A 144,179-nucleotide genomic window follows, 5' to 3' on the forward strand; every position below is an offset into this window, starting at 1 on the left:
ATTCCATTGACAGGGGACTGCATGAATAAATTGTACTGTTCAAATGATGTCCTATTTTTCAGCAATGAAAATAAACCATCTATTGCTCCAGTGAAACTTTGAAACATAATGTAGAGTGAAAAAGCAAGTAGCAAAAAACAATAAGCTGTATGATATCATTTTTATAAACTTCAGAAACCAAGCAAAAACTAAACAATACACTGTTCAGGGATACATACATATGTGATTTTTAAAAAACTATTTTAAGGAAGTAAGGGTGGTTAACATAAGATTTAGGATGGAACACATACATATGTGATTTTTTTAAACTACTGTTTTAAAAAGCAACGGAGGGCTTCCCTGGTGGCGCAGTGGTTGAGAGTCCGCCTGCCGATGCAGGGGACACGGGTTCGTGCCCCGGTCCGGGAAGATCCCACATGCCATGGAGCGGCTGGGCCCGTGAGCCGTGGCCGCTGATCCTGTGCGTCCGGAGCCTGTGCTCCGCGACGGGAGAGGCCACAACAGTGAGAGGCCCGCGTACCGCAAAAAAAAAAAAGCAAGGGAATGAGAAACACAAAATTCAGGGTGGGTTTTATTTAGAGGGAAGCAAGGAGGATGGGAAGGTATCCACAAGCTTTTATCTTAAGCTATGTAGTGGGTTAACAGTGTACTTCCCATTACTGTTTCTTAATTTACAAATATGTTTATATGAAGTGTTTATCAGATCTGCACACAAAGAATAAAAAATTAAAAATGTAATTCTCCCTTTCATCCACCATTTGTTCATTCATTCAGTTACTCAACAAACGGTTCCTGTGCACCTACTCTATGCCAGGCACCGTGCTAAGTTCTAGGACAGCACAGGGAACAAAACAGATACTGCTGTTCTCCTCTTGCAGCTCACAACTTCCTAGGACTTATCACGTCACTGGAAATGGTGCTGAGTGTGAAGCAGCTTTTTAAAAATCTACAGAACTAAGAGCCAGGACAATCTCAGAACAATCAATTTCAGGATAACTGGGAGATACCTTCTTAGCATCACTTGAAGGAGGTCATTTTAAAATTAAGCTGCCAATATATCTGGAAAAGATGAAAACTGTAATTCGAAAAGATACCTGCACCCCAATGTTCATAGCAGCACTATTTACAATAGTCAGGACATGGAAGCAACCTAAGTGTCCATCAACAGAGGAATGGATAAAGAATATGTGATATACATATACAATGGAATATTACTCAGCCATAAAAAGGAATGAAATAATGCCTTTTGCAGTAACATGGATGGACCTAGAGATTATCATACTGAGTAAAGTAAATCAGACAAAGACAAATATATGATATCACTTATTTGTGGAATCTAAAAAAATGATACAAATGAACTTATTTATAAAACAGAAACAGACTCACAGACATAGAAAACAAACTTATGGTTACCAAAGGGGAAAGGGGTGGGGAGGGATAAATTGGGAGTATGGGATTAACATATACACACTACTGTATATAAAATAAACAACAAGGACCTACTGTATAGCACAGGGAACTATATTCAATGTCTTGTAATAAGCTGTAATGGAAAAGGATCTGGAAAAGAATATATATACACATATATATGTGTATATCTATCTATCTATCTATCTATCTATCTATCTATCTATCTATCTATAACTGAATCACTTTGCTGTATACCAGAAACTAACACAACACTGTATTTTTTGTTTGTTTTGTTTTGTTTGTCTTTGTAACACAACATTGTAAATCAACTATACTTCAGTTAGAAAAGAAAAGAAAGAATGGTGCTGATAAAGCTGTGTGGCTCCATTCCTGGTACCTAACAGCAGTGAAAGCAGCAGTGTGCCTATACCTGTACGTGTGCATGTGTACGTGCATGTATCTGTGGATGTACGTACATACTATTACAAACGCATCCTCTGCTGCAGCAGGACATCTCTAGTACAGAATCAACCTGCAAGAAGTTTTACCTGCAGCTCCCGGGATCCTTTGGGTCAGTGTGCAGTGTCTGTGTCTGAGGTCCAGTGCTTGGTCAGCCCGTCATTTCCTCATCCTGCAGAGGCCGGGGGAGCTACCAGCTCTGTTCATTTTAGTCCACCTTCACAATTTCTGCCATTTCCAAACAGTGTGTGAACCTCATTTTCTTCATATCCATGTTTTCTTCGAATCAACTCATTTTTTTCGTTGAATACATCAATTTTTAAAAATGTTCATTTTGGAGAGACAGCAGTGCACAGAGGTTAAGGACACAAAGTCTGGAGCCAAGCTGCCCTGGTTTCAACACTGCTTCCCCCACTGCCTAACCTGATTTAACCCTCTTGGTCTTCGGTTTCCCCATCTATAAGATGAGGGTGATTATAGTTCTTATCACAGAGGTTTATAATCAAGTTGTGAGAATCATAGGATTGTCTCTTTGTCAAGTGTTTGAAAAAGGCCTTCCACAGAGTAAGTGCTATATGAGTGTTTGCTAAATAAATACCTCTAAGGTAAATGGAAAACCAGTATTACCCGCCATAAAATCTTAAAACAAATAAAGCCTTAAAAACAAAATAGGTTTACTAAAGCCTAGCTAGATATCTACCTGCTAAAATGCTTAGTGGGGTGGCCTTAGTATCTTTAAAAATATAAAACAGACAAGAGGGAATGAGGCGAGGGAAATCTCAAGGACATCCCAACACCAGAGTGAGGCCTCCTCTCCACTCCACCAGACAACCAGGAGGGGAAGTGAAACAAGAGTAACTTTCTCACTGTGCCATGACCAGAAATCATCCCCATATGCACCAGGAATAGGCTGTATATGCTCTGGAAAGTTCTGGAAAGGCCATTAAGATGGAAAGTGAGAGGTGCCCTGAGGAGAACATATAAATGAAAAATGAAAGCGGGTATTCCTTGTCAATCTATTTACCACAAACATCCCCGTATTGGGAGTAAAACATTTTACACTGGTAGGTTGGCTCCAATGCAGAGAATCTGTTTTCACTTTGAACTGAAGCTTCGTTGTACAAGGTGCCACCAGTGGGACTGTCACTCAAGCCTCCTCTCCATCCTTAGTCTTGAGGTGACTCAGCACCTCTCAGCAGGTGATGCCAGGTGACAGCCTACAGCCAACTTGCTTTATCTTCTCTTTTGCAGGCACAGCGGGCTTAATTTCCATGTATTTATTCTTTTAAGCACCGGTGTCACCTGAGATGGATGGCTAGAGGGGCAGCAATAGATTTGGGATCTTGGCACCTCTGAATCTCCCGTTCTGTGTGGGCCAGGTTACAAAGGCCTGTAAAGTGTCAGTCTCAATGGGCCCTGATGGATGGGGTGAGCACCTTGTACAGGCTTCCTCCATAAAAGGATTAGAGGTGATGTTTAGAAAGCAGAGCTCCATCCCTGGAGGCAAGGTGCTAAGAGACATCCACATGCAGTTCTGCATAATCAGTTCAATAACAAAACAGCAAAAGTAGGAAAGGAAGATTAGACAATAATCCAAATTTCAGAGCACTGAGCAGTGTGATGAAATGGGGAAGAGGGCAAAAGCGTGAAGCCCAGAATCACAAAATGCTCTCATTTCACTCTTTTAAAACATCAAGGCTGAGGTAGGAGATGGCATTCCTGCCCTTGGGAGAATTCTTCCAAGTCCCTCGGAAAGAGTGTCCACTTCGGAGGTTCTCTCTTTGTGAGTGAGCACAGGAGGGGGTAGAAAGCTGGCCACCTTAGGTGAGTGTCTCTAATAACTAACGGGGCATTCACAGTAGAGTGAGGCCCTAATAGGCCCACCTCCCAACCTGGGAAATCTCTCCACAGGGCCCTTGGCAGGAGGCCAGGGCTCCAGAGAGATGATCTCCTCCCTCGAGTCTTCAGGCTGGATGCCCCTGGAGGCACCAAGGGGCAGCAGGGGCAAGTGGAGGGTACAAGGGTCAGCACTCAGCAGTCTCTGCTGGCATCACCCTGCCCTCCCAGTCTTTGGTTTATGTAATGTGCTCACCCGACCCCAGTGCAGCAACCCCCTCTCCCAACATTCCTGGGTGTCCAGCCCAGGGTTTGCCCTGGTCCTGCCTTTCTCCTCCCTCTGTCCTTCCTGTACCCCTCCCACCTGCTCCCGTTTCTCTTTGCCATGTCCCAAATCTAATTTATAGTGTTGAAAGACTGACATTGGAGGATTTTTCCACTTCTAGGTTCCATATTATCAAAACCAAAAATTCAGAAATCGGGCTTTGACAATAGGACTGAATCTTGGAAACTGAGACTTCCCAGGAAGTCCAGAATACAAGCCCTATTTACACAGTGAAAGGACCACAGACATTTGGGGGCACAACTAAGACATCCAGGGTTGGCTTCTTGGTAGAAACTGGCCTTTCTGCTCACCCATAACATGAAAATGGTTTCAGACATCATGCTCACTTCTCCTCCACGTGACATCTTTGCTCCCTCCTGGAGTTCCTAGAAGCCTTCCATAATTACCCAGCAGCAGCCTCAGTTTCTGCATACCCTCTCAATCTGCATAGCCAGAAGAGCGCACCTCGCTAGCGGATGTGAAGGAGAGTGCATCTCCAGCCAATGACAAGAGCTACCTACGGCTTGCAGAGCCACACCGCTAAGAGGCACCGTGCTAAGCACTGGACAGACATCTGATATCTAATCTTGATGACACCCCATGAAGTGGGCACCATTAGCCTAATTTTACAGATGAGGAAAATGGGGCTCAAAGTAAACTTCCCAGAGTCATATGGACCCCAGAGCCTCTGATCTTAACTATTGTGCCACTGTGTCACATAGAATCTCCAAAGAGGCCTCAGTGGGTCATTGGGTTTGTGTAACATGGATTTAGGTATATACTGTCAAATTACCTCCACCCCAAAAATACTGCTCCAGGTTTTCTCAGGCTTTTGCCATATGGAAATACTGACGTACATCAGCCCACATGCATTTTCTATACTATGCATTTTTTTTTTGAAGCCTGATGGCTAAAATATTTTTCATGTTTAAAACTTAGAAACATATACATGGAAAGGATGTATTGTACAACACAAGGCAGATAGCCAACGTTTTGTAATAACTGTAAATGCAAAGTGACCTGTAAAAATTATATAAAATTTTTTTAATTAAATTTAGAAAACATATACCTGGATAAAAAAATAAAAATAAATATACTGTATTTGCCAACAGAATCTTATGGCTGACAATTTTCTAAAGAATTTAACCCAGAATTTTACATGAATGAATTTAGATTTAACTACCTATAGGTGGTATGTGTTAGTGCTGTAGAGACCTCCAGCAAATTAATGAGCTTCGGTATTTCATTCTGTAAGGAAGGGATTTAATATCATTGTCCCAGGATTGTGGAGAAGATCGAGTAAGGTTATTCATGTCCAAAATACCCACCACAGCCTTCACTGAACATCTGTACTCTTGTAGTCTCCTTCTTGGGCTTCTTTAAATAAGATATACACATTTGTTTGCATATTCTTACTAAATTCTTAAAAATCAATAGTCAAATCCAATTCATCTATATATACATATATAATAAAACCATCTACTGTGCATAAAATCATTTGAAAAGAATGACACAATAACTATCAACTGACATTTTATTTAACATGATAGAGTGCCATAGTCTCAGTACAAAGTGACCTTAACTGCTTCAAAGTTCCTTCCTTATTCTTATTGCAACAAATCATATGATGAAGGAAGACCATCATCAGGGTCATGCAACTCGGAATGGATTCTTTGTGGCTATGTGCAGACATCTTTGGGGACGTTGGAGGAAAGTCTTAGTAATTGGTTTTAATGGGGCTTTTTCCCCACAGGCTCTGTCCTGTCTCCCTTTTTTTTATTTTTATTTTTTTTTAATAAATTTATTTATTTATTTATTTATTTTTGGCTGCGTTGGGTCTTCATTGCTGCGTGCTGGCTTCCTGTAGTTGCAGCGAGCAGGGGCTACTCTTTGTGCGGTGCGCGGGCTTCTCATTGCAGTGGCTTCTCTTGTTGTGGAGCATGGGCTCTAGGCACACGGGTTTCAGTAGTTGTGGCATGTGGGCTCAATAGCTGTGGCTTGAGGGCTCTAGAGATGTGCCACGAGATTAAATCAAGAAGTCCCCAGTGCCACACTAGAGTGTGGACTTGGACATAGTCAGACATAACATTTTTAAGAGATTAACCTGGTAGCATACATGACAGATGGACTCGATGGACAAGAGTCTGCAGGTAGGGACACCAGACAGGAGAGTGTCTCTGTGGTCAAGATAAAAATGACGAGGGGGCTTCCCTGTGGTGCATTGGTTGAGAGTTTGCCTGCCGATGCAGGGGACACGGGTTCGTGCCCCGGTCCGGGAAGATCCCACATGCCACGGAGCGGCTGGTCCCGTGAGCCATGGCCGCTGATGCCTGCGCGTCCGGAGCCTGTGCTCCGCAGCGGGAGAGGCCACAACATTGAGAGGCCTGCGTACCACAAAAAAAAAAAAAATGACGAGGGCCCAAAGCAGGGCACTGGAAGTGGCAAGAGAAGGGGAGGGCGGTCTCGTGAAATGTTAATTCCAGGAATTCTGAGCTGACTCGTCTTGAGGAGATATCAGAAAGCAGTGAAAGGCAAAGAAGGATATCATTCTCTCCAGCTACAATTAGGAAAATTTTTCTAGTACAGCTGGTGAGTCTGAGGAACCTCTCTTTTACCCTTAGATTCCCTCCTGGCTTCCTTACAAAGACAGTGTGACAGCTGCTTGTGAGCAGGCTCTAAACCCCAGCTACATCACTTACTAGCAGGGTAACTAAGTGTGTCAATCTAGTCGCACTCACTAAATGCTGCTGGGTCTCTCTTCTGATGGCCTAGCTTGTCCTACAGAGGTTGCTGACTCTTGTTGTGGGAAAGACACTCAGACTTAGCATTTTAAAATATGGCTTTTGTCATTCATGGAAGGTCTACATGAAGGGAACAACCACCAGGCAGAAGCTAGGCAATTAGAACAACGCAGTCCTTATCACAGGTCCCCTCTACATACACCACCCAAGATCCACCCTCCCTGCCACCTGTGCCCTGAGGGCCTTGTGCCACAAGTGCACACACTTCAGAAGGTATTTGAAAGGATGGCTAATCATATATGTTTTGATAAGAGGTCAGATATCCATTTGGAAACAAGGGGGATCTTGGGTTTTGTTTAGAAGAACAAAGGCGAGTGTGACCTTGAAGATCCGGAAAGAGGGCATGATGTTTGTTCAAAGATATTAAGGATCGTTTTTGACTACTTGCGTTTGTAACTAAACATGTGTTATGAAGTTCTGCTGGTTATGGAGGAAACTGATTTCCTCAAAAGCTTTTCTAGATAACAATAAATCTCTCTTCACCTGAAGAAGGATGTTAGATTTGGACAAAATTCTGTGCTTTTTTTTTTTTAAATAAAACAGAATTGCTCTCACTTATATTTCGATTTCTTGTAATAATAGAGTTGTTCTGGGCTTCCCTGGTGGCGCAGTGGTTGAGAGTCCACCTGCCGATGCAGGGGACACGGTTTCGTGCCCCGGTTCGGGAAGATCCCACGTGCCGCGGAGCGGCTGGGCCCGTGAGCCATGGCCACTGAGCCTACGCGTCCGGAGCCTGTGCTCCGCAACGGGAGAGGCCACGACAGTGAGAGGCCCGCGTATCGCAAATAATAATAATAATAATAATAATAATAATAATAATAATAATAATAGAGTTGTTCTTCAGTTAGATAAGTTGGGAGAGTGATTTGTACCATATAAATACTTCCCTCAAACATTCAAAAATGAGGATCCCAAACTTATCTATAGTGACAGAAATCAGAACAGTGGCTTTTGATGGTGGAAAGGCAGGGAGGGAACTGAAAAGGGGCGTGAAGGAAATTGCTGGGGGATGGGCACGTTCTGTAAAGATACAGGTAGGGGGCTTCCCTGGTGGCGCAGTGGTTGAGAGTCCGCCTGCCAATGCAGGGGACACGGGTTCGTGCCCCGGTCCAGGAAGATCCCACATGCCGCGGAGCGTCTGGGCCCGTGAGCCATGGCCGATGAGCCTGTGCGTCCGGAGCACAACGGGAGAGGCCACAACAGTGAGAGGCCCGCGTACAGCAAAAAAAACAAAAAACAAAAAAAAACAAAAAACAAAAAAGATACAGGTAGGGATATAGATTGCACATTTGTCACACCTCATGGAACTGTACACTTAAGGTCTTTGCATTTTACTATATGTAAATTATACTTCAATTTTTAAAAACGAAACAGGGAAAGAGCATGCAAGCAGATTTCCAGTTAAACATGATCGACCGACCATATTCATTATATCATCTCCTCTGGAAACTCCAATAAAATGAGGATAAAGGAATAGCATAGGTATAAGCCTATGAAGACAAAGAGATTAAGAAAGTTCATGCAATTTTTGAAGATGGACAGTGAATAGAGGAGTAGGAATTGCCAGAATGAAGAAGCTCTGAGTAAAGTGCTCACAGAAAGTGATAAGAAGCTGGCTTACTACCTTTCTGGACCCTGGGAACCTCGGGTTGTCCCCGGGCAGGAGACTGGAAATTTATCCTCTGGACTCTGGGTCCTGCAGCACCATTCAGCAGGTCCCATCCACCCACAGAGCGCTTTTAAGAAGCTGTTTAGCACCTCAAGCTTAATATAAATGGACAGACATTTGAGGAATACCTCTACCACACAAGAAAGAAACTAAAGCAAACTGGGAAAAGGAACCCAGAGGAAACAGAAACAATGTAAGGAACAGAATAAAACATTTCAATAAAACTACACCTAACATCTTTAGAGAGAAAAGAGAAGATATTGCACCCATAAAATAAGAAAAGGACACTATAGAAAGGAAATAGAAAACAAAAAATTGAAAATCAAAAACATGAGAGCAGAAATCTTTAAAAATCAATAGAAAAGTAGGAAGATAAAACTTCGTAAATTTCCCAGAAAGGCAAATCAGAAGACAAAAGATAAAGGCTTTAGAGGAGAAATCCAGGAAACAGAGAAAACAGAGAAAAAAAGAAATCATCAACCTATACAAGAAAACTTCCCCAAACTGAAAGACACAAGTTTCTAGATTAAAATGGTCCACCAAATGCCCAACCCAAAGCCTTAAAACGCAAGCACCAGGTTGCGAGATTTTATCACACCTGGGATAAAGAGAATGTTCTAAAAGCTTTTAGAGAGAAAAAAATGGTTTACCTACAAAAAGTAAGACTTAGAATGTCCTCTCAACAGCTTCCTATAAGCCAAAAGCAATGGGACGATGCCTTCAAATTTCTGAGCATCAGTGTTTCAGCCTAGATTTCAAAACCCACAAACAGTGTCTGAGAGAAAAACAAAGACATTTTCAAACATTTCAAAACATGGACCTTCTGTGTGCTCATTTTTAGGAAACTACTAGAAGCTGTGCTACAGCACAACAAGTGAGACAAGAAAACAGTAAAGTATTCAGGGAACAAAGAGGACAGGAAAGCAAGGGAGGGGAGTCCCAGATGATGACAGTGGGAAGCCCCCTGTAATATTTTTACAGCAGACCCAAGGAGCAGCCCATCCTGGTTGGAGCAGGACAGAGGTCTCAGAAAGCAGCAGGCCAGGGAGAAGAGGTTATCTGATGTGCTTCAATAGTTGGGAAAAACTACAAAAGGCTTAGACCAATCTGATGGGGAAACGTATGTATGTGTATATAGACAACTACACACGTGAAGGTGGAAAGCATTTACAAATTCCCAAGAAAAGGCACAATCATGGTATACAGTCGTAACAGTGTAAACACCGAATGTTGATCTAACTAAAAACTGTTCAAATACAGTGTGAAAACAGGGGGCAGAAATGTGAAAGTAGCATAAAAGAGTTAAATCCTCATCTACCTATAATAGGTGAGTCAATAGATTCTTCCACAAATGGACAAATCAAGGAAAGGAATAGGAGCATAGAAGATGAACTGTGGAGATAGACAGCAGAAGGAACTAATACAAGAGTTTAAAATAGTTGCTCTTGGGTTTTGAGACTAGGGAGAGGAGTTAGGTTGGGAAGTTAGTGTAAGGCTTTCAGTACCACTGGACAATTTTTTAACTTGGTAAAAATAAAATAAATATATTTTTTAATTCTCCAAAAAAGAGAGGTGTTTCTTTTGATAATTTGGGAGTAGAATTTAATTCTGTTCTCTATTTTTATTAAATTGTCATTTTGGTTGGTAACCAAGAGGCTACATTGCCCTTCCTTAAATATTAGGTTGGGCCAACTTGGTATAGTGTGTATGAATCTGCAATTGCAAACATATGTGTAAAAGAAATTTCATATTTTTTTGATTTTCTGAAGCCCGATTCCAAGTCCCTATCTGGCTTGAAATTCAACCTCAGTCATTATTGAGCTTCCTTATGAGCTTCCTGCCTGAGGGTATGCAAAGGTCCTGGGGCCAAGCATTCCAGAGACTCTTAGTCTTCAGTTCACAGTGGCTTTCCCAGAAATGCCTGTTGTCTCAATCCCTGTGGTTCTGAAAGGCTGAGAAACCTGGCTCCTCACATGAAGAGTGGAGGCCCGGGGTCCTGGGTGGAGTTGGAGCGCTGCCCCTGCGTAGGGCTAGCTCTTTGCCTCTGAGGCAAGATCCCCTCGAGAATGCAGACACCTGTTTATGGCAGAACCCACAGGCCTCCATCCTCGCCTGCCTTGGGGAATCACTCCAGCTCCCCAGTCTCACCCACCCTCCCTTCCAAAATCTGCCTGACCAGCTAAGGCTTTCAGGAAAGACTTAAAGAATTTATCTTCAAGTTGCTTCTGCTTTCAACCCTTCAAGCACCCCTGGGCTAGGACACCAAAGAGTCCGACTACCTTGGAATGAGTGGAGGGAAGAATACAGAGGACCACACACAAATCCCTGTCTCTATACTACTCTGTCCTCTTGAGCTGGAGACTCTGAGGAAGGCTAGTCACCATGCCTTTGCACAACAGGTCCCAACATATTTCCATCAAATATAGGAGACCTAAGACCATAGAATGCTCACTGGGTCAGTGGAGTCCCATTCAGCCCAGGGCTGTAAGAATTTGGAAAAGGGAGAGCTGGGGAAGTGTTGGACTAGCTCCTACATCAAATCTTCTCCTCCTTTCCAGACTCTGTGTTTCATCTTACACTTGACCAAGTCTTTCATCAGCATCTTAGTCTGGAAGCATCTACCAGCCGTAGATCTACAGCACTGGGGCTGAAATTAGACATCAACAGAGTCCCCAAAGCTGTAAAGAGACCCTGCTACCTCAGACCTACTCTCAGGCCCCACTCCTCGCACCACCTCAGCCCTCTGTCTGCCCAAAAAGTTTTCTTCTAATAGCCAGACTGAAGCTAAACCATGAAGAGAACCCACGGAGGCAATTCTGCACCACGGCAGATGGGATTTGAATTCTGTTCACTAACTTAAAGTGATGTTTTAAAGTTTTTTAAATAATTCAGAAAAAAACCACAGGGTTTTTTGTAAACTATTCAGGGTTAATGGCATTGCCTAATCATGTGTGAGAACATCCAGCCTTCAGAAGGGAAGAGAGACACTACCTCCCTCGTGCAAAGTAATTCCTGTGTCCTTGAGGTGGGAGTCTTTGCTCCCAGAGCTGTGGGCACTGCTTTAAGGCTCGCAGAAAGAGAGCTTCCAAGGCCTTCCACCAAGTGGAATGTATGCACAAACCTCACTGGTTTGGGAAGGAATTGGTTCAATACCTCACCTCAGCCAAACAAAGGAAGTTGTATATAACGCAGTCTACAGTAAGTCCCCTACATACGAACCTTCAAGCTGCAAACTTTCAAAGATGCGAAAGTGCGTTCGCTCGTCAAATCATGTAAGTTAGACACCATGTCTGGCGTACGTTGTCACGTGCGTACATTCTCTACAAGTGGTTGTGCTTTTGTGTACTTTACTGTACAGTACTGTATAGAGTACAGTAGTACAGTATCTTTATTTCAAGCCCAGGATGTCCTGAAGCAGGCGTAAAAGCAGCAGTGATGTAGCTGGTGCTGCTAAGAGGCGCCAGGAATTGGAGGCCCAGAGGAAGGACGAAGAGAGACAAGAGGAAGAAGTAACTGAAGAACCGAAGAGACTCACGATGCAGGAAGTGGCAAGGGGATTTTCTTTATTTGAGGAGGCCCTGTTAGTTTTTGAGGCACAGGATCTGAACGTAAACAGTACACGAAGGTTGCAGCAGCCGTTCAGAATGCAATCCAGTGCTACCCTGTAATCTATGATGAGAAAAAAAGAGCTACTACCCAGACATCTCTGGATCGTTTTTTCAAGAGCATAGATAGAAGTGAATCCAGCAAGGAACCAGAACCTGTGCCATCAGCATCAGGTGTGAGTGACACTGCATCTTGCCCTCCATCTCCTATTGCTGATGACCCTTCAGCTCTACCCTCCAGTCAGTAACTCTTCTGGCCTGTTCACTCGATGCCAGCCCCTGGATGACAGCTGTCCTACTGTACGACTGTACTTTTCAAGGTACTGTACTGTAAGATTAAAAATATTTTTATTTTTGGTGTTTGTTTTTTATGTATTATTTGTGTGAAAAATATTATAAACCTATTACAGTACAGTACTATACAGCCGATTGTGTTAGTTGGGTACCTAGGCGAACTTCGTTGGACTTAAGAACAAATTGGACTTACGAACGTGCTCTCAGAATGGAACTCGTTCGCATGTGAGGGACTTGCTGTACTTGGAAGCTTTCAACAAAGCCTCTATTAAAACTTGCTTGCCACCTTTCAGTCCTTAGCTTTAAAAAATAATCCTCCTCAACAAATAAGTAGGAGCATTTTCTGAAACGTTAACACATTATCGGTATTCGTTGTAGAAATAAACAAGATTATAAAGGTATAGCTGACTAAAGGTAAGGCATTGGCTTTGTAATTAGGCACTGGTTTCAGAAACAAATCAAAATTTTAGGCAGTAGAAACCACACAGTCACTTTGTACATGAGTACAACATACCATTTACTGGTTGAAGGCTTTGACTTTCAGCTGACGGACTGCAGGGCCGACTCAACAGGTGTACGAACCTCCCCACTAAGCACAGTCATTGACGGACGCCTCGGCCCTCTCTGCCCTGGCGGCTCTGAGGCCCAGCAGCCTCTGCTGACACCTGCTGGTGTCCATAGCAGAGTTTCCTCCTCCTGACCCACTGCCTGGACTTCTGGTCTGTGTAGTGGATATTGGCTAAAACAGCAGGAAAGGTGTTATAGTAGAGGGAGAGCTGCTCTATAAGATCTTGATATTAATGGCCAGGCATTAATCAGCACCAATAACGAAGCCCAGGCAGGTATCTAGAAAATTCAAAGGGTGAAACCGGCTTTTGCAAGATTGCTTTTCCCAAACAGGATATTTGTCTGAAAACCATCCATATCCACCTCTGTGGAACCCATTCATTCTACCACTCCCGATCTCCTCCCCATTTTAAGCAAGTTATACCCAGAGAACAGAGAAAGGGCTGGCCTTATTCTCTTCAAAAGGGAATTTAAATTGTTCTGCTGTTGTTAATTAACTCAGTCCTAATTGGGAACAATGCCAACCAGAAGAAAGGGGACATGCACACGAAACACTTGACAGGTAATGTGCGAAGGGTGAGCTGCATTCGGGGACAACGCTCCTCAGAAAAGGAAATGGGATGGGAAGATTTCTTGGAAAAAAGAAAAATGAATTCTTCCCTGGGTCCAAGAACATTGTTGGGCTGTGTTGTTGGAAGCAACAGGTCAAGCAGAGAGAATTGGCAAGCAGCAGGAAATAGCTGGCTTGTAAGGCTTGGCTCTACTGCCCAACGTTTGATGCGGGATAATCTCATCTGTCTAGATTGTCCCTAATTGGGACGAATAGTCTCCTTTGTGAAAATAGCAACACAATAGTTCTTCCCAAAATAGAGTATGTGTGTGCCAGGCACAGAGCTAGGCCATCTTACCAAAGCTCAGAGCAATCCTGTGTTATTATCCCCATTTAACAGGACAAGAGACTGAGACCCAGAGAGGCCGAACCGCTTGCCCAAGGTTACACCTCCATGCCAGTGACAGTGTGTGTGTGTCCTTCCAACCCAGGGCTGTCTGACTTCAGAGCCAATGCTCTTTCCTCCTCCTCATGCTTTCCTAAAGCAAACATTGAAAGATAAATAATTCCAATGCAGGCAAAAGTGCACCATTTGCCTTTTTCAATTTGTATAATTTTAAATGTCACCACAAGTTCACTTCTAAATCACTTTTAAAACAACTAACTTTGTTTTAAGGCGAGTGGGGAAAAAGCCCTGCTGTAATTTGTACAGTTGTAGAATTCGCTGTGCAGTTTTCTACTCGGCTTTCCAGGGACAGTTCAAACAGAAACAGATGACAGTCTAGGACACTTATCTTGCCTATTGCGAATACCCACCACCGCGTTTTTTTCCAGCTGGTAAAAAAGCCGTCACACAAGGTACAAAATGGCCTCCAGGCACACACAGGGACTGCATGGCGAAGAGAGCTGTCAGCTGCATGCCTAGGCAGGTGTGGCAGCAACCAACTTCAGACGAATAAACACCAACTGTAACAAGAGTTTTAATCTCATTTCCTCAACTGCATTAGAAGCACATATGCATTCAGGACTGCTGGCGGATTACCGCAGGGCCCAGTCCATATTAGTAGACAAATCTACATGACTGTCCTTCAAGTGAAAGAGCGTCTAGAATTTATCCGGTCTACTTTGCTAAGGGATGAGCTTCAAGAATCTATAAAGTTTTGCTTTAAGATTCAAATATAATCCTAAAGTCATTCTTTCATTCAAGAAATATTTGTGCTGGCCTATTAAGTGTCAGCACAATTCTACATACTGCCGATAGCCTGTTAGGAGACTGACTAGAAAAGGATGTTTTAAGAGTAGAGTTAGAGAGACAGGGAGTGCTGCAGGGGGCAGGCATTTGCTATTTTATACAGGGTGAGCAGGGAAGGCTTCTTTAATGGCATTTGAGCAGATATCTGACAAAAATGAGGGGGCAGCCCATAAAAATAACTGGGAGAAAAGGCATTGCAAGCAGTGGGAAGAGCAAGTGCAAAGGCCCTGAGGTGTATGTTTGGCATGTATCAGGAAGAGAACCAAGACCAAGGTGGCTATTGCAGAATGAGGGGAGATGTTAGATAAAGCCACAGAGGTGGCAGGGGCTGATCACTTAGGGCCTTGTATGCCTCAGCAGGAAACTGGCTTTTTCTCTGAGTGAGGTTTTTAAGCTGAAGCATGACAGGATTTGACTTATGTTCTAGAAGAATCACTGTGACTGCTGGGTGGAGCATTGTAGTGGGGTAGGAGTGGGAACAGGGAACCCAGTTAGATGGCTACTGCAATAATCCAGGTGAGGGATGCTGGTGCCTCGGACCAGGTGGTAGTAGTGAAAAAGGCTACTACTGGGCTTCCCTGGTGGCGCAGTGGTTGAGAGTCCGCCTGACGATGCAGGGGACACAGGTTCGTGCCCCGGTCCGGGAAGATCCCACATGCCACGGAGCGGCTGGGCCCGTGAGCCATGGCCACTGAGCCTGCGCGTCCGGAGCCTGTGCTCCGCAACGGGAGAGGCCACAGCAGTGAGAGGCCCGCATACCGCAAAAAAAAAAAAACCCAAAAACTAAAAGGCTACTACTGGACACTGGATATACGTTAAAGGTGGAACAAACAGGGCTGGCTGATGGACTGGATGTGGAGTATAAGAGGAGAAACAGAGATGACTCCAAAGTTTTTGGCCCGAACACATGGACAACTAGAGTTCTTTCCTTTGCTGGGGAAGACTGAGGAGGGACCAGGTTTGGGGAGAAAGCTCAGAAGCTTGGTTTCTGACATGTTAAAGTCTGAAATATCTATTAGTTGATGCCTATTGACCATCTTAATGGAGAGTAGCCAGTTAGATGTACACACGCAGGATTCATGGGCGAGATCTGGGCTGTTGTATAAAGTCAGGAGTCCACAGCATCTAGTAGTCATTTAAAGTTGTGAGATGCATGAGGTCATCGAGGGAGTAGAAGGGTTGAGAAGATGAGGAAGGACCAGCAAAGGAAATCAGGATGAGTTGTAAGGAGCTCATGAGGAAGCTAAATGAAGACCATGTTTGCAAGTAGGAGTGCCAAGTCAATCTCTGTGTCAAATGCTTCTGATAGGTTAAGTAATTTGAAGACAGAGAATCATATTCCTTTGGCAACAGGGAAACCATTGGTGATCCTGACCAGACCCATTTCAGTAGAATAATGGGGATGGAAGCCCAACTGGAGAGAGTTCAAGGGAAAATGGGAAGAGAGAAAGCGGAAAAAAAAAGAGGGTAGTATAACCCTGTTAAGGAACTTTGCTGTGAAGGGAAAATGGGACCACTGCTGTGGGGTGGTCAAGATGGGAGACGTTACAGCACGCTTACATGCTGCTGGGAATGATCCAGTGGAGAGGGGAGGTGAGACGACACAGGAGAGGGAGAGGCTGACTGCTACGGTGGAGCTCGAGAGGCAGGATGGATGCACGAGTAGAGGACAGACTCAGAAAGGAGCACTGCTCATTCACCACCGTCACTGTGGTGGAACAGAAGCAAGCTATCTTCTGATGACCACTGTTTTCTCAGTGAAATACGAAGCAAGGATAACAGCTCAGAGTTAGAAAGAGAGGAGGTGTTAGAACTGAGGGCCAAGGACAGCGATGGAACCAGGGAAGTGTTAAGAACCGCAGGGCAGCGTTAGGAACTCACTTGAGCTTAGTAGTCATGAACTAAAGCTTTGTCAGTCAACATGTTCTCAGGCAGCCATGCAGCTATTCAGGGCAGGTGTGGAGAAGGCAGAGCGTGGAATTAAACCTGGGGGCTTGGGGGTGGTGAGGGTCCTACAAAGGCATGATAATGGAGGACCAGAAAATCTCAATTAGGTTAGGGGAGGGACAGTGAGAAGACAGTGGAGTCAACGATGGTGGAGTCTTGTGAGGTTGAAGGGCTGTGGGAGAGGGCACCAGAGGGAGAGAAAGGGAACGGCCGTAGGCAGTGGTTGATGAATTAGAGGCATGATGCCGAGACGAAGGCGTGGACGAGGATGTGGTTACTGATGATAACTATGGCTAAAGTTTGACTGTAGGAGCAGGTGGCTGAGACCGCTGAGCTGGCCAGTGACTGCAAGGCCCCTGGTACTGGAAGGCTTGCCTATACCAAATGACGCCAGGAGTAGTACTGGCATGAGCCAGGAGCTGATCTGAGTTTGCAAGGAACAAGGGGGACTGGCACTGGCCCTACAACAAGGGGGTGGGGAGGCAGGCGATGTACAGTCTCATGGCATAAGGCACAAAACTGGGGGTTACGTGGAGGAGGAAGGGGCAATGATCAGTAAATTAAATGGGATTCTTGTATTTCACTAAGTAGGATTTAACAACAAAAGGATTGAACATGACAGTCCTTGATCTTTCTGGCTCTCATTTCCCAAGAAGTGAGAAATGGGGGGCAGAAGCACCCACAATCTTATCCTTATCACTTGCCTTAGTCCTGTTAAAGAATCAGAGCCTCAAGTGTACTCTACTCACTCATGGACCACAAGAATATGATTATTGGGGGTGGCATTTTTCCTGTGTACTGGACTAGGCTAAAACCAAAGCCTTGAATCTCTAAGGCAACATTCCCAGCATTTTCCAAACGGTTTGCCTTCACATATTTCAGGAGTCGTATGACATCACCTGGGACCTGAAATGGATTTTCTCCATCTTAAATCTCGCTGCCTATGAATGACATTACTTACTGAATACTCACGTGAAGAACCAGAAGCACAGAATAGAGTCGGGTTACTGCTCTCTAAAAACCCACATTGCAGAGCAGCATGACACACACCCTGCATGTTCCTTTTATTTCTTAATTTTTATTGGAGTATAGTTGCTTTACAATGTTGTGTTCGTTTCTGCTGTACAGCTAAGTGAATGTTATACGTATACATATATTCACTCTTTTTTTAGATTTCCTTCCCATTTAGGTCACCACAGAGCACTGAGTAGAGTTTCCTGTGCTATACGGTAGGTTCTCATTAGTTATCTGTGCTATACATAGTAGTGTATGTATGTCAATCCCAATCTCCCAATTCTTCCCACCCCTCCTTCTCCCCTTAGTAACGATAAATTTGTTCTCTACCTCTGTGACTCTATTTCTGCTTTGCAAATAAGTTCATCTGTACCATTTTTCTAGATTCCACATATAAGCAATATTATACAATACTTGTTTTTCTCTTTCTTACTTCACTCTGTATGACAATCTCTAGGTCCATCCACGTGTCTGCAAAGGGCACTATTTTATTCCTTTTTATGGTTGAGTAATATTCCATTGTATATATGTACCACATCTTCTTTATCCATTCCTCTGTCGATGGACATTTAGGTTGCTTCCATGTCCTGGCTATTGTAAATAGTGCTGCAATGAACATTGGGGTGCAAGCATCTTTTTGAATTATGGTTTTCTCTGCATATATGCCTAGGAGTGGGATTTCTGGGTCATATGGTAGCTCTATTTTTCATTTTTTAAGGAACTTCCATACTGTTCTCCATAGTGGCTGTTATCAATTTACATTCCCACCAACAGTGCAAGAGGGTTCCCTTTTCTCTGCACCCTCTCCAGCATTTATTGTTTGTAGATTTTTTTGATGATGGCCATTCTGACCAGTGTGAGGTGATACCTCATTGTAGTTTTGATTTGCATTTCTCTAATAATTAGTGATATTAAGCATCCTTTCATGTGTTTGTTGGCCATCTGTATGTCTTCTTTGGAGAAATGTCTATTTAGGTCTTCTGCCCATTTTTTGATTGAGTTGGTTTTTTTGTTGTTTTTTTGATATTGAGCTGCATGAGCTGTTTGTATATTTTGGAGATTAATCACTTGTTGGTTGCTTCATTTGCATAAATCTCCCATTCTGAGGGCTGTCTTTTCATTTTCTTATGTTTTCCTTTGCTGTGCAAAAGCTTTTAAGTTTAATTAGGTCCCATTTGCTTATTTTGATGTTTGCTGTAGGTTTGTCCTATATGGCCTTTATTATGTTGAGGTAGGTTCCCTCTATGCCCACTTTCTGGACATAGTTTTTATCATAAATGGGTGTTGAACTTTGTCAAAAGCTTTTTCTGCATCTATTGAGATGATCATACAGTTTTTATTCTTCAGTTTGTTAATGTGGTGTATCACATTGATTGATTTGCAGATATTGAAGAATCCTTATATCCCTGGGATAAATCCCACTTGATCATGGTGTATGATCCTTTTAATGTGCTGTTGGATTTGGTTTGCTAGTATTTTGTTGAGGATTTTCACGTCTATGTTCATCAGTGATATTGCCCTGTAATTTTCTTTTTTCGTGATATCTTTGTCTGGTTTTGGTATCAGGGCGATGGTGGCCTTGTAGAATGAGTTTGGGAGTCTTCCTTCCTCTGTAATTCTTTGGAAGAGTTTCAGAAGGGTAGGTATTAACTCTTCTCTAAATGTTTGATAGAATTCACCTGTGAAACGATCTGGCCCTGGACTTCTGTTTGTTGGAAGATTTTTTTTTTTTTTATTGATTTAAAAAAAATTTTTTTGGCTGCGTTGGGTCTTCGTTGCTGCACGCGGGATTGCTCTAGTTGCGGCGAGTAGGGGCTGCTCTTCATTGCTGTGCACGGGCTTTCTCATTGCAGTGGCTTCTCTTGCCACGGGCTCTATGCGTGTGGGCTTCAGTAGTTGCAGCACATGGGCTCAGTAGTTGTGGTGCATGGGCTCTAGGGCGCATGGCCTACAGTAGTGTGGCACATGGACTCAGTGGTTGTGGCACATGGGCTTAGTTGCTCGGTGTCATGTGGGATCTTCCTGGACCAGGGATCAAACCCATGTCCCCTGAATTGGCAGGCAGATTCTTAACCTCCCTGCACCACCAGGGAGGTTCCTGTTGGAAGATTTTTAATCACAGTTTCAACTTCAGTACTTGTGACTGAGCTGTTCATATTTTCTATTTCTTCCTGGCTCAGTCTTGGAAGGTTGCATCTTTCAAAGAATTTGTCCATTTCGTCTAGGTTGTCCATTTTATTGGTGTAAAGTTGCTTGTAGTAATCTCTTATGATTCTTTGCATTTCTGTGGTGTCCATTGTAACTTCTCCTTTTTCATTTCTAATTTTATTGATTTGAATCCTCTCCCTTTTTTTCTTGATGAGTCTGGCTAATGGTTTATCAATTTTGTTTATCTTCTCAAAGAACCAGCTTTTAGTTTCATTGATCTTTGCTATTTTCTTCATCTCTGTTTCATTTATTTCTGCTCTGATTTTTACAATTTCTTTCCTTCTACTAACTTTGGGTTTTGTTTGTTCTTCTCTCTCTAGTTGCGTTAGGTGTAAGGATAGGTTGTTTGAGATTTTTCTTGTTTCTTGAGATAGGATTGTATTGCTATAAACTTCCCTCTTAGAACTGCTTTTGCTGTGTCCCATAGGTTTTGGATTGTTGTGTTTTCATTGTCACTTTTCTCTAGGTATTTCTTAATTTCCTCTTTGATTTTTTCAGTGATCCATTGATTATTTAGTAACATATTGTTTAGCCTCCATGTGTTTGTGTTTTTTACAGTTTTTTTCCTATAATTGATTTCTAATCTCATAGCGTTGTGGTTGGAAAAGATGCTTGATATGATTTCAATTTTCTTAAATTTACCTAGGCTTGATTTGTGACCCAAGTTGTGATCTATCTTGGAGAATGCTCCACGTGCACTGGAGAAGAAAGTGTATTCTGCTGCTTTTGGATGGAATGTCCATTAAGTATCAATTAAGTCTATCTGGTCTAATGTGTTATTTAAGGCTTGTGTTCCCTTATTAATTTTCTGTCTGGATGATCTATCCATTGGTGTAAGTGGGGTGTTAAAGTCCCCCACTATTATTGTGTTACTGTCAATTTCCCCTTTTATGGCTGTTAATATTTACCTTGTATATTGAGATGCACCTATGTTGGGTGCATATATATTTACAATTGTTATGTTTTCTTCTTGGATTGATCCATTGATCATCGTGTAGTGTGCTTGTCTCTTGGAACAGTCTTTAAAGTCTAATTGTTTTTTTTTGTCTGATATGAGTATTGCTACTCCAGCTTTCTTTTGATTTCCATTTGCATGGAATATCTTTTTCCATCCCCTCACTCTTAGTCTGTATGTGTCCCTAGGTCTGAAGTGGTCTCTTGTAGACAGCATATACATGGGTCTTGTTTTTGTATCTATTCAGCCAGTCTGTGTCTGTTGGTTGGAGCATTTAATCCATTTACATTTAAGGTAACTATCGATATGTATGTTCCTACTGCCACTTTCTTAATTGTTTTGGGTTTGTTTTTTTTTTTAAGATTTTTTAATGTAGACCATTTTTAAAGTCTTAATTGAACTTCTTACAGTTTTGCTTCCATTTTATGTTTTTTGCTTCCATTTTATGTTTTTTGGCCACAAGGCATGGGGGATATTGCTTCCATTTTATGTTTTTTGGCCACAAGGCATGGGGGATATTAGCTCCCCAACCAGGGATTGAACCCACCCCCTGCATTGGAAGGTGAAGTCTTAACCACTGGACCTCCACAGGGAAGTCCCTGTTTTGGGTTTGTTTTTGTAGGTCTTTTTCTTCTCTTGTGTTTCCCGCCTAGAGAAGTTCCTTTAAAAGGAACTATGCCAACCAGGGATCGAACCTGTGCCCCCGGCAGTGGAAGCACAGAGTCTCAACCACTGGACCACCAGGGAAGCCCCGTATGTTTCTTTTAAATCATTATACATTATATGATCCTCTCACTAACAACCAAAAATTGAGTCTCCAAAGGCCATTATCCAAAATCAGTGTTAGTATTATAACCCAAAATGCACACTTGGGGATGGGGGACTGGTCTCAGGTCTGATTCATTGAATAAATACATCTCCTTTGATAGAGGGAAATGACAAAAGCCGTGCTCTCCTCTACCATGTCCTCACTTCCCATAAATGCTGAAGGTACAGAGGGAAAAGGTCGATAGTGACCATGAGCTTCACGCTGGGGGTTCAACATGAGAGATGGGTACTTTCCAGGGCCACAGATACCCAAGACCCCCCCATCACGACAGTGGAGTTCAAAATGTTCACCTCAATCCAAGTAAGAAACCATGTCACGTATTTCAGTTACCTTTGCTAATCTGATTAACCATGAGAGCCTTTTAAGAGTAAAATGAAGGGAAGCAACCTGTAACCAATAATCAGAGCCCCTCCCCCAACACACATGCATGCCCACACAGCGAAGAAAAGAGGACCAGAGTCTGGATCCTTGGACACCATCATACTTGGACTTCTCTGTGCTCTAGAGATGTAGTTCAGCAACCTCAGGCTCCTCCAGCCCCTGCCGCCACATGCAGAAAGTGGGAAAGCCTCACTCTCCCCTCGCCCACCCTCCTCAGCAGTGAGCAGCAGTTTTCCCAAGGGGCCCAGGCCAGGCCATCTCTCTGAGTGTCCCGCATAGGCAGGAGCATCACCACCTCTCCCGCATGCATCTGGAACAGGCAGAAAGCTTTGCTGTGGCAAAAAGCTCCCCAGATTCCCATAAAACTAGGTGATTATTAAGTGGGGCTAGGGCCTGTATGTTCCTTTGGCACAAGAAGAGAAAGTAAGTTCAACTGAGAATGGCAAAAATGCTTGGAGAAGGGGTGACAATCAACAAAAATTGGACACGGTCTCTCGGCCCGTGGTTGACAACCTTCCTACCATGCTTCTCCAAGTGTCCGACACCCCTTGTTTTCAGTGAGTGGCAGAACGTTCTTTGACTTTCCAGATTTTAGGCCTTGGGAAAGTGGCTTAACATCTGAGAGCATCAGGGTTTGGGGCTCCAAATTGAAGTTGATGCTGCTGCACTGCTCATAATAAGTATCATAAGACATCTGATGAGCACTTACCTCATGCCAGGCCCTGCCTACTAAGTCCCATGTAGGCAGTGTCTCACTTGATCCCCAAGACTCTGTGAGGTGGGCATCATCATCTCCACTTCACAGATGGGGCTACTCACAGCTCTACCCAACTCGAGAACTTGAATAATGGATAAGACACATGCAATATCTGGTGTACAATGATGATTCAAAAAGAAAATGAGACTTCTATATATGAGAATGATATTTTAAAATAATCAAATGATAATGCTTTAAAATGCACATTTAAATAATGATACGTGTGCAGAAAAAAAAGCTCCTCAAGTATAAACACCAAGTTATGCAAAAAAGTGACCTTTGAAGGGGATTTTTACTTTTACCTGAGTTGTTTTTAACAAGCATATATTACTTGTATAACTTAAAACACACTCAAAAGATCAGAAACATTAAAAAAAATACATAGAAAAAATAACCTAGATGGAATATGCTGAAATATTAATGGCAATTGCCTGATTGATTTTTTTCCTTTTTCTTTTAATTTCTACACATGCATTAGTTTTTACTAATTCTTAACACAAATACATTCTCCTTAAATATACAGATACAGGCTGTTACCACCTTCACCTCCCAATTCTAGGCCCCTCCCCAGAGGTAATCGATGTTATCAATTTGGTGTATATTCTTTTGTGTATATGTATATATGTGTATACAATGTGTATATTCATATACACACACGTATTATATATACACATTACATATATATTATCATTTGGTGCCTTTTTTAAACAAACGACATCAGTTTATGAGTCTCTCTGCAATTTTATCCATCAAGATGTCTCAAAGATCGTCCCATGTCAGTAAGTAATATGAATGTGCCCCATTGTTTTAGATTAAGTAGTAACCCAGAGTATAGATGTACCAAACGTCATTTAGATACTTACAGCATTTAGGTTGTTTACAGTGTTTTTCTACTACAAATAACACTGCAGTGAATTCCCTTATAAATACCTCCTCCTGCAGGCATGAGAGGGTTTCTTTGGAACAAATTTTAAGAAGCGGAACTGCGGGGTCAACAGAAGATGTACATTTGTTATTTCAATAGATAGCACATCAAATTGCTTGACCAAGTGACTGCACATGACTTTATACTCCCACTGGCAGCGTAGGCACACATCACTGCCAATACTTGTTATCAAACCCTTTACTTTTTGCCATCTTGATGAATGGAAATGATACCCTGCTGTTGTTTTAATTTCCTTGAATAACAGGATGTGCATCTTTTCACATTTTTACAGGCCATATATGTTTCCTTTTTTTTTTTTTTTTTTTACAAATGTCTTCTTTACAAAATGTGTCCATTTTTCTGTTGCAGGTTCGTCCTTTTCTCATTGACTTGTAAGAGTTCTTCATATATTCTGGAACCTAATCTTCTGTCTACCTTGTAAGTGCAAGTAGTTCTTCCCAGTCTTTGCTGGCCTTTCAACCCGTTTATAATTTTTCTGGGGGGGGGGGGAATCTAGTTTCTCATATAGATACATCAAACTCAGAAAATTACGGCACTTGCACATTTTGTGTTTTAAGAAGGCCATCTCTACCCCCAAGGTCATAAAAATAATCCATTTTTTTCCTAATAAATTCATCATCTTGTTTTTCATGCTTATTTAATCCATCTGAAATTTTAGTGAATGGTAGGAGGTAGGGTCCTTAATCATTTTTTTAATGCCTAGGCAAGGGATAAATATCCACCTTTCTTCACTGATTACAAATACTACCTTTATTATATACTAAGTTTCCATATACAGCAGTCAGTTTCTATTCATTGATTTTTTTGGTCTACTTCTGTATCACAACCAAGATGTTTTAATTACTACAGCTTTAAAATATATTTTGACATCTGCTGGCAATCCCCCCTCCTTTTTGTTTTTCCAAATTGATCTTGGCTATTCTTATACATTTGCTTTTCCAAATGAACCTTAAAATCAGTTTGTCAAATCCCAATATAAATCCTGGGATTTTGATTGAGGTTGCACTGAAGTACAGATTAGGTATAAATCGACATCTTTACTACATCAAAGCTGCCATCTATAAACATGTAGTATCTCTCTTTTTACATCTTTTATATACTCTAGTTAACATTTTATAGCTTTTATGCACAATTTAAGTTCATTATCAGGCACTCATAAAGTCTCTTATTAGTTCTTATAACTTGTCAGTTGATTCTCTTGCAATCACATTGTCTGCAAATGAATGTGTAGTCTCCTTTCCAATGTCTGTGGGTCTCACTACTTTTCTTTTCTTATTGCACTGGCTACAATAAAAGGCAGGACAATTATGAATAGTACTGGTAATAGTGTCCTCCCTGTCCTATTCATCTAATAGGTTTGCTTAAGCACTTCTCCATTAGTAGGTTTCCTGTGGGTAACCTTCAACAGGTTAAGGGGATTCTGTTCTATTCTATTTCTATTCACGCATGGGGTTGCCCATCATCAGATGCTTTTTGGGGGCAACACTGAGATAGCACAATTTCTTTCTTCTTTATATATATATATATATATATATATACACACATATATATATATATGTATGTATGTGTATATATATATATATATATATATATATATATATATATATATATATATGTGTGTGTGTATATATATATATATATATATACAGACTCCGGACACGCAGGCTCAGCGGCCATGGCTCACGAGCCCAGCTGCTCTGTGGCATGTGGGATCTTCCCGGACCAGGGCACGAACCCATGTCCCCTGCATCGGCAGGCGGACTCTCAACCACTGCGCCACCAGGGAAGCCCTTCTTTATATATTTTGAGAATTATGTACATTGATAAGTTTTCTATGTTTTGAACCAATCTTTCACTCTTGGTTAAAAGCCCTTTTTAGTCGTAATGTATTTTAGTTTCTGATTTTTACATCTGTGTTTACAAGTGAAAAAAGCCTATATGTAACTTTCTAATAAGGAAAATAAATACACGCCAAAACAAAGGATTAGACATATGTACATATTTTTGCCATTATATGTTAAAAAGAAAACATACAGGTAAAGGTATGCTTAATTTTTCTTAAAAAAGAAACAAAGTGTGTGTAAATTGAATGTTTGCAAAATAATCAAATGGAGTATGCTTTAACCTGTTCTTCTACCTACTAAATTCCCTATTTGGGTTGATGGTGTCACCATCAATCCAGTCACTCACTCCAGGAAGAATCATTGAAGTCTCCACTCCTCCTCCTACACCTTCCACACCAGCCATTCACCTAGTCCCAAAGATCCTACGTCATACCTCTCCTGGGAGGCCACAGGATGAAATGGGCAAGGTGGGGAATTTAAGAAAGACCTCGATCCACTCCCAGTGCAAATTACTGCATTGCCTTGGGTAAGTTACCATACCTCCCTGGGCCCCAATTTCCTCAGCCATAGATAGATAAGATACTATCAAGACTAGAGAGTTGTGGTAAAAATTAAATAACACATGTATGTACCTAACACAATGCCTGCCATCTAATGCATGACCAAATGTTAGCACTATGTCAACAAGGTCTCCTCTTCTACATTCCCCCCTTCTGTCAAGTCCTAGGGGAGTCCTTCCAATCTTCCTCTGGTCTACGACAACTGTCCTCTAGTCTTTCTGCCATCTGGACATTGCTGCCAAAGCTTACGTTCTAAAATACAAATCTAATCATGTAATTTATCTGTTTAAATCTTTTCACTGGCTCCCAACTACCTACTAGATAAAATTTCCAACTCCTCAGCATAGCTTATAAGGCCTAGCTCAACAGACCTTCTGCCCTTACCTTCCTCTACTCCAAGTTCTTTGTCTTTAAACAAAGCAACGCATCTTCTGGTTATGTTAACCAGACTTTCAAGTTTGATTTTTTAAGCAGAATAGGCTTTCTTAAATTAGCCTATACCACAATGAAACCAATTTGCCCTTCTAGCAGTTTTAAGCTTCATGGAATAATTCTAGAGCCAACTAACCTCTCTCAGAGTTCCGATTAGATGCATGCTGGCTGAAAGGCCCCCTTGAATTCACTACTCTTCGGGTGCTGGTAGTCCGTCATTAAAGTATTATGTTATTTTGAAAGAATGTATCATCCATGACTTAGACTTGTTCTCAATGAACAATTTTCTTCCAGAAGTGCAATCATCCTGCTATCTTCTCTCTCCAAATAAATGAGTTTGATTCTATTATAGTTTGCTCCTGAAGTCAGGAAACACAGCTCAGAAAAAAACATTTCAGCAATGTTATTTGTGTGGGCTTAATACAAAAAGAAAGAAAAGCCCTCTAACATCAGAAAACCTCCCTAAAATATACCCAATTCAATTTCATGTGTGGTGGTGTGTAACATGGTAAGTGAAAAGATGGCATTCATGGTCATAAGAGACTCTTACAATCCCTGCTAGCCAAAGCTAGTAACAGGGGTCTAATTAGAAACTATGGAGAAAACACAAAATAAACAGAATGACCTTTAAGTCTTATACTCTTTTTAAAGAATCCAACATGCAAGTCACCAAAATGACCTCTAATTTCAGAAAAACAAATTATAACTAAAGAACCAGCACTCCATGGTGATTTTTGAATCACTATTTCTTTCACTTAAAAAAATCACGTTTTCCCCATAAATAAATATATTATTTTACAACAAGAAAGAAAAAAATGAGACCTGCAGAAGAGAGAACACACAGCAGATTTTACCTCAAATGGCAGAGATGGGATTAATTTTTTTTAAGTTTATTTGTCAGTTTAAAAAACTCACTAGTGGAATAAAGAGCTTAATACAAGTATGCAAAAAGGAAGTCCTGTGAAGTTTTCACCAGGATGAAAGGGGATTAGCTTTGTAGTTCTTATAGTCGTCTTCACAGAAGAATGCAATTTCAGTTTCATTGGCTGAAAAAAAAGAAAAATAGAAAATGGAAAAAAAAATTGAATGTAAAACTAGATTTTAAACAAGTATGGAAATCCATTTCTTTGATTCAGTGCTTTAGTTGCCTAAAGTTAGAAAGATGAGTTACTTGTTTGATTTCACATTTCACAAAATCAACAAGAAGTATAAGTTGTGGTTATAAGACTCTAGAATTCAACTGATTAAAAAGAAAAATAACCAAAAACATTAAAAACAAGAATTAACACATGAATCTGGTTTTCAGGAAATCATAAAATTGCTCATTTATAGTCCTCTTAACAGTCCTAGAAATAATAAGCCTTTATTTTTTCTTACTGAAGAAGGAGGAAAACACTTTTTTTTTCCCCTCTCTGAAATTGGCCTGTAGGTATAATAATTTAATACTTAGAGGATCAGTAGAATATTTTACAGATCACTTTACATTCTCCCTCATGACCCATCAAAATATGTGTCTGAAGAAGTTAATTTTTTGCCTGCTTATGACTAATTCATGAGGCTTCAACAATATGCAAAGTGAAAGACACAAATTGGCTTCTACCGCAATACCTTCAAATACCTCTAATTATTCACAGGGGATATGGCACAGCTAAAGGACCCACAAAGGTTCAGAGCAGTCACAATTCTTTCAACTTAACAGGTCAAGGACTCTGTCTTCTGAAACAATAAGTCAGCAACATTATTAATTCAGAATGGAGACAAACCTGATGGAAAGCCTTCCAATTATTAAACATGCGATTCTTTAAGGCGTCACGCCAACAAGTTCCACATTTGTTTTTTAAATTAAACCAGAAGTTAATACAGTCTGCTTAGCTTTTACAGAAAGAGCAAAAGGGCCTTCAGAATCTTGACAAGAAAACAGACAAGATTATTTGTAAGGAATACTGATCACACAATTAACATATCCTCCTAAAACTGACAAGTGAAACTCTTCAAGCCAAATAAATAGGATAATAAGGAAGGATGCCAAGGATTACCACTGGTCTCCTAGTTTACAGCTCTCATCTCATTAGAATTTATCACAGAAGAACGAAATTAAAGAACTTAGCATGACATTTCTTTAAAAATGCTTTTTGCTGCTTTTAAGAATACCAAATTTAATGTTTCTCAAACCTAAATTACCGTGCTCTTTACAGAAAATATAGAAATACTGAAAGAGGAAAATAAAATCACCCATAGTCTCAGATCCTCATTCCAGTCCTACCGTATCTTCAAGATTAGATGAAGATTAATCTTGATAAAAATCAGATTACAAACTTTTGTCACAATAAGCCTGGATGTGCGTAGAGGGTGTAGGGGATGGGGAGACACAGAAGAAAGAAGCTGGGAATCAATGAGAGGGGCTGTAAACAAATGCACCCTGGGCAAACAGTAAGTTAAGGTACAGTGAAATTTTACAAGAAAATAGCATTTAAAAGAACGGCTAACAGCTCTACACTTGGAATCAAGGGGCTTCAAAAAATTCAACATTCAAAGAGAAGATATTTTGAGATCTATCCTTCATATAAAAAGCTCCTGGGGTTTCCTTTTTTGAAGAGAAGCAAGCCCAAAGGTACACTACATAATTTGCAAGTGATTCTAATATCCTCCTCCTAATGGAGAATGAGCAAAAGCCCCCTGTTCTTAATAATCACAATGCAAGGTTTCATCCATGATGTGCTATTTACATACAGAACTTTACATCGTGCTTTGCCCACACAGCACTTTGCTCAATACACACTAACTGTAATTACAATTTTACTTACTGCAGTTGACATTTATCTCTGTACCCCTTCTGAGAAACTAATATATCGTATGGCTCTTCAGGACACCAATAACAGGTTTAGAATTAAGCGGATAAAACGAAAGAACTGACAAAGCATTTTTGTTTTGACACACAGGTTCTCTTCGTTCTAATTAACTTACAGATCAATCCATTATCTACATAATACATATAATACAGACTCAAAATGAGATCATCTAGGTAAAGATTTTATTTTCAGATGAATGAATTTTTTTCAGGAAAACTAGATTGACAAATGGGTTAAAAACTCAAATGGTCCAGGCTGATGAAAATTTTTCACCCTTAAGTCGGAGAATAACACACAAATTAAGAGTTAGTTGCTCTGAACATTCAAAAGAAAGACATAAAATGGATTTTAAACTTTAGTAATGTGGTCCTCAAACAGAAATAGAATATAATGTCTTTTTTAAACCTATAGAGCTCTGTTGAAAATGTTTGAATGATTTCACGTATTTAGACTGCAAATCGACTTGCCAATCAAAATGAAAACAAATAACGAACGATTTTCAAGACCTCTACATACCACCCTTTCCACCATTATCCTTTAAATTCCTGCTTCCCAAATTCTATTTAAAATGGCTCCAGAAGAACCCTCGGGAAGTCTACCACATGCCAGTCCCCTAGGGCACCTGATTTTAAATTAAATGTGCTGCAGGCGGCAGTGCACTCAGGTGCACAGTGCTTTGGCATGTGAATCTGAAATGAATGTGCATTCTCAAATCCAATAAATACACTCCAGCTCATCCCTTTGTCTTACTATCAAATGAAATCAAGTAAGAACTCTCCAAATACATTTGCGGTTCATTTTAATACTGACTTTCAAGTTTAATAAAATGAATGCAAGCTAGGACATCACATGTTGGATATGAAATTAAGAATTTTATAAAGTTTCCATTATAAAATACACATATATACACCTTGAACAGTAGAATAATGACTTCAATTTTTTTAAATATAAGAAAAACAATTTTAAATGTAAAATCTCAAGAAAAATTAAGTGCAATGTACTTAAACTCCTCAACTAACTTATTTCAATAAACTCGCCTACCAACAAGGATTTAGTGTATAGTTTCTAAATCCCTAGGCTTGTACTAGTCAGTACCAAAGCTGTGCACAGCACAGCAACTGTCATCTGAGGAAGGAGACTGAGACGTGCATCCTGACTGCAGTACAGATAATTAATGATCGGGGCAGACTGTCATCGGGTGGGCTGTAATGTGAAAATAACTGCAGATTATTGGCAAAAACAAAAACAGAAACAAAAAAACCACAAAGGGCCAGGTGTGATTTCTGCAGCAATTTGAGACCAAAAGGACAAAGTTTCACCCTCTCCCCTGGTCCAGGACTATACCCCGTCCTTGCAAGTTTCACAAAATCCTAATCTACAAATCATTCAAAACCATGCTCTCTGCTGAGTTATATTTTTAGCTTTTCACCAAAGGAGGTCAACAATCCAACAGATAGTTCCAAACTACTGTGTCTTTTATTTCGTAGCTGCTTGAGCGTCTGTTTTCAAGCTGGCAGAGAAGATTTCAAACTAGTTTGAAGAAAACAAATAGTAAAATGAATCTGACCTTTGATAGACTGGACACTGTGATTTCCACAACAATGAGGGGAGGGCAAAAAGGGAAGAAACATGTCTGGGAGGTTGCTTCTGACCCTCTTGCTCTGGGATCTCAAATTCCCTGGTCCCACCACCTACTTAATCGAGTACAAGACCACCGCTGTTATGATGTTAACGTGAACAGCCAGTTTAACGCACTGTCAAAGGAGAAAAGCACGTATGCCCCAAGATATTACTACTGAAAAGAGAATGGGAAAGGGACCCAAACCTTCAGGAAACACAAATCAAATATGATCCTGATAAAGAAGTGGGAGCCAAGGAATCCTATAATATGAGCTGCTTATCCAAGATCACCCAGAGGTGCTAGGCACAAAGACTGGGTTCTGGTTGTGGGCAGACAACAGGAGTGACACATAAGATGAAAACAAACCACAAGGGAGTTTGGGAATTATTACAAGATCTGGCTTGATGCGAACTCTTCCCACAGATGAGCACTTATGGTTTGGCCGCCTGTATCTTGTTTTAAAATATTTCCAATGAAACATAACTGACTTTAGAAGAGTTACCCTACCCAAGTTTCTTTCCTAAACCAGAGAAGATTCAAAAGATAGCAGCAGTAGAATGTAGCGAAATGAAAGAGATAAAATATAACCCCAAAAATATTTAACACGCAAATTTATTACTTAGGGGAATTAGTCCATAAAACCACAATTGTTAATAACAAGATGAAAATCTTTAAATTATAAATAACAATTCTAGGTAAGGCCTTCTTCTTCCTTCCACAAAGCAAATCTTTTTATTTATGTATTTTAGAACTAAATCCACAAGCAAAAACCTCCCCTGACGTCAAGCGTAGGCAGAATATACAATTGGGATCTGCAATGTAGATAAAAGGCCAGAGAATTTCTCGGTGAGAAAAGAAATCTTCAAACCAGTTTGTTCCCCTCATTTCCCCCCTCACAGTCTTTCTATTCCTTTCATGGTTTTTACAGAAAAGTCCTAATGATACATTTGTTACATTGGCATTATTCCCATGGCAATTGGCTATGATAGCAGAGTGACAGCTCTATAGAAAGATCAAGTGGTAAAAAGGGAGAGAGTGATGACTTAGAATTTTTCTCTTAAACCTCTTAAAACCCTAACCAGGCATGGCACCGGGGGAGGGAAAATTCCCTAGAAAAATCACACACTTCAAGTAACACTTTTACCATCTACTTGCACTTAGAATTTTTTGCACTGCTCTAGGCAACAAAGGGGAACATGCAGGAGAGGGGATCATTCCTCACAGGGACCAAAGTCACCCTCAGGCAGGGCTGCAGGCTTGCCATGGCAGGAGAGCAGTTTGAAGTACCACCCTGAAACCAGTGGAGAACCCACAAAAAGGATCTGATGCTGATCTAAGATCTATGGCCTTAAAACAAGAATGACAAAAAGAGGGATTTGATTTACACCGTTATAGGTGGTTCGTTACTTAAGTCTGAAATTAGTAACAATTAAACCAACAACTTGATGTTTTAACAAATTCAAAACATTTGCCAATTGCTTTCTCCAAGATGGCTTCCAAATAAACTAAGTATTTTTGAGGGCCTTTACATGCATTGCTCTAGATACTTTCATATACATTCTTTTACTCAACCCATGAAAACCCTCTGAAATAGGTTTAATTATTTCCGTTTTGTTTTACAGAAATCAAAGTAGAAGTTCAGGGAGGCTAAATGGCTTCCAGGTCACAAAGCAAGCAAAATGTGGAGCCTTCATTCAAACCAATTTTCTCCAAATTTAGGAGTTTATTCCTTAAAATTGGGTCCTCACTTTACAAGTAATACATGTAAATAGTAGAAAAGAGTTTAAATTATCAATGCAAGAACAATTAGATAATGTGGAGAATAAAGGGAAAAAGATTAATTACTGGCAATGCCACCACCCAGAGAAACCATTTCTATAATTTTAGCATATGATCTTTTCTCCATATACATATACAGACATGTAAACACATACATTTTAAAATAATAATGGTATCACACAATATAGTCTATTTCCATTCAATAAACAAAGCTCTACATCAATGAATCCCAAACAGAGAAGGTGAGAGATAACACCTCAGAAGGCATATCACAACCTGGGGGGAGTCACAGAGTTGAAGAAGCACTTCTGTTGGCTTGGTAATAGATATGACAGAAAATTAAGTTTGAGAAAGTCTTATTCGTCAAACTGACCTACAGAAAGTTAGAGGTAATACAGCTTCCAAACAATAGTACGAGAGAACATTCATTTCCTAACACTCCCTCAGATACTACCACTGTTCTTCACGTCTGCTAGTCTTATAATCACTGCTTGTTGAAGGTCACCCAGACATTAGGTGGCAGAGTCAAGCTGTGAACCCAAGCACTCTGACTCCAGCCTCTAATTCTTAACCACTAGAGTAGAAAATTACAAAAAATAGTATCTACTTTCATGTGCATTTCTCTCATTTCTAATAAGGCTGTACTGTTTTTTATGTTAGCTATTTCTTCTATCAGTAGAATTTATTTCTCCTTTTTATACTAATTATAAGACCTCTTTAAAAAGTCAGGCTAATAACTTTTTCTTTGTCATATATGCTGCAAATATTTTTTCACAGTTTATTGCTTCTCGTTTAACTCTATGTGGTCAAATCTATCATTTCTCCCGGCTTTATGGCTTTTGGCTTCAAAGGCATGCCCTTTCTAAGGGCATGCCCTTCTCCCCAAGATTATGAAACTACTGACTTACGTTTAAGAAAATTTTTTTACACTATCACATTTAACCTATAGAGAATTTATTTTGGAATGAAGACTAAGAATTTAAATTTGATTTTCCCAAATGTTTTGGCAATGGGCCCAACGTTTTCTGGCTAATTCATTCTTTCCCCCACTTATCTGAGATGTCAAAATTTTGTTATACTGTGAAATTTCTTTTAGTTGGTTTTTGGATTTTCCAGTCTTTTCCATGGAGTTATCTGTCAATTCCTATATCAATACCAGTCTATTATACTAATTATAGTTTTATGCTTAACAACAAGCAGTTGTTAAGTGCCACCTGCTATAATAATATAATAGCAATTGCAGAAATAAATGCCAAATTGAAAATTGTTTTTCCAAATAACAGCAATCAATCTCATGTATTCACAATAAGGAAAGACACTGAATCTAGCCAATAGTGTAGACTTAAACACAGTAAACAAGTCTGACGTTATACAACATGGTATTTAAAATCATATTTAAATTGGAAGATATGTCAGGAACCCACTTTAGCCACATGTGTCATTTAAAAATGAATTCCTGACAGATGTGACTAAAATAACTCAATAAAACACCTGTCAAAAAAATGTAAGGCTTCCTAACATGGACTTCATGAACTTTAGAGTGTTCCTTAACCCGTGCATATAAAAAAATTAGAAAGTAAGTATGATTTGCGCTGTTTCATTAGAGTCACTGACCACAAAGGCATGTCAGAGGCATAATGCCTTCAACTGCTCACATCTCTCTCACAAACTTCATCCAACTACCACATCATTTGTAAGTGTACACATAAGTAGAATTATAGTGACATCTAATGGTCATAAAACACGTCACACAGCACTTCTTTAAAACTACATGCATATTCCAAGTTGAAAGGCTAAATCAGGCAATTGTTCAACTGTACACACTAGGCTCCTATTTGAAATTCCATGACTTGGTCGGCCCCGAGTGATCCGGATGACTAACAGAAACTACGCTGCACGTTACACAAACAACATCTCACTTCATCATTCCACATGAGTTCTACCAGGCCCTATTCTCTTAAACTATCTGCTCAAATGATGCTGATATGAGTAAGTAGGTTATTAAGTGAGTAATAACCTGTCAATCACTTAAAATAACCCTCCGCAGAATTCTGAGCATACCTTCTGGAAAGAACTATTTGCATTCTGAATGTTTGGAGAGCAGATATCTACTTCCCTGGGTCAAATGATCTGAATCTACATCATTCTTGTCCTTTTCCTCTGAATAATTATACGGTAGTGTAAAGAGCACCAAGGGTACCATTTACATTGCATTAAGTTATCCAAATATAATCAGCCAGGTATCACCATACAGGCCAGGAAAGCCAGGGCCCCCTCCAACTCTACATGGCACGCACACTCCTTCTCACCGATTCCAGCTGCTTTCAGGGTGCTGTCTTCTTTTAACAGGAGTCTGTCATCATCTTCCAAACTCAACACAAGTTCATTTGTCTAGAAAGAAAGAAAATCTGCATTTTACCAGTACTTATATGTGTTTCATACTTGGTGAGATTCCTCAAAGACAACTGAATTGGTACTTTGGGTCACAGCAATAATTTACATTCTGCTGCCATCATTGTAGGGAGAGAAGTGAACAGATAGATACACAGCGAGTACCTGCTAAATGCACACACTCCATAAAGCACTGGGGAGACAGTGCTAGAACACAGAGCTTTGGAGCTGGAGATGGGTTAAAACTCAGGTTCCACCAATATCCAGCTGCGTGGTCTCAACAACCACCTCTTAGAGGTCTCAACAAACAAACCTCTCTTAGAGGTGCTCTTATTGTGTTCATCTGTTAGAAAACAAAAAAAGTAGGGGGAGGGATGCATCTTCTTACTACCCTGTGGAGAGGATGAAAAGAGATGAAGCATAGAAAACCCTCAGGACAGTGTCAGCCACACAGGGAGTACTGTTAGCTGTCACTGTTTTGTTATCATCATCATCATCACATCCTCACAATAATCCAGGAGGAATCAGAGAGGTTAAGATATAGGCCCAGAGTATATGGCTAGTCAGCCAGGGGGCTGAGGTTCCAGCTTTGGCCAGTCTTTTTTTTTGTTTTTGAATTTTATTTAGTTTTCTATACAGCAGGCTCTTATTAGTCATCCATTTTATACACATCAGTATATACATGTCAATCCCAATCTCCCAATTCATCACACCACCACCATCCCCCATGGCTTTCCCCGCTTGGTGTCCATACGTTTGTTCTCTACATCTGTGCCTCAACTTCTGCCCTGCAAACTGGTTCATCTGTACCATTTTTCTAGGTTCCACATGTATGCGTTAATACGTGATATTTGTTTTTCTCTTTCTGACTTACTTCACTCTGTATGACAGTCTCTAGATTCATCCATGTCTCTACAAATGACTCAATTTCATTCCTTTTTATGGCTGAGTAATATTCCATTGTATATATGTACCACAACTTCTTTATCCATTCGTCTGTTGATGGGCATTTAGGTTGTTTCCATGACCTGGCTATTGTAAATAGTGCTGCAATGAATATTGGGGTGCATGTGTCTTTTTGAATTATGGTTTTCTCAGGGTATATGTCCAGTAGTGGGATTGCTGGGTCATATGATAATTCTATTTTTCGTTTTTTAAGGAACGTCCATACTGTTCTCCATAGTGGCCGTATCAATTTACATTCCTACCAACAGTGCAAGAGGGTTCCCTTTTCTCCACACCCTCTCCAGCATTTGTTGTTTGTAGATTTTTTGATGATGGCCATTCTGACTGGTGTGAGGTGATACCTCATTGTAGTTTTGACTTGCATTTCTCTAATAATTAGTGATGCTGAGCAGCTTTTCATGTGCCTCTTGCCCATCTGTATGTCTTCTTCAGAGAAATGTCTACTTAGGTCTTCTGCCCATTATTTGATTGGGTTGTTTGTTTCTTTAATATTGAGCTGCATGAGCTGTTTATATATTTTGGAGATTAATCCTTTGTCTGTTGATTCGTTTGCAAATATTTTCTTCCATTCTGAGGGTTGTCTTTTCGTCTTGTTTGTAGTTTGCATTGCAAAAGCTTTGAAGTTTCATTTGGTCCCATTTGTTTATTTTTGTTTTTATTTCCATTACTCTAGGAGGTGGATGAAAAAAGATCTTGCTGTGATTTCTGTCAAAGAGTGTTCTTCCCATCTTTTCCTCTAAGAGTTTTGTAGTGTTCAGTCTTACATTTAGGTCTCGAATCCATTTTGAGTTTATTTTTGTGTATGGTGTTAAGGAGTGTTCTAATTTCATTCTTTTACATGTAATTGTCCAGTTTCCCCAGCACCACTTATTGAAGAGGCGGCTGTCTTTTCTCCATTGTATATCCTTGCCTCCTTTGTCATAGATTAGTTGACCATAGGTGCGTGGATTTATCTCTGGGCTTTCTATCCTGTTCCATTGATCTATATTTCTGTTTTTGCAAAAACAAAAACAGTCTGACTTCTGAGAGAAGCAAATTTGCCTCTGCTGAAAGTCCACATATCTAAACACCCTGCTGACAAACACTTGGTCCCATGTCATGTTAACTAACACTTCTCATGTGATTTGGGGTGGGGGTAGATGAGATTGCTCTCCGATGCTATTCACAAATTCAGTTAAACATCATAAATACAGGAGGATTGCTATCTGCCCGTAAACGGCACCTAGTAGTGAGCACTAGTTGGGCACACAGTACCACCTGTCAACCAGAACGCAGCTGTTTAGTGACGGATTCTCTTTCTAGAATATGGCTGAGAGGGAGGCTCAACAATGAGGCCTCTCAGCAGCCAAAAGAGCTGACCCAGAAGCCATGCTCCAAAGCTTCACTCACTAGAGAGCACAGCGGCTTAACCTCCAAAACACACAGATTAAAAGGGGGAAAAAGAACTTCACTAAAGACATCATTAATTAATTGATTTAATATTTATTTATTAAATAAATAAATAAATAATATTTATTTCATAAATATGCACCAGGTCTTAGTTGCAGCACACAGGACGCTCCATGCTGCACGCGGGATCTTCGTTGCAGGCTGCAGGGTCTTTAGTTTTGCAGCATGTGGGATCTAGTTCCCTGACCAGGGATTGAACCCAGGCCTCCTGCATTGGGAGCGCGGAGTCTAAAGAAATCATTTTAGAATAGGTAATACGTACTCACAATACAAAATTCTCCAAGTACATAGGGACAGAGTGAGAAGTAGTCTCCTCCCAACCCCATCCAACTAGTTCTTCTCCAGAGAATTTGTACTGATTCTTATGTATCCTTCCAGAGACTGTCCCTGTATGTGTACATGCAGGTGGAGGTGGAGATGTGCATGTAAACTTTTTCACACAAATAATGGCATATTATATGCTGTGTTCTAACACCTTACTTTTTTCTCTTAAAATATCTTAAAGTCATTCAAAATCAGTGTAAGAGCTGCCTCATAACTTATCAAGGTTGCAGCATATTCCAATGAAAGTATTAACTCTCCCTCTCTGTCCCTACTGATGGACATTCAGGTTGTTTCCTATGTCTTCCTACCATACACAATCCTGCAACAAATATCCTTGCACATATATTATTTTGCAGAAGTTTTATCTGTAAGATAAATTCCTAGAAGTAGAACTGTTGAGTCAGAGAGTAAGGGCAATTTTTATTCTGACAGATACCGCCAAATTACTCTCCAAAGAAGCAGTACCCATTTATACCAATGCTACCCATCACTGAGAGTCCCTGTTTCCCACACCCTCACCAACACAGTGTATTATCAAAATCTTTTGATCTCTGCCAATCCAGCAGATATAAATTAAGTATAGTCTTAATTTGTATTTATTTTAAGTAAAGATTTGAATATTTTCTATTTTTTAAGAAACTTGTAGGATAATTTTTTAAATGGAATTGTAAAATTAGGCCTTTCCTGTAATATAAGTTAGAAAATTTTCTCTTAGTTTTTCAGTTGTTCCTTCATTTTTCTTATAGTGTCTTTTTTTAAAAAGAAGGTGCTGAATGTCTGTTGAATAAATTAATGAATAAAGTAAAATGTATCAATCTTTTATTTTCCTATCATATTTGGACCTTCAGTCTAAGATTACTTTTAAAATTCCATGTTTACTTCAAATATTTTAATTAATTTCATCTTTTAAACTTTTAATCATAGAGAATTTCAAACATACAATGTATACAGAATAGTACAATTAACCCTCCTGTACCCATCACGTGGCCTGAACAAATTATTCACTCATGTTAGTCTATTTCATTTCGACCCTCACCTGTGGGTTTCATCTTTGATTTATGTCATTAACCCAGTGAGTACTTATTTTGGCATAAAGAAAAGGATATGGATTCAATTTAACTGTTTTCTAGATGTCTACCTAGTTCTTCCAATAACATTTACTGAATCCTCCATATTTTCTCCATAAATTTGAAATGCAATATTTAATATATATTAAATTCCTATATATAATAAGGTCTATTTTGGGGCTTCTAATTCTGTGCCATTGAACGAACAGTTCATGTGACAGTACCATACCATTTTAACTAGTATAGTTTTATAAAATGTCTTAATATGTGCCAGGGTTAGTCACTTTCATTTCTCTTTTTTCTGACTATTCTTCATTATTTATTTTTTGCATCTTAGTTTTATAATCAGTTTCTTTAGCTCATATATATATATACACACACACATCTACACACACACATATATATACAAATACATATATACACACAACTGTAGAATTTTATTTCGATGGCATTAAGTTTGTAAATTAACTATGAGAGAACTGACATCTTCTTGCTGTTGCATCTTCCCATCCAAATATCCTAATATTTCCACTTAAGTCTCATCTTGTACCCCTCTTTACATGCTTTACTTTTTTGTTAAATTGAGGTAGAATTTCACATAAAGAAAATGCATATATCTTAAGAGAAGTTCAGCTCAATGAGTCTGGACAACTGAATACCCTCACTGGCATTTTAAAGTCTTCTTCTTAAAGATCTTGCATATTTCTTACTGAGTTTATTCCAGAGTGTGACTTCTTCCTTTCATATACTTTTAACAAGGATAGCTATCTGGTTTCCAAACTCACAAAATATAAGATAGAAATTATGGTTTTTCTTTCAAATCTTTTTGATAGGAATTATGACTTTACAAGTAGCCTACTGATTATAATCAAAATACAGACACACAAATACATTTTCTTGATAAAAAATAAATCATATTATGGTAATTATTTGTAACTATTGATTCATTCAATAAACACTGAGCTCATCATCCAAACAGGAGGCTCTGGTGGGAAGGTATCCAGTCACCTTTTTATTGTGATGGCAAGAAATTTCTGTGTATACCTGGTAATTGTAATTAAGAAAGTCTTTGGACCTAGAAAATTTGGGAAATGGGGAAAATGCCTTTCGTGAACAAGTTCATTAAGATACAGGAGTTATTTGGAAGTCTCTCCCTTTGGCTAAGGAAGGAGATTAAAATTACAGGTGGGTTGGAAAACTGACAGTCTGAGCCAGTGATGCTTATAGGCCCTGCAAATGAGGAGTAGAATGCACATGGAAAAATGAGAAAAATGTCTGGTAGTTGGAAAAGGCACAAATGAGGACCTGTGGGTAAAATTTTTAAGTCTTAAAACCATATCTGTGAAAATATATTGACTTCTTCCTTACAAAAGTTAAAGTGGAAATTTGAAGAACCATCTCTGGGGTATATAGTCTGTACTTAACTAGAATGATTATGGTTTAGATGAAAGTTTATAAAGCCAGATTCCAGAAACATTCTAAGTGACTTAATTTGTTCTGGGACTCTTTCTTTAAGTAAATACATGGTTCAACTAAAAAATAGGCCCGAATTTTTCAACTCTAACATGCCAAGATGGAACATATGTTTTAAATATAAGAAACAATTCTAAGATATTTCCAACTATAGCAGGAAAATTTCCTGATTTTTTTAAAATGTAATAATACTGATTATTTGAATATTATGAACTAGGTCTTCATTAAGGATAAAGGAATAATTTACTTATTATTCCTTTTAGGATACATGAGCTCCATGATGTAAAAATGCAACACTAAATGGAGAATGACAACCTTTTCAAAGAGCATACTGTTTCATTTTGACTTCATTTTATATATTTCCCTTCTACAATCAGACCAAGCTTCCTACTCTCCACGTTTTAGGGACAAGGTTGTAAAGGGTCCTGGCTTGGAGAAGAGAAAGTGGATGGAGTCTGTGGACAGATACAATTCTAGCATCGATACAAAGTACAGATCCCACACCACAGTCCCAGACACACACAAGCACTAAATTTTAAATAGTTTGACAATGGATACTGTCAAATTTGTATATATAATCCTCGGTATAAAAAAATAAAGTTACTGGAAAGACCCAGCTTGATTTTAGCCCAGGGAAACTGATTTCAGATTTCTGACCTCCAGAACTATAAGAGAATAAATGTGTGTTGTTTTAAGCCATCAGAAAAAAAAATGTTTTTGAGTTACTAATTCATAGTCAACAGACATACCCTCAGGCCAACTTCTTTATGATCTTTTGTTATATGTTTATTTCAAAGCTGATTGAGTTTATGGAGGGCATCTATGACTAGAGAAGAGAATGAAATTAAATGAATTCATAAAATACTTCCTTCAAAAATTGTTATGGAAACACTCCTACGAATGAGGCATTGTGCTAGGTATTGGAGATATGAAGAATAAGATACAGTCCCTTGTCCTTGAGTAGTCTGTATAATAGAGAAGGTTATTACTTTACTGAGAAGTCTACACAAGGTCACTGAGATTCAAGAAAAAAGATCACTCTGGTCTATCTGTATGAGAAGCAAACATAAAAACATCGCTCTAAAAAGGTAAGAAAACAGAAACGGAAATATACTATAAACACATAACTAATCAGTCCTCTTTTGGGGAAGGCCATGTCCTCTGTGGAACTAATAGGTCTGTTCCCAAGAGCCACAGTCCGGGGCCTTCTCTCATACACCGGAAGAGTCAAATCAAAAAAAACACGTTATTTTCATCTGCTTTTGGCTCTCTTCTTCTGGTACAGAATTAAGAAAATCAAAGAAATTGGACTGACAGATAATACCTGACTTCCTTTATATGTAACCTGAATTAATTTTACCACGTTTTATGCTTATTTTATGTTACACATTTGCTTGATATATAACGTTGCTTTTTTTTTAAATTAACACTTTCTTTTAAAGGATCTACTAACAGGAATATGACTTAGAGGTCTTTTTTTTTTTTCCTTTAATGGAAAAGTAAGGCTATAGAAAGGGTAGCTACAAAATTAAAAATGCTATTATAATGGAAAATATTTTAGAAGTACATGTGTTCATTCATTGATTCACTAAGTCGACCAAAATTGATTACTTGCTATGTGTGTGCCAGATACTGTACCTACAAAACATACCTTTGATTTATGTGGTTGATGCACAATCTTTAGTTTATCTGAAAGAAAAAAAAAACAAGTTGTCTTTTTACTAAAACTATTCTAAAACTTCATTTCAAACTATTAAAGTGAGATGAGGGGAAGGTGGCAGCTATGAAATTGAGAAATCTGAGTCTTTGCCTTATGATCAGGTTCACTTAAACCTCTCGTACACAGTAAAGTAAAAATTACATTTGCATATCATTAAAATTAAAGATCACTGTATAAAGATATTTTAAAGCACAGGCCTTTGACACACACAACTGTGTTTGTACCATAACCTGAAGTCAACTCAGCACAGTTTCCCTTAGAAGACAGGTGAATGACATTATTCTACCCCGTTTGTTAGAGTCGCTAAATGCTAAGATTAGCAAATAAGGTTTAAAAAAAACAGTCTGTCTTAAATTAAGACAGACTTTGTTAATGTCTAGTACCAGTACTATTACTAATCTGTTAATCTCTCAGAATAGATTCAGTGACAGGAGGTCAAATCATACCAACAAGTTGTTACCACTCTCAGAATTCAAACACCATCAAGGATCACTGGTAATCTGAGCAAGGCTGCTAATACCCAAAGACTACTACTGTTTCCTGGTTTGGAAATACTACACAGGCTCACACCATCTAATCTGCTTTACTCAATTCAGAAAGTATCCAATTCTCCACTCAGTTTTATCTAATCATTTAATTAATGTGTTATGATTACATGTGTTATTATGTCTGAATAAACTCTTAACCTTAAACTAAAATTCATTTCTATCAATCACGCTGTTTGATTCAACAAGGAATTCACTGAAATGAAATGAAACAAGATTAAAAAGGAACAAGATAAAACCCCAGAAAAGGGAGGAACCAAGATGGCGACCTAGAAGGATGTGCTCTCACTCCCTCTTGCGAGAACACCAGAATCACAGCTAGCTGCTAGACAATCATCGACAGAAAGACACTGGAACTCACCAAAAAAGATACCCCACCTCCAAAGACAAAGGAGAAGCCACAATGAGATGGTAAGAGGGGCGCAATCACAGTAAAGTCAAATCCCATAACTGCTGGGTGGGTGACTCACAGACTGGAGAAAAATTATAACACAGAAGTCCACCCACTGGAGTGAAGGTTCTGAACCCAACGTCAGGCTTCCCAACCTGGGGATCTGGCAACAGGAGGAGGAATTACTAGAGAATCAGACTTTGAAGGCTAGTGGGAATTGATTGCAGTACTTCAACAGGACTGGGGGAAACAGAGACTCCACTCTTGGAGGGCACACACAAAGTAGTGTGTGCATTGGGACCCAGGGGAAAGAGCAGTGACCCCATAGGAGACTGAACCAGACCTACTTGCTAGTGTTGGAGGGTCCCCTGCAGAGGCGGAAGTGGGTGGGGGGGCTCTGCTCACCGTGGGGACAAGGACACAGACAGCAGAAGGTCTGGGAAGTACTCCTTGGCGTGAGCCCTCCCAGAGTCTGTCATTAGCCCCACCAAAGAGCCCAGGTAGGCTCCAGTGTTGGCTTGCCTCGGGCCAAACAACGAACAGGGAGGGAACCCAGCCCCACCCATCAGCAGACAAGTGGATTAAAGTTTTATTGAGCTCTGCCCACCAGAGCAACAGTCAGCTCTACCCACCGGCAGTCCATCCCATCAGGAGACATGCAAAAGCCTCTTAGATAGCCTCATCCACCAGAGGGCAGACAGCAGAAAGAAGAACTACAATCCTGCAGCCTGTGGAACAAAAACCACATTCACAGAAAGATAGACAAGATGAAAAGGCAGACGGCTATGTACCAGATGAAGGAACAAGATAAAACCCCAGAAAAACAACTAAATGAAGTGTATATAGGCATCCTTCCAGAAAAAGAATTCAGAATAATGATAGTGAAGATGATCCAGGACCTTGGAAAAAGAATGGAGGCAAAGATCGAGAAGATGCAAGAAATGTTTAACAAACATCTACAAGAATTAAAGAACAAACAAACAGAGATGAACAAGACAATAACTGAAATGAAAACTACACTAGAAGGAATCAATAGAATAACTGAGGCAGAAGAACAGATAAGTGACCTGGAAGACAGAATGGTGGAATTCACTGCTGTGGAACACAGTAAAGAAAAATGAAAGAAAAGAAATGAAGACAGCCTAAGAGACCTCAGGGACAACATTAAACGCAACAACATTTGCATTATAGGGGTCCCAGAAGGAGAAGCGAGACACAAAGGACAAGAGAAAATATTTCAAGAGATTATAGTCAAAAACTTCCCTAACATGGGAAAGGAAATAGCTACCCAAGTCCAGGAAGCGCAGAGAGTCCCATACAGGATAAACCCAAGGAGAAACACACCGAGACACACAGTAATCAAACTGGCAAAAATTAAAGACAAAGAAAAATTATTGAAAGCAGCAAGGGAAAAACGACAAATAACATACAAGGGAACTCCCATAAGGTTAATAGCACACTTCTCAGCAGAAACTCTACAAGTCAGAAGGGAGTGGCATGATATACTTAAAGTGATGAAAGGGAAGAACCTACAACCAACATTACTCTACCCGGCAAGGATCTCATTCAGATTTGATGGAGAAATCAAAAGCTTTACAGACAAGCAAAAGCTAAGAGAATTCAGCACCACCAAACTAGCTCTACAACAAATGCTAAAGGAACTTCTCTAAGTGGGAAACACAAGGGAAGAAAAGGATCTACAAAAACAAACCCAAAACAATTAAGAAAATAGTCATAGGAACATACCTATCGATAATTACCTTAAATGTGAATGGATTAAATGCTCCAACCAACAGACACAGGCTTGCTGAATGGATACAAAAACAAGACCCATATATATGCGGTCTACAAGAGACCCAGTTCAGACCTATGGACACATATAGACTGAAAGTGAGGGGATGGAAAATGATATTCCATTCCACAAAAGCAAGACGCATATATATGCTGTCTACAAGAGACCCACTTCAGACCTAGGGACACATACAGACTGAAAGTGAGGGGATGGAAAAAGATATTCCATGCAAATGGAAATCAAAAGAAAGCTGGAGTAGCAATACTCATATCAGATAAAATAGACTTTAAAACAAAGAATGTTACAAGAGACAAGGAAGGACACTACATAATGATCAATGGATCAATCCAAGAAGAAGATATAACAATTATAAATATATATGCACCCAACATAGGAGCACCTCAATACATAAGGCAACTGCTAACAGCTATAAAAGAGAAAATCGACAGTAAAACAATAATAGTGGGTGACTTTAACATCTCACTTACACCAATGGACAGATCATCCAAAATGAAAATAAATAAGGAAACAGAATCTTTAAATGACACAACAGACCAGATAGATTTAATTGATATTTATAGGACATTCCATCCAAAAACAGCAGATGACACCTTCTTCTCAAGTGCGCACGGAACATTCTCCAGGATAGATCCCATCCTGGGTCACAAATCAAGCCTCAGTAAATTTAAGAAAACTGAAATCATATCAAGCATCTTTTCTGACCACAATGCTATGAGATTAGAAATCAATTACACGGGAAAAAAACGTAAAAAACACAAACACACGGAGGCTAAACAATACGTTACTAAATAACCAAGGGATCACTGAAGAATTCAAAGAGGAAATCAAAAAACAGCTAGAGACAAATGACAATGAAAACACGACGATCCTAAACCTATGGGATGCAGCAAAAGCAGTCTTAAGAGGGAAGTTTATAGCTATACAAGCCTACCTCAAGAAACAAGAAAAATCTCAAATAAAAAATCTAACCTTACACCTAAAGGAACTAGAGAAGAAAAAACAAAACCCAAAGTTAGCAGATGGAAAGAAATCATAAAGATCAGCGCAGAAATGAATGAAATAGAAACAAAGGAAACGATAGCAAAGATCAATAAAACTAAACGCTGGTTCTTTGAGAAGATAAACAAAATTAACAAACCATTAGCCAGACTCATGAAGAAAAAGAGAGGACTCAAATCAATAAAATTAGAAATGAAAATGGAGAAGTTACAACAGACACCACAGAAATACAAAGCATCCTAAGAGACTACTACAAGCAACTCTATGCCAAAAAAATGGACAACCTGGAAGAAATGCACAAATTCTTACAAAGGTATAACCTTCCAAGACTGAACCAGGACGAAACAGAAAATATGAACAGACCAATCACAAGTAATGAAATTGAAACTGTGATTAAAAATCTTTCAACAAACAAAAGTCCAGGACCAGATGGCTTCACAGGTGAATTCTATCAAACATTTAGAGAAGAGCTAACACCCATCCTTCTCAAACTCTTCCAAAAAATTGCAGAGGAAGGAACACTCCCAAACTCATTCTATGAGGCCACCCTGATACCAAAACCAGACAAAGATACTACAAAAGAAGAAAATTACAGACAAATATCACTGATGAATATAGATGCAAAAATCCTCAACAAAATACGAGCAAACAGAATCCAACAGCACATTAAAAGGATCATACACCATGATCAAGTGGGATTTATCCCAGGGATGCAAGGATTCTTCGGTATACGCAAATCAATCAATGTGATACACCATATTAACAAATTGAGGAAAGAAAAACCATATGATCATCTCAATAGATGCAGAAAAAGCTTCTGACAAAATTCAACACCGATTTATGATAAAAACTCTCCAGAAAGTGGGCACAGAGGGATCCTACCTCAACATAATAAAGGCAATATATGACAAACCTACAGCAAACATCATTCTCAATGGTGAAAAACTGAAAGCATTTCCTCTAAGATTGGGAACGAGACAAGGATGTCCATTCTCACCACTATTATTCAACATAGTTTTGGAAGTCCTAGCCACGGCAATCAGAGAAGAAAAAGAAATAAAAGGAATACAAATTGGGAAAGAAGAAGTAAAACTGTCGCTGTTTGCAGGTGACATGATACTATACACAGAGAATCGTAAAGATGCCACCAGAAAACTACTAGAGCTAATCAATGAATTTGGTAAAGTTGCAGGATACAAAATAGATGCACAGAAATCTCTTCCATTCCTATACACTAATGATGAAAAATCTGAAAGAGAAATTAAGGGAACACTCCCATTGACCACTGCTACAAAAAGAATAAAATACCTAGGAATAAACCTACCTAGGGAGACAAAAGAACTGTATACAGAAAACTATAAGACACTGATGAAAGAAATTAAAGATGATACCAAGAGATGGAGATATATACCATGTTCTTGGATTGGAAGAATCAATATTGTGAAAATGACTATACTACCCAAAGCAATTTACAGATTCAATGCAACCCCTATCAAATTACCAATGGCATTTTTTACAGAACTAGAACAAAATATCTTAAAATTTCTATGGAGGCACCAAAGACCCCGAATAGCCAAAGCAGTCTTGAGGGGAAAAAACAGAGCGGGAGGAATCAGACTCCCTGACTTCAGACTATACTACAAAGCTACAGTAATCAAGACAGTATGGTACTGGCACAAAAACAGAAACATAGTTCAATGGAACAAGATAGAAAGCCCAGAGATAAACCCACGCACCTATAGTTAAGTAATCTATGACAAAGGAGGCAAGGATATACAATGGAGAAAAGACAGTCTCTTCAATAAGTGGTGCTGGGATAACTGGACAGCTACAGGTAAAAGAATGAAATCAGAACACTCCATAACACCATACACAAAAATATACTCAAAATGGATTCGAGACCTACATGTTAGACCGGACTGTATAAAACTCTTAGAGGAAAACATAGGAAGAACACTCTTTGACAGAAATCACAGCAAGATCTTTTTTCATCCACCTCCTAGAGTAATGGAAATAAAGACAAAAATAAACAAATGGCACCATATGAAACTTCAAAGCTTTTGCACAGCAAAGGAAACCATAAATAAGACGAAAAAACAACCCTCAGAAAGGGATAAAATATTTGTAAATGATTCAACAGACAAAGGATTAATTTCCAAATATATAAACAGCTCATGCAGCTCAATATTAAAGAAACAAACAATCCAATCTGAAAATGGGCAGAAGACCTAAGTAGACATTTCTCCAAAGAAGACATACAGATGGCCAAGAAGCACATGAAAAGCTGCTCAACATCACTAATTATTAGAGAAATGAAAATCAAAACTACAATGAGGTATCACCTCACACCAGTTAGAATGGCCATCATCAGAAAATCTACAAACAACAAATGCTGAAGAGGGTGTGGAGAAAAGGGAACCTTCTTGCACTGTTGGTGGGAATGTAAATTGATACAGCTGCTATGGAGAACAGTATGGAGGTTCCTTCAAAACTAAAAATAGAATTACCGTATGATCCAGCAATCCCACTACTGGGCATATACCCACAGAAAACCATAATTCAAAAAGATGCATGCACCCCAATATTATTTGCAGCACTATTTACAACAGCCAGGTCATGGAAGCAACCTAAATGCCCATCGACAGATGAATGGATACAGAAGTTGTGGTACATATATACAATGGAATATTACTCAGCCATAAAAAGGAATGAAATTGGGTCATTTGTTGAGACATGGATGGACCTAGAGACTGTCATACAGAGTGAAGTAAGTCAGAAAGTGTAAAACAAATATCATATATTAATGCATGTATGTGGAACCTAGAAAACTGGTACAGATGAACCGGTTTGCAGGGTAGAAGTTGAGATACAGATGTAGAGAACAAACGAATGGACACCAAGGGGGGAAAGCGGCGGGGGGGTGGGGATGGTGGTGTGCTGAATTGGGCGATTGTGACTGACATGTATACACTGATGTGTATAAAGCTGATGACTAATAAGAACCTGCTGTATACAAATAAAATAAAATTCAAAAATTAACAAAAAACAATTAATACTAAACTTTCTTTGGGTTATTTGTATGGAAATATGTTAATATAAATGTTTCAGACATTACATGAAATTCCTAAAAATCTTATATGTTCTTGTATAATGTTATAAGTCATAATTCTAGTTATTATTTTAAAATGTGTATCTCAGAAATAACTAAATTTCTTTGTCAAATCCATTATTATGAACTTTCATCAAATCTTTAACTGTGGTCATTTTTAAGTCTTTTGTCATTTACAGACAGTTCTGGGTGTACTCTGATGCTTTTGCAAACATTTCCTATAAAAGGGTTTCATCGTCAAGGAATTCATGGAAAAGACTCTGACAAGCACAGGTTTCTGGTAACTGACTATACTGCTGAACTGAATGAATAAGCATTTTCAGAACTCTAATGGAAAACTGATGAATTCATAAAAGTGCTAACAAAAGATCAAGATGGAAAAAAATTAATTACATGGGACTGAGTGAACTGATGAGGAAGATTATAATTTTTGTGACTTTCTGTTTGAATAAAAAATATATATCTGTTTAAAAACAACAAACCTTGATTTAACTATGTTCTAATAATACAGAAGAACAGGGTACCTATTCAGTTAAGGACAAGCACCCTGAATTACCCATTATTAAATAGTCAACTTTCAATTACCTATTGCAATTTTTAATATAAGGTCAACCTAATCCCTGGACTATATGTATTATTAAGAAATAAAAATAAATCTAACCTAAGTGAAATACACACACTTAGGATGTAAATATGCCACAACTGCTAAAAATAAGCTTACAATGTACACAAGAAAATAAACAAATGTGACTTGTGAATTATCTATTATTCTGAGTTACCTATTACACTCTTTTTCTCACTGCAAATATATATCAGTTTGTTACTGGAGACTAAAGAAGCCAACAGTAGGTTTTTTTTTTTAAACAAAAGGACCTTGCAATCAACTTGCAAAACTGTAGTTTGACTTTGCCAAATGTTAATCATGTTCTATATATTTTGCTAACAAGTCTTTAAATTAGAAATATCTTTGTTCTGATAGGTTCTAGAACCCCACAAGAAGGAGGCCACATTTTTAAGAAATGTGGTGAAGAAAATTTAAGAAATTTTCAACGGATTTTTCTCTCCAACAGAAATTGGTAAGACTTGGGAAGAAGGTAAGAAAGGATAAATGACAAGGTAGCAAAAGATGTTGTATTAATGTCTCTTTCTTTGTTAAATCATCTCTTTCACTTGTTTTTCCCTCTTAAAAAAATAATCTTCATTATTAACAGAAACAACTTCTGTGGATATTGTTTCCTTAATGCAAATTCCTTGAGGAAAGCAACCTCATAAAAATAAAAACAAGATCTTATGTTTGTGGAGTATGTAATGTGTTCACACGTGCATTGTTTAATCTAATCTCACACAGCCTTAGAAACAAACAGGATTAGCAGTCCCATACTGCACAACAATCAACATTTACTGCACACATGCACCATGCCTAAACGATAAGGATTTAGAAATAAAACAACATCCCCTGTGCTTTATGAACACACTGTCTGGCCAGAGTAAATCAGTAATAGATGTAGATGCCAATTAAATGGGAGGAAGGGCTCTGAGAAATCTCAGACTCTTGGTGGCCTGGCAGAGAGAACTGGACCTTTGTCCAAGGGCACAGAAATGGCAACTAACAAAAATGAAATCTGAGTCTGTGCCCTTTCCACTCCCCAACACCCAGTGTGTTCAATCCCATAGAGTGTAGCAATACTGCAGGACAAGGACAGGTGAGAAAGTAACACTTCAGCCCTTCTTGTCAAACACAAAGTGGCAGATTGTTAAAGAGCCAAATAAAGACAGTCAGTTGAAATCTATCAAAGCCATGGCGGTTCTCTAATTTCTTCACAGATAAATGTATCATTTTTCCTGTCAATTCATCTGAGTAGTATAGAAATAACAGGACAAGAGAATGTTAAGAAGGTAGAATAATATGAGAGGTACATTATCCACTACCATGGAAAAACAAAAAGGAACAAGGAAGAAAAACAAAATCAACTGGAAAACAATGTTTAAAATGGCAATAAATACCCATCTATCGATAATTACCTTAAATGTCAATGGACTAAATGCTCCAATCAAACGACATAGAGTGAAAGGCTGGATAATAAAACAAGAACCTACAGTATGCTGCCTACAAGGGACCCACTTTAGGGTGAAGGACACACATAGATTGAAAGTGAGGGGATGGAAAAAGATATTTCATGCATGGAACCATAAAAGACCCAGAACTGCCAAAGCAATCCTGAGGAAAAGGAACAAAGCAGGAGGCATAACCCTTCTAGACTTCAGACAATACTACAAAGCTACAGTAATCAAAACGGTGTGATACTGGTACAAAAACAGACATATGGATGAATGGAACAAAATAGAGAGCCAAGAAATAAACCCACACACCTACAGTCAATTAATCATTGACAAAGTAGGCAAGAATACAAAATGGGAAAAAGTCTCTTCAGCAAGTGGCGCTGGGAAAGTTGGATAGCTGCATGTAAATCAATGAAGTTAGAACACACCCTCACACCATGTACAAAAATAAACTCAAAATGGCTTAAAGACTTAAACATAAGACAATACACCATAAAACTCCTAGAAGAAAACATTCTCTGACATAAATCATACCAATGTTTTCTTAGGTCAGTCTCCCAAGGCAATAGGCAATAGAAAAATAAACAAATGGGACCTAATCAAACTTACAAGCTTTTGCACAGCAAAGGAAACCAGAAACAAAATGAAAAGACAATCTACAGAATGGGAGAAAATATTTGCAAATGATGCAACCAACAAGGGCTTAATTTCCAAAATATACAAACAGCTCATACAACTCATCAATAAAAAACCAAACAACCCAATCAAAAAATGGGCAGAAGACCTAAATAGACATTTCTCCAAAGAAGACATACAGATGGCCAATAGGCACATGAAAAGATGCTCAACATCACTAATTATTAGAGAAATGTAAATCAAAACTACTAGTACCACCTCACCCCGGTCAGAATGGTCATCATTAAAGTCTATAAATAACAAATGCTGGAGAGGGTGTGAAGAAAGGGGAACTCTCCTACACTGTTGGTGGGAATGTAAGTTGGTGCAGCCACCATGGAAAACAGTATGGAGGTTCCTCAAGAAACTAAAAAATAGAACTACCGTATGATCCAACAATCCCACTCCTGGGCATATATCTGGACAAAACTATAATTCAAAAAGATACATTCACCCCTATGTTCATAGCAGCACTATTCACAATAGCCAAGACATGGAAACAACCTAAATGTCTACTGACAGAGGAATGGATAAAGAAGACATGGTACATGTATACAATGGGATACTACTCAGCCATAAAAAAGAACGAAACAATGCCATTTGCAGCAACATGGATGCAGCTAGAGATTATCACACTAAGTAAGTCAGAAAGAGAAAGACAAATACCATATGGTATCACTTATATGTGGAATCTAAAATATGACCCAAATGAACCCTATCTACAAAGCAGAAACAGACTCACAGACATAGAGAACAGACTTGTGGTTGCCAAGGGGGAGCAGTGTGGGGGAGGGATGGACTGAGAGTTTTGGAGTTAGTAGATGCAAACTATTACGTATAGAATGGATGGGCAACAAGGTCCTACTATATAACACAGGGAACTATATTCAATGTACTGGGATAAACCATAATGGAAAAGAATATAAAAAAGAATGTATATATATGTATAACTGAGTCACTCTGCTGCACAGCAGAAATTAACATAACATTGTCAATCAACTATACTTCAATTAAAAAATAAACAAATAAAACAAAAACAAAAATTTTTTAAAGCTACTTCAGGCAAATGAAAAGGACAAGAAAGCAGAGGTGGAAATATTTATATCAGACAAAATAGACTTTATAACAAAGGCCATAAAGAAAGAAAGGACACTATATAATGATAAAAGGCTCAATACAAGAAGAGGATTACACTCACTAACATATATGCACCCGGGACTTCCCTGGTGGTCCAGTGGTTAAGAATCCGCCTTCCAATGCAAGGGATGCGGGTTCGATCCCTGGTCAGGGAACTAAGATACCACGTACTGCGGGTCAACTAAGCCCATGTGCTCTACAGCCTGCGCCCCACCTACTGAGCCCGCACGCCACGAGAGAGAAGCCCGCGCACTGCAACAAAGAGCCGATGCAGCCAAATAAATAAATTAATTAATTTTTAAAAACATATAGCACACAATATAGGATCACATAAAAACACAAAACAAATACTAACATAAAGGGAAGAAATTGACAGGAATATATTATTTACCACCGTGATGATTAACAGTCAGATATTTTGATGATTTCATGATCTAAAACTGATCTTTTAAAATAACTTACATGGAACACAAGTTTGAATACACACCCACACCACGCAAAAAGGGAAACTATATGTAGCTATGCTAACTTTAAGTGGCATCTGCAGGCTGATTCAAGTTTAAGGTTATATTTCAAGGCATGATACTTTGAAAGCCATGAAAGACGAAAGTTGAGAAGTTTCATATTTAATTAATCATGCTTTTTATTCCTTTCTCTTATTCAATATTTAGTATGTAAATTCTTTAAGTCCAATAAATCAAAGTACTTTCCACTCAGTGTCTTTAACTTCTGCTTGACTACCCCTTGTGACCTCACAATTAGTCTCTGGATATTAAAATGCATACACACGGTGAAGATTGTGATTTCAAAGTATTTTAGGTCAGAAGTTGCTCTACCAAATGGCAGCAGAATTAAAAACCACTCCAAAAATGATCTAGGGTAATAAAAAATTTATGCTTTAAAAATGTCTGCACCAATTAACAGAAATATTTATTAGGTGCATTGTAATTCTCAAGTGAAGTCTCAAATTCAAAGTTTGGTGAGTGGCACTACGCGGAAGGTTAATAACTGTACCATCTTTATAATAAATAATGAAACCCAGCTTCTCGCCTTATTACTACATTTTAAAATCAATAATTGCAACATATAAAATTACTATGTAACATGCTCAAGTTACTGGCATCTAAAATGTTAAACCTCTTCTTATAATTCCTAGTCTTTAATCATTTCTTCTTTTCTGATTACCTGACAAAGAAACTCATCTTAAACAGTTTGCCAAACATGCTATTCCTCACAAATAGGAGGAATATACAATTCATACAGTTCCCTACACAATTACAATTTAATGATATCCTAGAATTCCTATATTTCTAAATAACTTCCATAGTGGTTTTTATATACACAGAGTAAATTCATTTTTGAAAACCAAATTTAAAATTCACATCAATATAAAACTAATGTGAAATTATATTAATATATATCTTAAAAGACTAAGAAAAATTGGTTACCATATTTATAGTTTCTGAATGGTGGTGGCAGGCTGGTCCTCAAAGGGATATCTGTAAGAGAAAGATTATTTTTATTATAAAATATTCAAATAGACATAGTATTAAATGAATTAGCATTTTATTATACAATAGCATCTTATACATTTGAAATATACAGTATGTATGTGGGAGACATTATTATATAGTTGATGTTCATTTAGCACATGAATCTGAGAACCCCTTGGGGGGGTAAGTTAGTAGTGGAAACCAATGATCTAGAACGATCTTAATACTCTTACCAAATTTCAGACAACCTACCATGTACCAACTCTAACTCAGCAAGGAAAACAGAACAAAAACAAAGTAAAAAAAATTTTTAAACAGTGTCCCAAATAGTAGAATTAGTTTTAAATAATAATTAAACCACAACCCCTACAGAGGGCAATTAAGTAACATACATCAAAATTACATATGCATATACCTTTTGACCTAGCAATTCCACCTGGAGAATTTACCATAGAGGTATATACTTTGCACACTCTTGTGCGTGTGTGTATGAAACGACCATACATACAAAGGTACTAACCGTAGCACTGTTCGCAATGCCTGGAAAAATCCAAGTATCCTTCAATGGGGGTACTTGCTAAATAAACTATAATATGCCCAAACAATTAAACATATTTTTCAACTGTAAAAAACAAAAAAGGATGAGGAAGAAGCTCTCTACTAATATGATAAGATCTTCAAGATATGTCAAGAGTAAAGGAGGTATAAGGCAGAGCCTTATTTTTAGTAAGCCACCTTTTAAGTAAAAGGGGGTAAAAATAAGAATATATGTTTGCATTTGCTTATATTTTCATGGGAGGGAGCATGATGCACTGGTCAGATAGAGAGCAGAAGTGGCAAGGAGAGGGGTCTCCCTGGTGGCGCAGTGGTTGAGAATCTGCCTGCCAATGCAGGGGACACGGGTTTGAGCCCTGATCTGGGAAGATCCCACATGCCGCGGAGCAACTAGGCCCGTAAGCCACAATTACTGAGCCTGCGCGTCTGGAGCCTGTGCTCCGCAACAAGAGAAGCAGCGACAGTGAGAGGCCCACGCACCACGATGAAGAGTGGCTCCCGCTTGCCGCAACTAGAGAAAGCCCTCGCACAGAAATGAAGACCCAACACAGCCATAAATAAATAAATAAATAAATAAAAGAAAAAGGAAGTAGGATAGCTGAATATTAAAAAAAATAAAATAAAAGAAGTGGCAAGGAGACTTCTCACTCTATTCCTTTTTACATTTTGATCTTAAAACCACAGGAATGTGTTATCAAAGAAAACTCTAAAAAATCCCGCACATCTGAACTAGGAAAACTGTTTAAGTACATTTACCTTTTAAAGGTCTAATACATACCAACATTAAAATATAATTTATTCATTTATGTTATATGCATTTAAACTACCTACTACCAAATATTCCACATACAGGGTAAATAAGAAGTTACCAAGACAAGTCCCCACTCTTGAGAGCACATGCTCCCTGTGAATCCTGTAAAAAGCTACTGAGTTGGCCAAAAGGTTCCTTTGGTTTTTTCTGTAAGATGGCTCTAGTAGCACTTAGTTGTCTTTAACTTCATTCAAAACAATTTTGTTAGATTGTATTGTGACAGCTGTCATATCAGAGTGCATTTTTTAAAAAACGTATCAAAATTGGTGAATTTTTGTGTAACCATTTTAATACTGAAGATGGAAGAAAAAAAGCAACATTTTCAGCATATTATGCTTTACTATTTCAAGAAAGGTAAAAATGCAACTGAAACGCAAAAAAAAAGACTTGTGCGGTGTATGGAGAAGGTGCTGTGACTGATCGAACTTGTCAGAAGTGGTTTGCGGAGTTTCGTGCTGGAGATTTCTCGCTGGATGATGCTCCATGGTCGGGTAAACCAGCTGAGGTTGACAGCGATCAAATCGAGACATGAACTGAGAACAATCAATGTTATACCACACAGGAGATAGCCGACATACTCAAAACATCCAAATCAAGCGCTGAAAATCATTTGCACCAGCTTGGTTTTGTTCATTGCTTTGATGTTTGGGTTCCACATAAGTTAAGCGTAAAAAAACCTTCTTGACCGTATTTCCACATGTGACTCTCTACTTAAACGTAATGAAAATGTTCCGTTTTTAAAACAAATTGTGACGGGCGATGAAAAGTGGATACTGTACAATAATGTGGAATGGAAGAGATCTTGGCGCAAGCGAGATGAACCACCACCAACCACACCAGAGGCTGGTCTTCATCCAAAGAAGGTGATGTTGCGTATATGGTAAGATTAGAAGGGAATCCTCTATTATGAGCTTCTTCCAGGAAACCAAACGATTAATTCCAACAAGTACTGCTCCCAACTAGACCAACTGAAAGCAGCACTCGACGAAAAGCATCCATAACTAGTCAACAGAAAATGCATAATCTTCCATCAGGATAATGCAAGACTACAAGTTTCTTTGATGACCAGGCAAAAACTGTTATAGCTTGGCTGGGAAGTTCTGATTCATCCGCCGTACTCACCCAGACACTGCACCTTCAGATTTCCATTTATTTCAGTCTTTACAAAATTCACTTAATGGAAAAAATGTCAATTCCCTGGAAGACTGTAAAAGGCACCAGGAACAGTTCTTTGCTCAAAAAGATAAAAAGTTTTGGGAAGATGGAATCATGAAGTTGCCTGAAAAATGGCAGAAGGTAGTGGAACAAAATGGTGAATACGTTGTTCAATAAAGTTCTTGGTGTAACTGAAAAATGTGTCTTTTATTTTTACTTAAAAACCAAAGGCACTCTTTGGCCAACCCAGTATGTTCACAGCCAGGGCTATGGTCTCACCAGCCGACATTAGAATCACCCAGCCCGCTGTACCAGTAGATCAGACTCACAGCAGGCCAGTCCCAGGCATGTTTAAACACAAGACAAAAACCTGTTGAGATGATTCTTTGACAAACAAAATCACAGGAGGCCAACCAGATGACAGGAGTAAATGAGGCCGGGCAAACAGGAGGGGACTGTGAGGTATGAGCAAGCATCCCGTTAAAGGGGGCTGCAGCCCATACATTCTAATCTGTTGCACTAAAGTCTGGGGGATCAGGTGAATTTTTCTGACTTGAAAATACTGTAGGCCAAAGGAAACCTGTCTGAAGTCCAAATTTGCCTGCCTGACCCCCATCTGAAACGTCTGTCTTAGGCTTAGCAGAGCACAGACCCTCATTTTATCTTTTGTTTCTCACTTACTTATGAATTCTGGGCCAAAGAAGTATTGACTAAACATCGGAAAGGAGAATTAAATTTAATTTATTGCCATTTATATCCCCTGAACTAGACAGCGAAAACCCCTGAAGAAAGGGCTGAGGTACAGAACAGATAGCTCAACGAAACTATTTTCACTTACAGATGTCTACAGTCAAGACACCAAATCACTGCCTTACGTTCGGTCTAGATTTCTGAGAGGAGAGACAATGACAGAGGCGAACAGGAGCCCCTTTTCTCTTTCTCTCTTTAGATCTCAGCTCAACTGTCACCTCCACAAAGAGGCCTCCCCTGACAGCCCTACTAAAACAGGGGTCTTCTCTCACATTCTTCCCTTCATAACATTTTTTACAATTATAGTTTTCTCTGTTTACTTAGTTTGGTCTCTCTTTCCTATTAATTCATAAATTCCTGGAGATTAAGACACAGTGGCCTGTCTTCCCAAAACCTACGACAGTGCCTGGCACATTACAGGTTAATGAATACTGGTTCCAGTGAGAGCAAGTACTACAGCCTATTTTCTTCATCATGTTGCCAGTACCTAAAAGAGTGCCTGGCACATGGCAGGTGCTCAAAAATATACATGAGTGAGTATGTATCGTTTAATCCCTTTAATCGGCAGGTAAGAACCCTGAGGTCTCAGGAAGGCAGGTGGTCAGCACAAAGCATCAAGAACCAGGACTAGAATCCAGCCCTCCCAACTCCCATCTGCTGCACTAAGAAGGGTAGGATAAAGCTGGTATCTTCCGTGGTGGCAAAAGAAAAGATTAGACGTTAAACATATTATGGTGAGAAAAAGGCTTTACATATAAAAATGCTCGAAGAGGAGGAGAAAAAGAACAAACACTTCCTTATGAAAAAGGGTGTTTCCCATTTTGTACCACTACGAATAAGGCTATGAGTATTCATACGTGGACAGACATTTTCATTTCACCTACAAGTGGAATTGGCTGGATTGTAGGGTAGGTGCATGTTTAACTTGTTAAGAATTTGCCAAATCATCTTCCAAAGTGGTACCTTTTTAACATTCCCACTAGCAACATATAAGGAGTTCCAGTTCTTCCACATCCTAGCTGAAAACTAGTTTTTAATTTCTAAAATTTTTTCATTTTAGTCATGTTAGTGGGTGTGTTATGCTCTCACTATGGTTTTAATTTGCATTTCACTAAAGACCAGTGATGATGAGTATCACTGAATATGCTTATTTGTCATCCATACATTTTCTTTGATGAAGTGTGTGTTCAAATATTTTGCCCATTTTTAATTAGGTTGTATGTCTTATTACTGAGTGGTAACAGCTTGGCTTCTTTTCTAGTTATTATTATTCTAGACACAAATCACTTGTTTATATGTTTTACAAAGTCTTTCCAAGTCTATGGTTTGCCTCTTCATTTTCTTAAGTATATTTTAAAAAGCAAAACTTTTTAATTTTGATGAAGCCTAAGTTTTTTTCTTTTTTGTTTATTGTGCTGTATTAAGAAATTTTACCAAAATCAGTCCCTAAGATCTTCTCTTATGTTTTCTTTCAGAAGTTTTATGGTTTCAGCTTTCAAATTCAGGTCTTGAACAAAAATTGTTTTTGTGTATTGTAGGAGGTAAGAGTTGAGTTCATTTCTTTGCATATGGATATCCAGTTGTTCCAACACCTTTTTAGAAAGATGACCTCTTCCCCCTAAAATGCCTTGCTCAAAACCCAATTAAACATATACGTGTAGGACTATTTCTGGACTATTTTTCATTGATATATATGTCATCTATATATCAATACCACACGCACTATCTTGCCTGATATAGCATTATAGTAATAAGTCATGAAACCAGATAGTGTTAAGTCTTCCAACTTTTTGTGACTTATTTATATATTTATTTATTTATATATTATAGGTCTTTTTTATTTTCCTTATAATTTCTGAACAAGTTAGAATAACTTGTTTATAAACTTTAGGATAAGTTTGACATTACCTGAAGGAAAAAAGAAAGTCTGTTGAGATTTTCATTGGCATTGGAATCCACACGTTATTTTGAGGAGTCATGGTGTCTTAACCATATCGAGTTTTCTGATCTGTGAACACAGTCTATCTCTCCACTTACTTAGGTCTTTTAAAATTTCTCTCAGTGATGTTTTGGAGTTTCCAGTGTAAAGTTCTCACAGCTCTATCGAATATACACTAAGTATTTCATATTTTTTGATGCTATTACTGTTTTTCAGTTTCCAACTATATATTGCTAGTAACACAATTAATTTTTGTATATTGATTTATATCCTTCAACCTTGCTAAGCTCAACTTACTAGTTCCAGTACTGTTTTTATAGACTCCATAGGATTTTCTACATAGATAATCATGTCACCAGTGAATAATGACATTTTCTTTCTTTCTAATTTGGATGCCATTTATTTCTCTTTCTTGTCTTACTGAACTGGCTAGAACCTCCAATGCAGTGTTGAATAGAAGTGATTTCTAAAAAACACCATGCCTGGTTCCTTATATTAGGAGAAAAGCCCTCAGTTTTTCACCATTAAGTATGATGTAAGGTATCAGTTTCTCATAAATATCCTTAATCAGGTAGAGAAAGTTCTCTTTTATTCCTACTTTACTGAAAGTTTCTAACAGAAGTGGATGCAGCATTTTGTCTTCATCTATTGAAATAAATACATGGTTTTCCTTTCTTAATCTATAATATGATGAATTACACTGGATGATTTTTGAATGGTAAACCATCCTTGCATTTCTAAGATAAACCCCACATGGGCATAATGTATTATTCCTTTTTAAATATTGTTGGACTTGACTTGCTAAAATTTTATTAAGAATTTTTACATCTTTATGCGTGAAAGTTATTGGTTGTCAGCTTTTTTTTTTTTTCCTTCCTAATTGCTTTCTCTGATTTTGATATCAGGATAAGGATGACCTCAGAGAATGAGATAATAATAATAATTCCTTTTCTTTTATTTTCTGGAAGAGCTTCTGTAGAATTGAGATTATTTCTTCCTTAAATGTACAGTAGAATTTACCAGTGAAGCCTTCTGGGACTGGAGTTTGCTTTGTGAAAATGTATTTTAGTTACTGTTCATTTTAAAAAAACAATTATTCAGGTTGTTTGTTCCTGTTTAGTGAGATTTGGTAGTTTGGGTTGAGTCTTTCAAGGAATTTTTCCATGTACCTAGGATAACATATTTATGGCACAAAGTTGTTAAAAATGTTCCTGTATTATTCTTTCAAACTCTGTAGAGAATTGTAGAGATATAACAACTCTCACTCCTAATACTGATAACCTGTGTCTTCTCTCTCATTTTTTTCCTGATTAGGCTGGCTAGCACTTTATCAATTTTATTAATCTCAAAGATCAGCTTTGGCTGTTATTGATTTTCCCTATAGTTTTTCTATTTTCTGCTATGATCTTTTTTATTTCTTTTATTCTGCTTACTTTGGGTTTAATTTGCTTTTATTTTTCTAGTTTCTTAACATAAGGGCTGATATCACTGATTTGAGACCTCTTCTCTTTTTTACATTAGGCATTTTTAGTACCATAAATTTTCCCCAGTACTGTTTCACCAGATTCCCACAAATTTTGAAAAATTGTGTATACATTTTTATTCAGTTCAAAATAGTTTCCCTTTTCTCTACTTTTATCCATACGTTATTTAGAACTGTGTTATTCAGTTTCCAAATACCTGGGGATTTTACAGAGATATATCTGTCACTGATTTCTAACCTAATTCCACTGTGGTCAGAAAACAACAGTACAGAGGAAGACACTGGAACTCACCAAAAAAGATACCCCACCTCCAAAGACAAAGGAGAAGCCACAGTGAGACAGTAAGAGGGGCGCAATCACAATAAAATCAAATCCCATAACTGCTCGGTGGGTGACTCACAAACAGGAGAACACTTATATCACAGAAGTCCACCCACTGGAGTGAAGGTTCTGAGCCCCACGTCAGGCTTCCCAACCTGGGGGTCCAGCAACAGGAGGAGGAATTCCTAGAGAATCAGACTTTGAAGCCTAGTGGGAATTGATTGCAGGACTTCAACAGGACTGGGGGAAACAGAGACTCCACTCTTGGAGGGCACACACAAAGTAGTGTGTGCATCGGGACCCAGGGGAAAGAGCAGTGACCCCATAGGAGACTGAACCAGACCTACCTGCTAGTGTTGGACGGTCCCCTGCAGAGGCAGGGGGTGGCTTTGCCACACCGTGAGGACAAGGACAGTGGCAGCAGAAGTTCTGGGAAGTATTCCTTGGTGTGAGCCCTGGCAGAGTCTGCCATTAGCCCCACAAAACAGCCCGAGTAGGCTCCAGTGTTGGGTCACCTCAGGCCAAACAACCAACAGGGAGGGGACCCAGCCCCACCCATCAGCAGACAAGCGGATTAAAGTTTTACTGAGCTCTGCCCACCAGAGCAACAGCCAGCTCTACCCACCACCAGTCCCTCCCATCAGGAAACTTGCACAACCCTCTTAGATAGCCTCATCCACCAGAGAGCAGACAGCAGAAGCAAGAAGAACTACAATCCTGCAGCCAGTGGAACAAAAATCACATTCACAGAAAGAGAGACAAGATGAAAAGGCAGGGTGCTATGTACCAGATGAAGGAACAAGATAAAATCCCAGAAAAACAATTAAATGAACTGGAGATAGGCAACCTTCCAGAAAAAGAATTCAGAATAATGATAGTGAAGATGATCCAGGACCTCGGAAAAAGAATGGAAGCAAAGATCGAGAAGATGCAGGAAATGTTTAACAAACATCTACAAGAATTAAAGAACAAACGGATGAACAATACAATAACTGAAATGAAAAATACACTAGAAGGAATCAATAGCAGAATAACTGAGGCACACAAGAATGGATAAGTAACCTGGAAGTCAGAATGGTGGAACTCACGGCTGTGGAACAGAATAAAGAAAGAAGAATGAAAAGAAATGAAGACAGCCTAAGAGACTTCAGGGACAACATTAAGGGAAACAACATTCGCATTATAGGGGTCCCGGAAGGAAAAGAGAGAGAGAAAGGACCAGAGAAAATATTTCAAGAGGTTAAAGTCGAAAACTTCCCTAACATGGGAAAGGAAATAGCTACCCAAGTCCAGGAAGCGCAGAGAGTCCCATACAGGATAAACCCAAGGAGAAACATGCCGAGACACGTAGTAATCAAACTGGCAAAAATTAAAGACAAAGAAAAGTTATTGAAAGCAGCAAGGGAAAAACGACAAATAACATACAAGGGAACTCCCATAAGGTTAACAGCTGATTTCTCAGCAGAAACTCTACAAGTCAGAAGGGAGTGGCATGATATACTTAAAGTGATGAAAGGGAAGAACCTACAACCAACATTACTCTACCCGGCAAGGATCTCATTCAGATTTGATGGAGACATCAAAAGCTTTACAGACAAGCAAAAGCTAAGAGAATTCAGCACCACCAAACCAGCTCTACGCAAATGCTAAAGGAATTTCTCTAAGTGGGAAACACAACATAAGAAAAAGACCTACAAAAACAACCCAAAACAATTAAGAAAATGGTCATAGGAACATACATATCGATAATTACCTTAAACGTGAATGGATTAAATGCTCCAACCAACAGACACAAGCTTGCTGAATGGATACAAAAACAAGACCCATATATATGCTGTCTACAAGAGACCCACTTCAGACCTACGAACACATACGGACTGAATGTGAGGGGATGGAAAGAGATATACCATGCAAATGGAAATCAAAAGAAAGCTGGAGTAGGAATACTCATATCAGATAAAATAGACTTTAAAATAAAGAAAGTTAAAAGAGACAAGGAAGGACACTACATAATGATCAAGGAATCAATCCAAGAAGAAGATATAACTATTATAAATAAATATGCATCCAACATAGGAGCACCTCAATACATAACGCAACTGCTAAGAGCTATAAAAGAGGAAATCGACAGTAACACAATAATAGTGGGTGACTTTTACACCTCACTTACACCAATGGACAGATCATCCAAAATGAAAATAAATAAGGAAACACAAGCATTAAATGACACAACAGACCAGATAGATTTAATTGATATTTATAGGACATTCCATCCAAAAACAGCAGATTACACTTTTTTCTCAAGTGCACACAAAACATGCTCCAGGATAGATCCCATCTTGGGTCACAAATCAAGCCTCAGTAAATTTAAGAAAACTGAAATCATACCAAGCATCTTTTCTGACCACAATGCTATGAGATTAGAAATCAATTACAGGGGGAAAAAAAACCGTAAAAAACACAAACACATGGAGGCTAAACAATATGTTACTAAATAACCAAGGGATCACTGAAGAAATCAAAGAGGAAATCAAAAAATACCTAGAGGCAAATGACAATGAAAACACAACGATCCAAAACCTATGGGATGCAGCAAAAGCAGTCTTAAGAGGGAAGTTTATAGCTATACAAGCCTACCTCAAGAAACAAGAAAAATCTCAAATAAAAAATCTAACCTTACACCTAAAGGAACTAGAGGAAGAAGAAGAAACAAAACCCAAAGTTAGCAGATGGAAAGAAATCATAAAGATCAGAGCAGAAATAGATGCAATAGAAACAAAGAAAACAACAGCAAAGATCAATAAAACTAAACGCTGGTTCTTTGAGAAGATAAACAAAATTAACAAACCATTAGCCAGACTCATGAAGGACTCAAATCAATAAAATTAGAAATGAAAATGGAGAAGTTACAACAGACACCACAGAAATACAAAGCATCCTAAGAGACCTCTACAAGCAACTCTATGCCAATAAAATGGACAACCTGGAAGAAATGCACAAATTCTTAGAAAGGTATAACCTTCCAAGACTGAACCAGGACGAAACAGAAAATATGAACAGACCAATCACAAGTAATGAAATTGAAACTGTGATTAAAAATCTTCCAATAAACAAAAGTCCAGGACCAGATGGCTTCACAGGTGAGTTCTATCAAACATTTAGAGAAGAGCTAACACCCATCCTTCTCAAACTCTTCCAAAAAATTGCAGAGGAAGGAACACTCCCAAACTCATTCTATGAGGCCACCATCACCCTGATACCAAAACCAGACAAAGATACTACAAATAAGAAAATTACAGACAAATATCACTGATGAATATAGATGCAAAAATCCTCAACAAAATACGAGCAAACAGAATCCAACAGCACATTAAAAGGATCATACACCATGATCAAGTGGGATTTATCCCAGGGATGCAAGGATTCTTCGGTATACGCAAATCAATCAATGTGATACACCATATTAACAAATTGAGGAAAGAAAAACCATATGATCATCACAATAGATGCAGAAAAAGCTTTTGACAAAATTCAACACCCATTTATGACAAAAACTCTCCAGAAAGTGGGCATAAAGGGAACCTACCTCAACATAATAAAGGCCATATATGACAAACCTACAGCAAACATCATTCTCAATGGTGAAAAACTGAAAGCATTTCCTCTAAGATTGGGAACGAGACAAGGATGTCCATTCTCACCACTATTATTCAACATAGTTTTGGAAGTCCTAGCCACGGCAATCAGAGAAGAAAAAGAAATAAAAGGAATACAAATTGGAAAAGAAGAAGTAAAACTGTCACTGTTTGCAGATGACATGATACTATACACAGAGAATCGTAAATATGCCACCAGAAAACTACTAGAGCTAATCAATGAATTGGGTAAAGTTGTGGGATACAAAATAAATGCACAGAAATCTCTTCCATTCCTATACACTAATGATGAAAAATCTGAAAGAGAAATTAAGGAAACACTCCCATTTACCACTGCCACAAAAAGAATAAAATACCTAGGAATAAACCTACCTAGGGAGACAAAAGACCTGTACACAGAAAACTATGATACTGATGAAAGAAATTAAAGATGATACCAACAGATAAAGAGATATACCATGTTCTTGGATTGGAAGAATCAATATTGTGAAAATGACTATACTACCCAAAGCAATCTACAGGTTCAATGTAATCCCTATCAAATTACCAATGGCATTTTTTTAAATCTTAAAATTTGTATGGAGACACAAAAGGCCTCGAATAGCCAAAGCTATCTTGAGAAAAAAAAATGGAGCTGGAGGAATCAGGCTCCCTGACTTCAGGGTATACTACACAGTAATCAAGACAGTACGGTACTGGCACAAAAACAGAAATATAGATCAATGGAACAAGATAGAAAGCCCAGAGATAAGCCCACGCACCTACGGTCAATTAATCTATGACAAAGGAGGCAAGCATATACAATGGAGAAAAGACAGTCTCTTCAATAAGTGGTGCTGGAAAACTGGAAAGTTACATGTAAAAGAATGAAATTAGAACACTCCCTAACACCATACACAAAAATAAACTCAAAATGCATTAGAGACCTACATGTAAGACCAGACACTATAAAACTCTTAGAGGAAGAACACTCTTGACATAACGCACAGCAAGACCTTTTTTGATCCACCTCCTAGAGTAATGGAAATAAAAATAAACAAATGGGACCTAATGAAATTTCAAAGCTTTTGCACAGCAAAGGAAACCATAAACAAGGCGAAAAGACAACCCTCAGAATGGGAGAAAATATTTGCAAACGAATCAACGGACAAAGGATTAATCTCCAAGATATATAAACAGTTCATGCAGCTCAATATTAAAAAAACCAAACACCCCAATCCAAAAATGGGCAGAAGACCTAAATAGACATTTCTCCAAAGAAGACATACAGATGGCCAAGAAGCACATGAAAAGCTGCTCAACATCACTAATTATTAGAGAAATGCAAATCAAAACTACAATGAGGTACCACCTCACACCAGTTAGAATGGACATCATCAGAAAATCTACAAACAACAAATGCTGGAGAGGGTGTGGAGAATAGGGAACCCTCTTGCACTGTTGGTGGGAATGTAAATTGATACGGCCACTATGGAGAACAGTATGGAGGTTCCTTCAAAACTAAAAATAGAATTATCATATGATCCAGCAATCCCACTACTGGGCATATACCCATTGAAAACCATAACTCAAAAAGACGCATGCACCCCAATGTTCATTGCAGCACTATTTAAAATAGCCAGGTCATGGAAGCAACCTAAATGCGCATCAACAGACAAATGGATAAAGAAGATGTGGTACATATATACAATGGAATATTACTCATCCATAAAAAGGAACAAAATTGAGTCGTTTGTTGAGATGTGGATGGATCTAGAGACTGTCATACAGAGTGAAGTAAGTCAGAAAGAGAAAAACAAATATCATATCTTAACGCATATATGTGGAACCTAGTAAATGGTACAGATGAACCGGTTTGCAGGGCAGAAATTGAGACAGATATGTAAGAGAACAAACATATGGACACCAAGGGGGGAATGTGGCAGGATGGGGTGGTAAAAAAAAAAAAAAAAGAATTCTTTTTTTACACTTCAAAAAGTTAAACATAGTCCAGAATAGGAAAATCTACAGAGACAGAGAGTAAATTAGTGGTTGCCAGAGGCTAGGGGAAGGGGAGAAGGGGAATGACTGCTAGTGGGTACAGGGTTTCTTTTTGGCATGATGAAAATGTTCTGGAATTAGACAGTGGTAATGATCGCACAACTTTGTGAATGTACTATAAACCCCTAAATTGTACACTTTAAACATGTGAATTTTATCATATGTGAATTACATCTCAATAAACCCATTATTTAAAAAAAAGTTACATCAGAAGCATGCATATTAAAACATAAACCCAGAAAAAAGAAAACATTGCATGACTCAAATCCTTTCAAATTTATCAAGATTTGTTTTTATGGGTCAGAATATGATCTCTTGGTAAATGCTCTCTGAGCACTTGAAAGGAATGTATATTCTGCTATTGTTGGATAGAATGTTTTTAAACTATCAATTTAGGTTGATAGTATTCAAGTTTTCTATATCCTTACTAATTTTCTACTTGTTCCATCAATTACTGAGAGAGGGGTGCTGAAATATCTCACAATAATTGCAGCTTCACCTAATTTTCCTTGTAGTTCTACTAGTTTTGACTTCATGTATTTTGAGGCTCTGTTGTTAGGTGCATAAACATTTAGGATCATTATGTTCTCTTGACTAATTAATGCCTTATCATAATAAATTGAGAGCCTTTATCCCTGTAATATTCTTTATTCTGAAATTAACAGTCACTCCAGCTTTCTTTAGATTAGTATTAGCATAGTATAACTTTACCTTTAACTGATCTTTATCTTTATATACAAGAAAATACATTTTTTGCAAGCAACTTGTAATTGAGACTTCCTGTTATATGTCTGCATTTTAGTTGGGGTGTTTAAACCACTTACAATTAATGTGATTATTGATATAGCTGGGTTTAAACCTACCATTTTGCTATTTGTTTTTTATTTGTCCATCTATTCTTTAATTCCTCTTCCACTTTCCTTTATTTTTTCAATATAAAGCATTTTAAAGTATTTGACTATAGACACATAAAACTATTTAAATGATGACAAATTTAACCCCAAAAACAGTGTTCAAAACTTCTGCACCTTCTGAAAGACAAGGCATCCATGGTCTCTTGGGTAGGGGTAAGCAGGAGGACCAGACACCAGATCTTAGATGCTCTGTCCTAGGACTGACATCTATTACTTTCTCCTCCAGCATATTGGTCAGGAGTTCTATCTAAATGAGCCCATGGACAGCTGGTGAGCAATCATTACAAAATGTGATGTTGTAGGTACCAAGTAGAAACACAAAAGAAGTTGTTAGTTTAGCAGGCGAAACTGAGTCTGGAGCACAGGAGAGAGACCAAGGAGAAATCAGTTAGGAGGGGAGAGAAAGACAGTGTGACTGGGAGAGGAAGAGAATGTCCTTTGCCTAGTGACTGGGAGAGGAAGAGAATGCCCTTTGCCTAAGTCCAAAACCCAACTACCTCCCGAAATTTCATTTGGGAGACATGGCTTAACAGTAGCAATCAGGATAAAAAAACAAAACCTAAGGATTTAAGAGATCATAGACACAATATGAAGCAACCAAGAATAATTTTAAATTAAGATGCATGAACTGAATTACCTTTTTAAGAAAAGGCAGATGATAGGCACTTGGGTTGTGCTTCCATGTCTAGGCTTTTGTAAACAATGCTGCAATGAGCACTGAGGTGCACGTATCTTTCTGAATTAGCGTTTTCATCTACTTTGGATACATGCTCAGGAGTGGAACTGCTGGATCATATGGTTGTTCTAGTTTTAGTTTTTTGAGGAATCTCCAAACTGTTTCCATGACAGATTAGAAAAGAACAGAACTATCATCTCCCTTTCCTTTTTTCTTTCTTTTTTTTTTTTTTTTGAAGTATAGTTGATTTGCAATATTAGTTTCAGGTGTACAACATAGTGATTCAATATTTTTACAGATTATACTCCATTTAAAGTTATTATAAAATAATGCCTATATGTCTCTGTGCTGTATAATATATGCCTGTTGCTTCTTTTACCTTCTTTTAAATTGACTATTTGACAGTTTTTTATGATTCTACTCTATCCCCCTTTTGTTGGCTTATTAGCTGTAATTCTTTAATTCGTGTGTGTGTGTGTGTGTGTGTGTGTGTTTGCTTTAAGGTTTTTAGTAAATATCTTTAACTTATCAGTCTACCTCCAAGAGATACTGTAACACTTCACATATAGTAAAAGAATCTTATATCCGCATGTTTCCATTTCTCCCTTGTTGGCCTTTGTGCTATTGCTACCATATATTTTCCATAAACCCCACAGCAGATTATTGTTTTTCTTTAAATAGTCAAATATCTTTTTAAAAATATTTTTAAAATAAGGAAAAAAAGCATTTTCTCTTTACCTTCATTTACGAATTTTTAGTACTACTTCTTTGTGTGCATCCAGATTTCCATCTGGTATTATTTTCCTTCGGTTGGAAGAAGATCCTTTAGCATTTCTTATAGTTCAATCTCCTGGTGCTAGACTCTTTCTGCTTTTGTATGTCTGACAAGGCTTCATTTCTGAAAAACAGGAACAGAATCCTAGGTTGACTTTTTTTCCTTCAATACTTTAAAGATGATGCGCCACTGTTTCCTGGCATGCATTGATTCTGATGAGAAGGCTGTTGTTGTTTTCATCTTTATTCCTTTTATGTAATGTGTCCTTTTTACTCTGGCTGTTTTTAATGTTTTACCTTTATTACCAGATGTAAGCAATTTGATCATGCTATGCCATGGTATAGCTTTCTTCATGTTTCTTCTCCTTGGGATCTGTTGAACTACTTGGATATGTAGGCTTATAGCTTTCACCACACTTGTAAAATTTCAATCATTATTTCTTTAAATAGGTCTTCCCTCCCCTGTCCCAGCTCCTCTCCTCATGGCCTCCAATTACATGTATATTTGGCTACTGGAAGTTACCCCATACCCCCCTACTGCTCTATTTATTTTTCTCTCAGTCTTTTACCTCTTTGTGCTTTATTTTAGATAGTTTTTGTTGCTATGTTTTCAAGTTTCCTTATCTTTCCTTCTGCCCATCTGATCTACATGTTAACCCTAATCAGTGCATATACATCTCAGACATGGTATTTTTCATCTGCAGTTCAATCTGGACAATCTGGGACTTTTCTTCTTTTTTTTTTTTTTTTTCATATCTTCCATCTGTCACATGCGCAATCTTTCCTCTACTTTCTTGAACATTTGCAATATAGTCATAATAACTGTTTTAATTGTCATTGTCTGCTAATTCTACCATCCACAGCATTTCTGGTTTGGTTTCAAATGATTGATTTCTCTCCTAATTATGATTTATATTTTCTTGCTTCTTTGCATGATTGGTAAGTTCTGATTTGATGCAGGACATTGTGGGTTTTATCTTGTTGAATACTGGATATATTTGTATTCCTATAAGCATACTGAGCTTTGTTCTGGAACACAGTGAAATTACTTGGAAACATCCTTTTGAGTCTTACTTTTGAGCTTTGTTAGGTAAGAGATGATCAGAATTTAGCCAAGGGTTAATTTTGCCCTACTACTGCAGCAATACCTTTCTAGATACTCCACCCAATACCCTATTAATTACAAGGTTTTCCATCCTGACTGGTGTAACTACAAACTGTTCCCAGCCCTGCATGAGCTCTGAGTATTTTGCCTTCTGCTACCATCAGGCGGTTCTCTACCTGGCCTCCTTACACACACATGCTGATCGTATTCAACTGAAGATTCAGGCTCTGCAAATCTTTAGAGCTCTCACTTTGTACAGCTCGTTCCATTCCAGTACTCTGCCCTGTGAACTCTGTCCAGACTCCACTCCAGGATGCCAGCTGTGACTCATAAACTCATAGAATTCTCCAGCCTCTGCCTGGATTCCCCCACCCTGCTCTGTGGCCTACATGCTCTCTCCCACAGTAAGATGGCACAATCATAGGGGCCACCTTGTTTGTTTCTGCTATCCCATCTTGTGCTATATGATGTCCAATATCTGAACATCACTGTTTGATGTATTTTGCACAGTTTTTCAGTTGTTTCAATTCAAAGAAAAAGTTCAGTCCCTGTTACTCCACCTTGGCTGAAAGCAAAAGGCTGTAACATATCTATTATATTCTGAAAATGATTTCCTACTTTGTACTAAGTTTTTCTTTCACTTTATGTTTTCCCACCTTTGAACTTATTAACTTTGGAATCTAATGAACTTTTACAGAAGAGTTCAGGATTGCAAAATTCTGCAAAAACCCACTTAGTATTTCATTATTGGAAAGTTCAGTAGAAGGCAACCAGTAATTTTACTCATTCATTCAGGTCCCCATAAAAGGCATCCACAGAAAAATTAATTATGAGAAAAATAAGGCAACATAATAAATATACTGCTGGCAATTAGGATGCCACAAAGGAGTCTGAGATGTTAAAACACATGTTTCAATATAGAAATCAACAAAGTCTGGAAAATTATTAAAGTACCAATGGACAACAAAATAATTCTTTACCTCATAGTAAAGGCTCTAAAAATAGAAGTGGTATAATTTGTAATTTTTTCTTAGATGCTGGATCTACATTTAAAGATTTTTAGGAAAGCACAAAGACCTAAGGGAAAAAAAGAAACTGACTAATTCAATGACTAATCTGTACAGGCAAGAATACCAAAGACCTAACATTAATCAGAACACTGTGCCAACATTCTACCCTGATGAAGGGTTCTATCAGGTATTAGAGTAAGACTTCAAAGTTAAGCTATATCAAGATGCTTTTTACTTTAATCATGAAATAATCTAAACATTAAAAAGTATGGAGAATAGAACAAAAGTTCATTTAACCCATCAACCAAATTTAACAAATGTTAACATATTGTCATAACTACTTCAGATCTTTACTATTTTTTTGTTAAATAAAACATTATGGATACAGTGGAACCCTTTTCTATGTCCTTCTGTAGTCCCATTAACCTCCTTCCCAGAGGTAAGCACTAACTATCCTTAAGTTAGCATACCTTCGTCATTATATTTTCATTCTGTTGTCATAGCCACAAAAGATAGAGTATTATTTTGTGTTTCAAATTTATAGAGTTAAGTATTTAAACTAAAGAATCTACAGTACATTTTCTACTACAAACAAGAGACCATCACCTCAACACTGTATTGAAGGAATGGCCCCTTTGTGGTAAGGTGATAATGTGCTACGAATTTGCTACTACAAAATTATCCTGTTCCTTTCTAAATAGGAGGGGCACCAAGGGAGTGCTTCTTTACAGAAGAATGCCAGATAATAAATGCAGAAGTAGTCACAGAGTTAGAAAAAAATCCCAGTTTCTGCAACCACCAGTGATTCAGGTAAGGATCATCAATAGACACTAAAACTATCGGAAACAACACATGCATATCGTCTCAATGTTTATCGCTCCACACACTACTTATTAGTTAGAAAGATACCTTTACAACAGAGAAATCTGGTAGGCAGCACCTTAACCAAATGACCTAAATACGTATCACCAGAACTTCCAGGTCGGTGAACACACGGAGATACCAGGGAGAATGGCGCACTCCGAGAGGGCATGGAAGCTCTGCACCCTTTCTCCATGCTTTGTCCTATGCATATTTTCTACCTGGCCGTTCCTGAGTTTTATCCTTTTGTAATAAACTGGTGATCCAGTTTGTTAAATAAATAAATAAATAAATACCGCCAATAGTGGGGCAAAGCAATACCAAGTGCTTCCCGATGAGATGCAACTAGGAGGAATCACCAACATCAGGGATCAGCAAACTATTTCTGTAAAGACCAGTAATAAATATTTTAGTTTTTTGTGAGCCATACAGTCTGTCACAACTGTGTAAGTGCCACTGAAACACAAAAGCAGTACATATAATATGTAGACAAATGGGTGTGGCTGTGTTTCAATAAACTTTGTTCATAAAAACAGGTGGCAGGTCAGATTGACCCCACAGGTTGTGGTTTGTAGATCTGCAAGCTACATGGTAATCCTGCCAAAAATGTTTAACCTGAATCTAATCATAAGAAAACAATCAGACAAATCCATGTTGTGGGGCATTCTATAAAACACAGACCTGGATTTTCCTTTAAAACAAATCAATGCGATGACAGATAAATGAAGGTGGGGGCTGCTCCAGATGAAGGGGATTAAGAAGATGTGACTCGCCATGAAAAGACTCCGAAGAGCCTTAAATGCATGTTCCTAAGGGAAAGAAGCCAGTCTGAAAAGGCTACATACTGTATGATTCCAAGTACATGATATCCTGGAAAAAGCGAAACTAGAGACCGTAAAAAGATCAGTGGATGCCAGGGGCTTGAAGAGAGGATGAATGGGTGAAGCCTGGAGGATTTTTAGGGCACTTAAACTATTCTGTATGATAATTCATTTGTCAAAACCCATAGAACTTAACAGCACAAAGAGTGAACCTTAATGTATGCAAAGCAAAAAACAAAAAAACATTTAGGAGGACAGGGGATCCCAGGAAAGAATGCAGAGGGTGACAAGAGAATACAGCTATACTGCAAATAGATGAAATAATCTTACTGAAGAGGGTGAAAAAATGGCGCTGACCTAAATAACTTTGTCAATGAATAGACTTTTGTAAGATTAAGGCAAAAGGAACTGCACAAAAGCACTGTACTCTAGTTAATATCACGTTGTTTCCCACAGAGTACCAATTAACCACTCTGATACAGCTATACCTGTATACTGGAATTAAACAAGTAAGTAAAGGAATGGCAGATGTTAGGAGTCAGGTTCCTCACTGTTGGATTGGGGATGTACAGATAAGCAAGGGGAGAAGGCCGGAATGATCCACGTGATAATGGATTAGAGTTGGAAACATCAGTAAGAATTCATGTTTAACATACAGATTCAGATGGTAAACATGAAAATATTTACACCTATGCATAAGTATACAGGTTCATATATTTCTTTGCTCTGTCAGTTAAGAGAGCCTAGAAGAAATGAAACCCCAGTAATAAAGAGTATACCTAGCACTCAGATCTTGGCTTCTAATACCATTCTCCAGTAAAACAACCAGGGCTCCTAGAGAAATGGCTGATTCTAGGACTGGCTCAGGATATACAAAATTAGCCTGGAACATCTTAAAGTACCAGAACTACACACAGATGGCATATGTCAAAGGGGCACAGAAGCCAACTGAAAGAGTTTCCAATGACCAGATCTAGAATAATTTGAGTAACAAAATAAATAAAATCTCCCATGCAAAAGAATTCCAAGTAAATTAACTCCCCACTCCTCAACTGTGTACTGTGCATAGTGACTTCCTTCCAAAGGGTACATTATGAGCAGGGAGACAACAGAGCAACCTTACAGTGGGGAAACCTACATTACTTCAGCCAAGCGATCAAGGTCAACATCAACAGTCATAAATCATGTAGAAAGTAGGTGCCCTGGATATGATGTGATAAAAGTGACACTTTATCTTTGTGATTTTCCTCTCAAAAACCCATAACCCCAGTCTAATCATGAGAAAAGCATCAGGAACATTCCAACAGAGAGGCATGTTATGATAGGCCTGACCAGTACTCCCCAAAACTGTCAAAGTCATCAAACTGGGAAAATCTGAGAAATTGTCACAGTTCACAGAGCCTAGGGAGACATGACAACTAAATGTAATGTGGTATCCTGGATGGGATCCTGGAGCAGAAAATGGACCTCAGTAAAAACTAAGGAAACCTGAATAAACTATGGACTGTAATTAATAATGCATCAATATGGGTTCATTAATTGCAACAAATGCAGCATATTAATGTAAGATGTTAATAATAGGGGAAACTGTGGAGGGGAGAATTAGATATAAACAAATATACAAAAATTAAAAAGATAAAGAAAATCTTTCTAACTATGCTAGTAGTCACCCAATAGAATAGACTGCTCTACAAAGTAACACATGACCAGGAGTAACAGGGTATGAAGAATGAGCTCTGAATTGGAAGGTTGGATAAAATCCCCACAGCTTTCCTCTGTTTAACAGATGAAATAATTTTACATTCAGAATCAAGATCTAAAGTATTACAAAGTATTAAAGTGCTTCCAAATCAATGAATAATTAAAATGTCAAATTATCTAGATAATTGGTTCGTTTATTTATTCTGAATCTAGAAAATTTGTCATCTGTATAAGGTAATATATGGTACCTCTGTGTTCAGAATATCTGATTAACATCAGATATGTTAATAATAGATTTATTTGTTTTGTTATATTTATATGCTTACATATAAATATAACCTTAAGTATTTATTATTGATATATTTATACTTATTTGTAAGTGTTAGTTTATATTTACTATACTTATGTACTATATTTATACAGCTTTAGATTTTAATGGCATGGTGTAGTGGTACCATGATTCTCAATGCAGAACGGATCAAACTTAACCAAAGATTCTTGGCTAAGGGAGAAATACAGACAATTATGGGAAGAGACAAGGTTACGCTATGGATGGCAAAAAGTGACTATGATAAGAAAAAAACAGCTAGAAAGGCAAGAAGGCATCTAAAATAACCCCAAAAGGTCATTCACCACAATAAGCATTTCTGTCTGTGTACAAGATTCGCTATGCCACAATGTCAAACATCCTTCCAGCTTTAAGTGTTCAAAACATTACAGCAAGGCCAACAGGCACATGAAAAGATGCTCAACATCACTAATTATTTAAAAAATGCAAATCAAAACTATAATGAGGTCAGACCAGTCAGACCAGACCTCAGACCAGTCAGAATGGTCATTATCAAAAAGTCTACAAATAATAAATGCTGGAGAGGGTGTAGAGAAAAGGGAACCCTCCTACACTGTTGGTAGGAATGAAAATTGGTGCAGCCACTATGGAGAACAGTATGGAAGTCCCTTAAAGAACTAAAACTAGGGCTTCCCTGGCGGCGCAGTGGTTGAGAGTCCGCCTGCCGATGCAGGGTACATGGGTTCGTGCCCTGGTCTGGGAAGATCCCACATGCCGCAGAGCAGCTGGGCCCATGAGCCGTGGCCGCTGAGCCTGCACGTCCGGAGCCTGTGCTCTGCAATGGGAGAGGCCACAACAGTGAGAGGCCCGCGTACCGCAAAAAAAGAAAAAAAAAAAAAGAACTAAAACTAGAGTTACCCTATGATCCAGCATTCCCACTCTGGGGCATATATCTGAAAAAGATGAAAACTCTTAATTTGAAAAGATACATGCATCCCAATGTTCATAGCAGCACTATTTACAATAGCGAAGACATGGAAGCAACCTAAATGTCCATCGACAGATGAATGGATAAAGAAGATGTGGTACATATATAATGGAAGACATATACATATATATACTCAGCCATAAAAAAGAGTGAAATAATGCCATTTGCAGCAACATGGATGGACCTAGAGATTATCATACTGAGTGAAGTAAGTCAGATAAAGACAAATATCATATGATATCACTTATTTGTGGAATCTAAAGTAATGATACAAATGAACTTATTTACAAAACAGAAAAAGACTCACAGACATAGAAAACAAACTTACGGTTACCAAAGGGTAAGGGGTGGGAAGGATAAATTGGTAATTTGGGATTAACAGATACACACTACTATATATAAAATATGTAAACAAGGACCTACTGTATAGCACAGGGAATTATATTTAATATCTTGTAATAACTTATAATGGAAAAGAACCTGAAAAAGAATATGTATATATATATATAACTGAATCACTTTGCTGTACACCTGAAACACTGTAAATCAACGATATTTCTATTTAAAAAAACATTAGAGCAAGATGAACTAAATTCAAAGACTCTTTTGACACTGAGTGAATCCATTTACTTCAGGGATCCTCTTAAGCAAGCAAGGCAGTAGACAAAAATAAAGAGGCAACTTAGTGTCGTGTTTAGGAGTGCATGATGTGCAGCTGAACAGCCTGGGTTGGGCTGTAGCTTTGCCTTGTATTAGCCATGTAATCTCAGGCAAGCTTCTTCACTCCTCTCTCTGTTCCTTACTTTCTTCATCTGTAAAATGGAGATAATAACAGTTCCTAATTTAGAAGGATGCTGTGAGGATGAAATGAGATAACCTACTTAGAGTTCTTAGCACAGTATCTGATACATAGTAATGCTTGCTATTATTATTATTAGTTCAAAAATTTCTCGGTAATAAGCTGTTTGGTCTTTGTTATGTACACAATTCATAAAGGGTAAATTCACCAGCTTTGCAGAGTTCCACAGTACCTCAAATCAGATGACAAAGATAGGCAGAGAGCACACAAGCCAAAAAGGTCTGAACCCCAAAGTTTACCTTTTAATCAGTGGAACACATTTCCCACATGCACAATAGAAACAAGTAGTGGCTATACTATTAGTAGCACAGGTGAAAGATGTGAGTAGGCTGGGCTGAGCATCTAGCTGTGATCCACACCACTGCTCTAATGGGGCGCATTCTATGGTACTTGGGAAGGAAAGAACACAGTGACCCCCGGGAGAATACATCTGCCCCTGGCGGCACTGGAGCAGCTTGAAGATTACATCTCATTCTCAAGGACTTCAGAGAACCTATTCTGCACTGTACCAAGAACACCACAGCACTCACTGTAGTAACAGTAAGAAACACTGTAACCCATAACACACACAAAGATTTTAAAATAAAAAATGTAGGCATTTGTTTTTTATTTCAAAACCTGAATATGCTTTTGGCGATATCTTTTCAAAAGCAGGACCCTCTTTAATTGGCAGTATCTCAGTACCAGCTCTCAATCTCTCCATAACAAGTTGACTGACTAGTTCGTTTTCCCTATGGGTTTATATACCTCACTTTCTTCTTAAGCAAGTAATACTGAGCAGTGAAACCACTCAAGATTAGACAAAAAAAAAAAAAGTAAGGGAGAAGAGTTTAGAAATTTTACAAAGTCAATCAGGAAATAAAATGTCAAGAATTAACTACATTTCTTAAAGTTAGCTATACACACTTACATTCCACACACATAAAACAAGATGTTGGTCTCCCAATAACATTCTCCAGTAATAGAGTCAGAGCTCCTCTGAGAAATGGTTGATCCCAGGGCTGGGGCAGAGAAAGAACAGGACATGTCTGGAACATCTTAGACCAAAAAGTAAGGAAGTGCTCAAAGAAGGATTGGGGACATGTTAAAAGGACATGGACCCAGACTGAAGGGGCTACCGCCAGCCAAAATGGGGATGATTAGAGCATCAAAATAAAATAATCATAGTAAAGAATTATAATCCTTTGAATAAAGTAAGAATCCTTGAGTCCACAGTGATATAAACAAAAGATTAAATAAATGGGGCGGGGGGTGAGAATGGGCGGGTAGGGTAAAAAGCTCTTCCTTACTGTAGAAAAACAACTAATGTATCTAGAAGGGATGATGGAATAAGAAAAATCACCATTTGCCAATCATCATCATAATAACTGATTCAGGCAAGAATCATCAAAGGATGCTGAACTAGTGGATGAAAGTTTAAGAAGCAACAGGACATTCACATAGTCTCAGAATATACCCCTACAAGTTAATTTTCAATTACAATAAAAATGTACAGTGGAGAAACCTGGCAGTTATCACCTTAACCAACTGATTAAAGTCACCATTGCCACTAATGGGGGCAGTCGACAGCATGTGCGTCCTGGTGTAAATGCACCGAGAAGTCAGCATTGTTTCAATGATTTGAAATTGAAAACTAAGGAAACCTGAATAAACTATGGACTGTAATTAATAATGCATCAATATTGTTTCATTAATTGCAACAAATGCAGCATACTAATGTAAGATGTTAATAATAGGGGAAACTGTGGAGGGGAGAAAAAGCATAACCTAAATCTAATAATGAGAAAACACCGGAAAAACCCACCTGCATTCTACAAAATAACCGGACTGTACTATTCAAAATTGCCAATGTGATGAAATACAATAAAAGACTCCAGGATAAAGAAATTAACTCAGATTAAAGGAATTAATTAATCTCAATAAGGTCTGTAAAGTAGATAATAGCATTGTTTCAACGTTAAGTTCCTGATTTTCATCACTGTACTATGTTTATGTAAGTGAATTCCTTGTTTTTAGAAAATACACACTGAAATATTTAGAGGTAAAAGGGAATCATGTCTGCAACATACTTCTAAAAGGTTCAGAGAAAAGAATGAAGTGGGAGAGTAAGAGAGGAAGGGGGAAGGTGGAGGCGAGAGAAAAACAAATGTTAACAAAATGTTGACATTTGGGGAATCTGTGAAGAGCATCCAGGAGTTTCTGCAACTTTTCCGTGTCTGAAATTATGTCAGTTTTTAAAACTTAAGTTGGATATAAAGTACTACATCTGTCAAAACTCACAGAACAGTACACAAAGATCTGTACATTATATCATAAGATAATAATAAAAGCTTATTCTAGATGTTTCATCAAATGTTGATGATTGGAACACTTCAGTAATTGAAAACAGAGGTTAGAAACCCACAAAGGACCAATCAAAATGAAGACTAAATTCAAGCCTGCTGTATGTTAAGCTTGAAATGATACGGTAGCACCAGTGAGGCTGCCTGTCACTTCTGTGCCCACAATGACCAGCAGCTCTCATGATTTCCTGGCTGTACAGAGGCCTGCCACCTTCCTGTCACACTCCCCAGAAGGCCCTCTTGTGCTCAGCCGGGTAACACTACATTCTCTTACTAATCAGTCTCCAAATACATAAACCCGTTTGTTACAAGCAAACACAGACCTTAATTTTTTTTTAAATTAAAAAAGGGAGAAGCCAAACATGATAGTGACAATCTCTGATGAGGGCAAACATGTTGCTAAATAAGCCTCAGGGAAACACTGCCGCTGATGCCAAGGCCCAGAGCAGAAGCCAGCCTCACACCTGGCTTAGAACACAGGTTAATATCTTTCCAAGTGTTTTTCAAAGATTACTATCATTCTAATAGTCAACAATATTTTTCAAAACACTAATAAAACAAAGTGGCTGAGATGTCTCATACCTTGCTTTAGAAATACTATAAATTCCTTTACAGTTTGGTCCAAATGAACTCCATAATATACTACAGGTCTGAAATTGCGATGCTCAAATGAACGAATGAGGCGAACCGTAATGGTCACATCTTCGGAAGCCATGTGAAGAAATTCCTGTGGCAAGGGGACAATGACATCAACTCATAATTATCTACAAGCCTGTACTTCCTCCATCAGCTCTTGGGCACCCAGCCCATCTCTCCCACACTGCACAGTTAGCAACACAGTCCCCACACCCACGCCAGATTCCGGGACAACCAAAGGGTCCCAAGGTCACTCCCACTTACCCACTGCGATCCTGGACAGCTTCATCACAGTCACTGATGTTCTGACTGGTCAAAAACTGACAGGGCACAGAAAATGAACACAGTTGACTCAAGGGTTTGGGTGTGCATGTATGGGGAGAAGTGGGTTGCACTAAACATGTGACCACTCTGGTTTGGTACACCAGCGATCTCCTCATTTGGCCCTGAGATGAAGTACACTTATATTAGCATCAACTATCAGGCTACATTTTGTTTTGTTTTGTTCTTTTTGTTTTGGCTGCGTTGTCTTCGTTGCTGCGCGCCGGCTTTCTCTAGTTGCAGGGAGCGGGGGTTACTCTTCGTTGCGGTGCGCAGGCTTCTCATTGCAGTGGCTTCTCTTGTTGTGGAGCACGGGCTCTAGGCACACGGGCTTCAGTAGTTGTGGCATGCGGGCTCAGTAGTTGTGGCTCACAGGCTCTAGAGCACAGGCTCAGTAGTTGTGGCATGCGGGCTCAGTAGTTGTGGCTCACGGGCTCTAGAGCACAGGCTCAGTAGTGGCGCATGGGCTTAGTTGCTCTGCGGCATGTGGGATCTTCCTAGACTGGGGCTCGAATCCGTGTCTCCTGAATTGACAGGTGGATTCTTAACCACTGTGCCACCACGGAAGCCCCAGGCTGCATTTTAATTTCACAAATGTTGCCAGATTTCAGGAAGGATTTAATCATGTGCCACGGTATCATCCACCTTCCACACTATTATTTGAATATGTTTATTTCATCCTAAAACTATGTATTGGGTTGGCCAAAAGGTTCTTCCGGTTTTTTCTGTAAGATGGCTCTAGTAGCACTTGGTTGTCTTTAACTACATTCAAAACAATTATGTTAGATTGTATTGTGACAGCTGTCATATCAGAGTGCATTTAAGAAACAGAATTATCGGGGCTTCCCTGGTGACGCAGTGGTTGGGAATCTGCCTGCCAATGCAGGGGACACGGGTTCGAGCCCTGGTCTGGGAAGATCCCACATGCCGCGGAGCAACTAGGCCCATGAGCCACAACTACTGAGCCTGCGCGTCTGGAGCTGTGCTCCGCAACAAGAGAGGCCGCGATAGTGAGAGGCCCGTGCACCGCGATGAAGAGTGGCCCCCACTTGACACAACTAGAGAAAGCCCTCGCACAGAAACGAAGACCCAACACAGCAAAAATAAATAAATTGATTAAAAAAAAAATTGGTGAATTTTTGTGTAGCCATTTTAATATTGAAGATGGAAGAAAGAAAGCAACATTTTCGGCATATTATGCTTTATTATTTCAAGAAAGGTAAAAACGAAACCAAAATGCAAAAAACTAGATTTGTGCAGTGTATGGAGAAGGTGCTGTGACTGACTGAACGTGTCAAAAGTGGCTTGCAAAGTTTTGTGCTGGAGATTTCTCGCTGGATGATGCTCCATGGTCGGGGAGACTAGCTGAAGTTGGTAGCGATCAAATCGAGACATTAATTGAGAAGAATCAACATTATACCATGCAGGAGATAGCCAACATACTCAAAGTATCCAAATCAAGCGTTGAAAATCATTTGCACCAGCTTGGTTATGTTCATTGCTTCAATGTTTGGGTTCCACATAAGTTAAGTAAAAAAAACCTTCTTGACCATAGTCCCGCATGCGATTCTCTACTTAAACATAATGAAAACGTTCCATTTTTAAAAGAAATTGTGACAGGTGATGAAAAAATGGATACTGTACAATAATGTGGAACGGAAGAGATCGTGAGGCAGGCAAAATGAACCACCACTGACCACACCAAAGGCAGGTCTTCATCCAAAAAAGGTGATGTTGTGTATATGGTGGGATTTGAAGGGAGTCCTCTATTATGAGCTCCTTCTGGAAAACCAAACGCTTAATTCCAACAAGTACTGCTCCCAATTAGACCAACTGAAAGCAGCACTCGACGAAAAGCGTCCAGAATTAGTCAACAGAAAACACATAATCTGCCATCAGGGTAACACAAGACCATGTGTTTCTTTGATGACCAGGCAAAAACTGTTACAGATTTAATTCTATCATCAAACCAGGAGGTATTATACTCATTTAAGGATGAGGAAAGACTCAAGAGAGATTGTGCTAATTGCCCAAGGTCATATAGCTGATAAAAAATGAAGCCAGGATTCAAGCACCAATTTAATTCCAAATCCCATGCACTCTCTAATGCACTGTTCGAAAAATCATCCCAAACTATTTCCTCCAAAAAATCTGCAAAGTTGCCAATGTTTTAAAAATAAAATTATGGTATATTTCTAATTAGTAGCAACTACTTCATGCTTTCAACTTTGCATACAACTTACAGCCAGAATACGCAAGTGCTAAAAAAAATACCTGTAATGAGGGGAAAGCAGGGAGCAGGGGGTGGGGGAGGGGTTGGTGGTGGTGGTGGGATGAACTGGGAGATTGGGATTGACATATATACACTAATATGTATAAAATAGATAACTAATAAGAACCTGCTATATTAAAAATAAAATTCCAAAAGAAAAAACCCTGTAATACTAATAACATAAGAAAAGATGTCCAACCTCACCAGTAATCAGTGAAATTCAAAATAACAATGAGATATATTACTCATCAAACTGACAAAGGAAAAAGTCTGACAATACCTAGCGTTGGCAAGGGTGCAGAACCAGTTAAGGCTGGCATCCAAACAGGTTCTACTTTTGGAGGCAATCGGGCAATATTTAGTAAAGCTGAAGATTCACATACCTTTCAATCCAGCAATTTCATTCATAGGTAGGTGTCCTGGGGACTCTCTCACACACGGCACAAGGAGAACTGTAAAAGAACATTAATAGTAACATCATTTGTTAATCGCAAAAACTGGAAACGGCTAAATGTTCATCAGCAGGAGGATAGATAATTATGACATTTTCATACAATGAAATTAGTTCAAGCAGTGAAAATGAATGAACCTGAACTATGCACATCAACACAGATGAAATCTCAGAAAGAGTAAGGTGAATGGAAAAAAATCAAACCGCAAAAACATCAGAATACACTACCATTTACATAAAGTTCAAAAGCATAGCTTTTATTATGTTTAAAAGGAGATGATTAATTGTTCTTTCTGAGGCAGAGAAAGGATTATGCAATTAGGGAGAAGTAAAACCGGTGTTTCAATTATACTGGTTGCATTTTATATCTTAAGTAGGATGTTAGGTATAGGGAGAGTATAAATTACTATTCTTTAAGCCTTTCAGTGTGTCCAAAATACTTCATAATATACACAAATAAGCCACACTAATTTGGCCTAGAAAGTCTCTCTGAATCATAGAATGCTTACACAAATATTTTACTAAGTTTGAGAGAATACACAGCATATTATGCATGAAAAGCAAAGGTTCAGCTGTTTTAATGCATAAAATAATTTGCAATTACAATTAGTATACTGTTTATAATTCAACAAGTGGTTTTTAAGGAACTAAAAATAATATTTTCCCTCTACATTAAATCTTTTGATAATTCCATTATTAAATTAAATCTTTTGATAATTCCATTATTAGCTACTACACTACTTGTTACTTTTTGTTGTTGTTTTATCTAATTCCTTTATTTTTGAGTATTGCGCAGCAAATTCCAGATTTCATATAATTTCACCCTATAACACTTCAGTATGTGTCTCTAACACTGAACACTTAAAAAAACTAAAATGTCATTATCATACCTAACAAAACTAATAGCAAATACTCAGTTTCATCTAATACTTAGTCCATGTTTTGATTTTCTCTGTCCCCAAAATGTCTTTTTACAGTTAGCTTGTTTGATTTAGAATCCAAAGTCTACATACTTTATTTCACTTATATATACAAAATTTTTTAAATTAGGAACATACAGTACAAGCTCTTTATAACCTGCCTTTTAACTTAACTTCTTATGCACATTTGCCCATGTATTAAATATTTTTCTTCAATGATTTTAAGGTCTGTACAACATTCCATACTTCTTACCTCCAACATCTTATTATTGAACATTTAGCTTATTTTCAAATATACACACATGAGAAATGACTCATGAGAAGTAGAAAACCTGGGCTCAAGATGAATAAGCATATTTGTTAGATTTTTTGATACTGCCAAATTGCTCTGCAGTGGGGCACATCAGTTTTCCCATGAACAGTGTATTCCTTGCAAAACACTAGGTATTATAATAGAAAAATTATTATTACTTTTATCCACATCAATAGGTACAATAATATCTTTTTATTTATTTGCATTCTTTAGTGTGGTTAAACATGACCGAAAAACAAACAAAACAAACAAAACAAAAATCCCTTACAAACCAACAATGAAAATGTAAAACATGTCAGAAAAGTGGACAAAGATATGAACATAAAAATTTCCCAAAAAATATATTATTTTTTATGAAATTTGGTTTTACAGTGCTTCCCAAAAATTCTGACCCTAGAATCTACCAAATAATGGCAGTTCAGCAAGACGTTTACAATTTAAAATATACTGAGGTACTTAATAAAGAATCTCTCTCAAGAAAGGGATATTATCAAAGATTCCATATTTTAGAAGCAGTGTTAACAGGGTTTGTGAAAATTATGACCAACTTCTTCCTCCTCTCACCAAGTCCCCAGAACAACAAAGAAGTCCTCCAAAGCACACCACACACATACACCCAAACATGCTGGGAAGCCTATAATGCAGTCCAAGTTCCCCAAGAGTTTAGAGCTGGACGGATCTAACTTAATTATTGACTCTACCTCTTAGCCCCAACACATAGTTGGATCTCACACAGCTGGATCTCAATAAATAGTAGCTGCTTTTATCAACAGTCTACTTGGGATTAAATAGGTTTGGGCATAAAGACAGCTCATGTAGGCAGCAGATAAAGATACAAGATTCCCAGGTACAATGAAATAAATGATACAAACGGTCTAACCAAGGAGGCTGGGCAAGCTAGCACATGCATGCCTTACGAAACTTTTCTAATTGTAGGTTTGTTTTTTTCACTTAATAAAAAGCTGCCCATATATTGTACTTAAATAGCTGAAGTTTTCAATTTAAAACTCCAAATTTGCATTAATATCTAATTTTGGTCAACAACATATGGTCATCTTCATCAGAAATTTGTTGTAATTTATACTCAGTAACTAAACCATATTAGCTACTATCAGCATGAAGCCATTATTTAATTTGCCTCAAGGACTGTTGGAAATACAGCTTGTTAGTTTAGGGAGCCAGACATACTGTAGAGACAGCTTGGAAAGCCAGTATTACAAACTATAAATGTGACATTTTCCCAGAAGGCTTGACCTACTTTAAAAAAATAGAGTCTATCACACAGAGTGAAGTAAGTCAGAAAGAAAAAGACAAATACCGTATGCTAACACATATATGGAATTTAAGAAAAAAAAAATGTCATGAAGAACCTAGGGGTAAGACAGGAATAAAGATGCAGACCTACTGGAGAACGGACTTGAGGATATGGGGAGGGGGAAGGGTGAGCTGTGACAGGGCGAGAGAGAGTCATGGACATATACACACTAACAAACGTAGTAAGGTAGATAGCTAGTGGGAAGCAGCCACATAGCACAAGGAGATCAGCTCGGTGCTTTGTGACCACCTGGAGGGGTGGGATAGGGAGGGTGGGAGGGAGGGAGACGCAAGAGGGAAGAGATATGGGAACATATGTATATGTATAACTGATTCACTTTGTTATAAAGCAGAAACTAACACACCATTGTAAAGCAATTACACCCCAATAAAGATGTTAAAAAAAATAAAATAAAATAAAAAAATAAATGAATCTGATCAAGTTTAAAACGCATTCCTCAAGTGAAGGGACAGAGAAACCAAAAGCAATAATTTAGGGGTAAATTAACAAAAAATATTCAAGGACATGAAAAAAAGATCTGAATAAATGAAATGATAGACCATGTTCTTAACGATGAAAGCGCAAAGTTGTAAAGAAATCAATTCTCCCTAAATTAAAATATAAATTAAATAAAATCCCAATCAAAATATAAAATGGTGGTCTGGATTTATCACAAATACTTCTAATCTGGATGAAAATGCTTGTGAACTTAGCAAAGTCATAAAAGAAAAAAAGAGATCAGCAGCACCAATTATTAAAACACACTACAAAGTAACAACAGTCAGATATATAATAGTAATACATGAACAAGCTAGTATGATGTTCATATATTTACAAAATGCAATAACAGAAATGTTAAAGGACAATCAATCTAAGGTAATTTAAGCTGTGACACTGAAGACTGACAAATCAATAGAACACAATAGAAAACTCAGAAATAGACTCAAGATTCGAGAATTTAGCATAAAAATGGCATTTCAGGGCTTCCCTGGTGGTGCAGTGGTTGAGAGTCCGCCTGCCGATGCAGGGGACACGGGTTCGTGCCCCGGTCCGGGAAGGTGCCGCGGAGCGGCTGGGCCCGTGAGCCACGGCCGCTGAGCCTGCGCGTCCAGAGCCTGTGCTCCGCATCGGGAGAGGCCACAACAGTGAGAGGCCCGCGTACCGCAAAAAAAAAAAAAAAAAAAAAAAAAATGGCATTTCACATTTGTGGGAAAAGATAGTTTATTTAATCAATGGCATTGGGAAAACTGGTCAGACATTTTTAATTTTTTTTAATACATCTTTACTGGAGTATAATTGCTTTACTGGAGTATAAGTGCTAGTTTCTGTTGTACAACAAAGTGAATCAGCCATATGCATACATATATCCCCACATCCCCTCCCTCTTGAGCCTCCCTCCCAGCCTCCCTATCCCACCCCTCTAGGTCGTTGCAAAGCATCAAGCTGATCTCCCTGTGCTATGCGGCTGCTTCCCACTAGCTATCTTACATTTGGTAGTGTATATATGTCATTGCTACTCTCACTTCACCCCAGCTTTCCTCCCCACCGCTGTGTCCTCAAGTTCATGTCCTCTATGTCTGCGTCTTTATTCCTGCCCTGCCCCTAGGTTCACCAGTACCTTTTTTTTTTTAGATTCCATATATGTGTGTTAGCATACGGTGTTTTTCTCTTTCTGACTTACTTCACTCTACATGACAGACTCTAGGTCCATCCACCTCACTACAAATAACTCAATTTCGTTTCTTTTTATGGCTGAGTAATATTCCATTCTACATATGTGTCACATCTCTATCCATTCACCTGTCAATGGACACTTAGGTTGCTTCCATGGGTACTGTAAATAGTGCTGCAATGAACATTGTGGTACATGTCTCTTTCTGAATTATGGTTTTCTCAGAGGATATGCCCAGCAGTGGGATTGCTGGGTCATATAGTAGTTTTATTTTTAGTTTTTTAAGGACCCTCCATACTGTTCTCCATAGCGGCTGTTATCAATTTACATTCCCATCAACAGTGGAGGAGGGTTCCCTTTTCACCACACCCTCTCCAGCATTTATTGTTTCTAGATCTTTTGATAATGGCCACTCTGACCGGTGTGAGGTGATACCTCATCGTATTTTTGATTTGCATTTCTCTAATAATTAGTGATGTTCAGCATCTTTTCATGTGCCTCTTGACCATCTGTATGTCTTCTTTGGTGAAATGTCTGTTTAGATCTTCTGCCCATTTTTCAACTGGGTTGTTTGTTTTTTGGATAATGAGCTCCATTAGTTGTTTGTATATTTTGGAGATTAATCCTTTTGTCCGTTGTTTCATTTGCAAATATTTTCTCCCATTCTGAGGGTTGTCTTTTCATCTTGTTTATGGTTTCCTTTGCTGAGCAAAAGCTTTTAAGTTTTATTAGGTCCCATTTTTTTATTTTTGTTTTTATTTTCATTACTCCAGGAGGTGAGTCAAAAAAGATCTCGCTCTGGTTTATGTCTAAGCATGATTTTCCTACGTTTTCCTCTAAGAGTTTTATAGTGTCCGGTCTTACAGTTAGGTCTTTAATCTATTTGGAGTTTATTTTCGTATACAGTTTAGGTAGTGTTCTAATTTCATTCTTTTACATGCAGCTGTCCAGTTTTCCCAGCACCACTTATTGCAGAGGCTGTCTTTTCTCCATTGTATGTTCTTGCCTCCTTTGTTGTAAATTAGGTGACTATATGTGCACGGGTTTATCTCTGGGCTTTCTATCCTGTACCACTGACCTATATTTCTGTTTCTGCACCAGTACCATACTGTCTTGACTACTGTAGTTTGTAGTATAGTTTGAAGTTGGGGAGCCTGATTCCTCCAGCTCCATTTTTCTTTCTCAAGATTGCTTTGGCTATTTGGGGTCTTTTCTGTTTCCATACGAATTGTTAAATGTTTTGTTCTAATTCTGTGAAGAATGTCATTGGTAGTTTGATAGGGATTGCACTGAATCTGTAGATTGCATTGGGTAGTATAGTCATTTTCACAATATTGATTCTTCCAATCCAAGAACATGGTATATTTGTCCATCTGTTTATGTCTTCTTTGATTTCTTTCATCAGTGTTTTATAGTTTTCTGAGTACAAGTCTTTCACCTCCTTAGGTAGGTTTATTCCTAGGTGTCTTATTCTTTTTGTTGCATTGGTAAATGGGATTGTTTCCTTAATTTCTCTGATTTTTCATTGTTAGTGTATAGGAACGCCAGAGATTTCTGTGCATTAATTTTGTACCCTGCAACATTACCCAATTCATTGATTAGTTCTAGTAGTTTTCTGGTGGCATCTTTAGAATTTTCTATGTATAGTATCATGTCATCTGCAAACAGTGACAGTTTTACTTTTTCTTTTCCAATCTGTATTAAACTGGTCAGACATTTGGAAACAGGTAATGCTGGATTCTTACTTCATACCTTATACAAAATAAACCATATGTGGAACAAATATTTAAACTAAACTGTAAAATCACAGGAAGGCATCAAAAAATGGGTATAAAATTTTATAATCTTAAGGAAAGACCTTTCTAAACAAATAAAAATCAGCAACCATCAAGGAAAAGGATGACAGATAAAACAAAAAAAAAATGTAAAAAAATCAGTATCTTAATAGAAACATGGGTAAAGGTAATTAATAGGCAATTGGCTGAATTGTTAAGTAGGCAATAACATGAAAAGATGATCAACTTTTCTAGTAACTAAAGAACTGAAAATAGAAATACTAAGATATCAAGTTGCCATCAGATTGGTAAAATATGTTTAAATTAAAAACTGGCCACACTGGTGTTGGCTAGAGTATAGAAAAATAAATATTTTATATACTCTTGCTAAGAACATAAAATGATACAGCCTTTCTGGAGAGGAGTGGGGTAATCTATATCAAAATCTTAAATTTGCCTACCCTTTGACATGGCGATTTCTCTTCTACTAATTTACCTGGAAGATAATCACATCAAATATTTTAAAAATCCATGTGTTTATAATGATATGGTTTAAAAAGCCAATTAGTCACTCTGAAGCTAAAAGGGCATTTATTTGTTTTTCTGGAAACTGGCTTACCAAGGTGGGGAGGTAGGCATTGAAAATAAGAAAAATAATCAAATTCTTATACAGACTGTATTTCAAGGTTACCAAATGGCTGATGAAAAAGTTCTTCTTTATAGAAGAATTACAGCTCAAAAGCACTGAAGGAATGATAGAATTTAAAAATCATGATTTACAAATTTATCAAAATGGCTAAAATAAAACAGTGATAACATCAAATGTTGGTGAGGATGCAGAGAAACTAGATCTTTCATTCATTGTTGATGGGAATGCAAAACCGTATAGCCACTCTGGAAAAGAATGGCGGTTTCTTACACAACTAAACATGTCCTTATCATAGACCTAGCAAATACACTCTTGAGTATTTATGCCAGAGAAATGAAAGCTTATGTTCACACAAAAACCTATACACGGACGCTCATAGCATAGTCACGTGTAATACCCCAAAACTGGAAACCCAAATGTCCTTCGACATGTGAATGGTTAAACCAACTGTGGTATATTCAATATCATGAAACACTGAGTAATAAAAAGGAATAAACTGTTATACACGTAACTATTTTGATGGATCTTAAGGGAATTTAAACTGAAAAAAAACACCAATCTCAGAACATTACATACTGCATAGTTCCATTTATATGTCACTCTTGTAATGACAAAATTATAGAAATGGAGAACAGTGTTCCGGAGGTCAGCGGGGAGGGAAGGAGGTGGCTGTGGCTATAAAAGGGTAACATGAGAGATCCTTGTGATGGAACGGATTCTTAACCATGGTGTTATCCACATTTATCTACATATGTGATAAAACTGCATAAAACTAAATGCACATGCACATGCATACATAAGAAGATGTAAAACCAGTGAAATCTAAATCCGGTCCATGGATTGTATCAACATCAATTCCCTGGGTGTGATACCAGACTGCACTGAAGCAGGATGTTACCCTTGGGGAAAACTGGATGAAGGGCATACAGGATCACTCTGTATTATTTCTTACAACTGCATGTGAATCTACAATTACCTCAAAAGTTGCTAAAAGCCATCATTTTGAAAACCCTAATGATATAATGAATGTAGGCAATGATCATAAAAGGGTGTCAAAACCATTAGGTAAAAGATGGATGGGAAACTTTAGAATGAATACTGCAGGGGCTGACAACACTTGAACTTAGTAATCAAACTTAACAAATGAATCAAGCCTCTGGATCTAACTCCTGGTTTATGGGCTATGATGGTGTCTGGAAGAACAAGTTAAATAATACCATAAGGAGGTCATCAGCCAAGTTCAGACTGTGGAAAATTCTACTGAATAAATGACTTGTTTTCTTCAACAAATAATTAGCATGAGAGATATAGAAGGAGAGGTAGGTTATAAACCAAGAGACTTAAAAGAGCTGTATCAACCAATGTTTAGACCTTGCACGGATCCTTATTTGCATAATATTAGATGATATTAGGAATTAATATCAACTCTGTTTATTTAATATTATTATGCTTCTGGGTCTTTAACTTAAAAGACTGAGGTATATAGGTGAAATGGTATTATGACTGGTACTTGCTTTCAAATACTCTGACAGAGGAAAAACAATTATGGATGTGTAGATTATTTTAAAAATTGTAGAACATTGGTAACTGCTGAAGCTGGGTATATGTGGGACCTTATCATACTACTCAATTTTTATATGCTTAAAACTTTTCATAGTAAAATCATTTTAAGAGAAGATAAGTGCACAAAGATGTAGATTCAAGGAAGATTTTTTTCATTGACGTGTTTCTAATAGTTTACAAAAATAAGAATCCATCTAAATGTTCATCAATGAAGACCTAGTTAAGTAAATACGTCACACCATGAAATAAAATCCCCTTGCAGACATTAAAGGGTGAAATGGATCCAGGGATACTAACTTTAAAAGATGGCTATGACATATTAGTGAATATTAGCTCTTGCCTGTTACTTGTTTTATATATCTTTAATATTGTTTGATGTTTTCATAATGATTATGTGTTTTGAAATTAGGCTAATTTCCCTGTATACTTACATTTGCACTTTCCTGATGTATGTGGTATACAGCAACAAAAAGTTACTTTTAAAGCTAAAGTATTTCTACTTCCTTTAAGAAAAAAGAGCTAACTGAACAAAGCAAACAAAAGAGAACTTATCAAACACTATACAGAACAGAGAGGGTCAGAAACTTAGTTACGCTACTGATACGTATTGAGGGACGTCAACTAAACCCGAAAAATATTCAGCAGTGAGGGGCACGGGGAGCAGGTCACGTGCCCAGGATGAGTCTACACCTGTCCAAGGTGCACGAAAGGCCTTCCATACTCAGCCCCTCCCCACCCCTGTGATGGTATCCGTCACCATCACAACCCACTTTGCACATGTCACCCCAGCAGCAACAACTGCCCATGATTTCCCCACGTACCAGGCTGTTCCAAGCCTCTTCTACACCTTTCCACCGCGAGCTTTTCCCCAAACTCCCTGTGCCCCTCGCCTCTTCACCTTACCACACAGGCAGCCCCCAAAACCCGGCCTGGGACCACCTGCTCCAGGACAGCATCACAGTCAGCTCCTCCTCTGCCCCAGCTCAGCTTGGTCCCCCCACAGCACCTGACCATGTCATACTGCAGTCATCTGTTCATGGTTTATTTTTGTAAACCAGCAACGTGTGTTTCATGAGGCACATCAGAGCCCCCATCAATGTCTGGATAACTGCAGGGCTGAGGAACACTGGAATTCCTCCTGACACATCAGTCCTGCACTACAGACATACTACCCAGCGTCTATGAGCTTTTCCAGGGTCATGAAAATGTTTGAGACCTGAAGAAAAACCTTATTGCTCCAGAATATGAAAACCTTTAAAAATCAAAATTAACATTTAAGTAACTACCTACAACACATAACATTTCAAAAGCAACTCAACCCTACTTATATGTTAGATTTAATACAGGATATAGGTCCATTTTTTACGATGTAGGGTGGGGATCTTAAAAGTAACAGTGCCTAGGGCTTAGGAAGGTCTTTAAACTTCCCTGCCTAAAAAAACCTGTTCTGGCTGGTACTTTACCCAGCTGGTTTGAGATAATGAAGAAAAACCCATAACCAAAGCAAAGCAAAACTCTTAAAAACAAGCAAAGCAAACACAAAATCCATGCAGGAATGACCTCACACGGAGCTCCCACGTCCCTGACAGGTAACCGCTGCATCATCAGAGCCAAGAATAGATGTAGTCCAGCACCCTCCCCTCCTGGACCAGCCTTACGGGTCAGGTTGAAGCTGCTTTTTAGGGCCCAGGATCCAGCAGCGTGAGCAGGGAAGGTGGAAATTCAGCATGGAATGGTCAGGGAAAGTCCAGACAAGCTGCAAGCCAGGTTCCCTAACAGCCTAACACCTCTCAGCTCTCAGCTGGCTCCTCTCCCCCAGGCAAAGTTCTGAGCTAAAGAGCTGTAAACCACCTTGGTGGGGGGTGGCTCCTGAGCTGAACAAAAAGCTCAGAGCCCAGCATTATGATAAGCACAAAACATGCAAATGCATAAAATACCCCATTGATGACCTCTCTCAGCTAAAAACAACAAAAAAAGTAACTACAGCCAATTCTGGTTACTCGCAGTGGATAATGTCTGTAAAGTGTTCGTGAACACTGAATTCGTGAATACCGAACCACTGCTCCTAGGGAAATACAGGGCCAGGTTCTGGGGAGCCTCTGGTTCCTCTAGCCACAACATTTTCATCAGCCAATAAATACATAACCTTGTTTTATGTGCATTTCTGTTTAAAGACACCTTATTTGACATATGTTGTTGATTCGTAAACGCTGAACTCACAGCCAACAGTATTACGAGTCATGCCTGAACAAAGCTTACCTGATGCACGGATTTTCTCTGTAAGGCACACGCAGCCCTCTTGCACTTAGGAACACTAGATGGCACTACGTTTGGGGGTCATTTTAAACAGTGACATCACCAACAACAAGCATAAAAATGTGAAAAGCATGGCACTAAATAAAGCACAATGCAGACAACTGTTTACAATATGAGCTGAAACAAGATGGCAGCAAGTTGCCTGGTTTGACCTCAGCTGGTAACATGAATTTTGTTGACTCAAGTGTGTCACTGGGGAATGCGCATTGGGGAATGACCAAGAAAGTGCCTGAGTATTGCTTTCACTCACAAGCAAATTTTAGTGAGTAGGCGAATTCACAAATACACAATCTGTGAATAATGAGGACTGACTGTATTACCAAAAAGAAAAAAGAAAAAAAAGTGCTTTCCAGTATTTGAAGAAAGCATGCTCTTGACCTTTTTGTCCGAGAATGGAAGACAATCCAAAATGTCCTTAAGAGTTAGAAGCTTTAAGTGTAGAAAAGCACTCAGCACTCGGGCAGTTAGCATGGAGACGATTTTACAACCACCAGGCAAAAGAGTGCACTGGCTGACTTTCCTTTCCACAACAGGCAGGAGAAGGGTGTACGCGACTTGAAAATTAACAGACTCCTAAGGTGAAACCTTTTGAAAAACTACAATATTTTGTAAAGTTATATCTACTCCCTAAATTTAAGTACTGTAAAATCAAAATTGTCATATATGAAGTTTCCTTTAAACCTTGTCTTACCCATATGAAAAAGGTACAACTTTCAAAAAACTAACAAAATATATATGTGTATCACTCACACTAAATGCTTAATTTTCCTCTAGATTTAGGAACTAATATTACAGGGCAAAGAGTCTATTTGCCTTCCTTTTGAAACAAATCAATAAAAAGAAGAAATACAGTTTATTGTTCTTTTACATGAGGAAACTAAACTGGCATAGATGATCAGGTATAAAAGTAGGAAAAAGAAGAGTTCTGCTAAGATTCATCATTACTCAATATGTAAATGATTCTGACAATGATGTTGGAGTAAATAAACATATGTACTACTAAATATCATCCAAATATGTCATTTTACCCCTTAAAAAGTTGTTTAAGGGAGAGGGAAGAAACCTCCAGAGAGGCAGAGGAAAAAACCCTACATTCTCTTTATTACTCTTCTTAAAAATACTGACCACCTAGCACACTGCTAAGTAGGTGAATGAGAAATGTTTTAAAGAGAGATACAACCTTGGCAAATCAGTAACTAAAGTTCATAAGAATGACAAATTATAATCAAGTCACATTTAAGACTATGCCTAAAATGTTAATTCCATTTATCTATTCTGGCCTACTTCAAAAGCATAATTTTTTTTAAACTTTTAAACGGAAAACAAAATTTTATTCTAAAAATAGATCTTGGTAACAATGAAATACCAAAAGCTTGTCATTATAATAAAAAGAAAAAAGTTAACAGAAATTTGCTTTAAAAATTTTCAGAAGCATAATTTTTGAGAAATGAAACTACACATTTATAGAGTAGGACCACGTGAGGATCAAATAAACATTTGAAAACCTCTTGGTCTTTTTCTTCCAAATGTTTAGTTGTATAATTCATATCAAAACCCTACTATAGGGACTTCCCTCATGATGCAGTGGTTAAGAATCTGCCTGCCAATGCAGGGGACATGGGTTCAAGCCCTGGTCCAGGAGGATCCCACATGCCGCGGAGCAACAAAGCCCGTGCACCACAACTACTGAGCCCGCGCTCTAGAGCCCGCGAACCACAACTACTGAGCCCACACGCCACAACTACAGAAGCCCGCGTGCCTAGAGCCCATGCTCTGTAACGAAAGAAGCCACCGCAATGGGAAGCCCGTGCACTGCAATGAAGAGTAGCCCCTGCTCGCCGCAACTAGAGAAAGCCTGTGTGCAGCAACGAAGACCCAACGCAGCCAAATAAATATATTTTTTTAATTATAAAAAAACCCTATTATATTAGAAAACTCAATTTATTCATCTTTCACTGACGTGAAACTTTTGAGAGAGAGATTTTCAATGTACTAACTTATGAAAGATGTAAAGTCTTTGACCTCAGCCATTTTTAAGATAGTTTAAAAAGATAAAGTCTCACACCTTAGGTGCTTAAGATAACATAGGAGGTGCAAAACAAATATTAGTTAAATCAGACGACCACACAAATACTTCTCCATGCTATAACTGCTTTACTGCAAGATGACATTAGCAGCTGGCCTTTCCTGAGGAAGAGTCAGTCAATCAATTCTAGTAAATAAACCCTTGCTGTTCACCCTGAGTACACCACCCACTGACAAATCAACACCTACAATTCCACAGACCTGCCTCTGTGACCTTCAATCTGGGGAGAATACACAAAATCATAATCTGTTTTCTCTGCTCACAGCAGGTAAGACTCTCAGAGAACTAACTATTCTGGGCAGTTGAGTTTTCCAAAGGGTTTGAGACTTAACCATTTGGAAAGAATATTTCACGCACTTTCCTTCTTGTTTTAAACAAGGTACACTGAACGTAAATTCGATTTTTCTTGATACACAATCATCAGTGAGAATGTTAATCCTTGTACAGTGTGTGCGGGAGATGATTCCCCATGGCGCTCTCACGCTTCTGCACGTCTTGCGAGCAGAGGCGCTGGCTGCTCTAGCTCTCAGATATCTTTTCAAGGATGTGTGTATAGCAAACAACCCAGGAAGACAGAGATATTCTCTCCCTCCAGAATAGGGGGCAGGTTGGTTTGTTGTCCACTATAATAAAAATAACGTCTCTCTCTGGGCTAAGTTTAGGCAGGTTCGCTTGCAGTTCTTTTTTTTTTTTTTTAAAGTGTTGCTACATTATCTTTCCAACAGTACATTTATTTATTTACGGACTGCACCATGTGGCATGTGGGATCTTAGTTCCCCGAGCAGGGATCGAACCCGTGCCCCCTGCAATGGAAGCACGGAGTCTTAACCACTGGGCCACCAGGGGAGTCCCTGCTTGCAGTTCTTTATAAAATATTTGGATTAGCTAAACTCAGCGTTCTACAGCTGTGGACTCACGGGGCAAGAGGAAATGACACAAACAGGGAGCTCATGCTATTGGCTGTGCTGTAATGCAGTCCCTTGTCTCAGACCCAGGAGTTCCATGTAAACTGTGACAGGGTGATCTGTCAGCTTCTGAGTAGGATAAAATCCCAAGACTCTTCACAGTTCTTGACAGTGTGTGACAAGGATGGGATGCTGGCAGAAACATGGCTTTCTGGAACAGAAAAGACAAAGGTCCCACAGGTTTAGGGCGTATAAGAAGATTCCCTGGGATCCAGAAGCAAATGTTCTTGTCCAAGTGGTGGGTGTGGGGTTGTAAGGGTTAATTAACCTTTAGAGGATGAGCAGCAAAAGGGAGGATTGAAACAAACTGCCCAACGGCCCTTTGGTTGTTGATCACTCTCCTTGGGGTGGGAGGGGAAGGGATGCAACCATGGCAATGAGGCGCAAGCCCTGTGGCCCCAGATGAGAGGCAATGAGGCTGTAGCTGTTAAGTAGAGTCCCCAGAGCTGAAACAAATTATGTCATCAATGGGGGTCTAGAGCTTTTGGGTAACTGAAAAATTCATTAAGTTGAGCCATGAATAGCCACCGGGTCATATGAAACTAAACATACGTGTGCCTTGCTAACTGGCACAGAGCTCCTCTCCCCCTCTGTAACCCTGATCCCTCCTCTTGCCCCCTACCCTGACATCTGCTTTAAGGAGGGGCATTAGGGGTAGCCTGAGGTCTCTCTGTCCCCAAGAGAGACTGAAGGCCTTATGCACCCAAGCATACTGAGGAACTTCAGGGAAAGGAGGGACTCAAATGTTTATGGCTCTGTGGATACAGGCACCCACGTCTGTCCTACCTGGCCCTGTGCAGGAGGAGGTACTCAGATTCAGCTAGTGGGATATGGACACGATTCACAGCAGGGAAAGGAAACTAACATGAGGGAGTAGATGGGATGCTTCAGGCCAATTCAAAGTACTGTTGTTGTTTCTACATCTGATTGTACAAATGATGCATATATATATATATCCTTATACTTCCCTGTCTACAGTGCCAAAGGAGATTCTCCCCCATCAGGAAGAGCTATAGGTAGAGAAATGCTAGTGGGAGAAGCTCCCCTGCCGTTTGTCATCAGTGCGTGGGTTGGGACATCATACAATTGCCCTATCCACTGATGTTCAAGGTTTTCAACATATAAAAAATGTCCTGTTGGTTGGCAAGTCAGAGACCTCCGTCTCAATGGTCTTGTGCTGTTATCACACCTCCACCAGCTAAATCCAGGGCTCTACTCAACAAGTAAAGTTTCTTGGGATTATGTGGATGGATTCATAATGCCCAATCCCTTTGGCCATCAAGGAACAACAGCTGTCTCCTCAGCCTCCTACCACCAAGAAAGAACCCTAGCACCTCGTTGGTCTCTTTGGGTACTGGAGACCGTGTGTGCCTGGGATGGCTCTGTGATGTGTCAGTGTGGCCAGGCGGAGCTACAGTCCCCAGAATGCCCTTTCTGGTATGCTTCTGGTTACTCTGAGCCACAAGGGATATTTCCTCCTGAATGTTAGAGGAAGAAGCATATTTTGTATGTACTTTGTAGCATACACATTTTGTAGATGTAATTAAAGTCCATAATCAGCTTACCTTAAATTAATCAAAAGGGAGATTCTCCTGGGCGGGCCTGACTTAATCTGTTAGAAGCCCTTTAGGAGGACTTAGGCATCCCTGAGCTCAGAGACTCTAAATCACACTGGGGTCTGCACTTGCTCTCCCTTCCCCGGGGTCCTTCCTCCTGAGCGCTGCTTGAGACCATGAGCCTCAGCTGGTGTCTGTAGGGTCCAGTCTGCTCCTCATGGGCCCTTCCTGACTACCGGCCTCTGAACGTCTAACCTACTTAGCCAGTCCCCACCATGGAGTAAGCCAGTTCCTCGTGTGATATGTGTGTGGTATGTGTGTGTGTGTTCTGTATTTTGTCTTCTACTGGTTCTGCTGCTTCTCCAGTTGAACCCTGATTGATAAAGTCCTCACTTGGACCCTCTACTTGGTCTTTTAACCTACAAGGCAGTATCCTGAGTGGAGCCCAAACCAATCAGCTGCATTGAAAGTGGTCTAGCAAGCTGCGGTACATCTCTACCTTTGGGCCCTACAACCCGACAACCCCTTTGAGGTACCAGTCACTGTGGCTGATGATTTTGCGAACTGGAGCCTCTAGCAAAGGGAAGTCAGCCTCCACCCAGAGGCCCCTTTGGGTCTTGGGCTCCTCACCCCCCTGACACAGCTTGTGATTCTTCAGCCTAATATTCCCATTCGGGAGTGAGTCACCTCCAGCTCAATGACTAATAAGATGGGAAGAACCAAACAGGTTCCCTTATCAAATGGAAATGATATGTTTAACAACTTAGCAAGCTGAGCCCTATGTGCATATCAGTCTGATTTGGAAAAGTGGCAGCTTTCCCTTAGGGGAAAACTTTCTTCTTCACTCCACCACTTGAAGCAAAGTTACTGACTCAACAGGACCCTCTGTTCACAGCAAGGTTCCCCTAAATGCCTGGGCCTAGTTCACAGATGGTTTGGCTAAGCTGAAACCCAGCAGTGTCCACTGGCCTACTGTGAACGTTCAGCCGAGCTCCAGCTGTGAAAAACCAAAACCAGACATGTTCACTCTGCTCAGTGGCAGAACTGAAGGCTGTTCCCATAGCTCTGGCTAATATTCCCATAGGTGAATCTTAGGTTTTACTTACTCTTGAGCTGTTGCCAAAGGCCCAGCTATTTGATCTACCTCTTAGAAAACCACAGAGTGGCAGATCAAAGACACTTCTCTAAAGGGCTGTGAATCGTGGAAACAATCCTCAGAAGAGTAGAAGAAAATTTCTTTCTTCCCAACACAGTAGACCTCCCAAACCTCCCTAACATCCACAGCTACTTGGGACTGTTAAGCACTGAAACCGCCGCCTAAGAAATCAACTAAAAAAGAATTCTCACTCTACCTCCCTCATCTCCTCCTGGAACACACCCTAGAATGGCAGTTGGTTCACTGAACACAGCTACCCCCAGAAAGGGATCATCCTCTCTCTGCTGTTTCCTGGGAAATGATCAGGACAAAGAGGAAGAGAGCGGAGGGGCAGTTATAGAGACCAGTGTGAAATCCTGGGATTCCACCCAGACCGTTCCTGTGCATAATGCTTCTTTCTTTCCCCTTCAGGTACCCCCAGCCAGCCTGACTGGTACATCTTCCATGTGGCAAGGTGGCCAAAAGGGGGCTTAGGGGATTTGAACATAACTCTGGTTCAGCTTCCTGGGTTCTCTTGTTGGACTAACAATGACGTAGATCACATCCGTGGAGTACGCTTCAGGCCAGAGTGGGGGACCTAATGGGTCCCCGTAAGTTTTATAAAAACTCCCTTCAGGGAATAGGAGTTGATTAGAAAAAAGGTGAAGTTATAGCTTCTGGAATGGGACACACACATTTCTGTGGAGGTGGAGGGAGGGAAGTAACCTCACCACCTGGGGAGAGAACAACTTGTGCCCCAGGAGATAGGGGTGGGAAGGATCATTCGTTAACTATCTTTTATCTTTCAGAATTGCCCCAGAGCAGTTCTCATGAAGCAGAATACCCTGACAAGGTTCCCCCAAACTGGTATAAGCACCTTAAATTTAACTGACTCCTGAATTTGCCACCCCTGACAGATGGCTCTGACCACAACGATAACCATCACCAACAAATGTATCAGAACATCTGTCCCAGCTCCTGTACCTCTCCTACAAAACACCTATCAAGGGCTTCCCTGGTGGCGCAGTGGTTGAGGGTCCGCCTGCCGATGCAGGGGATGCGGGTTCGTGCCCCGGTCCGGGAAGATCCCACATGCCGCGGAGCGGCTGGGCCCGTGAGCCATGACCGCTGAGCCTGCGCGTCCGGAGCCTGTGCTCCGCAACGGGAGAGGCCACAACAGTGAGAGGCCCGCGTAACACCCCTCAATTAAAATGGCACAAGGTCAGATCCACTGAATATGTCTCTGTCCTTATCTTCATATCACTTTGACGTCAGTGAAGGAAGATCACACTCAACTTCTCAGAAGCACTCAACACGGCTGAAGAACTTGCTCATCCTTCTCTGCCTCTGTGACACCACTTTCTCCAGCTGTCTCTTACTGCACTGCTCCTTTTCTATATCTCTTCCAGGCTCCTCTCCTCTTTAAGAACCTGAAATGTTAGTGCTCCTCTGACAACTCTCTCAAACACATTTCCAGCCCTGAGGTCGAAACTGGGTTGGCTACTTAACTTCTCTACTTAGATATCACCAGGCATTTAACATTTAACATACCCCAAGCTGAACTTGGCAGTTTAAATCTCACACCTACCCCCAACCCTGATTTCCCCATCTCAGTCGATTATACAATCATTCACTGAGTTACTCAAGCCATCAGCAAAGGATTCCTCCTTTCCCAACTCTCTAGCTAACCCATCAGCAAACCTTCTCAGCTCTTTCCCCAAAACATACCTTGAATTTCCCCATTTCTCTCCATCTCCCTTACTGCTACACTAGTCCAAGCCTCCACTGTCTTTGTCTCTATTGGAAAAACAGAAAAGCTTCCCAATTGGTCTTTCCACCACCAGTGTGGTCCCCTCAATCCATGTGGCATATAGCAGCAGGAGTGATCTTCTAAATATGTAAATCTGAGTATGTCTCCCCTGCTTAAAATTCTTCAAAGGCTCCCCAGAACCCCTAAAGTAAAGAAGTGAACTCATCATCATGGCCAGCAAGTCCCTGCATGATTTGGCCCCAGACCCCATCTCCCCCGGGCCACCACACAACAGTGACACTGGCCCCTCTTTCACTTCTTCCAACACATCGAGCTATTTCTGGTCTTTACACAGGTTGTTCCCTAGCTTGAAACATGCTTGCTTTACTGGATCTTCCCTGTCCTTCTGTTCTCAATGTAAATGTCACCTCATCAGAAGGACCTTTCCTGACTGACTCAACCCCACTTAGTCCTCCTTTGCTCTCAGCTTTCCCCGCACTGTGACACAATAATGCATGAGGCAAAAAGGGCTGTGTTTTTAGTACCAATTTGCTTATTTCTGATTTTTAGATAAATGCTGTTGTGGGTTGTACTGTGTCCCCCCTAAAAAAACATGTTGAAGTCCTAACTCCCACCCAGGACCTCAGAATGTGACCTTATTTGTAAATACAGTTGTTGAAGACGTAACTCATTAAGGTGAGATCATACTGGAGTAGGCTGGGCCTCATATCCAATATGACCAGTGTCCTTATAAAAGAAGAGGGCCTTGTGAAGACAGAAATACAGGAAAACACCATGCGAAGATGGTGGACTGCAGTGATGCACCTACAAGCCAAGGAATGCCTGGGGCTACCAGAAGCTAAGAGAGAGGCATGGAACAGATTCACCCTCACAGCCCTCAGAAGGAATCAACCCTGCTCACTGATTTTGGACTTCTAGCCTCCAGAACTGTGGGACAATAAATATCCGTTGTTTTAAGCCACCCACTTTGTGATACTTTGTTATAGCAACCCCAAGAGACTAATACAAATGCCAAATTGCAAAGACATATATAGAAGGGAAAGGTGTTCTTACAGAGGGAGGTGGTGGGTAAAGGGGCAAAAGTGACTGTTTTAACATTATGTTTGCTTAAACTAAAACTTTCATTTTCAAAAGTAACCTCATTATTAAAACATGAACTAGAGTTACAGTGAAGCCTCACTACCACTGCATTATTGTGATTTGCAGGAAAAATATATATTTGGTCTTCATCCACAGTTCCTGGCTCACAGCTCCCAAAACTCTTGGAATTTCCTGAACGATGGGATGATATTTGGTCTCTTGTCCTCAGTTCCTGAAAACACTTCAGGGAAGGTGACTTTTGGGATCCCACCCAAAGGCAGGGGCTGGTTGTCAGGAGAATCAACTTTCGGTCCCACTCCCTGCCGGAAGTTGAGTCAATCACCACTGGCCAGTGATTTAGTCAATCATGACTACGTAACAAAGTCTCCATAAAAAACCCAAAAGGACAGCTTTTTGGACCTTTTCAGAGAGCTTCCACATTGGGAAATCAGAACACTTCCACATGCCCCCATGCTTGGCCCCATCCACCATGAGGACAGAAGCCCCTTTGTTCAGGACCTTGACCTTCGTATCTCATCTGGCTGTTGATTTATATCCTTTTATAATAAGTCAGTAATCTAGTGAGTAAACAGGTTTCCCTGAGTTCTGGGAGCCCTTCTAACAAACTAAGTGAACCCCAAGAGGGAGTCGTGGGAACCTCTGATTTACGGCCAGTTAATCAGAAGTATAGGTTACAACCTGGACTTGCAATTGGCATCCTGAATTGGAGGAATCATCAGAACCTCCAATCTGTAGCTGGTCAAAAGCACAGGTAACAACTTGTGACTGGTCTCTGAAGTGGAGGGAGGTCTTGTGGGACTGAGCCCTTTGTCTATGGAATCCGATTCTACCTCTGGACAGACAGTGTCAGAAATGAGTTGAACTTTTGTATACCTGCTAGCATCCAAGAACTGATTGTTGATGTGGGGAAGTCTCCACACACACACATTGGAACTGGGTCCAGGAACCCAACTCAAACAGGCCAAAAAAAAAAAAAAAAAAAAAAAAAAAAACTGTCTGTTATTACACCAATCCATATTAAATGGTACTGCAAACAGTTCCTGAAAAATTATAATGGAGTCAATGAAGAAAAGCCACAGACTCCTCAGTCTCAACTCTACGACCTTATAATGAGGATAGGAGCAAGTTCTTTAACCTCTAATTTTGTTATGAATTTGCTTCAAGGTTTCTGCTTTAATAAACAGCATTAATGATGATAATAATAGCTACTCAGCATGTGTCAAACATTGTGTTAAATGCTTTAGAAACATCATTAATAATCCTCAATTACCTATCAGCAAAGCAGGTCCAAGTGTCCCCATTTTACAGATGAGGAAACAAAGGATGTGTGAGTCAAGAACAATGATGCTAACTCAGTAGCAGAGCCAAGACCAGAACATAACGTCTTGTGACTTCCATCAAGAGCTACCTATTATATCACACAAATAATGTATTTGGCAGACTCTAATACAGAACAACCAGTTTCACTGGAGCAACGTTCCCATTACTTTCACACTTAATCAGAAAGTACTGTTAAGATAAATTCAAAACTTACTTTTTGTATCACTCATCCCAGGAAGGATGCTTTTTAAAATAAACTGTTTCTAAGGTGATATTTTAAAATGTACATTATACAAGCACTAGCTAAAGTTGAATTTGGCCTTACTGAAACTCACTTTTAATGGCAAACCAATAAGTATCTGACCAGTTGGCTTTGTTTTTTTTTTCATTTAAGTATAGTCGCTATACAATATTATATAAGTTACCACTATACATTTTTTAAAGGTTCTACTCCATTTATAGTTATTATAAAATATTGGCTATATTCCCCTACCACTTGGCTTCTTCACAAGAAAAATATCCTGCTATTGAATTTGGTAAGTTTCAAGCTTAACCACATGTAACAGCTTTCACATAGCCAAAACAGAACTAATGCTCTCCTGAAAAGAATGGAGAACAATGAGTCTGTATGCACCTTTAATAGCCAGAACTTAAGTTACAAATTCAGAATCTAGTGTAATTCACAGAGAAAATAATACTAATGATTTTTAAGCGGTACTGTTCTCTGCTTCTGGGAAGATGGAGTAGATGTACTTTTCCTTATGCTTCCTGCTAAAGTACAACTAAAAATCCTGGACATTATCTATAAAACAAACATAAGAGGATCAAAAAAGTGGAGGGAGGGTGGCAGACTGGCCAGGGACCTGTAGACCTGAGGAACAACATGGTGGAGTGGTCCCTGGGTTTTCATATGTCTCAGACACAGAGCTGAAGAAGTCAGCAACCCAGAAACACGAACAGGTGCAGGGAAAAAAAAAAAAAAAAAAAGCTTGAACAAAGCCTGCTCTCTCTAGCCAAAGGACCAGGAAAGGGACAGCCTAGCCAAGACAGAAAACTTTTAGACAAATGAGCCCTCAAATCCAGCCAAAAATCACATAAAAAACTGCAGCCCCACTGCCATGAGCAAAGGCAGAGCTAGAGCCTAGACGTCTACCCTTCCCAGGCTTTAATGAGGAGCCCCAGCCCCTGCCAGGGTCACATCAGAGAAGGCTGACTGGGAGCTGGACAATAATGAGCTTGACTCCCTGCATCTCAGAGTCAGTGGAGACCACCTGCAGAGCTCAGACTTCCACCTCCACAGTAATAAAAGGCCTTCCCCTTCCACACTGGGGCGCTGTGGAGAGTTTAGCTAAGCTACTCCACAGTATTGCTACCTCGGCATCCATTTTGCTGGCTGTGTGGCCCATAGGGACCTTAAACTGAAACTTGCCCCCTCATGCAAGCATGTGCCCTAGATAGCAGCCCTCAGAGTCACAAGCAAATACGAGCTCCTGATATGACTTCTCCAACAGCCCCTGTGATCACCAGTTTCCCCTGCCTCCCAGGGCCTGCCCCTTACACACCCCTTAGATAAAACCCCCATGGAGCTTACTAGAACCCTGTACTTCCCATCCGAATTGACCAATCTGGCCTTAGCCTGGGAACCCCAAAGCATTCCACCCATAGACCCTAATAAAGCCATGTGCTCCAGGCCCTGTTGCTCTCTCTCTCTCTCTGCACCCAGTCTTGACCTCGCCATCTGGCCCCTCGAGGAGTGCCATGTACTCCCTCCAGGACCTGTGAGTCATAAACTTCTCTATTTCAATTTCTCTATGGTCCTCTGCTGGCCACAGCTCACCATCCAGCAATCTGTGCTCCACTTAACAAATGTTAATTTAACAAAGCAGGTAGTGTCAAAGGGGGCCCTGTGGAGAGTCAGGAAGCTCTCACCTCAAGAACCTAGAAAAAGCAAAGCAAAACAACCCAAAGTAGGCAGAAGGAAAGAAATAATAAAGAACAGAAATCAATAAAGTTGAAAATAGAAAAATGGTAAAGAGAAAGTCAATGAAAAAAGAGCTAGTTCTTTAGAAAGATCAAAAAAATTGACAAATCCTGTGCAAGACTGGCAAAAAAAGAGAGAAGATGTAAATGACCAATATCAGAAACAAAACAGAGAATATCATCAAAGGGTCTGCATACACCACGAGGGTAATAAGGGAATACTACGAACAAACCTACATATGCGCATTTCACAACTTAGATAAAATGGGTCAATTCCTTGAAAAACACAAACTACTACTGCTAATCCAATATGAAATAGATAATCTGAATGGGAACTATTAAGGAAACTGAATTCAGAATTTTGAAACCCCCACAAGAAAAATCACCAGGCCCAGTAGGTTTCACTGGAGAATTCTACAAAACACTTAAAGAATTAACATCAATTCTACACAATCACTTCTAGAAAACAGAAGAGGAGGGAACATTTCCTAATTCATTTTATGAAGCTAATAGTTACAGGATAACACACCAGACAAAGACATTATAAAAAAGAAAACCACAGACCAATATCCCTTATGAATACAGACATAAACATCCTTAAAATATTAGCAAATAGAATTCAACAATATACACAAAGAATTATACACCACGACCAAGTGGGGTTTCTTCCAGGGAAGCAAGTCTAGTTCAATATTCAAAAAGCAAGCAATGTAATCTACCACATTAACAAACTAAAGAAAAAAAAAATCACAAAATCATACCAATTGATGCAGAAAAAGTATCTGACAAATTTCAACATTCATTCATAATGAGAATTCTCAGAAAGAGAGGGGAACTTCCTCAACTTGATAAAGGGCACCTACAAAATAACCTACAGCTAACATTACACTTAATGGTAAAAGACTGAATGCCCTCCCCCGAAGATCAGGAACAAGGCAAGGATATCCACTCTCATCACTCATTCAACATAGGGCTGGAAGTTCTAGTCAGTGCAATAAGGCAAGAAAAGGAAATAAAAGGCACATACGTCAGAAATTAAACTGTCCCTATCTGCAAATGAATCTACATAGAAAATGCCAAGGAACAGGAATCTAACAAACACAAAAAAAAAAAAAAAAAACCACTTCTAGAATAAGTGAATTCAGCAAAGTCACAGGATACAAGATAAACAACTGTACAAATACAAAAAAAAATCATATTTCTATATACTAGTAATGAACACATGGACACAATTAAAAGTATAATACCATTTGCAATCACTCAAAAACAATTAAATGTTCAGGTATAAATCTACCAAAACATGCACAGGACTTACACTGAAAACTACAAACTGCTGATGAAAGAAACAAAGATCAAAATAAATGGAGAAACATGCTGTGTTCATAGACATGGTAAAAATATCAATTCTCTCCAAATTGATATGCAAGTTTAACACAATTTCTGTTCAAAATCACAGCAAGATTTTTTCTTTTGTAGACACGGACAAGATTATTCTAAAATTCATATGGATTGGGAAAATAACTAGAATAGCTAAAACAATTTTGAAAAAGAATAAAGTAGGAAGAATTGCTTTACCCAATTTCAAGACTTATTATATAGCTACAATAATCAGAACTGTGTGGTACTGGTGGAGGAATAGATACATAGATCAACAGAAGACAGAACCCAGAAAAGACCACATAAATATGCCCAATAGATTACTGACAGATGTGCAAAATCAGTTCAATAGAGGAAAGATATCTTTTCAACAAATGGTGCTGCAGCAATTAGACATCCAAGGGGGCAGGGGAGGGGGGGGAGAACCTCAACCTAAATCTTACACCTTATACAAAAATTAACTAAACCTCATTATGTTAATTTTAAAATGCAAAACTATAAAACTTTTACAAAAAATAGGAGAAAATCTTCAGGATCTAGGGCTAGGCAAAGATTTATTAGACTTGACACCAAAAGTGTAATCCACAAAAGAAAATATTGGAAGAACTGGATTTCAACTTATGCTCTGTGAAAGACTGTTAAGAGGATGAAAAAACAAAATAAAAACTGGAAGAAAACATTTGCAAACCACATATCCAACAAAGGAATAGTATCTGGACTATATTAAGAACTCCCAAAATTCAACATTTAAAAAAATCCAATTTAAACACGTGCAAAAGACAGAGAAATTTCACAGAAGAGATATACAGATTGCACAAATAAACACATGAAAATATGTTCAACATCGTTAGTCATTAGGGAATGCAAATCTAAACCATAATGAGATACCACTACACACCTATCAGAATGCCTAAAATAAAAAAGTGATAACACCAAATGCTGGCAAAGATATGGAGAAACTGGATCTCTCATTCACTGCTGGTAGGAATGTATAAGGTAGGAATGTATAAGGGTGTAGCCACAACAGCGGTTTCTTACAAAACCAAACATGGAATGGCCATATGGCCCAGATTTGCACTCCTGGGCATTTATCCCAGAAAAATGAAAACATGTTCACAGAAAACCCTGTACATGAGTACAGATTCTGTACTAGCAGCAGCTTTGTCCTTCAACAGGTGAATGGTTAAACAAACTGGTTCATCCATATGATGGAATACACTCAGCAATAAGAAAGAACTACTGGTACACACAACAATCTGGATGAACCACCGGAGAGTTGTGCTGAGTAAAAAAGCCAATCCCAAAAGATTACAAACTACGTGATTTCACTTATAGAGCATTCTTGAAATGACAAATTATAGCAATAGAGAGAACACATTCTTGGCTGCCAGGAGCAGGGGAGGGGGAGGGGCAGGAGGGAAGCAGCTGTGGCTATCACAGGGCAACATAAGGATGATGATGGAAATGTTCTGTATCCTCAACATATCAATGTCAATGTACTGTTTGTGGCATGTACTATAGTTGTACAAGCCATTACCACTGGGATAAATGGGTAAAGCGTACAAAGGATCTTTGTGTTATTTAACAATAAGAGCACATAGGGACTTCCCTGGCGGTCCAGTGCTTCCACTGAAGAGGGCACAGGTTCGATCCCTGGTCGGGGAACTAAGATCCCTCATGCTGGGGGAGCTGGGGAGCACATAAGTCTACAATTATCTCAAAATAAAAATAAGCTTTTTTTTAATGGCATTATCTCAAAACAAAGTTTTTTAAAATGGCATTATCTCCAAAAGAATTATCAGCCAAATCATTTGTCATCAGATTTTAATATTTCTAATTTTTTTTGTTGACAGGCAATAAAAGAGCTCACTAGAAAAATCATCTCTAACAACCTAGTTCCAAAGCATTTACCAAGTGCTTGTCATGTGAAACTAGGAGCTAGGTTAATAGGCAAAGATGAGGAAGACAATGTAGATTTAGAAGAGAGTTTATACTTCTAATGAAGCTGAACAAGAACTACAGTACTGAGCGCAAGATAACTTCATAAAACACTTCATTATTCCTGCCCATAGTCATAAGTATTTCTAAACAGAATACTTGACCACTGCACGACCAACTTACATATAAGTAACTCTAAAGTCTTCCCTTCCTTCCTTCCTTACTCCCGGCCAGTGTAGGACACTTTCCGCCAGGAACCCTGACCCCCATCCAAGCCCTGGTCTCCATGTCTCAACTAAGCCCAAACCAACCCCGACCCCAAGCCATGCTGGCTGGGCAAAATCAGGAGAGGGGAAAGGTGAGAACCACACACACACCCATTCTCCTCTCACCCAACTTGCTGCAACTTCTCTGAATACGAACACCCAAAGGAAGAAAAGAATGGCAAAGGGGAAGGGCTGGTTGAGACCTCCAGCTGCCAGGCCTCCCCTCACCAGTTACATCATCAGAAAAGGAAAAGACACATAAGAGGAGAAAAGGAATAAAAAAAAAGAAGAAGAAGAAAGAAAGGAAAGAAAAGCTATGGTACGTTTTTACGCCATCCCCTCAGCTGTCACCTCCCCACCCTTCACAAAACAAAGGTGCCCAACTCTGCCCAGCTCTCTCCACTCCTGTCCCAGAAGCATTTCGCAAGTGCCTCTGAACCCAAGTCCCCCTAAAACCGAGTTCCCTTACCAAGTTTATGATTAATATCTTTACCCAAAATTTTATTCCCTTTCTTGTCCCCTCAGACCCCAAACCTGTGCTAACTGAGCACTAATCAACCAGAGTCAGATGACTACAATTGCTGTTGTCGATAACATCTTTAGCGTACTAAAATTGCTATTACAGACATCATCATTAACGTACAAACTCAGGTTGGTTCTCCAGGGCAAGATGAGCTAACAGATCCCCAAGCCATGGACCACCTGGCCAGAGAATGGTAAACCAGAGACATCTTGACTCCCAAAACTAGAAACTACAATTAAGAAATGTCACAAAACAATGATTAATCCCAGCCTCTTTGTTCTTCCCCTTTTAAAACCCCCCCTAACTCAAAGATCAAGTTGGAGTGGCTAGGAGGCTTCTCCCACTCCCTTGCTTGGTGCCCTGCTGTACCGTAAACGCTGTGCATTCCTTCACCACAAGCCCATGTTAGTAGACTGGCTTTGCCGCCCATCGGGCGAGCAGACCCCAGTTGGGTTCAATAACACCTCCTTCCCTTTAAAACACACTGTTCTCCTCCCAGCTTTGGTGGAGCCATGCCTCAGGAGTCACATTCCAAGAAACTGGAAAACAAATACTAAATGAATATAATCCATCATTTGTGAATACTCTAACCCTTGCCTTCTACTGAAGCTTTACTGTAAAGCTTTTTATTGATTTTCACATTTTAATGGTTAGGTTACTCTTAGAAATTAGAGGTTTAGTTTATACCAAGAAATATTAAACTATTATCCACACCTACCAGGCAAGAACTGCTTTCACCTGTTAATATAATTTGCCCGTCTGGCTTTCCACTGAGACCCAGCAAGTGAAGCCTGTGAGTAGTCAAAACTGGCAACCCAAGGATGTGAGGGCAAGCTGCAATAATGATAATGGCCTCTCCACTAACTAGGACGGTCGATCAGGCTAACGAGCTGGCTCATCAGGTTCCCATCTTCCCTTAACATATCAGGTGTTCTGTTTCCAAGGCCGGGGGTGTAACAAAGAGACTACACGGCCCTTGCACAAGAGTTCATCTACTTTAACCCACAGTTTCACATTCAGTTCTAATAAACTTAGTTTCTAAGTTCATGGCTAATCAGAAGGAATATGTTTCATAGAGAAAAAAGCACTCTGTTCATTCACCCAAAATTTAAGTGCCTAACAAGTGCCAGGCACTTGGAGACGGAGCGTTGATTTATACACAGTGATCCCTGTCTTCCCTGGCTTACGTAGGCAAGGGGGCTCAGACAGTAGAAGAGTAAACTAAAATAAATATAAATGTAAAGAAAATAATTACAAAAAATAATTACAAACTGTGATTGTTGCTAAAAGGATATAAACAGAGCCAACGAACTTGTCTTTTCACGGGATATGAAGAGCAATTTCCTTTCCAGTACTGTCAAAACATAGAATTAAAAAATTCATACAATTTATTAACCCCAAATACACTCTAAAATTTACTTTTAAAAATTAAATCCCAGCTGCTGACTTGTTACCCTCTATGCTAAAAGCTGAATGGCATTTCAAATCCCTAGACTAGAGATGGTAATGCAGGGCATAAGGCAGTATTTCCACAGATGGAGGTTACAAAAAATAGGTCACTGAGAAGTGAGGGAAGGAAGCAGTAAGACAAAAAGCATGCCTTCAGCTATTTCAAAACTTGGCCTAGGCTGGGCCCTCTAACAAGGAAAAACACTCTTCTCCTCCTTGTCAAGATCACATAGCACCCTGCTCCCTGGGATCCACAATCCCTACTAGTTCCATACTTTAGTTGCTTTAAGCAACTTTTATAGACTAACCTGGGCACAAAACCACCATGTGCAAGGTTGGTTTTTAAGGAAAGTGGAGTATCTTCCAAAAAAAGGAACCAACAAATCAACCCCACTTAAACTGGAGACTGCCAAGTTAATTTAAAACACTAGCCGTGCTCTCTGCAATGTTTAGCTCCATTCAGAACTCAATCACACCAGCCAACCTTGGAGGAATATAAACAAAATTACATTATCAGAGGTACCTAACCTTTTCAGATGTGCCAAACACAATAACCTCGTGTTAAAACCTACTGACTGGAAGATATATTTGACTGCAAATCTGACCCACACAGGGAATAATCTGAATTTCCATCAAGAAGGCTGTAAGCACCAGATGATGGAGCAAAAGTGAATCCAAGCTCCATCTGAGCCTAGGAGTGAAGACAGTTCTGAACTGTCATTTTGGAAGACACTCACATCTCTTACAATTCAAATGTAATTTCCCCAAAGTTAATTCCAAAATTTTTGTTAGTTTGGCTTTGCTTTCTCAAACAAGATTATTCATTGACTTGAAGACTAGATGTGTTCCCTGCTATTGCATCTCCACTTCTTCCCTTTTCACAAAGCCTGACCTCTGTTACGAACTTATATCTGAAAGCTTCTACCTAGACTTTCTTTAGTCTAAACACCTCAGCTATAAATTAATGGCACGGGGGAGAGGGGGGCTGGGGGCGTGGATCCGTACTCCACTCATCTCGTTACAAATTAGGAATTGGAGAGGAATGGTCTCTTTTTTGAAAGCTCTCCAGAGAATTATTTTCCATCAATTCCCTCCTTGCACCCAGCTCCTTTGTAACCGCTGCCACAAAATTCTCCCTTTGGGTCTCTTAGGCATCACCCTCAAACTCTCCCATCCACCTGTGCTGTTCCGTTCTCCCATGGAGAACATCGGCCTCTGTAACAACCTTGCAAAGCTGCCCCCCTCAGTCTCCTCATTCTCTGCTCAGAAGCCTCTAACTTCCCATTTCACTCAGAATAAAAGTCAAAGTTCTGCATCATGTAGCCAGCCTGCCACCTCCTTAACTCTCCAGCCTCATCTCCTAACTTTCCCTCACTCCCTGCTCACACATTTACACTAACTTTCTGCCTGGAATGCTCCCTCCTCTCCTTGAGGGGCTCTCTCAAATGTTACCTTCCCTTAACCCTCCACCCGCCCCCCCCACCATGTAAAACTGCAAACTTCCAACTCCCTATCCCCCTAGCAAACTATTTAACTGATGTTATTCACTACTAGCCCCAATGTAAGTTCCAGGAATGCAAGGATTTATCTGTTTTATTCACTGCTGTATTCCCAAGGTCTAGAACTGCGCAAGATACCCGACCATTCAGTACGCATTCATGAATGAAGGAGTCATTTACTTAACAGATATCTGCTGAGCACCTAGTCCGGGCCAAGTTTGTTAAGTCCAGACAAATAAAACACTGTCCCTGACTTTGACGCACCAGATGGATTACTGCACACAAACAAAACAGGACTGCAAACTACGGCCACCAGCAAGCCACAGAACGTGCCAAAAATTCAAAGGAAGAGGTCTCGGTTTTGCCCTTCGGGAACACAGTCCAGCTTCCCACCCTCGCGAGATTCTCCAGGGACCATCGCCAGAGGGCCTCTTCTGGTCCCCTGAGCGGGGTGGGACCCTCGCCCTCCCCAAGCCCGAGAGGTTACTTGTCCAACGGTGCAACTTCCGGCCGGACACAAGATTTAATAAAACAAATTTTAAAACCTCCGCCCTTCAGCTTCCACCCCCCCTCTCCTCTGCCTCGCAGGTCACCCCCTTCAGTGGCCCGCAACCGAATCCTCACCACGACCTGACCGCCCTCACAATGGAAAGCGCCCTACTTCCGCAGTCCCCACCTGCTCCCGGCGTCCCCTGCGTCTCCTCCCTGGTGCGCATGCGCGAGCAAACCCTCCTGCGTTGCGGAGAGGCAGGCCGTGAGCGAGGCTGGGCACGCCCCCAGCGTACAGCTGGCTCCTGATTGGCTGCCTCTTGCTCTCCTGAGCGCTGTTGGGGAGGCCTGCGGCTGCGCCTCTGAAGGCGCTGGCAGTTGACTCTTGTGCGACTGCTTACTGCTCCTCGCCGTCTTCGCGGGCTTCCTGGAATCGTTGCAACGCCGCCGGCATGTCTCAGGTATAACGTGTGCCCAGCCTAGCTGCGAAGGTGCCACGGGGCGGGAGGCTGGCGCGGGGATCATCCCGCAGACACAACCCTGCAAGGTCTTTAACTTCCGGCTCTGCTGTTCTTCCTGGACCCATGCCCAGCGCACTCTTTGGACAGAGAGCCCTGTAAGCGGAACTTTCCGTGTTTGGACTCACAACACCGCTTCTTAGCCCGCAACTGCTGGCAAGGTGCCCATGGGGAGGACTTCGCAGTGAAGCAGGAATTGGGGTTGGAGGCGAGGGTCCTAGGAAGACAGATAGGATGTAGTGGGTTACATGGATCGAAAGAGTAAGGGGACCGTGTGCCCCATTCGGAAGGACACGGCAGGAGTAGGGGCGCCATACAGAGTGGAGAAGCAAGGAGGCTGTGGTTGAGAGCTTGGAGGTCAGGGAAAGTAGGGGCTGAGTGTCCGGCGTGAGGAGGGGTGACCTAGAGGTCTTTCCCTCCTTCGACTGTAGACGCTTTTCTGGGACCTAGCAGTGTGGGGCGACCTTTGGCTCCTCTACCCTCCCTCCAGTCAGGCACTGGGTCAGAGGTCGGCGCTGGATGCCCTCTCTCAGGGGGAGGGGGCCAGCGGGCTCTGGCCGCTGACACCGCTGCGCTCATGCCCTGTTCCTTTCTCAGCTATTTCAGTCACGCAGTGCCAGCCCTATCCGCAAGTCAGGGCTGTCCTGGGACCCTGTTCTGGCCAGGGAGTTGGCCACGCTGCCTTTTCTGTGAAGTGTATGCCCACTGCAGGCAGTCGTAGGCTGTCTCCTTCACCTCTGTTTCCAGTACCTGATACCTAGTATAGTGAGAGAGCCCGATGCATAGGTGTTCATCAAATGAGTGAACCGATGTGCTTCCCCTCCTGGTTTTGCTGAATCTTTCTAGCCGTGCTGTTGAGTTGAGGAAAGACTGCTTTTCCTCTCCTGCACTGCAAGAGCGAGTGCTGCCTTTCCAGCCCCCCCATCCCCACTACTGTGCTCTATTCAGGCCTCTTCTCTCCCTCGACTTTAGGCTGAGTTTGAGAAAGCTGCTGAGGAAGTTAAGCACCTCAAGACCAAGCCAGCAGACGATGAGATGCTGTTCATCTACAGCCACTACAAACAAGCAACTATGGGTGACATAAATATAGGTATGCTGAGGTTCATCAAATGAGTGAGGGCCGAGACTCATCAAAGCAGGCTCAGCAGCCTTGGTTGGTGCTGGAACTCTTAATCCCTGGGTGGGAACCTCACTCTCAAAACCACCCACAGCCCTACTGCCCTACTCTTAAGGCAGTTCATGGGATTCCTGAGGTTTAAGCTGGGAGAGGTTCCCCAGAGATCATGTTCCTGGATGGGGTTCACAGACCCTGTACTGTTCTTGGTTTCTTGGTGGCTCATATAGCAGTATTCAAATCCTAGTTTGGGAAGAACTTTATTCATTCCAGCATTTTCCATCTATTTGGGAGGAAGCAAAGATCCCAGCTTGGGAGAAATTTGCTCCAAGCTCTCAGATCAGTAGTAGTTCTGTTGAACCATACTGCTTCCACCCCAGATGGGCAGGATCAAAGTCAGAGCACTCAGCAGCTAGGCCAAGCCTGATGGCGGGAGCAGAGAAGCAGCTGGCTTCCTGCGGCAGGTCGGAAGCGTTTTTGCTGATAGCAGTTCCAGATGACCATTTGGCCCCTGTCAGAAAATCTTGGTATGGATTTTGAGGCCTTGGTTTGGACAACCATATTCTGCAATCCTGTCTTTTCTGCCTTGGACAGTTTTCATTCTGCCCATAAGTTCCTGAAACTCAGGAGTATATGGCAACAGCACGATGCAGTCTATGAAAGGATTCAGAGGTGGTGGCCATAGTAGCGTAGAAGGAGGTCACCCCGCCCCTGTTCAGGAGGGCAAGTGTAGCCCCCAGTTCCACTGCAGTTGGGGTAGAAGGTGGAGCTGGTGGGCTGGCTGCTAAGGATCCTGGGCAGTGCCAGATCAAAGATTACAGGGCGGGCTTAGTTCAGAAAGGTCTTGTGGTGAAGGTGAGTTTTACCCTGGGTTTATAAACTCTGCATCTTCCTAGGGAGGCAGGAGAGATGAAATGGGGGTGACCAGAATGGCTGAGAAGCTTTTCTGACAAACACAGTTTTCACAGAGACTGGCCTCTGCCCTGCTTTCACATAAGTATAGGTAGACTGGCTTGGGAATCTTATCACTTCCTGATTAGCTCCCTCTAGGGCTGCACTGTCCAATACGGTAGCCACTAGCCACATGCAGCTATCTAAATTTAAATGGCAAATACTTAAATAAAATCAACAGGCCAGTCCCCAGTCACACAAGCCACATTCCAGGTGCTCAGCTGCCATAAGTGGCAGGTGGCCCCTGAGTTGGACAGTGCAAATGTACAACCTTTCCATCATCACGAAAGGGCTGTTAGGATGTGCAGTTCTAGGATTCTGTTGATGATCCTGCAGGCGCAGTCTCGCTCAGGTATCCCTGGGAATGCTTCCTGGCAAGCACTTGAGGGGAGACTTGATGTTTCTCAGACACAGTGGTCCAGGCTATGGGCACTGCGATCGTTCCCCTTGGCTTTCTTCTCAGTGTGGCAGTGAACGAGGTCAGCAGGGAAGTAGTAAGTGTGTTTTCCAAGTGCAACTGATAACAGGTCTATATGTGTAAACCCATGGTATAACTTAAAGGAATCTTGCCCTCATGAACAGAATTCCCACAAAACAACAAGAAATAGACTAACAATTTGGTAGCAGAATGGGGCAAGGATATGAACAGACAGTTCACAGAAAAGGACACCCAGAAAACTGATAATAATGTGGGAGAGAAATTGGGTGGGAAAAGTGGGAGGAAACTTCATAGTATTCCCCTTGTGGTGTTTGAATTTTAAACCAGATGAATGGATTATAGTACTTGTTTAAAAAAAAAAGAAAAAAAAATTAAAGTACGGTTTTTAAAAGAAATTTTGGAGTTATTTAACTTATAAGACAAGGACTCTCTAGTAATGAGAACAGTTTTCCTCCTACTTTCTCTAATTTTAAATTTGGATTTCTGTACATGTGGGTTTCTGAAGGCAGAACCCGCCGTACTAGACCCATTTAACTCCATAGCAGAGCCTAGAAGGAATAGTGTAATAAAATATAGCTTTCATGGCAAGAAGATTGATAAAGTTCCTTATTAGAACTTGCAGCAGGTCTCATGTCTTTCCCTCTCTTGTTTAAGAACGGCCTGGAATGTTGGACCTCAAAGGCAAGGCCAAGTGGGATGCCTGGAATGAGCTGAAAGGTAATTGTTCTAATATGTTTCCCTCATTTGGGAAGCCTAGTAATGAAATACTCTTCATTAAGGAGTATAAGGGGTGAAGAGAGAGAACACAGTGGATGAGGCACATGCTGGGGAACCAGTTTGACCGGGGCCAGAATGGAAAAAAAACTGGGCCGCCTACTTATTCTTCTAATACCATTTATGCCTTTTCCAAAAACACCATCTCTGAGTCATGGTATCATCTGGAGAGAGGAGGGGCTGGGGACCAGGCCACTAACAGACTGGGAGGTGATAAGAGTTGGCTTGGCCTTTATATGTATTTAGAATAAGGGGTGGTTTCCTGTCCAAACCTCCCTCTCCCCCACAAGGCCAGGCAGTGACCCTCTAGCCCAAGCAGCCCTCCCCGGTTCCCTTCCAGCCAGAAAGGCACCTAAAAAAAAGGAATGAACTAATGCGTGGCAAGCTGCTGGCACATCGTAGCCTTGGTGAATGGAGCTATTATGCGCTAAGCAACAGCAGGCAAGAAGTATCCCAGCTCTGACTTAATCACGTGCCACCTGCAGCCGTAAGACCCAAAAGTTGGCACTAAAGTGCCTGCCAGCTTTTGTGCCCTCGCTAGCTTGTTTCTGAATAAGCCCTCTGTCTTCCTGCAAATGAGAAACACTTGAATTCAAAAGGGGCCAGGATACAAAAAATACACTCCTAGGATTTGCAAGTAACTGGAAGAGGAATGCCCGTCTGACTGTCCATTCTCATTGGGCATTTCCATACCATTCCCAGGCCCCATGTACTTGCCCTTGCTCCAGAACACACTCTGATTCTCAGTGAATATCTCTCCTTCACCGTAGAATCCAGGACTCTGGGCATCACTGTCTCTGAGGGGTATCGCCAGTGTCCCCTATATTCCCCTCCGAGAGCCAGCTGCTGTGCTCAGAGTCCTCAGAACTTTTCTCATAGCTTCTCTCTGGGGAGTAGAGGGTGCCTGGCTTTGTTTTTTCCCTGGCAGCTTAACAGCTCTGGGAGATAAGAGCCCGATAGAGAAATAGGTGATAGGTCAAAGCCAACTGTGAAAGTCAGCAGGACCAATAGTCACTGCAGCTCCCCATGTTAGGCTTGACATGACAGTAGGGGGACTCACATCGGCTCAGTGCTTTATGGAGCATTGCCTGTGGATCAGGCTTCTCGAGGACTTGAAGTCAAATCCTGGCCAGGTCTGTGAGGTGTAGGTAGGAGCACCACCACCCGCTTCACAGGTGAGAAATTGAGCCTCAGAACGTTAAACCAGGGCTCTAAAGTCTGCTACCTTTCTACCATGCTGCCTCTGTGACAAATAATCTTGTTGATGCCTTACAGGGACTTCCAGGGAAGATGCCATGAAAGCTTATGTCGACAAAGTAGAAGAACTAAAGAAAAAATATGGAATATAAGGGACTGGGTTTGGCTGCCAGCCACACATTTCACCTAAACTGATCTAATACCTTGTTTTTCTAATACTGTGGATGAAGTTAGTAAATAACTAGTTAACCCAGTTGCTCAAAATAGCCCAGGATATGACACTAACAGAATAGGCGCTGAAATGGTTACTGATCCTTGCTGAGCAGTTTTTATCAATAGATCAATTAAAAGTATGTTTGTTACTTTAAGTCTTTGATAACCTGGGTTCTTGAAATAATGTACTCTGTTGCGATCGCTCTTCCTCACTTTTTCTAACAGTTTCATCTGGAAGTGTTTGAGCTTACCCTTCTCACCCTCCTCTGTGCTCTGCTGGAGGGTGGGCAGGCACTCCCACCTGTTGAGACCTGGCATGTGCTCACCTCTTGTGTGGAGGAAAAGGATTATAGAAGTGGCCTTTCCCACCTCCTTCCCTCAACTCCAGCCACACTGGTCAGGCGGGCTGAGATGTCAGTTTGCAGCTACTGCCAACCCTCTGTCAGGAACATTGCTGGCCGCAAGCTCTGAGGAAGGCAGGGTTGATGAGTGTCTGAGGTCTGTCTGAGGTCCAACCAGTCCATGGTTGCAGAGCAAACAAGCAAGGGTGGAAGCCCCAGTCAGGGTGCGATGTGCATCTGCAGGGAGCATTCCCAGAGTCCGTGTGGAAGCTTGGCCACAGGCAGCTGGGCAGGCAAAAAACAAGTGGGGAAAGCGAGGGCTTAGCAGGGAGGAGGGCAGTCAGGACCTAGGAAGGGCAAGGGGTTAAGGTTGCAGAGAAGAAAGGCTGGAGCTTGACTTTGGAGGATGCAGCCGGTTGCATAGTAAAAAAGAAGAAAAGGAGACAGCTGTGAGACCCTCCCTGCCCCATGTTCCCTGTCAGTCACTTCCACAGTCCTACAGGGGAAGCACTCCTATTTCCATTTTGCGGGTGAGGTTGCTAAGGCCAAAAGGAATTCAGGAGAGGCTCTCTGAGGCCAGGAAGCTTAGTTCTCCCTTCCCGAGCCTGTACCCTGGTGTTAGACATAGTTCAGCCTTGCTCGACAGTGAGACCTGAGCATTACAGTGACTTGGCCAGGGTCACTCAGCTGGTAAAGAAACTCAGAACCAGCGTTCAGGTGCAGATCTCCCTGGTCCAGATACCTGTACCATCCAAGGTGGCCTCACAGACATGAGCAGCATTGTGATGGGAGACACAGGAGCAGCAGGGAGGACAGGCGTCTGGTGGGGCTGGCGGACGGCAGGCCTTCAACGCCGAATGGGACTAGGTAGTGGAAAGTTGGTAACCAAGTTAAAAAGTACAGACTTTTTTTTTTTTTTTTTGCGGTACGCGGGCCTCTCACTGCTGTGGCCTCTCCCGTTGCGGAGCACAGGCTCCGGACGCGCAGGCTCAGCGGCCGTGGCTCACGGGCCCAGCTGCTTCGCGGCATGTGGGATCTTCCCGGACCGGGGCACGAACCCGTGTCCCCTGCATCGGCAGGCGGACTCTCAACCACTGCGCCACCAGGGAAGCCCCAAAAGTACAGAATTTGACCGTAGGTGATGGGGAGCTGCTGGGGAGTTGACATGGTCAAAGGCATTCAGACGGTCAGTCTGACTGTATCAGTAATTATTGAAAGTAGCTAATCGTCCTGTTCCAGCCCAGGCTGCCCAAGGAAAGCTAAGCCCCACAGCTCAGATGTAGATGGTAAGGTCACCCCAACAAAGCAGTAAGGTCAAGGTCCAAAACGCAGACACGCGGCCCAGGGGAGGTGAAATCCTGAATAGCAGTGTCACTTGTGCAGCGCCAGTTCCTGGGCACGGATGTGACTGAGGGTATATGAGGCAGGGAGCCCACAGTCCTCTCCCACCTCGCTTCACCCAGGCTGCCAAGACCACCCAACTCATGGGCATCTGTGAGCCCCGAGGGAGGCAGTAAGGAGTCATAGCCACTCGCCTGTACCCATTTTTGGATCATCTTTGCTCGGTTATTGGCTGTTTCAGGAGTAAACCAGAGGACAAACAGTCTTACATAGAGGCAAGGTATGGCGCTTGTCCAAACAGACCTGGTCCAGGGTCGGGCCTAGCGCACCCACCCCAGGGTTGTGAGAAGCTCCTGGCATACAGTAGGTGCCCCGGTGTGTAGCACTTTATCAGGAATTTCTCTCTCACCCTCCTTCAAACCAATTTTTGTCGCTGGCAACATCCCTGGCAATATCTATCAGAGTCAGGGACCTAGCGCAAGAGCAAATTATCACTCCTTTGGTAATACTGGAGAGGGTGTGGATAAGAAAAGCACCTGCCTAGTATCCTGCCCTATTTCTAGCTTGTGAGAGGCAGCCAGGGGCTGTGCTCAGGCTCCATGTCACTGCCTCGCTGCCAGCCGGGATCCCAGAAGAGTGGGCCTGAGCTTAAGGAAGCCCTGATAAAGATAGCGCAGTCTGGCCCCCTGCAGTTAGTTACACTCCGCCAAGACTGTACTGTGAGGACTCGTATCTCTTCTCCAGCGGATGCCGATTGCAGAGAAACACTGGAGTGAAAAGGCGGACCCAAGGCCCCTCTGCCCACCACTGGCTTGGCCTCTGATGGGTGGCCGTCCTTTGCGGAGGACCTGCAGAGCCAGGCTCCCTCTCAGTCTCTTTGCTTCAGTTCTGAATGTTATCCATGGTGCCTTGAGGTGGGGACTACACCTCCTAGCTGTGTAATGGGGGTTACTGTGTCCATTATTCAAATGAGGAAATGAAGACTCAGGTGATGAGTAGACCCAAACCCAGGGCCCTCTGGCTGGGGAAGGCCTTTCTCATCCCCTTCCGTCGCGTCGCCTCTCGTGACTGCTGGCTACCCTTCCCTTTGCACCTGCTTCGTCTGTCCCATGACCGTGGTGCCCCCTATCTCGCTGGGCCAGCGTAAGACGTTGCGGAATCCCACACCGGCTGGCAGCTCCTTCCTGAAGAGTGGCTTCGAAAAGCAGGTCACCTCTCCAAGGCTGCAGTGGGGTCCAGGCGGGCTGTACAGTTTAGGCACCTCAGGTGATTCCGAGGCTCTGCCAGGTTTAGGAGAGGCCCTCCCCACTCGCTATAAAGTAGTGGTACCGGTTTCTCCGAAAGCAGTGTTGGTCTGGCATTCTGAGAACATGTCACCAGTAGCCTTGGGGGCTGTGCCTGCTCTCGTAGCCTCTGCAGGAGTCTACGTACAGCCCAGGGAGGGCTCACAGGTCTGGGGAAAACATGCGATAGGCAGTGGGGAGCAGGCAGGACACCAGTCTTCACCCCCTCCTCAGGTACACCCCGCACTTGGGTGGGACTTCTTACCTCCAGTCAGACTTTGGTGACAGACGTACGTGTGAATCCCACTTCGGGCTCTCAGGTGCTGAATCACCTATCTTCCTAGAGCCACACTTCCTTCATCTGGAAAATGAGCCGATAAGATGGGTAAAGTGCTTAGCGTGATGCCCAGCAAACGGCAGCTTGCTAGCAGCCTGGAGGGCTTCCCTTCTCCTCACCCTCAGTACTTCCCTCCCCAACTGTGTGGACAAGCCTTGGCCTTGAGGACACAAACTGCTGCTCCCCTCTTAGCAGCGCTGCAATAATTGGGGCTCAGCCATGGCCCAGGATGTTCTCCCTATTCCAAAGTAGTTCCGAGATCCAAAAGCCTGGGAACTGCTGCTGTGGATCAGGGACCGGGCATCTTGGGGGACATGGAAAGGCCACTGGAGTGCAATCTGGGAACCTTGGCTCAGCCATTGCCCTAGTTACACGGACATAGGGCAAGTCATGTCACCTCTGTAAGCCTCAGTTTCTTCAATAAAATGGGGCTGAGCAGAAGGTCATGTGTCCAGCGTAGAAAGGAAGGAGAGCCAGAGGTGGGGAACAAGAAGGCCCCAGGGATGGCTGGCTTGACAGGAATCAGGCTGGGAAGTTGTGAGGGGGCGGTTTAAACAGCCAGATGAATAAAGGTGTGTAAAATTAAATTACAGGTATTGGACATGAAAGGATGCTCCGCATCGCTAATCATTAGAGAGATGCAAATCAAAACTACAATGAGGTATCACCTCACACGGGTCAGAATGGCCATCATCAAAAAATCTACAAACAGTAAATGCTGGAGAGGGCGTGGAGAAAAGGGAGCCCTCTTGCACCGTTGGTGGGAATGTAAATTGATACAGCCACTATGGAGAACAGTATGGACGTCCCTTCAAAAACTAAAAATAGAGCTACCATATGACCCAGCAATCCCACTACTGGGCATATACCCTGAGAAAACCATAATTCAAAAAGAGTCATGTACCACAGTGTTCATTGCAGCTCTATTTACAATAGCCAGGACATGGAAGCAACCTAAGTGTCCATCAACAGATGAATGGATAAAGAAGATGTGGCACATATATACTTTGGAATATTACTCAGCCATAAAAAGAAACGAAATTGAGTTATTTGTAGTGAGGTGGATAGACCTAGAGTCTGTCATACAGAGTGAAGTAAGTCAGAAAGAGAAAAACAAATACCGTATGCTAACACATATATATGGAATCTAAAAAAAGGAAAAAGGGTGGTTCTGAAGAACCTAGGGGCAAGACGGGAATAAAGACGCAGATGTGGAGAATGGACTTGAGGACACGGGGAGGGGGAAGGGTAAGCTGGGACAAAGTGAGAGAGTGGCATGGACGTATATACACTACTAAGTGTGTGAAGTGGATAGCTGGTGGGAAGCAGCCACATAGCACAGGGAGATCAGCTCGGTGCTTTGTGACCACCTAGAGGGGTGGGGTAGGGAGGGTGGGAGGGAGACGCAAGAGGGAGGAGATATGAGGATATACGTATATGTATAGCTGATTCACTTTGTTATAAAGCAGAAACTAACCAACGTAAAGCAATTACACTCCAATAAAGATGTTAAATTAAATTAAATAAATAAATAAGTAAATTACAGGTATTCGGAGTTGAGGATGAGCCCAGAGAAATAACCAGCGGAGGCAGGCTTTAAGGGGCTGTGGCTTTGCGCTGGCTCAGGGCAGAACAGCACCTCTGCCCTCAGCAGCTCCCAGGGAAGAGACGGTCAAAATGTTTCTTCCCTTATTCATTTATTTGTTTGTTTGTGTGATTGCACACAACCTCTCTTTTGAAAGGGCTTGAGGTAGCTAAGGACTGACCCCCCAAAATGAGCAAAGCCCCATCAGGATCCTAGGTCTAAGGATAACTCAGATGCCCTCCTTGTTCTGAAAGAGCTGTAAACCAGAAACTGCAACAGAGGTGCTCTTGCATGCCCTCTCTGTACACCTCCAAACAGAGAATCCCCCTTGCTTCGCAACAGCCGCCTGCCTTGAATACAACTCAACCCTTGGAGGACCAGGAATTAGTCGACCTACAGCTTTTTTCTTATTTTGTTATTTTTTTTTAATTTATTTTATTTATTTATTTTTGGCTGCGCCGGGTCTTCGTTGCTGCGCACGGGCTTTCTCTGGTTGCGTCGAGCAGGGTCTACTCTTCGTTGCAGTGTGCGGGCTTCTCATTGCGGCGGCTTCTCTTGTTGCAGAGCACGGGCTCTAGGCGCACGGGCTTCAGTAGTTGTAACACGTGGGCTCAGTAGTTGTGGCTCACGAGCTCTAGAGCGCAGGCCCAGTAGTTGTGGCGGACGGGCTTAGTTGCTCTGCGGCATGTGGGATCTTCCCGGACCAGGGCTCTAACCCGTGTCCCCTGCATTGGCAGGCGGATTCTTAACCACTGCGCCACCAGGGAAATCCCATTTTGTGATTTTTTGATAAGTATTCTTGCTAAGTAATCAATGAACTAGTGTAAGTCTAGACTGAAAATATTTTCCTTTTTATGTAGCTGTAAAGATAGCCCCACAAAGGCTTTCCAGAGAAATCAGCGAGATATCAAAAACAGCACAGAACTCTGCACTTGGTGCAGGGTAGCCTAAGTGTGTGACTTGTAGGGCCCCAAAATGCCCTGTTAGAGTGGGTTAGATTGTGTTCCCCCAGGAGATACATGCAAGTCCTAACCACACACACACACACACACACACACACACACACACACACCCCAATACCTGTGGATGTGACCTTATTTGGAAAGAGGGTCTTTGCAATTTAATTGAAACAAGGATCTCAAGACAAGATCATCCTGGATTAAGGCTGGGTCCTAGTGCAATGACTGTTGTTCTTATAAGAGGAAGGAAAGGGAAATTTGAGAGCAAGACATGCACAAAGAGGAGGACAACGTGAATACGGGGACACAGGTTGGAGTTACATATCTAGGAGCCAAGGAATGCCAAGGGCTGCCGGCAACACCAGGAGACAAGAGAGAAGCGTGGAATGGGTTTTCTCTGACTCCCCAGAAGGAAGCAACCCTGCCCATACCTTGCATCTGGACTTCTGGCATCCAGAATTGTGGGAGAATAAATTTCTGGTCTTTTGTAGTTACCCAGTTTATGTGATTTGTCACAGGAGCCCTAGGAAAGTGATATGCCCACTGATCCCCGTGTGGCCGCTCATGGGCTGGTCTCTTACACCAGTAGCCCTTCTCTAGAAGACCCTGAATGTCTTGGTCAAGTACAAATGAGACACCATTATGTGGAGGGCTCTCTTGTGAATACGTGATTGGGCTCACCTCTGTTAGAAATCAGGGGCCTTAAAGGCATGGGAGTGAGCACAGTTCTGGTGGAAATCATGAAAAAGCTAGGGCTCAGGTTGCTGCCAAGGTGACCATACTTAGAAATCACCCACCGGCACCAGGGCATGAGCATCTGGTAGGAGATTTGCCAAAAGAAAGGGGAGACTGCAAAGTGGGAGGGGTTTGGAGGGACTCATCATCTCAGCCCTTCGCACAGTTTTGCCTAAGTGTGGCCCTGAGGAACGTTGCCAGTTCACCAGGCCATATAATTTGAATCACAAAGTGGCCACTCTTATTCTTTCTGACCTTGAGTAAGTTTCTTATTTTCTGAGCTTCAGATTTTTTTTTTTTTGGTCTATAAAATAGGGATAATCTATATGGTGCAGAATTGACTGAGATTTAATAAATGCCTAATACACAAAAGAAAAATGAATACATAATAGCTATTATTAATCAACAAAAGTGTTTGGGTTTTTTGGGTTTTTTTTTTTTTGCGGTATGCGGGCCTCTCCCTGCTGCGGCCTCTCCCGTTGCGGAGCACAGGCTCCGGACGCGCAGGCTCAGTGGCCATGGCTCACGGGCCCAGCCGCTCCGCGGCATGTGGGATATTCCCAGACCGGGGCACGAACCCGTGTCCCCTGCATCGGCAGGCGGACTCTCAACCACTGCGCCACCAGGGAAGCCCATGGATTAATCTTTTTATGGTTTTAAGATCTGAGAGGTTCTGGTTGAGGTAGCCAAGACCCTTACCCAATATTAAACTGTATATCCTTTGTGCTCGTGTGTGCTTGGACCAGCACCCCTGCTTTTGAGGTATAATTCCCCCTCCCCTATTCCTGGGGAATTAGCCCATCAAGGTCCTAGAGTATAGGAGGGATCATTTTTCCTGAAGGTCCCAGCATGAAAATCCTAGGGAAGAATGATTGCCTGGGCCTTTTGACCCTCTTTGAATGATCTCATGGCCAGCGGCATAGAACACCTTAAGTGGCCAGGCCTCAGTGGAAAGTTCGCCCATCCTCCAAAATCTCTAACTGTAGGGACATGATAAGCGGGAACTGCTTGCTGGCATCTTTCCCAGAAGCATGGAAGAAGCTGTTTGCCATAGCAAAGAATGATGTCAATAAAACCTCTTACCTGAGATTTTTTTTTTTTTTTTTTTTTTTTTGCCATATGCAGGCCTCTCACTGTTGTGGCCTCTTCCGTTGCGGAGCACAGGCTCCGGACGCGCAAGCTCAGCGGCCATGGCTCACGGGCCCAGCTGCTCCGCGGCATATGGGATCTTCCTGGACCGGGGCACGAACCCGTGTCCCCTGCATCGGCAGGCGGACTCTCAACCACTGCGCCACTAGGGAAGCCCTTACCTGAGATTTTATTTGGACACTTTATCTGTTGCTGTGTAACAAGCCACCCCCCAAATTAGTGGCTTAAAATAACAACTATAATTTCATCATCATTTTCACAGTTCTGGGCTTGACTAGGCTCAGTTGAGCGGCTCTTGTTCAGGATGGCTCATGTGGTTGCAGCTAGATGGTGGTGGGGATGAGGTCACCTCAGAGCTTCCTCACTCACATGTCTAGCGGTTAATGCTGGCTGTCAGCCAGAGCACCTACACACAGTTCTCCATAGGGCTTGGGCTTCCTCACAGCATGGTGGCTGAGCTCCCAGAGTGAGTGGGACCCAGGTAGAATCTGTACTGCCTTTTATAACCTAGCCTCAAAAGTCACATGGTATCACCTCTGCCATAGTCGTAGCCCACCCAGATTCAAGGAGGAAGAACACGGACCCCATTCTTGATGTGAAGAGTATCATAATCACAGTGTAGGAAAGGCCTGTGGGATGGGAGGCACTGTGGCAGCCGTTTTGGGTTATACATAACCTGCCAGAGATTTATGGGCATATTGCATGTGGCCTCCATCAAACGGTCCTTGCCAGATAACTGAACCACTACATCCTCTTTTTGCTTAAGCTAGTTTGACATGGGCTTCTGTCATTTCCTGGCTACACTATAACGCACATCTCACAGGGCTACTCTAAGGATTAGATGATTGATAATGCTTGCAAAACTCACAGCACAATGCAAACTATAGGAGCTCCGTAAGTGGAAGTTCCCTTCCCCCCTGATCCTTCCCTTCCAGTGACTCCTCATTTCCCCTGGGGCTAGTGAGAATTTGCAGCTAATGCCATCTATGTTGCAAGACAGCAGTAGCAGTAACCTTTACCACCATGAACAGTTCATATCACGTGCTTACAGTTACAGTCTGGAATTTTGTAGTACATTTGCTCCAGCCCAATACAGACAGAACTCTGCTCTTAAGCTGTGATCTTTGTTCCTTCTACCCACCAATTTAACATCTCCATCAATATGATCCCAAGCTGGAACCTTCACTGACTTCATATTATAAGCAAAAGATTTTGCAAATTGATTTTTAAAGAGTTTTTAAACAAGGCTTTTAAGATACAGTTTCTTTACATTATATCCCAAATCTCTAGACAGACATCACTTTCATACCCCAGTCCCAGACTATGCTGCTTTTAAAAAAAAATTTTCTCTGATTTGAAAAACAATGTGCATGCATGGCAGAAAACTTGGGAAATACCGGAAATATGAAAAAGAGAACAAGTTACTTCTCATAATCGTATAGCATATAATGGGAATCACATTGTATATAAAATTCTGTAACCTGATTTTTCTCCTCTAAAAGCATATCATGAAAAATGTCTGCATAATATTTGCATTACATTGTTGGACTGTCATTTAATTAGTACCCTGATGGACAATATCCAATTTTGCTATTATTATAATATTTTGTTAAATAATTTTATATACAGGTCTTTGAAAACATGTTGATTCTTCACCCTTAGAATGTAATTTATTGATTCAAAATGTATGATCTTTTATACATATTTTTAAGTTATTTCCATAAAAAGTTCTTACTGGTAATGTACAAAAGTGCTCTTTCACTATCACATCCTTGCCAGCACTGAGTATTATCACTTAAAAATTATTTTGTTTTTACAATTTGGCAGGTAAAAAATGGTGTTATGCAGTTTGAGACTCCCTTGAAAGTGAGAGGGTTTGATGTCTTCTCCAGGTTCCTACCTCTAGTGGCCTCTGCTCCTCCAGACTGTCTCTGCTCTGCTCCTCTGAGACAGAGGAGGCCTCTGCTCCTCCCTCTGTCTCAATCTCTCTGCCATCTTTTGCACAGTTTCAGCTCGTTTGTTTGGAGCAGACGTTTCTTTCTCAGTTCCAGCTCTTCTCTCCAAAGTCTCAATCTGCCTGGGAGCATAAGGCCAGATGTTTTCCATTAACCGAGGTCACGTGTGTTAAATGGTTAACCAGGAAGGCCCTGGAGGCGGCAGGAGTTCCCAGTTGGACTGCACCCAGGAAAGCCGCGCGGGGCGGAGGCGCATCCCCTAGGCTGGGCTGGCCGGATGCCACAGGCAGGGGGACATCAAACGCCTAGCCTTTCCTGGAGTCTCTGCGGGCTGAACGTGAGGATGCAATCCTCCTGCACCACGCAGTCAAGACGCACATGCTTGCACAGGATCCTGAGCTCTTGGATGGTCAGAAGGAATGGTGTTCCTGGCTGGGAGGGAGGAAGCCGCCTTCCTGCAGGGGTGGCCCCAGGCCAGAACAGAGGGACACACAGATTGAGGGAGGGTCTGCAGAAGCAGGTGATGCAGAGCAGGAAAAACTGGCCTTCTTTTAGCCACACCGAACTTTGAAGGACTTTTTAAGGACTTTCAACTTATTTCTGTCCATTTAGTTATGAAACGTTACAAACCTACAGAAAAGTGAAGACTCTTTTTTTTTTTTTACAGTGATCACCCGAGTATCCCCTAACTCGATTTTTACCACAGCATTTTACTCTAGTTGTTTTATCAGATAGCAATCCATCCACTACTGTATCCAGCGACCTGAATGATTTATTGGATGCAGCTCAAAGTAAGTTGCAGACATTAGTATGCTTCTCCCTGAATACTTAAGCATATATATTATTAAGTAGAGTTCAACATTTGCTTACAGTTTTATTATTTCTTTGGGGTAAAATTTATTTACAAAAAATGCAAAAATCTTAAATGTACCAACTTATAAGTTTTAACAAGTGCATGTACCTGTACAACCCAGATCCCTATCAAAATATAGAACACAACCGTCGATCCAGGAAGTTCCTTCATGTCCCTTCCCAGCCACTATCTGTCATCATGCTCTCAGAGGCAAACATTGCTCTCATTTTTTTCTACCATAAATTAGTTTTGCCTGTTCTGCAACTTCATATGGGTGAAATCATACATTTGTATCCTTTGTGGGAGGCTTCTTTCACTCCATCTAAGGACACTTTATTATGTACGAGAAAACTATCAAACTATAGGGCCAGCCAGAAACCCAGTTTTTATTTGAGACGAGGGAAAAACTTTTTGTTAAATAGAATTTCATTTAAAACCACAGTGGGAAACACCATTCAGAGAGTATGAAGACAAGCCACAGGGTGGGAAAATATGTTTGCTGTATGTCTATCTTATAAAATACCAGTATATATAAAGAATTCCTACAGATCAATAACAAAAAGACAGATAACCCAATGGAAAAATGAATAAAAGACTTGAACTTCTCAAGGAGGCTATCCAAGTAGCCAATAAACACATGAAAAGTTGCTCAACCTCACTAGTCATCAGGGAAATGTAAAACCATGATGTGAGACAAGTACACAGCCATCAGAATGGCAAAAATGAGAAAGAAAAAAAAAATGTCAAGAGTTGGCAAGGATGGAGAGCAACCAGAACTCTCCTACACTGCTGATGTCTCATCAGCACCAATATTTCAGCTCAAATATTTTTTTTTACAACTGTGTGGCAATATACCTACTAAAGCTAAACATGCATATACCCTATGGCCCAGTAATTCAATGCCTGGTTATACACGCAAGTGAAATGCATACACATGTTCACAAAAAGACTTGTACAAAAATGTTCATAACAACACTATTCACAATAGCCAAAACCTGGAAACAACCCAAATGCCCATCAACAAGAGAATAGATAAATAATGTTCACACAGTGGCATAATAAATGGACAAACTACAGCCTCATGCAACAATATGGACAAATCTCATGATATTACAGGGAGTGAAAAAAAGACAAAAGATAGCATAGATATCAAACTGCTTAACAAAATATTAGCAAATCAAATCCAGTGATACATAAAAAGAATAAAGTGAGATTTATTTCAGCAATACAAGTTTGGCCTAACATTGCTTTAATTCATACCAAAAGACTAAAGAAACAAAATATGATTACTTCAAAAGATGGAGGAAAAGCACTTGACAAACGTCATCTCCCCATTCATGACAGAAACAGAAACTCTCAACAAACTAAGATCACAAGGAACCTTTTTCAACTTGATGAAGCGTATAAACAATACAACTACAGCTAACATCCTACCTAATGGTGAAAGACTGAATGCTTTCCCTCTAAGATTAGGGACAAGGTACAAATGACCACTCTCACTTCTATTCAACTGTGTACTGGAGGGTCTAACAAGGCACTGTGGTAAGAAAAAGAAATATCTAGGTTGGAAAGAAAGAAGTAAACCTATCTTTATTCAGAGATAATATGATTATATCGAAAGAAAAACTCAAGGAATCTACAAAAAAGCTGCAACTAATAACAGAGTTTAGCAATATCACAGGATGCAAGAGCTACTCTTCTACTAACTTTCAATTTATCAGATATGTGTTTTGAAAATATTTTCCGCCAGTTTGTGGCTTGTCTTTTCATTCTCTTCACAGTGTCTCTCAAAAAGCAGAAGTTTTAAATTTTCTTTCGTGGATCCTGCTTTTGGTATTTTATCTAAAAAGTCATCACCAAATCTAAGATCTCCTAGATTTTGTCTTATGTTATCATCTAGGAGTTTTATAATTTTGTATTTTACATTTAAGTCTATGACCCATTTTGAGTTAATTTTTGTGAAACATGTAAGGTTAATGTCTAGAATAATTTTTTATTACAAGTGGATATGCAGTAATTCCAACACCATTTGTTGAAAAGACTACCCTTTGCTCCCTTGTCAAAGATCAATTGACTGTTTTCCGTTCCATTATTCTCCTTGTCTATTCTAGTACCTGATACCACACTGTCTTGATGACTGTAGCTTTATTAGTCAACTGATTTTTGACAATGGTTCCAAAATGATTCAGTGGGGAATGGGATAGACTTTTTGACAGATGGAGCTAAAACAACTGTAATCCATACGGAAAAAAAATTAAAGCTGTCCCTTTTTTCATACCATATATAAAAAATTAACTCAAAATGGATCATAGACCTAAATATAAAAGGTAAAACTATAAAACTACTAGAGGAAAACATAAGAAAATATTTGAAACCTTGGGGTAAGCAAAGATTTCTTAGATAGGACACAAAAAACACAAAGCACAAACCATAAAGAAAAAAATTGATAAATTGCATTTCATCATAATTAAAACTTTTACTCTTCAAAGATGTAATTAAGAAAATGAAAATGAAAGGGCAAGGCTAAACTGGGGGAAAGATATTAGCAATACATTCACCTGACAAAGAAATTATATCTAGAATATATAAAGAGTTCTTACAACTCAATAATAAAAAGAAGATAAAGAATCCAATTTCTAAAAATTGGTAAGAGATTCTAAGTCACTTCACAAAAGAAGATATACAAAGGGTAATAAGCCCAAGGGAAGATACTCAGCATCATTAGTCATCAGGGAGATGCAAGTTAAAACCACAGTGAGATACCATTACATATACACTAAAATGTCTCAGATTAAAAAGACTGACACTACTAAGTGTTGAAGAAGATGTGCAGCAACTATATATTGCTAATGGGAATGTAAAATAGTGTGACCACTTCCCAGTTTGGTAGTTTCTTATAAAGTTAAACAGACTTTTACCCTATGACCGAGCAATTTCTCTCTTTAGTGTTGACGAAAGACAAATGAAAACACATGTCCACTCAAAACCTAATACCCAAATGTTCATAGCAACTTTATTCTCAATGGCCAAGAAACAATTCCAATATCCATACAGGAGAATGGAAAAGAAAATTGTTGTGTACTCATACAACGGAATTACTACTCAGCAGTAACATGGAACTACTGAGACACGAATGGATATCCAAAACATTAGCCTGAGTGAAAGAAGTCAGACACAAGAGTACATATTTTATATTTTACTTACATGAAACTCTAGAAAAGACAAATCTGATCTACAATGTCAAAAACCAGATCAGTGATTGCCTGGGGCCAGAATGGAAGTGCAGAATTGTTTGAGAAGGAATACAAGGGAATTCTTTTGAGTGATATAAATGTCTTCTATCTTGATTGTGGCGGTCTACATGAATATATAAATTTATCAAAACTCATCAAAATGTATATTTAAAATGAGTGCATTTTATTGTATTCAATTATACCTCAATAAAATTTATGTTTTTTAAAGTAACAAAAACAAAAAAAGCACCATTAGAGACACAAATTAAGTTGTATTTTAATTACACCTTACATTTTAAGTCTAATAAAATTTGGATACACTTCCAGTCTTGCCAAAGAAAGAAAGGCTGTCACATATGTGAAAACTATACTAGAAAAAAGTACTATAGAAGAGACATGTCTCGGGAAAACAATGATAATTAAGTTCGTGTTCTAGCAATGGAAATAATAGGTAATTCAAAGGCAGAGGTCCTGGCGTGCCAGGAAGTTATCCTGGAGAAGGCAGAATTTGAGGCAGACATCACAGGCAGTAGAATTTGTGTGAGAGGCAGAAGGCATTGCAGGTGGAGAAACCCCAAGTCTAAAGCTGTGCAGGTGACAGTGGCCATGAAATATCTGTGTAGGAGAAGACTGGGCTGTCACATGTAGGCCTGACAGCCCAGGGCCCTGGAAGGAGGATGGGGACCTACCCACAATTGTGTAGGAAGACAGAACAGGGCTGGAGACAGTCCAGAGAGAGCCAGCTATGGTTCTCAGAGGGATATGCAGAGATGGTATAACTGCTCCCTGGATGGAGTGGGCCCAGGTCTGGAAGAAGGAAGGCCTGAGGGCCTGATGAGCAGAGTGTGAAGCCCCCAGGGAGTCAGCCCTAGGACAGAGTGCTTAAAGTATGGGACTCACTTCAGTGCCAGCAGGCCTGGATTCAAATCCTGGCTCTGCCACTTATTACTAACCTCTCTGAGATGCCATTTACTCATCTGGAAAGGGGGTTGTTATGAGGATTGAATGAAATCAAATGTATTCAGATGCATAAAGCGCCTGGCACCCAGCATCTACTCAGTAAGTACAGCAGTTTTTATTGTGAGGAGGGAACAAAGACTTAGTGTACAAATTCCAGAAGATGAGGTCAAGCAGTTCATACCTATTATATACGTATAGCCAAACCCCTTCACTGAGTTCCTATGATATCCTGCAAGTATGTCTCTTGGCAGACTGATCACATGCACGGAATTTAAATGATCTGCTTATGGGTCTGTGGTCCCCACCGCCTACCAGACAATGGAATTGGAGCTGTACTGGATACACAGTAGACAGTCAGGGCCTACTGAGAGACTGAACCTTTGTAGGAAGCACAGACCTTTGTAGGAAGCCAAGGGAAGAACTCTGACGGTGCCATCCGTCACTGTAGGGGTCCCAGCAAGCTTACACAGGTCCTCTTGCCTGGCTCACTGTACAGCCTCTTCTTGTGGTGGCTGGAAAGAGTGCTGTGAGCGCAGACTTCTGCTGAATCCTGAGCTTTTTATGCAGAGCTCAATCCTGGACCCCACTGCCTGCCTCTTGCCACCTGCCTGGTGGGACCTGAGGGGTGTCTGCTTCTCTGGCTTACCTCCTGGTACTTCTCCCCTCCCCCAACAACTACAGATCCAGTTGACCTCAGGCTGTGGCACCGTTGTGCGTTCTTGAAAGAAGCTGGTCCCTCCTTTCCCCCAACTGGTAACTCCTTCCTCTATCCCACCCACGCCCATGGATACAATTCTATCCTGGGGCTCTGGGTGCTGTATTACAATTATTTGTTAACACAACTACCTGCTCCCTCCTGGTGAGGTCCTTGAAGACAGGGAATGTGTCTTCTCCATCTCTGTATCCTCAGAGCTTAGCCACATAAATCCTCAATAAATATTTGTTAAATGGTTGGATGGCTGGATGTCAAAATTCCATCTACTTCTTGCCGTACTCCACCTTACCCCCTTCAAAGATATTTCACAATAAATTATATGAATAAAGCTTCATTGCAATCCACGATTACCATAATTACAAGAATGTTTTTTGCTATAACAGCTACGCCAAAAATCTCAGAGATTCTTACAATAGAATTTAATTGTTCACTCATGGGAAGCCCAAAACCAGTTTCCCACTCAGTGGATGGCTCTTTCCAGGACCTTGACTCTGCCTTCCCCCACAGCCTTGGAGTTCTCTGTATTCAGCCTGCAGACTGGGAAAGAAAGTGGAGGTTTTTACGGGCCAGGTCTGGAACTGACATCACTTTGCTGAGAGCACACTGGCTAGGATTCAGTCATACAGCACCCAGACTGTAAGGGAACCAGGAAATGTGGTCTGGCTGTGTGTGCCCGAGAGAAGAGGAAATGGATTTGCTTGGTAGCCCGCCCTGCCCTTTACGTGGGTAGACTATTTTAATATCAGAAGGGCTTTTATGATTAGAGAGGAACAATTCCTACCACTTGTATGGAAATGAATGCAGCCTTTATTAAACACAATTTTAATAAACCACATTTAGAGAACAGTTTTTCATAAATATTTGAACACTGATTACAGACTTAATTCAATAAATTTCCTCAACAAGTTAAACTAAAATTAGAGTCTTATCACGACTGATTATTTGAAGCTTCACATACTCTCGTTCAAGAGTCAGTAAATTATGGTTCACCGTCTGCTTTTGTAAATAAAGTTTTATCAGCCCCCAGCCATGCCCTTCATTCAGAGGTTGTCTATGGCTGCAGAGCTGAGTAGCTGCAGAAGAGTCCACATGGCCTGCAAAGCCTAAAATATTAAGTATCTGGCCCTTTAAGAAAAAGATGTAGACTGAAAGAAAATACCCACAAATACACCATGGGATACATCTTATAATCATCACCCTTTTAGCTGTTTTTTAACCTTTGTGGGATTATGGTGGGGTTTATTCTGATAACTTCTAGGAATACAGTAAAAAGACCTGAAAAGGAAGGAGAAGGGAAGGAAGGGGAGAAGGAAGGGGAGGGAGAGGAGGAAGCATATGCTTGCTTTATGGGGACTCTTTTTTTTTTGTGGTACTCGGGCCTCTCACTGTTGTGGCCCCTCCCGCTGCGGAGCACAGGCTCCGGACGCGCAGGCTCAGCGGCCATGGCTCACGGGCCCAGCCGCTCTGCGGCATGTGGGATCCTCCCGGACCGGGGCACGAACTAGCGTCCCCTGCATCGGCAGGCGGACTCTCAACCACTGCGCCACCAGGGAAACCCTGGGGACTCATTTTTAATTAACTAGGACAACTAGAGGTTTTATCTCCCAGAACTCAGGAAATGCAGTCTAGGCAGTTCTCTTCTTTTAGAGTCTTGCCTAATCCATCATCTTGCAGCACACTCTCGGGCTCTTTCTACTTTGTGACTTTGTGTGGCCATCGGTGCTGCTAGGTCCTTGCTACTCTCCCTGCTCATCTCTCCCTTGCTCACATTGCCTGTGCTCACTTGTTTCCACTTGCAAACACAGAGAATATGTTGGACGGATGCAGTTTTATAAACAGAGCCTCAAGAAATAAGAGATCCATACATTATCAACACCGTCCGTATTATTGAAGTTTATTTAAAATACTATCTTTTTGTACACATTACATAAAGTTTTCCCTTTCTAGGTAGCATTATAGTCTCATGTCTTTTTACACTAAAATTGCTCTTAACAGCTACAACTATCCTGCTGTTTGAGGCCAACAGCAAGATACTCCAGGCCCCTCCTCACCTTTTGCTACTCCCTGGACATGGAATCAGGTACCTTCTAGCGGAGTCCTGACTCCCTTTAATGTAGAATTATATTAGAATACAAAACCTGGGTACTTAGAATTAGGCAAAATAATAGTAATCTTCTGCTGTCATTTTTGAAGTTATAGACCCGGAGAAGAAATGTCTTTTGAACGTGTCATTGCTCACCTTTCAAAATGATTCTTTTTTTAATGCTAGGAAGACAGCAATCTTGAAAACTTGACTTCACAGAGACAGAAAAGTTTTTCTGATTTCCAAAAGCTTCCCACTACTTATCAAAAGCAAAGCTTGGGGGGCTGAGAACAGACTGTTGGTTAACTACAATATAAAAAGGATGCAGAATTTCACCTAAGGGGTGTTTTCACTCCAGGAGAGGGAGAGAAGGACAGGAGGTGATCCTGGGGGGTCTTCTCTTACCCCTCCCTCCTCTAGCTGAATATGGAGGGAGGGGACCAAGTCCCATAAGAGTAAACTACCCCAGGGCTTCCCTGGAGGCGCAGTGGTTGGGAGTCCGCCTGCCGATGCAGGGAAGGCGGGTTCATGCCCCGGTCCGGGAGGATCCCACATCCTGCGGAGCGGCTGGGCCCGTGAGCCATGGCCTCTGAGCCTGCGCGTCCGGAGCCTGCGCTCCGCGGCGGGAGAGGCCGCAACGGTGAGAGGCCCGCGTACCGCAAAAAAAAAAAAAAAAAAAAATGAGTCCCCATAAAGCAAGCATATGCTTCCTCCTCTCCCACCCCTTCCTTCTCCCCTTCCCCTATTACTCAGCGGACCGGAGGCAGAACAAGAAGAGGCACACGCACATTTGGAGGGACCCCTGCCTCGCCAGCCCAGTGCTTTTTCTTGTAGCCTCCCTGCTGAACTGGCCCTTTGCGAGGCTGGCGGCTCTGCTAGGAGCGGGCCAGGGGGAGGGGCGGGGCGAGCTCGCGCTGTACTTTGGATCCTTGGCCTCTAGAGGGCGCGCTGAAGCCTCGACTCGCCAGCCTCATTGAAACCCGTGAACCACGTCCCCGCCTCGGAAGCATATTCCTCCTCCTTGGAAGCTCATGTCAGTTTCACCAAAGCTTTGTGTCAGGCCTTACTTTTGTAGGCTGTGTTGCAATGAGGTAGGGTTTTTTTCCCTCTTCTAAAAGTGAGTTATTATAATTTGAATGTGGTTTCTAAATATGTGCCATTCCACCCTGGAGATTTTCATATCCCTACACACAAAGACGTGTGAGCACCCCTGCCTTTGAAAGTGACTCTGGAAGGTCTGTCCCCCCACGTGGCCGTACTTTGGGACATCCTGGGACAGCACCATTCATTTCAAAAGCGAAATCTGCTCAGAGCCTCTCACCTGTGAGCTTCTCCCCCAGGATGGGAGCAGAACCCGCCTTTGCAGACACTCCCTCCTTGTCTCTATTTTCTGGATTTCCCCCCTTCCTTTCAGCTCCTCTCCAGAAATACTTAGGTTTAATGTTGTCTAGGAATATTTGCCTTTCGAAAAAGAACAGAATGTTCTGGCCTATTTCAAAATTGGTACTCCACCCCTACCACCCGGCTCCTGCTGAAAATGGAGCACATTTTCTCTAATTTTCAGTGTGAAAACCTGGTAGGGATGAATTCTGTAGGTTAGACGCACAAAAGTGGGGCACTCCTCCTATGAGTGAGTACTCAATCCAAGTTTTTAACTCTCAGACTTGCCCACAATGAACCTCTAGCAACTTGCAGATTGCAGTTTAAATTTTCCTACCCTGGTTCCTGTGGAGGTTTCTCCTTGTGAGTTTCTGCTCTGTAAATGAGATTCTTTGTATCCACCTGTCTGTCTCTCCCATTTTGAAGGCAGCAGTTTGCCCTGTGACCTCACTTCTCTTATGGATCTAAGAAGAGTTATTTTCAGTTTGCTCAGTTTTTTACTTGTTATATGGAGTGACAGCTTCTACACTTTTCACATGCTGAACCAGAAATCAAAAGTCTGCATGTGTTCTTTTTTATTTCTTTATTTCCCTGTAAAATTTTGCTTTTTTCGATTAATGTTGATACAATAATCTTTCTTCATTTTGTTAATTCCTCATTATTTCTTTAAACTTTTATTAATATCTACTTTATTTGAAGTGATTTGAACCTTCTAATTCACTTTGGTTTATGTTTCACTCCTTTTAGCTTAGAAAGTTGAACATTTAATTCATTTATTTTTACACAGTTTTGTTTTCTACTAATTTTTTAAAACCTACTACCTTGGTCTCATATAATTTTATCACTTACATTTTTCTTGATGATAGCGACAATAATTAATGCCATTTTGTTTTCAGTTTACCTTAGTTGTTACATATTTATATATAGCTTTTGCTTTAATCCCATTCTAAGTGATTAAACTCTTTTTTATAATTTAGTATTATTTTTACTATCTGACTACTTTTATTTTGATTCTATTGTGATAGGAAACTGTGGTCTCTTCGATAAATAAATTTTACAACTACCTGAGATTTTTCCATGGCCAACTACAGATATTTGAAAGATGTTTCATAGGTTTGTTGAAGTGGAATAATAAGTCTTTGCTTTAAGAAGTTTCCGTGACAGATGTAATGAAGTTCCACACGTGTTACGGTGTCTGAGACCAAAAAACAAAAATTCAGGAGGCTTAATAAATAAAAGGCTTATTATTATCTCTCAGTTGCTCTGGGTGGTTGACCCTCTAGGTGTGTTGACTACCACGGGTTACTCAGGAATGCAGTTACTCCCATCCCACAACTGGGACTCTGATCATGATTGCAAAGGAAGAGAGAGAAAGCAGGTCACACATTGGCTCTAACATGATTGGCCCAGAAGTGAGGCATCAATTCTACTCTTACCCTATTAGGCAGAATTTGTCATATGGACTTGCCTTGATGAAAGGGGCCTGGGAGATGAGGGAAGAACACATGATTATATAAGGTACAGCTAAAAAACATCAGAGAAAGACTGTTATTCTAATATGGAGTGATCTCCACTGTATGTGGAAAATATGATATAGCCTGCTTTTTGGTGTAAAAATGGGAAATAAAATCAAAAAGAATACAAGGGCTTCCCTGGTGGCGCAGTGGTTGAGAGTCTGCCTGCTAATGCAGGGGACACGGGTTCGAGCCCTGGTCTGGGTGAATCCCACATGCCGCGGAGCAACGAGGCCCGTGAGCCACAACTACTGAGCCTGCGCGTCTGGAGCCTGTGCTCCGCAACAAGAGAGGCTGCGATAGTGAGAGGCCCGCGCACCGCGATGAAGAGTGGCCCCCGCTTGCCACAACTAGAGAAAGCCCTCGTACAGAAACGAAGACCCAACACAGCCAAAATAAATTAATTAATTAATAAACTCCTACCCCCAACATCTAAAAAAAAAAAAAAGAATACAAGTGCCTACTTATCGGCTGCAGGGAAGAGATAAGGCAGAATTGTAGAAACTCTCTGAGTGTATATTTTAATATAATTTTGACTGCTGAGATTCACAAATATTTTATATGTGTGTAATTAAATAAAATGAGAACACTGAAAAACTGAACCAATCACCTTATTTGTTGAATATATAATATGAAATAAAGATAGAATTATTTCAAGTGGTTTACGGCAAAACATGACATTAGATATAATAATTTTAAACATATATAATCAGTTCAACATATCTAGTATCCATATAGAGAAGCTTTTGAAGTCCATTTGCTTTTTTGGAAAAGTTTAATTGAGGTGTCTTATGTTCTAAAGTCATTGAGTCATTATAGTGATAGTTACATTATAATCTGTTATTAAAATACCATTGGATATTTCACAACTACAATCCTTTTCATAGAACTGCCTCTTAACAGTAGGATGGTGTTGGCTGAAGAATGCCTCAATAGTGATTTCCTCTTTTTCCTTACTTGGAATAGAATCTGAATAGTATCTATAGTAAAGCTTTGAAAATGTTTTCGTTTGTGTAATTTGGTTAGAGTTCTAAAGTAATACCTATGTAAATTAGGAAACATTAAAATTGTGTAAATGATGATTTTATTTCTTTACGTGGGGTGCCTAGTAGACTGGACGTGGGATGCTTGGAATATTAGATACTCAGGATAAAGAACAAAGTCTTGATAAAATCCTTGATATAATCTGTCTCTTCCCATAAGTATCCTGGATTACCAAGCATAAAAGCAACTGAGTTTCTCTATTGCCATCCTAATCTTGAGTCATTCCTGTGTTTATTAAATACAACTTTTCATGAGGTAGTTTCCCATAGCATCATACTGCAATCTATGCCTCTACATTTTATTAGGACCTCTAAAGCGTTACTCATAATCATTATTGGCCTACAAAATAACTCTTTACACGTAAAAGGAGAATTGCCACAACTCAAAACTTATAATACCTCAATATAAAATAAAATGACTCTGTATAAAAATAAATCTAATTATAGATGTGGATTATTTGAAGCACACAGGTAACTAGATGTGTTAGTATAGCCTAGTAGTTAACTGCACTGCCTTTATTACCAGCCGAGCCCACCAGAACAGTTGGGTTTAAGTCCCCACGGTTCTCCTAACCAGAAGGTGAAATTTAGACAAGGCTAAATTTTCTTTGTGTTTACTATACAATAAATAGCAGTGCCTGAGTCACAGATTTGTGAAGGACAAGGAAATTAACACACGTGATTGCCTTCATAGCACTGAGTTATACATTGTAATTGCTCTTTACAGATTATGCACTCAAATTGAGACAGGCCTGGGACCTGGGACCCTTTGCCACCCTGCTGCAAAGCTTGCACCTGGACATACCTCTCCTGGAGCTACAAAATACAAAGAAACTACATGGGACTAAAAATAACTGTGTGCATGCCCCGTGGGGGCAAATTCTGGACCCAAAAGATACAAAAGGCAAAAAAAAAAAAAAAACCCAACTGCCATTTCTGCAGAGCCTGGAGCAAAAACTTGGTGTTGGGAGCAATAGCCCCATACTGCGCATGCCCTCCAGCATCCTCACTCAACACCACAAAGGGGTGGGCAAACCACCTAAGCCACCTCCTGCCCAACCCCTGACACACCCTTACCCTCACCCCCGATAAGGAACCAGCTCGTGCGACCCCCCCCACCCATAGTGAGTGAACAAGGGAACCTGTCACTTGTTCTCGCTCCTTCCTGCAGCCACTTCAGGGGCCCCAGTGAAGCCTTGCCTGAATTTCTTGTCTGGCCTCTAGTCAGTTTCTATTGACTGGGGAAAGCCAAGACCCCTGGTCGGTATCAAAACTCTTCAAAGATTCTTAGAAAACAACTTTAAATATCTCAACATGTCACACAAAGGTAATTGGAGAATTTTCTATCGGTTCACATGATAAATGTAGTTCAAGCATGTCTCCAGGAAGGATCATCTAGAGCCTCGGAACTTGAATCCCAATCTCTGGGAATGACAAAATGCCCTTCAGAAACTTAAGACAGGAGTGTCTTATCCCAGACCACGGTTGGAACCCTGGGGAATCTCACTGTTCTTTACTATTGTATATTCTTTTATTATACTGGATGCATACTAGGGCCCACAGATTTGATTCTCAGGCATCTGACTTTAGACAACTCCTTGTTCCTCCTCCCTAAAGGAATCCTCTGGTAAAGCACAAAGGTGGGGTTAAAACGTTTTTTCACTGATTTCTGGATGCAAACTTGATTTCTGTGACCACAGAGTAGGCAGAGGTTGTATCTATTTGCACCTCCTGCCTCTTAAGTCTTTACAGGCTCTCTCAATCAGCTCCAGGATCTCCAAGGGGACAGAGCTTAAGGCAAAAGGTTTCTTAACATTATTTTCCTATGTATGTGACTGGAAAATGAAGCAACAAAAACATCAGAAAGAAAAAGGATTTGGGGTCTCCCAGAGAGGTTTGTAAGGGTAGCTGGATCTCTTGTAAAAACTCGTGTCAGTGTCATCCTCTGACAGAGTCCAAACCCACCTAAAATGGAACTACCTTCACCCACAGTAGAGACCGGGGAACTCTGGAGAGCCTGACAGCCCTTGGCCTAATCTTAGAGAAAAAATGGCCTGAGGCATGGACTGTACACTTGGGAGGGGAGTCACATCAACGAGGAGCTCCAGACCCAGAGAGCCCAGAGGTGAGCATTTCTGGGACTACAGGACTCCTTGCTACTGGAGCAAAGGCAGTGATGAGTGTCCCAACCTGAAGCCAACAACCTACCTCTGAGGAACAGAAATGTCTGATCATAGACAAGAAGGTCACAGAAAGATACAGACACCCCAAGAAAAGAGTGAAATTCAAGGATCCTCATGTGTAGCAAGCACCCGCTTCCATCCCCTGCAGGACTTCTGTCAGCCCAGCCATATCCTGGTGCCAAGACCCTGGTGCTCTGTCCTTCTTCAGCCCTGTTCTGGTTTTGTCTTTGGGTGTGTGCCTCTTGACATTAGCCAGAAAGGTTTTCTACTTTTTCTCGGAGAAAAATTTCTCACAAAGAAAAGTTTCTGTGTAGGCAGTAATAAAAGAATTTTTTTCATATTAAGATATAGGGAAGTTGGGCTTCCCTGATGGCGCAGTGGTTGAGAGTCCGCCTGACGATGCAGGGGACACGGGTTCGTGCCCCAGTCCGGGAAGATCCTACATGCCGCGGAGCGGCTGGGCCCGTGAGCCATGGCCGCTGAGCCTGCGCGTCCGGAGCCTGTGCTCCGCAGCGGGAGAGGCCACAACAGTGAGAGGCCCGCATACCGCAAAAAAAAAAAAAAAAGAGAAAAAGATATAAGGAAGTCATTCTGGCTTATACATGAGTTCACTTGAATTTTATGCTAACTAAAATAGCCTCTTTGTGGCCTATCAAACATACATTGTAAATACGCTTTAATTATCAAAGAAAAGGGCACATTGACCAGAAATAAAGAATGTCCGTGTTAAAAATAAAGATTAAATGCCTCTCTTTCTGGGAAGCCAATGCTGGTACTTCTTTAATGATAAGACTCCCTTCCCAGGTGCCAAGGCCATATTGATTCACTGTGTACATGCTGGTCTGTTTTTTTACTTTGAAGAAATGTATCCCTGACTTGTTAATGTTCTTTGTTCTGACAAGATATAAAACTGTGCTGGAAACCATGCTTCTCTGGAGCAACTTCTCAGAGCAATCTGGAAGCTGGCTTCTGGGCTAGTCCTCAGTTTAGCTCAAATAAAACTCTTTTCTATTCTTATTATTGATTGTCTATTGATTATTTTCCTCAACAGCAGTTTTTATGCTAGCAAATGCTCTGAAGAAGGTGGTCTGTTTCTCATAATCAAGGATGCTTCTTATTTCTACATGTTTTTTTTTCTTTTAAAGAGTTGTGTCTTCTGCTTGTGCTGTTTTGTGTGTGCCTCCTGACATTATCCATAAAGTTATGTATTTTAATTTATATTAAATTTCCTTATACATTTACTTTTCTTTTGAATTTTGTATTCCATTAATCTCTCACTCTATCCATGAATCAACACAAAACTATTTTAATTTCCAGTTCTTTCTTTTTAAATAAATTTATCTATCTATTTTTGGCTGCATTGGGCACGCAGGCTTTCTTTTAGTTGCAGCGAGTGGGGGCTACTCTTCGTTGCGGTGCACGGGCTTCTCGTTGCGGTAGCTTCTCTTATTGTGGAGCACGGGCTCTAGGCGTGCGGGCTTCAAGAGTTGTGGCATACAGGCTCAGTAGTTGTGGCGCACGGGCTTAGTTGCTCCGCGGCATGTGGGATCCTCCCGGACCACGGCTCAAAACCGTGTCCCCTGCATTGGCAGGTGGATTCTTAACCACTGCACCACCAGGGAAGCCCCATCCAGTTCTTTATAATACATGTTAGGGTACATCACTCTCTTTTTTCAGATTTTTCACAAATATTATTTGTTTATTCTTCTTGTCAATAAAATTTCTACCTGCACGACACAATCAAATGGTATCAATATAGAAGTCAAACTCAATTTATAAATTGATTAAAGGCTTGTTGGTTTCTTGATATTGTTAAATCTTCCTACCTAAACTAGCAATGTTATTTTTGATTTGTCCAGGTCTTTTTTGATAGTTTTCAGAAATATCTCACCCCAACTCCATTTGATTGGATTTTTAAAGTATAATTTTCTCTAGAATTCTGTCAATCTCTTTTTTACATCTCTGAACATAATCACATGGCATTTTCATTATTTCTATTAATGTGATTAATTGTATTAATGGATCTCTCCTGTTAGTTAATACCCATGTAATTAATTTTATTGATACTGAAACACACTTTCCCACTCACTGCATAAGGTGCTTGATCACGAT

At 40.4% G+C, this 144,179-nt stretch overlaps 2 protein-coding genes across 4 annotated transcripts; one reads left to right on the forward strand and one right to left on the reverse strand.

Annotated features, from left to right (window-relative positions):
* Positions 1–27,295: 27,295 nt before the first annotated feature.
* C7H2orf76 (chromosome 7 C2orf76 homolog) lies at positions 27,296–113,451 on the reverse strand. Of its 3 annotated transcripts, none has more exons than XM_060015733.2 (7): positions 83,167–83,235; positions 80,455–80,510; positions 80,137–80,281; positions 54,459–54,509; positions 42,212–42,249; positions 35,200–35,281; positions 27,296–27,687 (listed from the first exon to the last, which is right to left on the reverse strand). In XM_060015733.2, exons 3-7 carry the CDS (start codon positions 80,267–80,269, stop codon positions 27,611–27,613), a joined length of 381 nt encoding a protein of 126 aa, XP_059871716.1. In that variant the 5' UTR covers positions 80,270–80,281; positions 80,455–80,510; positions 83,167–83,235; the 3' UTR covers positions 27,296–27,610. The 3 variants fall into 3 exon arrangements, with proteins under 3 accessions (XP_059871716.1, XP_059871712.1, XP_059871713.1); XM_060015729.1 differs by lacking the exon at positions 80,455–80,510 and adding an exon at positions 113,400–113,451 and having other exon boundaries at positions 27,303–27,687; XM_060015730.1 differs by lacking the exon at positions 80,455–80,510 and adding an exon at positions 111,088–111,127 and having other exon boundaries at positions 27,303–27,687.
* Positions 113,452–113,516: 65 nt separating this feature from the next.
* Positions 113,517–118,573, forward strand: DBI (diazepam binding inhibitor, acyl-CoA binding protein). Its single transcript, XM_060016940.1, has 4 exons — positions 113,517–113,673; positions 114,703–114,820; positions 116,889–116,951; positions 118,284–118,573. Exons 1-4 carry the CDS (start codon positions 113,665–113,667, stop codon positions 118,355–118,357), a joined length of 264 nt encoding a protein of 87 aa, XP_059872923.1. The 5' UTR covers positions 113,517–113,664; the 3' UTR covers positions 118,358–118,573.
* Positions 118,574–144,179: the final 25,606 nt, after the last annotated feature.

Source organism: Delphinus delphis, chromosome 7, assembly GCF_949987515.2.
Source record: "Delphinus delphis chromosome 7, mDelDel1.2, whole genome shotgun sequence".
Lineage (NCBI taxonomy): Eukaryota > Metazoa > Chordata > Mammalia > Artiodactyla > Delphinidae > Delphinus > Delphinus delphis.

Excerpts from the sequence above, each read along its gene's own strand:
- C7H2orf76 (XM_060015733.2), bottom strand. The coding sequence starts at position 80,269 with ATGGCTTCCGAAGATGTGACCATTACGGTTCGCCTCATTCGTTCATTT. Across the intron at positions 54,510-80,136 it reads TATAGTATTTCTAAAGCAAG|ATATCCCTTTGAGGACCAGC; the intron begins GTATGAGACATC and ends TTTCTCTTACAG. Across the intron at positions 35,282-42,211 it reads ATCAACCACATAAATCAAAG|ACAAATGAACTTGTGTTGAG; the intron begins GTATGTTTTGTA and ends CTTTCTTTCTAG.
- DBI (XM_060016940.1), top strand. Across the intron at positions 114,821-116,888 it reads TATGGGTGACATAAATATAG|AACGGCCTGGAATGTTGGAC; the intron begins GTATGCTGAGGT and ends CTCTTGTTTAAG. Across the intron at positions 116,952-118,283 it reads TGCCTGGAATGAGCTGAAAG|GGACTTCCAGGGAAGATGCC; the intron begins GTAATTGTTCTA and ends GATGCCTTACAG.